The 144,179-nt window shown below is 41.6% G+C and overlaps 1 protein-coding gene across 11 annotated transcripts; it reads right to left on the reverse strand.

Annotated features, from left to right (window-relative positions):
• Positions 1-3,053: 3,053 nt before the first annotated feature.
• On the reverse strand, positions 3,054-110,379 carry TBL1XR1 (TBL1X/Y related 1). 11 transcript variants are annotated; one of them, XR_008841178.1, is made up of 19 exons: positions 109,642-110,379; positions 64,832-64,896; positions 42,168-42,235; positions 26,263-26,365; positions 23,870-24,015; positions 22,195-22,414; positions 20,085-20,217; positions 18,151-18,292; positions 17,831-17,894; positions 17,632-17,729; positions 15,858-15,918; positions 14,620-14,741; positions 14,076-14,150; positions 11,530-11,657; positions 11,188-11,353; positions 10,239-10,340; positions 4,324-8,538; positions 4,209-4,249; positions 3,054-4,170 (listed from the first exon to the last, which is right to left on the reverse strand). XR_008841178.1 is itself a non-coding variant. In XM_056498586.1 (17 exons), exons 4-17 carry the CDS (start codon positions 26,318-26,320, stop codon positions 8,512-8,514), a joined length of 1,542 nt encoding a protein of 513 aa, XP_056354561.1. In that variant the 5' UTR covers positions 26,321-26,365; positions 42,168-42,235; positions 64,832-64,896; positions 109,642-110,379; the 3' UTR covers positions 3,054-8,511. The 11 variants fall into 11 exon arrangements, 4 of the variants coding, with proteins under 4 accessions (XP_056354561.1, XP_056354565.1, XP_056354562.1 ...); XR_008841177.1 differs by having other exon boundaries at positions 4,288-8,538; XR_008841179.1 differs by lacking the exon at positions 4,209-4,249 and having other exon boundaries at positions 3,054-4,208.
• Positions 110,380-144,179: the final 33,800 nt, after the last annotated feature.

Raw genomic sequence — 144,179 nt, forward strand, 5'->3', positions numbered from 1 at the left:
AAGTGATCTTTAAAAAAAGCTGCAAATGCAGAGGAAGTCACAATGTGCTGATTTCAAACAGAGCACTATGGGCACAGATTTCTCATCCTTATTGTTTCTTATTGTCCAATTCAGAGGCACAATTTACCTGCAGCTAGAAAAGCATTTGATGGAAACACTGAGTTGATTTATCCACTCAGCCAAGCAAAGAGTAATAAGCCAGGAGATAAATAAATACATGGGTCAACAGGTATTTAACTCTCAAATGTTCAAGATAAAAATTCATATACCTAAAGCCCAAAACTGGAGATCACTCACTGTCCAAACAGCACCAAACTACATCTCTATAGAGCTGACATTTCCAGGAAGTATTGGACAATTCCTGCTTGAACACACAGGGCAAAATTATAATTTGTTCCCTATTAAAACAACATTGAATGATTTTGCCATAGAATTAGCTGCAGGAACTGGATGGAAATAAATAGACTAAAATAATAGAATAGTTAATTCAGCACACACAGCAAGTTTTACCAATCTGAGCATGAGATGGTAAACAACACAACTGCAACAAACTGCACAAACTCTGTGTCTTGGGAATTGGCTCCTGGCTTCAAATTACTCACTGCTAGAAAGCAGTTTGTTCCCATCCACCTAATCAGCACCTGACTTTTCTGCAGTGTTGGAGCAAACTGAAGACAGATGAGCTGTAGCAATAGAAAGGGAAAGAACTGCAGAACTTTCAAATAACTATTTAAGAAGTAAACCAAGTGCAATTCTTCACTATTGTCCTGTGGTGGGAATTTGCTTCTTTAAAAACTAATTACTTATGAGGAATTAAAGGATATATATCAAAATTACTGTGGCTCCCAAGTAACGTGAATACATGGTTATTGTGCCACTGGAAAAAAAAAAAAAAAATTCTATATTTATAAAGCATAGAGCCCCAGTACAACAGCCAGCAGATGTGCTTCAAGTGGCTTCTGGAAGTGCAAATGATGCAGCAGAACAACTCCCTGAGCAAGAAAAAGGCTGTGGGGAGCCAGTGCAGCTTTGGAGAGCCCCCAGCCACATCCACATGCCTTAACTCCACCTGTGCCCCTCTGCCTGGTATTTATTCAGATATTCTTGTCAGCAGAAAACATTTGGTAAGGACCAAGGCACAAATTAAATTAAATGGTCCCTGCAGATTTCATGGTTTCCACCAAGGCTGAGACAACACACAAGGAGCAAAAGGTGCCTTAGGTTTGTGGTATGAGCACTTCACACAGTGCCACAGGAAACTTGATCTTTAATGGATGGATTTCTGAGATGTCAGAATAAAAAACCCTTCATCCACCACCATGTCTTTTCAGAAGTGCTGCCCTAGGTCTGCCTGCACTGAAGTAATTGGGAATTTCCCATCAGCATCACTGTGAGCTGGGCCCTTTGATTCTCTAATTGGGAAGGCAGAACACTCAGTCTGAGCTGTCACCACTCCACTGAAGTCTTGAAAATGTTGAAGAACATGTAAGTCAGAAAGCCCAAAATACAGCACTCTCAAGGTTAAAACCAGGGCACTCAGCATCTAGAACAAGTCAGAAAAACTCTGTGGGAAAAAAAGAAAATTGTCTGCTGAAAATACCTAACCCCTATTGAGATGTCTTGACATTTTTTTAAGTCCAAAATCTTGTCTTGGTAACTGAAGAATTAATCTGGAAGCAGAACATTTTCACATTACATCTATTAAGAAAACCTGTCTTTATTAATCCTTCCACCATGCCTTTATGGCACCAATTTTCAGTTAGTCAGATAACCATGAAGGTCAGCTTTCCTTAAGGACAAAATACTAACTGGGGCATCATCATTCTCTACAGAATCATCAATAAATTCCTCCCAAATTATTATTCCATTACAGCTGCCCTGTGCTGACATCAGCAAACTAAAGATATTGCTTCAACTTTCATTAAATCATTTCCCTGTGAGGTAGGGAACACTGACTTTATGAATTTCTGAGACCACAAGCTCCTACAGAGTTATAAGAATCAGGCTCTAACTGAAGTCCAAAGGGAAGATTTGGGAAGCAGTGGAATGTGGCACCTACCTGGAATGGTCTCCTCTTCTCAGGATGGATCTGGCCATCACTGCATGTGAGAGCAAGGGGTACATAACACAACACTGCTCTGTGGTTCCTGCATTTGCACTAATGAAATATCAACTCACAGTTTGTCTCAGAACCATGAAACTGCTCCAACACTGCTGCCTCAAAATCCAAGTGATGCAGAAATCCTCCAGTGCACTCAGACTCCAGGTGAAGGGAAGGCAAAACTGGTTTTACACTTGTTTTCAATTCATTACAGGCACTTTTCAACAGCAAGTTTCAAAATATTAGAACCAATTTTGATAGCATTACTGAGAAAGCTACTACTTCTGGATATAGAGCAAATCAGCAGTCTACAAGAAAAAGCAGCAATTTCACCATCAAGTTCTAGATACATTGAAAAGAAACAGTCTGTGTTCCCTCACTTGGATGATGACATGACCCACCATTCTGAAGGAATTAAATCACTGTATGCATGGTGGATGGATGCTGTTTGTGAATCTGAATGGTTTCACACACCTGAGATACAGTAACACCAACATTGCTCTGCACAGCCAAACTGAGCTGCTCTGTAACACCACATCTCCCCAGTGTGAGATTGCATCCCCAGGGAGGAGCTGCTCCCACACCTCCAGAACCTTCCATGCAGCTGGGCTGCAGCTGCAAGCACCTCTGGACTCTGCTTCTGTTCCACAGGTGGAGGGGTACAGGAAGATGGAGCATGTAAAACATGAAATAAATCAGTTCCCCTAAATGGAACAGCAGGACATGGTGGCAGGGACAGTGTCACCATCACAGGATCTGCAGTGTGCCCACAAAGATGCTGCAGCCACACTGTGCATTACCTCCTGCTGCTGTCTGCACCTTGTCTTACCTGGAAATGTGCCAAACTAAATATTAAAAACAGTGTTTCAGTCTGTCACTCCCCCAGCATAATCATCTGCAAATCTTCCATCCCAAGCATTTAAAATTACTGGTATAGAACATTCAGGCAAGGTAATATCAAAATATATTTTATTCTGGACCTCTTTCAGATCTGATTCAAATTACAGTTGTCAAAGCAATACAATGCAAAGGGAAACTGCAACAGAAAATGTGCCTAGAAGGGATATAAGGGCCTTGGGGACAAATCATTGTGATGTAGAACCAAAATACATCATAAAGTGTAATTAACATGGTCCAGGACAGTATAGAACATCTATATCAGTCTTCTTTAGACAATAATCATGAAAACTGAACAATAAAAGTCCTTTAAACAAGTACAAAAAACTGTCATGGGCTGGTTTACACTTTTACAACAGTTGTAGTTTAACTGGATAACTGAAGAAATGATGCAGACATTTTAATCCAGTGCTATAGGTAGGCTCACAGAATTAGACCCAAAGGATTTGTAACTCCAAATGAAACCATTACAACTACAATGTCAATGTCAGGAGAGAGAGAAAATTACTTCTGTATTCTAGAATTACTGTTCTGCACACTGCAGTCTGTTGAGGACAAGATTGCAAAGTACACTGGACTAGCAACAACATGCAGACTGTTTTCTTGTATTTACCCACAAATGTCAAAAAACATTATGAAGTAAAAATGAATGATTATTCAAAAATTTAAAAAAAACAAAACAAAACAAAAACATGCCTCAAGTTATTGTCAAGCTTCAAACTTAAAGGCAAAGAAAGCGAATTATGTACTCAAAACTACTGATCTGAAGCACTATTAACACTAAATCTGCAATCCACTCGAAAGGGCAGATTTTCCTGGTTTGTCTGCCTCCCACCAGACTGACAGTGAAGACAGTCACACTTTCACAGCTCGTGGTATTTCAGAGCTTTCTCTAGAGGGAGAAGTGAGGACTGCTCCACGTCTGTCTCCCTAGGAAATGTCAGGGATCCCGATGGGGATTTACTGCTGTCTCCCAAGCTGTATCTGCTTCTGACATGCCACAAGGTTGCTTCTGCTTTCTTCAGGCGTCTGCAGAGGGGGAAAGTGATCCCACCCGGGAATGGCTCTACAGGGCTTTGGGAAGGGAGCCAGGAAGGAACTGGGCTAAATCCAGCAGGTCCTGCTCTGGTAAAACCCCACTGCCATGGAGGGATGGGGCTGATTTTATCCATCTTGGGGGTTTCATGGGGATGAGACTTATTTTATCCACCTTGGGGGTTGGTTCATGGGGATGAGACTTATTTTATCCACCTTGGGGGTTTCATGGGGATGAAACTGATTTTATCCACTTGGGGGTTCATGGGGATGAGACTGATTTTATCCACTTGGGGGTTCATGGGGATGAGGCTGACTTTATCCAGCCTAGGTGTTCATGGGGATGAGGCTCATTTTATTCATCCTAGGGCTGAGGCTGATTTTATCCATCCTGGGGTTTCATGGGGTTGAAGCTCATTTTATCCACCCTTGGGTTCAGCACAGCCTCCAGCACTCGCCCTGGCAAGGGTGGAGTGACAGACAGTGGGATTTCTAAGGAAGTAAAGCTTGGAAAAACCAAGGCTCCCCTCTTTGCTACACAGACAAAACCAGACAATTGACAGGCTGAAGGCCCCAGTTTGCAGTGGTAATGGATGTCCTCCCCACAGCAGAATTAAACATCAGAATTAAACCAGCACGGCCGCCCCGTGCCACCCACTGCTGTCCCTAAACACAAAGGACATTCCCAAGGTACAACGCCCTGTCAGACGCCCTAGCATGAGGTAAGCAGTGTAAGGAAAAAGGAGTGCTTTTCAAAACTCAAAAATCAATCAAAAACTGGTAGAAATCTTTGGCCTTTCTCTCAAGATGCATTAAAGTGTCACGAAATCAAGAAACATGCTTCGAAATGCCATGTCGTTCTGACTCTGGTAACTACTACCTGCCCTCCACCCAACCCAGAAAAAGAGGCACTTTTAGTGTTTCATATAAGATTTCCAATCATCTAGTAGACATGCTAAATAACCCTGCACAATGGTAGTCCCAGAATAAACTCAGTTTATCAACATTACAAAGAGTCTAAAAAAGCTTTTATGAAGACCTAGATATTCTCTTAACTACACTAAAAAGTCCACTGGTTGGGAATCTTTACATCAATTTAAAAATGCAGAAAAAGGTAAAGTAAAAATAGAAAAAGACGAACTCTACAGAAAGCTGGATCTGGTCATGCAAAAATGAGAAACGGGATTCTGAGGTGGATGCACAGAAAGACAGCGAACTCAAGAGCAGCTCATTTCTTATCCCATCATTCATTCTGAGCCCAGCTTTTCCCCTTCCTTTTATCCTGTGTTTGGGTATTTGCCTGTTATCGTGCTGAACTGATAAAAACAGGAATGACTCCACCTCTAAGACCGAGCATGCACACCCTACACAAATCAGGGCCCTGCTGCCATTTGGCTTTCCCTCTGAAAGGAGCAATTTGGGCACGCTGGAACTCGAGGCCTTGGTGCTGTACAAGTCAGTAATTAACTCGGTTCTGTGCTGTTTTTGTCTGGTTTTTGGTTGGCAGGTGGCAGAACCCGGCGTGCGGGAGCAGGAGCAGCACTGTGGCATGGGAGGCTGGACAGCTGGACCTGGGCTGGGGACACTGACCTGGGCTGGGGACACTGCTGGGGTCAAGGGGCACTCCCTGGGGACACTGGGCACTCCCTGGGGCAGGTGCTGTGTCCAGCAGAGCCCTCATTCCTGCCAGACCCACACCTGACCTGGACACGCTCTGCTGTTCCTCTATTTCTCAGTGTGTGATGCTAAGCTGAAGCAACTAGAATTACAACCAAAACAGCTGATGATTGAGGAAAGAGGAAAAATGGCAATACCCTAAAAAATGGCTGTGTGATTTTGCAGCTATGTCACAGAATTCCACCACAATTGTTTAGATTGGCTGAAAGAATCATCCAATAACATTTATGAAAATGAATAAACTGTCCATATTAAAATACAAAAGTACTATCAAGAATCACTTCTGACTTTCAGATTTAAATTCAGTGCAATTGACAAATGCATTGCTAAACGAAAAATGCAGCTTAAACATACTCAAAACATTTGTGTCTATTCCTGGGAGCACAGTTTTAAATTATTGCACAGAATTTTTTTTTATTTTTTTTTTTTTTTCATTAAATGACAGAGGTCAGCCACAGTCATGGACCTCCAGCAATAAAAGCAATATTTCAAGTGCCAGACACTCAATATATTAGGTTTCCTACATATTGTAACTCACAGGGTAATTGCTCTAAACATTTGCAATATGTTCCAAAACCCTAAAAATAGCTGGCACAGAACCACCACGGATAACTGTCTTTATGGATATGACTTGGTGTTGGTTAAAATGCTGTGTATGATAGCAGTATAATCCTGGGGTGTATATAAACCATGTATTGTTGACTTGTCGTTACCACTGGCAAATTGCTACCCTACCTTAGCCAAACTCAGACTTGCTTCAAGTCATGTTTATTTCATGGAAATAGCAGAAATCGATGCCTAAAGAACAATGGTTAAAATGTCAAAGCTGCATTATCTCAATTAAATGAATTTATACTTAACTTGGAGGGGGAAAAAAAAAACCCCAAATGAATAAAAAAATAGGTTAGAGACTAACAATCATAAGTCACAAAATTAATTGTGATTGAAATAGTGTTATAAAACCCATAACTTTGCAAAGCTCTGTAATATAAACCATTCCTTAAGTAAAATGTCTGTGACATAAATTTGACAACCTCTCTTTTTTATAAATTTACACTCTTGGAATCTTATGCAAGACATGATGCAACCTTTTCGACTACACATAGGCATAAACACAACCTCATGCTATCATTTACAAATAAAATCACTATTAGTATACTTTTAATCACATGAGCAGAAAAAGGTTTGCCATATACATCTGTCATTGTAAGAAAAATACTTGATATTGTAAACAGAGTAAAAGACACTATATAGTAGTGATTATTAAAAAAATAGCAGCTTACATCTACCCTATATTTGGAAAAAAATGTAGTCACAAGATACAATAAACTGCAGGACCAGAGCAGCAGGGGAATTAGTGCAAGTATTCATCTTTTAAATAAGCTGAATCACTGCTATTAAAATAAACTTGAAGCAAGTCCTCTGTTTAAGATTTTTTTTTTTAAATCTAAGGTAGTAAACATTTTGCCTCTTAATGGCAGTGTTATCAAATATATGCCAAAGATTTTATTTTAATAAAGAAAAATTACATGAAATACTTTTAATACTGGAGTTTGGTTACAATTATACATCTAAGCTCCTACAAATAATGATGGGCAACTCTCAAAGAAGCTGTGGCATGAACCCTTGTCCAGAAAGATCTTAACCTCTTAAACAAAATCCCCCAGCTATACTTTGCTCCTTTTCACAATAGTGCACAATTTAACCATATTTTAGCTATGGTCTTAAAGCAACAGAAGATGCATTTTTCCTCTTTATCTTTTTAGCTTTTTTTTTTTTTTTTTTTGCATCCCTGTTTTGTTGTGTTTTTTTTTTCCTCTGTTTTTGTGCCCTTCTGTTCTTAAGTTTGGCAGAATTATGTCCCAAATAAGAAATTACTGTATTTCAGCCATGTCACCAGAAAGTCAAACATAGCATTATATCCATTTCCATCCTACTTTGCAGATGAGAAGGATGTGAAATATCACACCACAAAGAAGGATTTTTTTATTTTTTTTTTGTTTTCTTCTCTCTCCCTTATCCCTTTTCCACCCTCCCTCTGTTCACAAAATTGTGCTCTGGGAGCCACAAAATGTACCAAACATCATCAGGTTCAAACTACCTCTTCAAAGAATGCATCAAAACATGTTTCAAAGAAACGCTTTTTTTTTTTTTTTTTGTTTTCCAAGGTGAAAAAATATAAACAAGAAACTAAATCACTCCCTTACTTCATGCATCCGTAAACTTAACCAAAACAAAACAGAAAACCCAATGTTTAAAAGCAAAGAAAAAAAAAACTACTGCTGCAGATTTCTGTAAGTCCGTTTTTCTCTGTACACACAAACTGCTCAACTACTGAGAAGGAACACAAAAATACCCCACAATCCACGTGAGAAGGGATTTCATGGGGCAAGGGGTAATGAAGGCTGCCATTAGTATCTTCTGATTTTGGTATGTATATGGGTCTGCTCTTGTATATGGTATATTTCTCTCTCTCTCTCGCTCTCTTCTGTTTTTCATATCCAAAACCTTTAAATGTTATTTTGGGGCACAGCAGATTCCAGCACTTGGTGAACAGGATTCACAAGCTGTGACAAAACTCTGTCATCCTCTTCAGGGTGTAAATTTTTTTTTTTCTCCTTTTTTTTTTTTTTTTCCTCCTTTTTTTTTTTTTATATACAGTATATGTATATATTTGTTTTACATTTGGCTGTAGTGGACTGGCCATGGTTCTGTTGGGACTATAGCAGTACATGGGTCAGGGACAGTCATTTTGGCTATGTACACATTCATAGTCGGTCCATGGCTTCCAACTAAGAGCGCTATTTCCGGAGGTCTAATACACAAACCTGCAAAGAGAGAGACACAGATACAGCAGCTGCACAGCACCACGTGGCTCTACATCCTGTGGGAAGCATCACAGCAAAACCTGCACATGGGTTCTGTAAGCTTAACCTTGTATCTAGTGACAATGATTAAATAATATCAAAGTGACAGGTGAGCCCTTTGTGAACCCCCAGCCAGCACCAGTGCTAAGGGCATTGCTGCCTCCAGAATTACTATCAGAACAGCAACATCTTATGTAAGCTGTTTGCCTGTTATTTAATACTGTGAGGCTGAGAACTTACTTGAATCCAGTTTGTAAAAATATAAAATGAAATTAAAGTACGTGGACAAGTACTAAAATAGATCAGAAAAACTGTTAACGGTATACAAATTCCAGTTTTAGTCTTCCCAAAATCTCCACTAAGAAGTGCTTCTGGGTCTGTCAGATATAGAAATCTATTAGTAAAATATAACCACACACAAGGTAACACCAGCTGCAAGCACATTTAAAACAGAGTGGAGGAGAAGGGCTTTTGCCAACAAACAACATGGAACAAATTAAACCCAACATTTTTAAAAATATCAGAAACTAAAAGAAAACAAATCTATTCCAAGTACAATCAGCCTCTTGGGCCAAATTAATTGGAAGACTGGAAAGGTTACAGAGCATATATAAAAAAGGGTCATCTGGGAGGAGTGATAATCAATCTCTACCCAGGATATGCCTTGAGCTTTTGTCCTTTTATGATATTTCCTATACTTACAAGGCTAAAATGATATAAAGACAAATCAAAAATTAATTCTCTAGAATTCAGGCTTCTTAAAATCCAGAACTTCTTATTTTGTGATTTAAACTCTAACAAAACCTTCCTTACCAGCAAGGAGCTCTCAGGAGGGAAATGCTTTGGCACCTGTGCTAAGATACCACCTGAGACTCTGCACTACTAAGCTGCCAGGATTGCTTTTTGCTGATGTTTGTTAAAGGAAGCTACAGCACTTCAGAACAATTCCCTCATCAGCCTTATTTTAATTTTGCTTTTCCTTAGGCTCTCCTCTCCTTTCTTTGCAAACCATGATGAGGGAGAGGCAAGCAAAAGCCCCAGGACTGTGCTCCTGCCATTCCCATCCCATGGCATCTCTCTGCAGGACAGTGTCAGAGCAGCCAGGAGGTGATGCTCCAACACCCTGCTGTGAAATGACAGTGGGAGCATTCATGATTAGTTAAACATAATTTTATTCACTGCTTTTCCTAAGCAAAGTAAGCAGACTGATATTTATATATAGCTGCTGACATTTTTAGGAACTTTTTAATTATAAGCATTTAGAAATCTGTGCTTTGTTTTGCTGTTGAATGCAATGCAGAAGGCATTTCATTCCTGTCATGCATTATAATGATATCACCTACACTGAGCATTTTCACTCAAAGGGCAGAGAAAGGAAAATAAATTTGCTTCCAAACCAGCCACACTGAACACACTGACACAGCTGGCCCCAGGAGGAAGAGAAAATATAAATTGGAAGTACCTCCACCTTCTGAGGTTTTTGGACTGGAATAAAGATATTCTCCATACAATACCACAGCATGGGCACAGCTGAAAACCTACACGTGAGCTGATTGTATTCAACCTTCAGCTAGAGAAGGAAATTTTGTCTCCATTGTTGGTTAAATGATTTCCAGAACATGTTTGTTACTAGAACACCAACCAAGTCAAGCAACACTTACTGAACCATCTGAAGCACTTGCTCCAACTTTGTCTCCTGCTGCATTCCAGCAAACCTCAAAAATCCCTCCTGTTCCCCGATAACTGTGAACTAGGGCACCTGTCTAAAAAAGGGACAAGGCAAGTACTTAATACATCAAAATCAAAGTCAACAAGCACAATTCGTACATGCAAAATTTCCCCACTGCTTTTAAAAGCTACAATTTTGAGAGAAAAGTGGTCCAGAAGAGATTTGTGGACAGCCTCAGCACCTTGTTAAAGAATGTGGCACATCTTGAGCTCCTATGTTTGATAGGCAAAACTGGGGATGGTCATGGCTACTTCCAGTTACTGAGTCTTTCAGAAATGAATACCCAATGGCCAATAGCCAGAGATTGCATCATGCCTGACAACAAGGTCTTTAGACTTTCAAACATAACAAGACCTTATTTTTTGCCAGAAATACAAAACAAGTAACAGTGTCCTTTTTGAGAAAGTTTCATAGAAATACTTTGTCATCATTATCTTCCCTCATTTGCATTTTCTTGTTTGTCAGTGAAATTCAATGAAACAGCCAATCAGATTAGTATGTCTAGACCCAGTCATCATTTTTCACAAAAGCCCCTGTTTTATCAGGAATTTAAAGTTCAGAGTTAACAAAGACTATTTTTGGATGAAGTATGTTCTTGGAGAAACTTTGTTCAATGTGGGGTTTTGTTGATGAGTTTTTGGTTGGGTCTTTTTGTATTTTTTGCTAAGGCAATGTAAAGACAAGTGTTACTTCACCATAGGCAAGCATTCAAAGTGAGAGATTGAATGTACAACCTTAAAAGAAATAATCTCAGAATAAAGAGAAAACCAGTGTGCTAGGAATGACAAAGCTCTTTGTGGCTGAAATATAATGGATAAACAAAGGCTGGAAGGATGGAAAAGACCAAAACACAAACTCCTCAGCACAGAGAAGAGCAATACCTGTGTATTCCAGATGTGTACACATTTATCAAAGGAGCCACTGGCCAGGTACCTGCCATCAGGACTGAAAGCTACACTGTACACAGGTTCTTGATGTTTTGTCAGAGTATGAATACAAATTCCTCTGTCTACATCCCATAACCTAACAGTAGAATCAAAGGATGCACTGTCAAGGAAAAAAACAGATTAATTACACCTCAATTCAACATAATTTTGTTGCTAATACAAACGGAATATCATAAAGTATCTTATGTGCTTCAAAACATTCTGTGAACTTACATTTATAGAAAGTGAGGTAAAAGTAATGTTTAACAAGCATTTAAAACTAGGATTAAATACTACCTTGCTAACATAAGATTGGCATTTGGATTATTTGTTCCTGGTCCTGTAGGACTCCATTTGATAGTATAAATTTCTTTGTTGTGTGCTTGTAGATCATGGACACAACTGTCTTGTTTCATACTCCAGATCTATAATAAAAAGGGAGGAAAAAGACAAATAATTTAGCACAATATTGGACTAAAATATTTTTTACATGTTTCTTCTGTATCATTTGCAAGCTGACTGTTACCTTTTGGGCCACTCAAAACATTTGCTACAATTGCTAGGTTTCTAGAGTAATTATGTCAAGTTTTATTCCAGAACCTTTCATTCTTTGTGTTTTAAGTCCCTAATGAGGTTAATGAGTAATAAAGGTGCTGCCTGTAGAAACCAAACTGCCTGAGTCTATGCAAACCCCTTGAAAAGTGCAGGGATGAGAGCAGATGCTGAACTGAGAAGAGCAATATGTAAATGTTCATGTCTGAGTGGATAAAATATCACAGTCCTATTTTTAAATGAACTTCTCGCTACACAGACTGAGTGAAATAAAGGGATAGTAGAGAAATTTTCTGTTTTCCTACAAATCCAGAGACACAAATACCACTATGGCATTTTCCTGACTTATTAGTATTTGCATTGCCAGATTTCAGTGTTCAGTACTTCACAGAGGTCATTAGAGGACTCCAACTCCTGTGTGATCATGCTCAAGAAACTAAATAACTTTATTCTATTAAGAGTTTACATTGCTTCTACAGAAGGGATTTGGGAAGGTTTTTATACCTTTTCCTACTTGTGAAATTTGATATGGCAGATAACCACCTGAACACTATTTTTAATAATATCTGTCTCAGTAATGCTTTTAGTTCACTTTTCTTAGAAAAAGCTAGCAGGAGCATGTTTAAACCCAAGTACATTTAAGATGCAATTGAGGTGCATGTGTAAATAAATGGTACTATTCAAAACTGCTACTTTGCTGAAGAGGAAATAGATTTTCAATGTGCAAACCGAATTGAAATTGTATTTCCAGTTTAATTGATGGGATCAAAATCTAGCTTCTCTCTTCACAAAACTAGCACAGATGAAAGAGTCCATATCACTGCCTTAGAGAACATCAAGCTGTAGACAGAAACTAACCAAGTAAATAAATCACTAGGACCTTCCATGTGCTTCCAAACCTGGTATTTATTCCTTCTGCCATTGACAAGTAAGTGATCACAAGTGATTAGTGATGTATAGGCTTATCCTCCAGCACCTGACATTTGAGCTAACCCTGAACAAAACAGTAACATTCTTTGCAGCCTGGGCTCCATTCAAAACAGCCACCAAGAAGTTAATTGCCTGAATCCCACAAATGCTGACACATTCCCAGTTGTCACCTCTACTCACAGAGAGGCAGCAGCAAGAGCAGCTGGAGCTCCAGACTGGAATTCATTACCCTGGAGTTTCAGCTGTTTAAGTATTAAATACCTGCTTAAGATTGCTATTTTGGCTATTTTGACTCCATCCACTGCTAATGGAGGACAACTGATGCTCTCAGGGGTTTACTCATCACACTTGACTTAAGACGCTTAACTTAGGAAAGGATAACCTGCTCTTCAGCAGTGCTAGACAGTGCTGACTGGAGATGTCTAGACATCCAGTTTTAGACTGGAGGTTTAATGCTTCAGTGTTTGTATTTAGATAAGGTGATTTCCCTTGCCAGAGCAGGAGGGTTATGTGGCTACTCACTCAGCCATTCCCTGATTAAATAACAGTGAGCTGGATGGAATTAACTGTCCCAAGGGCTACTAGCAGGACAGTGCTGTCAATGTAAAAAATGTATCCTGAAACTCTACCAAGCACATTGCTGAAGGTCCCAGTGAATGTAAAGCAGCACAGGAGTAATGGAAAGCATCTGCACCATGGAAGCAGCACAGGCCTGTCAGGCATGAACAGCCTCATTTCAGCTGGTGGCAGGCTTATAAGGATCTCCAGAGTGCCCTGAAGTCACATGTGTAAGTTGCAGTGTCCCCTGCACTCACAAGTTTGCCCCTGCTCTACATGAAAGAAGGTAGCTGTGAATCATTTGGAGGACAAGTGTAGGTGTGACTGAAAACTGCAGAATGACTCCTGATGAGCTGGAAAAATCCAGGAGTGCGCACAGCCTCTGAAGAAACAACATGCCAAAGATTTTAACTAGAAAGAAGGGGAGAGAGAGGAAAACCAGGAAAGGAGCAAGTCACCCAGTCTTGTACGTGCTACCTGACATGCATTCCAACTTCTCCATTTCACCAAAAGCAACCATCAAGCGTGACAGCTTAATGATTAATGACCTGATTCTGTAAACAGCTAAAAGCACCTAATAAATCATGCTCCAAGTCTCAAGCTGGCAGCCTGTAATAAGTTCTCTGGACCAAAGCTTGGCCCTGATTAACAAGGATTTCTAGGATTGCCTAACCTTGTTATATTAAAAAAGAACAAATATTGGACAACACAGCAAGTACAGTGATAGTGCCAGAATGTCCAGGCTAATGGAGTGCATTCCAGAGTCCTACAAAGACAAGGGCCAGCCCCAGAACTCCCATTACCTTTAGAGTCATGTCATCAGAGCAGGATGCCAGCAGATTACCAGTTGGATCCCATTTGATTGCATTTACTTCATTCTAAAAGTGAACAATGAGAGTGAGCTGGAGTTGTCCCTTCCATTACAAATGACAGCTTACAAAACATAAAGCTGGATAGCAGTTATGAGCATTTGCCTAATTTTAACACTTAATTTTTATTCATAGCTTTGCCTTCAATAACAACAGCTTTTTGCTATCCATTTACCACATTTCCCAAGCATTCTTGTACACCATGTGGTCAAGTCTTGAAGTTACCACACTGCCTCTTCTAAAGCTCACTCTTGCATGCTGGCACTGGTAAAACAAGCTGCACATGAGGGTGAGAACTGTTCTGATAATCACAGAGACTGTGACTACCATAAGACTTTAACCACAGCTACCTATGTGTGCATCTACTGGCTATAGCCAATGACCAATCACTACACAATGGCTGGGTACTGGTAAGTTTACTGAGCCCCCAGTCTCCAACAAAAATATCACAGAGCAATCCCCTATTTGCAGTACTTACTGTGTGACCCTGGAAGGTTTTGATGGGCCTATCTTGTCCTAGTTTACAAACATGAATACACATGTCTGTACTGCAAGAGGCAAATGTGTTGTTACTCTGCCAATCAACGTCTAATGCTGGTGCTGAAAGAAAAAGAAAGATATTTCATGCACTCTGCAGAAATTTGATGTGCAAATTCAGCACCACCTTGGAACAAAAGCCAACACGAAGCAATCATTAATTTTACAGCAGTTCTGAAGATAAACACTATGAACAGTAAGAAATGCAGCTAAAACAAGTATTACACAAAAATGGAACAAATTTAATATAAGTCATCATAATATGGAACATACTTGAAATCAAAGTTATACAGAAGACAGTGCAGCAGGACATCAAGCTGCAGTTAAGTCATCTATAAACAAATCCCAGGACTCAGCACAAGGAGCAGGTTCCCACAACTTCACACATCATCACACATGAGCTCATCTCCACCAGCAGCTCCTGCTTGTTCTCAGGGATGGCAGCCAGGGAAAGGGAAGGATTTATTTCCTTTCTTAATTCCAGCACTGTAAGGTGTGGTAACTTGAAGCTTAATAATGGGCAACATGTTCCATTTGATCAAGCCAGCTATTTATGGCAGACAGCACAGAGAGAACTGCTTGGAGCAAATGCTGAGTTGATGTTTTTGACTGCTGTCATGCCACTGGAAATGTGGCACGGGTGGAATTAAGAGTGGCAACAGGACACATTTCTTAAAGGCCCTTCAATGACACCTCTGTCATCCTCTCCATCCTGCTCTCCAGCTGATCCTGGCAGGGTTGCTCAGCATGCAGCCCACAATGTGTCTGAGCTCCTGCACTCCCACCCCAGTGAAGAGCTGGAGCAGTGGGATATGGGGTGGGATCACTGCAGCAGCAGGATGACAAACACAGTCCCTAGGTGATGAACACTAATTCCTTGTGGACCACTCACATGATTTGTCTGCCACCATACTACGGAAAGTTAGGAATACTTAGATTATTTATGTCTTATGATTTTTGTGGAACTGCAATAAAACTGAGTTATAAAATCAGAACTAATCTAGCTTTGTTTACATTTGTAAAATTCCAATATGGGACTCAGTAACCAAAGACTACCTGTACAATTTTAAAATTATGCAAATAATCACCATGAAAATCAGATTTGAAGATTTATTTAAAAAAAATAACACCATTTTGTCTTTTCAGGTGACAAATCTGAATGATGAAATCAAGACTTACCAGAATGAAAAGGAAACTGCTGCTTGGCTTCGCCAGTGTGGGCATCCCAAATAATTGTGGTCTGTGTTAAACAGATAAATAAATGATAAACAAACTTGTACAAATTGCTAATTTCCCCACAACTACCACCACTCACAAATACAAGAATACCTACCCTGCTCACCATCACCCAAACCTGCTCTTGGATTATACATTTCTAGAGTTTGATCCAGTACTAAAAGAAATAGTAGTAGATGTACAGAAAACAATAGAAAATTTAAGATTGCATTAGAAAGGTGTTTAGCCACAACATTTTGGGGTCTAGAGGGAAGAAGGAAGAAGGCTTTTAAACAGTTTTATCCCCTTAGTCCTATTTATATTCTTGTAATCCATTACACACAACTATTTTAATTTCAAATACTTGTGTATTCAAATTGTAGTATCAGCCACTCACTTACTCCTAAGGAGATGTTATTAACAATTAGTCACATAAATTTAAGGGTGTAATTTTGTTCTATGCTGCTCTCTGCAAATACTTTCATACCCTTCTGGTTAAAGAAATCTTGTGACAAAACTAGTATCTTATCATCAGTATATTATATGCCAATATCCCTGCCCTACCTCAATGATCAATGAAAATTCTGACACTAAATTCAATGGAAGCATGAACTGACCACACAAATTAGTCATGGAAAAGGAGCCTAAGGTTGGGCCATTCTCTCTGCTATAGCAGAATATTTTTCAAAGCATAATCTCAAGTTTGAGAAGTTTTATTGACTGAAATGAGGTTTCTATTCCTTCCTTAATTATTTTCCTGCAAATGAAAGCTGTACCTCCACAAATATTTAAAAACTGGCATAACCATCACAGATGCCAAAAAAGTAAACACATCCTTTCCATGCTTTGAGACATTTAATTTTCCTTCCTTTGTGCCAACAAGCATTTATAAAGCTGGCTAATAAAGCAAACCAAGTAAATGCATGCAGGGAAAAAAAAACCAAAACAAAACAAAGAAGAAAATTGACTACTTTACAGTGACACTGTCAGTTTTAAGTGATTGCACTGAGGTTGCAGTTTGCCACTCTTACTAAGAGAAAACCTGTGCTGACTTCTGCACCTTGAACCAGTTAAAGAGGAAAAAAATCAACTCTCCTTACTCTTGCAATAGTCTATTTGATTCTCTGAATTCACTTTAAGTACATTTCCCATCACCCTGTGCCCTTTCTACCATTCATACATAAAACCTGTCACACTACCAGCAGCTCTGAACTGAAAGACCTTGTAAACTTAAATTTATTTAGAGAAGTGAAATAAACAACAAGCTCCATGGCATTACACAACTGGCACCTCCCCAATCACATATATCAACCTTTCTTATGTTCCAGCTCCAATCTTTACAACCATTCTCAGGTTTGACTGACATCCAACTCAGCCTGAACCTATCCCTGTAGTACAATTTTTTTTCCTGAGGCTTTGCATGAAGTGTTTCACTGAATTTAGATGGTTTGGTTTTAAAAATTTTAATATTTCTGGTTTCAATACACTTACTTTCCAACTCAGACTAACCTAAATGGGAGGAGATCCACAGATATTTTAATTTCCTAGATTTCAGTACCTAAAAAATAATATAAAACCCAAGGAAACATAGCTAAGCATAACAAGATCTTTGTAAGCACATATTGACATCCCATGCCTTTAGTTTCATTTACTTACTTTGCATAGTTTTGCTATTTTGCTTACAGTTAGATTACAATGGTGAAGGAAAGAATTTTAATTTTACCAAAGATTATCTCACCTTGTCCACTCCTGCACTTAAAATGAAGTTTCCTTTCTTGTTCCATTTTAACGCAAATATAGGACCTTTATGTTGCCCTAAGGTGCTGGCAAGATTACCTGAAAATTTATATTGATATGAATATATTAAAAAATAAAAAACTATGCCGTGAGCCACAATATAGGAAAATATATCATAAATTAAAAAGTATTTTGCTTACCATCTTTAGTCCATATCCTTGCAAAGCCATCATAAGACCCAGTTGCTAGAAGTGTACCTTCACTCTGCCAGCAAAAAGGTTATTTATTGATTGATTTATACTGCTTAACTCAAAGAGCACAAAGCAAATTTGAGGTAGAATAGATCTGCACACGATTTATGATATTTAATTCAACTGCAACTTATTAGAAAGAAGTTATGACAGAAGAAGTAACAACACTGCTCAGAAATATTTCGGGTGCTGCCAGAGAGGACACCGCTGCTGTCCCTGAAAGTTTGCCCGTGAGGAGGCGTGAGCAGGGCTTTGCTGGCAGCACTTACGTTCCAGTCCAGCGATGTGACGTCCTTGTTGCTGGGCACGTCCTGCCCGCCCTCCCGGATGCAGTGGCGCAGCACCAGCTGCGTGGAGCCGCTTGTGCTGTTCTCGCTCAGGTTCCAGATCCGCGCCGTCGAGTCCCCCGACCTGCGGAACCGGGGCAGGAGATCCTGCTGCTTACACCTGCCACTTCCACTCATGTCATGCATGTGTTAACATGTGTCATTATAATGACAGCCTGTGATATCATATAATGCACAATATACAACATACCAATAATATACGCTATTATAACAGATGGTATGTAAAACAATAGATAACATATTATATATAGTGGGGATGGAAATCCTGCTGCTTACACCTGCCACTTCCACTCATGTCATGCATGTGTTAACATGTGTCATTATAATGACAGCCTGTGATATCATATAATGCACAATATACCATGCACTAAGAATATACAACATACCAACAATATACGCTATTATAACAGATGGTATGTAAAACAATAGATTATATATTATATATAGTGGGGATGGAAATCCTGCTGCTTACACCTGGGTATTTCCACTTATTTCATGCATATATTAACATGCATCATTATAATGACAGCCTGTGAATCATATAATGCACAATATACCATGCACTAAGAATATACAACATACTAATAATATATGCTATTATAACAGATGGCACGTAAAATAATTGATTATATATCATATATTATACTTATATACATAGTGGGGATGGAAATCCTGCTGCTTACACCTGGGTATTTCCGCTTATTTCATGCGTATATTAACATGCATCATTATAATGACAGCCTGTGATATCATATAATACACAATATACCATGCACTAAGAATATACAATACACTAATAATATATGCTATTATAACAGATGGTATGTAAAACAATAGATAATATATATTATATACTATATATAGTGGGGATAGAAAGCCTGCAAAACACCCAGTGAGGATAGAAATCCTGCTGCTTACACCTGGGTATTTCCGCTTATTTCATGCATATATTCACATATATCATTATAATGACAGCCTGTAATAGCATATAATATGCAATATACCATATACTAATAATATACAGTATTGTAATAGAGGATATGTAAGATAATATATAGGTATATAAAACACTACATATAGATTTTATAGATATTACATACATATAGATGTTACATACATAGTATGTAATATAGGATATATAATATAGAATGTTATATAATATATGTTATAATACATAACACAGAACATATAATATAGCATATGTTATATATTCTGTTATAATATATAACAGTATATAACAGCAATATATAATATAGCAATATAGCAATATTTGCTAAACAAGGTATCTGATGTGATATATATATTGATTGTATATTATAATATTTATACATCACAATTGCACCTATATATTTATATATTATGACTGTATGCTATATTAATTATATAATTATGAGTACTACAACAATAATTATAATAATAAATAAATTATTAAAGCACTGTTCTCTAAAGAGCAAACACTGTGGCATTTGACTGTTGGGACAGGTGCTCCCTGAGCCTTTGGCCATTCCCATGAATTATTATTATTATTATTGTTACTACTACTACTATTTATAATGGATACATATATATATATATATATATATATATATATATATATATATATATATATATATATATATATATATATATATATATATATATATACACACAGTCCTGCTGACAAAAGAGTGCCTTTAAATGGATGGAGATATATATATATATATATATATATATATATATCTCCATCCATTTAAAGGCACTCTTTTGTCAGCAGGACTGTGGCATTGGACATTTGGTGTTCCCTGCTGCCCTGGCCATGCAGCAGCAGTGTGCCCCAGCAGGGACACCACACCCCCCCAGGTGTGCAGGGCACGTACCCTGAGGCCAGAAGGTCACTGACGGGGTTCCAGGCACAGATGAACACTTCAGATTCGTGGCCACGCAGCACCACTGCCTTGTTGGGAGGGATTTCCACATCTCCATCTACTTCCATCATATCCGTGTGATTATCTGCATTATGGGAAACAATAGTGGAGAGAGGTGGATTTTAGCATTTTGGGACATTGGGACTCCTGTATGGCTCAGATCCTTCTGTGATGAGTGCAAGAATTCACAATTTATGTGATTCAAAAATTTGACAGAGCTGTCACGCTCTTTTATTTTTTTCAGTTCCAATTAATGAAGCACTATAAACAGATGGGGAGTTTCAAAAATGTGAGAAAACTCTTCGCCCCTGTAAACCTTCACATCCAAGTGGATTTAATTTTGGAGCTTCAGAATTAGGGCCAAAGTTAATTTTCTGCTATGCTAAAAAATAAATGCTGTTATAAGTACTCTGTTTTTCAGGCCCAATACTGCATAGTACAATATGTTACTAGTCTAGCTTGTGCTGAAAGAATACATTTACAACACATTTATTTTCAAAAATCTCTTTTCACCAATTGCAGTCAAACAGGTTTTAAATCTACATCTCCAACACTCCATTTACAAGATGACTTTAATTAATATATTCACATTTGGTGATAGAGCAAACATAACCAAGCTTCTCAAACTTCATCAGCAATTACTGTGAAATTATGGCAATGTAACTTTCTGCATGGAAGTGAGGTTGAAACCATATTGTTCTGTAGAACATACTGGGGGGTAATTCAACTGAAAAAACAGTTTTCTTGGCATCTACCATCAATCATTTTATATTATTAAAAATAAATTCACAGTGAGTGCAAATGCAGAATGTAAGAAATGCTGCACACTTCACCTGTTCCATATTTATTTGCTGCAGTTAAAGAAATAATTTCACAGCTACTGCTTAATTTAGCATTAAGGGTTTCTGTCACTGTGCATGTGAGAAAATAGAAAAGGCTATTAAAACATGAGTATTTTTTCAGAAAGAGCACCATATAATGCATTGCTTCAGTCAGATGGATGCCAGTCTGAAGTGCTGTACAGCCAGCAGGGGTTGCTGGTAGATCACATTTAACAGGGCTGAGATCCGAGGTCTGCCCTTCCTCTATCCAGTTCACAGTTATCAAATAAATACTCCTTTGAGATTTTTAAATGAAAGCATCAAGGTAGAGACCTCATTTGTTTCAGCCAAAGAATGCATTTCTAGCTTTTTATCACATATACTAATGAAAAAGCCTAGTAAAATCAGGCTGTAAAACTTGTATGTGGTTCAATATTAATATTCTCTCAAAAATGTAATTTCTTTCTGTAAAAACACCTGAAGAACTGTAACTCCCACATTTAAACATGCAATTCAGACTTCCAGAAGAGTATTTTCAAAGTGACAGTTTAATGCCTGACCCAAACTTTTCCATACTAAGCCTCATTGTAAGGTATGTTCCTTTGAACAGTGATGACAAACAAGACTCATTTATTTCACCAATCACAACTAAATTGAATTCATGAATAAAGCAAACCTGAGAGTGGTTGCATTGAGCAATTTTGAATAGCAAATAGTGAAAACTGATATTGATAAAAGAGAAAGGGACACAGCAACCCTGACCTCAACACTAATAGATGAGCCAGGTACAGCTCTTGGATCCATGGGATTTACAGAACCTGTTGGAAGGAGTTTGCAGAGCTTCACAAGCAATACTCAGTTTTAATCAGCCATGGACTGGCAGACTCCTATCCTCATTCCTTATACAGGAATGTCTCAATTTTTTTTCCCTTTTTATGCAAGGGTCCTGTGAAAAACCATCAGGTGGAGGAAAAGAAGCAGTACTGAAAGTGAGTCTGGTCAGGGGAATATTGTGAATTAATGAGTTCAGAAGTTTGACTCCTGCAACCCCAGATATCAAAACAGGGACAGCCAAAGGTGAGAGACAATCTGCACAAGTATTACCCATGATGAAAGAATTGTCTGCAAGCTGAAGGGTTACTCCAAACTCTACATTTTTAACTTATTGTCTACAAGCTCATGCTATGATAAACAACGGGGAAATGCTAACCCAGCTTAAAGCCACTTCTGTCTCAACTTACTTGCTATAGTGTGTGCTCCGTTCTCCTCTCCATTTGCAGTATTTTCTCCATTTTTTGCTGATCCCTGTTGGTTGGTGGCAGCTGCAGCTGCAGCAGCTGCTGCCTGCTGTTGTGCAAGTTTGTCTCTGTAGGCCTGTTGCCTTGTCTGTACCACATCAGGCATCACTGCATCTATCAGTGAGAGAGACTCTATCGGCCTACCATCAAACAAGGTACCATCCTAAATTACAGCACAGGGAGAAAAGAAAAAAACATAACACCAGGTACAAATTAACATTATGGGCAAAGATTCCAAGCAAAACTAAAGAAAACATTTTGATTTAATATAACAAAGCAGTTTATGTATGGTGCTGGAAGTGGTATCTTGTCACTGTTGTGGTCAGGACTGGAATTTTAGTCTAATTTTAAGTGACCACCATAAATATGCAAAAATAGCCACTGCAGGCCTCTGGGAGAGCCTGTGGAATCAAAAGTTACTTGTTTCTAGCTTGCTGAACTGTCTGCTAAAGCAAAAAATTCTGTAAGCTATCTATGAATATGATTTCAAACATGAGTGGCTGCAGCAAAATCTAATGGTTTGTTTGAAGAGAGAGCTGCAAACATTGCAACTCGGGTCACTGACTTGTGAAGTTATAGTCTTATTAGACTAATACTTTCCATAAACATATTATCTGGGGAGTTGACTAGTTTTCTTCCTCTTTTTAAACAGTGCTGGCATGCTTTCAAACAACAAGGAAGAATTTTATCCTGAAATGGACAAGACCCAGTTAAAAATACCCTTATACATATGCTAGGGCTTTGTAAGGATCTATTTTTAGGGACTAGAAGGATTCCTTGCAATAAATATAGGGTCTTCTTCTATTCCTATCACTTGCTTTATTTTTCTGAGGCTTCCTAAGGGAAAAGATTTGCTTCACTAGGACTGTGAAAACCACACAAACAGCAGACATAAGGGAGACTGGAAAGTGAGCAGAATTAATGGGAAAAAAAAAGTTTCCTTCTCTAATCTAACTGACACAGAAAGGCTTCTCACCTTCCAGGCACAAATGAGAATGGAAATTGAGGGAGAGTGTCTGCAGCATCAGGCAGGAAGATACATAGCTTTCTGTACTGCTGGAATAACCATTTAAACATCAAATTTAATAGATCCTGCTCAAGATGAATTAGCCAGCAGAGGCAAAAGGCAAACTGGCATATACCTTCAGCCACAAATTCAAACCCTGTCTCTCTCCTTGGAAACCTTGCCTTTGGGCTCACATTACTTCACTGTGATGACACAAGAGCCCAAACAAGAGCTGCACAGTCCTCTCCCACCTCCCTAGTGCCAGTCTACAAAACCAAAAAAATGAAGAGATTGCTGCTGTCAATTATTATCCTGTCACACTTGTCTGGATGCACTACAACATTAGAGTAGGGTAAAAACTCTACAGACAACGGACCTTTAAGCAATGAGCCAGAACACCATGCCTGGTGTTGTGTGGCTGCACTGGGCAGAACCCCCACCCAGTTATGTCACTCCACTCTGGTTCCACCACTGGAGTCATGGTGAACACCAGCAGTAAGGAATCTGAAGTAAAAGTAAATAAATAGGATACAAGAAAGTTAAGGAAAAATACTAACATTCAAACTTACTGCAAGGAAGGACACAATGCTCCTGCAGGCAAAGCCTCCTTACCTCATTAATACTGACTTCTGCCTCTACATACTGCAGACCTTTCTGGATGATGGAAATCAAAGCAGCTGGTGGCACCAGAGCACCATTTATATTAGACTGGCTGATATGGCTCTCTATACCAAAGGTAAATGCTGAATGGGAAAACCCTAAAGACAAGGCAAAGACATCAGAATTGATTTACAGATAGACAATGCTACTTGCTGTACCACGGCAGGACCTTCTGTTTACATCCTGAGCAAATTATACAGAGTATAATGCTACAGCATGCTTCTGAACTACCAAAAACTTGTCAAAACACCTCAGTTCCCCCATAGTTCAAGTGTACAAAAAGAGAAAAGCAAAGATCATATATAAACACAACAATTATTAATTACAGCATCAATGGCAAAACAACATCAATACAAAATAACAATTCACTAAGCATTTAAATGTGCTTATATATTCACAAACTACATGTAAGTATTGTATCATATGTAGCATTTAATAAAATAACATGTATCCAAGACACAAGACTCACTATTTTCACTCCCTGATTTGATACCCATGAAAGTGAAATGGATCTGTATGTGAACAGAATTCAGCTCATGGCAGTGTTGTCATAATTGTATATGCTCTGGCATTTAGAGTTATATCAGCACTGTGTACTGACTAAGAAGTGGCAAACATGTTATGGTGCATTAATGGCAGCTGCTTGTTATTTAGTTGATCACACTACAAGTGAATTTAAGCTATAAAAAAAGTTTTACATTAAATTAGTAAAAAAAGAAAAATTGATAGCTTAAATTAGTAAAAAAAAAATAAATAATAATTTAAGCTAAAAAAATAGAGAAAAAGAGTTGTTTCAGCAAATTAACTTTATTGTCATGGCATTTTTTCTTAAAACACTTTTCCCCCTCTCTTTTTCCCTGTCAGGTAAGCAAGAAGCTGCCTTCAAATTTTCAAATGAAGATGAAGCAATTTGTTAAGTTTGACTTCTATGACAAAAGCAATCTGCAACTGGAATAAGAACGTGTAGTAGTTTTCAGTAAATTCAGGCAGAAAAAATGAGGTTTTGCTTTCTTTTGACAAGCAGAAACTGTAAAAGTCTGCCATCCACCATTGCTTCTGGTGCTTCTCTGCCTCAATTTGGGAAGTCCATGAGAAGTGGACATATGTTGCATCAGTCAAATGCATTTTCAAGAAGCCTGAAGCCACCCATCAGCAATCACTGAACAAAAGCTATGAATCAATAAATGCTGAAACAGCAAGGTAAGATATGAAATACATGTGCATATTTTCTTATATACCTATATGTATATACATTAAAGCTGATCTTTTAAATGCAGTCTTAAGATAACAGTGCATTTTTGCTTTAATATGCAGACTTCTTTTATGTATTGCTGAGATCATATTCCCTCCTGCCAGCTGACAATCATCACTTGTTCATTTACTGGGGCATGCCCTGACTTCCAGTCAAATATTCCCATTCTAAATGTAGGCTGTGTTAAGCAATCAATATCACAGTTGTGAGTGGAAGATGATGTTGTCTCTTACAGAGCTTCACAAATAACCACCACCACAAAGCTCCCTGCAGCCATATGGCTGCATCTAGAAACCCAAACATGCAACACAAACTGCTGATCTGACTGGGCTGGGGAAGCTTTAAAAATAAGGGAGCACTGCTGCATTCTTGTGTTGTGCAGACACAGTCAGTGTGGAGGGATCTAACAGGAAAAAGGTTTCTTTTCAAGTCTGACAATATTCAAGTGTCTTTTGCTCTTTCTCCTAAGAAACAGGAGATTCTGGCTACTCAGAAGGACAAGATCCTCCAAAAAAAGGTCCTGCAGGGACTTTTGGGAACCCCCAAGAGTTATTCCTGTAAAATATCTGTTCATCTCTATTTAGAGTAAAGTGATACAAGTCACAGTCACAGTTGTCACTTCTTCCTTTGAAACTCAGCCACATCTGCCCTCCCACAGTCACGTTCAGGCAAGGAATTCAGCTACACAAGACCAGCTGGCAGGAGCACCATCACTCCAAGACAACAGGAAAAAACAGCATTTTGCTGATCATTCTATTTTCCTCTTCAAGCAGCCCTGAAGAAAATGGTGCAAAGTGCCATCATCACCCTGCAGAGCAGTGATCTCCAGGAAAATGCATTTTAGCAATCGAGTGAGCCCTTGGCTGGTTGACTGCCATCTGAAGACTCCAAATGACTAAATCTGATTAAGTTACAGAAGGTAACTTGGCAGGAATTCATTCTCTTGTTGAGAAGAAACACCAAGAAACAGTTCAGACAGAAGCACATGCCTACTGGCAAAATAATTAAATGAGCCCCCGTTTGCTAAAGCCAGTTGTAGATGAAGATCAAATAAATTATGCATTGTTGAATAACCAAAATTGTAAAAACTCACCTGACTCTTGCAAGTATCTATATACCAGGAAGTTAACCTCATCACTGCTTATACTCATCTTTATTCCCAGTTAAACCATGAGGTCACAACAAAGGACACAACCCTGCAAATAAAAAGAAAAGTAGGTCAATTAAATATTTTTAGTACCTAATAGGTATTTCCCAACAAATGCTATATTTATAAAGTAAGTAGCTCCCTGGCAGCATAGACAATGGCTTTATTTTAAAATGCAAATAAGTCTGCTGGAGTCATTAAAAAGTCATTTGTCTCACCACAAAATAAAGGTCAGTAAATTAAATATTGAAGGGCTGGATTCTCATATGATGCAAGTTGGTGTGGACTGGGGAACTCTGCTGTTTAATACCAGTACTGAAAAAGGCCTCATTTTACAGGTTTTAAAAAATAATCAAGTACATTTCATCCAATCTACATTACTGCTGTGGAACACATTTTTTATAACATGAGTCTCTCTCTGCCTGGTTAACAAAGACCAAGAACTTGTTTTCACATTGGCATCCAGGCAGGTTCTCACTTTTACATTCTTATCTACTCCAATTTTCAGGTACTCCTGCTCTAGTGAAAAGGCACAGAACAATTTAAGCTACAACACAGTGTCTGTTCAAACAAGCCCAGCTAATCCCACTAAAGATGAGAAAACATCTCATCTTTGGCTTTGCTAAAGGAATTCTTCACATTACAAACAAACTTTAAACAGTCCATTCTTAGTAACACTTGCCTAGGCTTTCAATCAGTGCTTCAAAAATACTGAAGGGATATATATTTATATATATTTACATACAATCTTCTCTTGATTTTAGTAATGGTAAATATTTAGCAAGACAAATAATGTATCAAACTATATATGCTTTTGATTATAAACTTGGAAAATATGAGGCAACAACAGTCTAAGACATGAAGAGACAGAATACAGTATTTTTTCTAACTCAAAATATCATTTTTGAGAACATTGTCATGACGTCTGAATATCTGAAAATTCTGACCTTTCCAACTAAACAAGTGAAAACATCAGCTTCCAGAATATGTTATGAAATAATGTCCACCTCCTGTTCCTGTTATCTGCCCAGCACTTCTCATTAGCAAACCTCCCCAGGTTTTACCCAGCTGACCACCACCATTGTTCCTCCTATGGAACTGGAGTCTGAGAAGGGAAGTGACTTTCCTACTTTTATCTGACAAAGTTTGACCTAGGATCTGGTGTAAAAAAGTACTGGAGTACTTTTCCTGCATTGTTCAAAATAAAAAGCTACATGGCTGCATGGTCAGGCCACTTACACTGCAAGATATTATTTTCTTATGCTGTAAAGACAAGACACAATGAAATCCCTCAAGAAAAGGAGGAGCTAAAGGATGAACTTGGGTATGAAAAAGAGTTTGTGTGAAACCACACATGGACATCACCAAACCTGCCCCAGCTCACAGCCATGCTGGGGGCGAGAAGGCTTTAGTTTCTTAAGGAAAAAAATAAAATTGCAGTTCTACTTAAATCCTTCTCATTTCTAAAGGAAAAAGCTGCCCCAAGACAGTGACTTCTAATAAGTTCAACACAAGTAAAGGAAGGTATGCTGATACCAACCCTACCCCACCCTTCCACAGCCCCAGCCATACCTGGGTACAACACATCCCTGCCAAACTCCAATATATACTTTTAGGACTTGTTTACTGAGCAGGATGTAAAATGAATGGCATTTTTAGCCATTTCGTACATAAGCAACCAATTCCACCATGTGCAGGACCAAACACTCATTTTATTCAGCTATGTTTTGTTGCCATACATGGAACAAATTATCTTTCTTTAAGAGTGTTTTTAACAGAAAAATGCTGTAGGAGGAGGAACAATATTTTCCTTCAGAGGAGAAGGTAATTAACTTTAAAGAGACTCATAAAGAAGGTTTTTTTACATTATGTACACACACACGAATAGAAGTATTTGTTTCATGGGTCTGTCAGGGATTTTCAAAACTTTGCTGCATCACCAAAAACGACAGATCAAACCAGAGAGATCTGATGAAAGTGCTATTTGCCACACAGAGAGGCCCTGAATTATTTATATAAAGTGGGCTCCCCTCAAAGCAGAACCGTGGAGGTGCCACATCAACTCCCCGTTACGTAGCTGGGAAGCTGAAGGGAAGAAAAACAACCCTAAGGATTTGTCAGAAGTGCTCTCAGCCCTGAACAGAGCAGGGGTTTCTGTAGGGCTGCTCTGCAGCAGAGCCCTTGCAAGGGCAGCTGTCCCCGCTGTCCCGGCCATCGGGAGGTGGCACTGCAGCATCAGCGAAACAAACAGCTCCAAAAACACACGGGGTGACGCTGGAAAGGGCGCAAAGGTTCCGGTGTTTTACCCAAATCCTGTTCTGGGCATGTTTTCCGCGCTCCTTTACATTCTCTGGAAGGTCTTAGCTGTGTTTGCCCCAAGTGTCCCACAGCAAAGGGACACAAGAAATGTGAGAGGGATGAGCAACACCAAACCTCCCTTCCAACCCAAAGAAAAATACCACATTAGAGAGAAAATACAGTAAAAGAGAATATCATCATTATTTCCCTTTGACACACTTTGAATTAACACCAGGTTTATGCTGCCAACCCTCAGATTGTTTGTGACAATGGACCCCTGCATGTGCACATGTACCCTAATAAAATTACTTCGCCAGTGCTGGCTAATTCCCCCCAAATTCACTATTTCCACAAGCAATTAACTACTTATTTTGGGCAATTTAATAGATAATAATACTCTTCATTTTATATGCAGAAATTAAATCACCTAAGAGACACAAAAAAGAGACAAAAATAAGTATAAGTTAACATGTAATTCCTAGCAGTCTTAAGATTTATAGCCTAATTTGCATAGGGACCATTAAAAATATCTTAAAATATTTGCAGCTTTATGTCCCAAACCCATTCTAAAAATGTGATGAAATCCTTAAGGCCCTTTTTTTTCCCCTTGCCCTTAGGAACATTCCAGGTCTTCCTCAAAACATTCTGTGCAATTACAAAGTATGATGCACCCACACTGCTGTTTTAGATCCAATTATGCTTTTAAAGGAAATCTCTCCCACTTGCCTCTCCTTTTGTTTTGCAGCCTGGAGCAGGCACAGTGCATATGAAGAAGATTCCTCACTGGTAAAACCAGGATTAAATAAATAAATAAAATACCCCAAGACAGGTAAAAAAAAAAGGATGGGCAGAGAGCTTACAAACGATGCCCAAATTGCTCATGGGACCACACCAGGATCAATATTCCCTGCCCAAAAGAAATTCCATTTCAGCAGGCTCCTTCCCAGAGGATGGGCCTGTGGTTTGTAACACAGTGCTCAGTCAAATATCATCCAGATATCCCAGGCAATTTTTAATGCTGCTACAGAAAGTCCCTAAAGTCCCAAAATTTATCAGGCATAACACACATCAGCCATAAAAGTCAACTGAGATGCTGTCCTTGAGATTCACTCAGTAACAGGTCAGGAGCAGACCAGACCCACACCTGTGCTTTAGACAAACTGACCCACTCATTCCATGCCAGGAATCACACAAAAGTTCATTTTTTCCAAAGGAAATGAGGTTTCTTACCCCAGAGACACCACCAGCTCTGCTTTGCCCCCAGCCTGGCAGAAGTGTGTCTGTGTTTCAGGTCTCACCCCTGCACCTCTGTCCCTTGAGGACCATTCACACTAAAATTCCCAACTAAAATCCATTAAAAAGCAGCTCAAATGCCACTCTCACCAAGACCAGATCTGCAGGCTAATCAGTGCCCAACAGTGCAAACCTGGTGGTGTTTCTGACAGATCATTATTCCACTCCACGTGTTTGTGGCAGCTTTGGGGTGGCTCATGCCAAATGTGGAGAACAGATGCCACCCGATATGGCTCCTGGCCTAATAGGTTTTTTGGTTCTTTAGGGTTTTTTTTTCGAGATAAACCTGAAATGGCAGAGAAAGTTTATACATCAGATTACTACTGGGTATCTCTTAATCACCATTTGATAATGTATACTGGAGTTACACTACAATTAGAGTTACTGTATCATCAAATAACAGCCTAAGAAAGGGATATTTCTGCAGTTGTAGGCGGGCTCGAACACATTCCCAATAGGTAGGATAACAGGAAAACCTGTCAGGCTGCTGTGAATAATAATTCCCCAAAAACATTCCAATCATTAGTTCGATACCAAACATGATATGTTAAAGGGAGCAGCTAATGCTCTGGGTAGCTCTGAAGAATGCTTAATGTTCAGACATAAACAGATTGCTACATTTATCCATGGAAAACAGAAGTCTGGCTGCAGAAACAATAAATCCCCTGCAACAGAAATATTGCCATTAGAGATTTCATTTTTTCCTCTTTTGCAAGAAATCCGGACAAATATTTTGCTAGCATATGTGCACAAAATAGACATTTTATCAATTCTTGCTTAAGAGCCTTTCTTGTTTTTAATGGCTATGACAATAAAAATAAAAAGAGCAAAGGGTGCTGTTTCAATCCATCCACTCAGACCTGGCAAACTCCTGCTTGTGTGAGGCTTCAGCAGGATTTCATTCATATACCAAAGCCACCACAGGCTACAGAACTGGAGATTTAAACCACAAAACACTGTTCCTTATGGCTGATGTTCTACTAAAGCTTTTGCTCTAAAGCTTTTTTGCTCTTCCCCAAGACATAATGGGCCCCATCCCCAATGGTTGATGAAATCCCTAAGTCTACATCCAAAGAAGAGTTCTGCAAAGCCCTTTAGAAATGTTTTATACAGGAAAATCTGTAAAATGAATTAGTGGTTCCTTTATATCAAGAATGCAGTCTATGACTCGTGTTGTGCATCCTTTTGTGTAAGAATGTATTAGATTTATTTATTAAATTTTGATCAAAATGTACATTTTGTCACACTCTAAAACTAAAAAAAGAGGCTGACTTTTCTTCAAGTGTACCAACTCCTTTTTGCTCTTTCACATCTTCACTTGAGTGATGGGGCCAATATTGTATTGGGTGCAGTAGAACTGAACTCTTAGTAAAGATTTCCTACTATCTGATGATCTGCAGTTACGAATTCTAACATTCTGAATTAAAAGAAAAACATTTTTTCAAGTTAAATGTCCAAGTGTTTTCTGTAATATCTCAAAATAGTGTTCTCATTTTCTGTATTTTTACCTGTGCCTCTAAATTGCTATTAGCTAAATGCCCTTTTGTTTAAGATTTAATAATACATCAGATGTGCACTTGCATTAAAATTATCTGTAATTCTATCTTATGAACCTTCTTACTGATTTCTCATGCAATCAGGCTTTGCTAGTTTTCCTTCTAGTAATTTAAACCAAGAGATGCTTCTCATGTTCACTGTTTAACTCTATTGCTTTGCTTTTAACCTCAGAAATACAGCTTAATTTCTGAACACTAAAAAAATAACTTTTCCTTTCCTCATCTGAATTGCCTTCCTTAGCTCAGGCAATAAATATTTGTATTCTGTACTTCAGCTTTAGTGACCTAATTTATGGCAACAGTCTCTGCCTTTTCATGCCAATTTGAGAGTATGAAGAATACAAGATGACAAAGCCAGTCTGAAATCTTCTGAAGAAAAAGAATTACAACCCTGAAAGGGAAGAGAAGGAAAAAAATAAAAACCAAACAAAACCCACAACAAAACACAAAAACCTTGGCTAAAAGTAAGTTACTGTCTACTTATCTGAAAAATGCAGCCCAGGCCTGAGTACAGTTACAAAATATGCTGCAAGTGAAGCCCATTTGTTGATTTTGCCTAGAGCAAAGTAGTATTTAATTACTGAACTCTGAATCTCCTCCCCAAAGTCATATGCTGTGTGACCCAGGGGGCTGGAATTCCGGATGTTACAGCACAGACAAGTGACAGCACATCCAGTGCTGTACTGCCACGGCTGTGGCTACAAAGCTGAAAACTCCTGTGCTTTCTAGAGCTGAAAATACATCTTCCTGGACAGCTATAGGGCATCTTGCAGTGATTCTTGGCAGCCACATTTTGGAAATCCCAGGTTGACCAAGATACAGGGATATTTCTGGTATTGACACTTTAGTCTATCTTCCTAAAACTTTTTTTCTTTTCATTATGACAATGCAACACCAGAAAAAATGATGTTTGGGGAAGATTTTCTCCTTATTTCCTGTATCAGAATAGTAAAGACATATTGTTTATTAGTATTTTAAGGACTTTTCAATTCTCTGAGTAACAATGAAAGTAGACACAGATGGACTAAAGGATCTCCAGAGGTCCCTTCCAGTGCCAATCATTCTGTGATTCTGTGACATCTCTTTAAAGGCACAACTCTCCTGCATGACAATTACAACCTTGTTGAAATTAAGTTAGTCCTGATACATCCTTCTGCAGATGCAAATATGTTCCTTTATAGTTTAAAAGCCAAACTCAGCTGCTCAGAACATGTAGTAAAACCTCCAGCAGTAGGTCTTGCCTCATTTTTGATTACTTCATGAAAGCCACCCCTCCCTGACTCCCCACAAGATCCCAAGCCCAAATATCTTGTTCAGTGAAGGATTTTTAATCACAGAGCTCAGGCTCCCTGATGGAGACAAACTGGGATTAAATGAAAACTGTCCAGACATAGCAGTCCAAAGATTAAACCACCACCCTCTCTCAATATTTAAATAATTATCAGAACACAACAGGAAATATAGCTAAACATTATGAAATGCTCCTTGATCTATTGCCTAATCCAAACTAAAAGCATTTTTAGGAAGGAAGAACCTGTGGCTTGATGGGATGACCTTCAGGGTTAGACTGTCCTACCCACACACAGGTGGACAGATGATTAGGGCAGCAAAACTGGAAATGTGGCATTTGCAAAGCTGTTTAGAAAATGATTGGTCCTGATTGATGCCCAGAATTAGCAGAATCACCTGAGGGAGCACTAGTATAGGTTGGCCAGTATGGATTATTTCAAGATGACCTGCAAGGTCCAAATTCCAGGCTGTGTGTGCTAAATATATCTCTGTAATGGAGAGGGAAGCACCAGACAAATGCTTGGCATTCCGCCAGGGAGAGACATCTGTCCATCTGTCCCTCAAAAGGGAAAATCATCTTATTAGAGGGGCACCTCAGGAACAGTGGTAACACCAAACAAGCTCTGCAGCTTCCATTCCTAGGCCATTAGAAGGATGTCCCTTTAGACAGAGTCACAGTCCTTCAGGAGCACCTAATTCCAATAAATAAAGACTTCTGCAATCAAACTTTGAGATCCTGTCTCAAGAAGGCTTTGTGAAATTGTTCAATGGCTTTACTCAGTGCTAAAATAGCTGCCTGCTAATGCTGCCTGGATCTAGACACAGAACAGCTGCTGGAAGCAAGTCCAAGAAAGGTGAAAACTGGAAAAAGCTTTTTCTGCACCATTGTTTAAAATCCTCTATACACCTTGTTTGGCATGCATTTAGTTTTAAGTAGGCAACTGCATGGCTGCTGATCTCCTGTGCTGCATTAAAGCCTTTGCAAGAAATTAATTATGGATGAATGTGGGAGCACACCCATTAAACCTCGCTTGGATCAAACTGTGTAAAAATTCTGAGAAAATAACAGATTGAGAAGAGCCCTTGAGTGAGTCAAAATGAGCCCTGTCAAGGGCTTCTGCTGAGACTAAGGTGGGGAGGGGCAAGGTCCAAAAATGCTTTTCTATTTGTGAACACCACCACTGAAAATAAACACAACTCCTGTGGTTCAATCCTTCTGATCGAGAACCTGTAGAAATTAACAGTTAAACAGGGTTAAAAATCTCCATACTGTGCTAAGTTTCTGTTCTCACTTCTTTTCACTGCTAGAAAACCTACTAAATAACGTGGCCTGTAAGTTTGATCAGGAACATTCCATTTTTTCCAATATGTTCTTCCTGATGTTCCCACAATAGATCATTCAGGGCTCTAAGGGACTGTGTCAATTGAATTGAATGATGTGGTTGCCTGCTGGTACATAAATGCAAAAGCAAAGCTGAGGGGGTTTATTTTCAAAACAGGAGACATTGATCCTGTGACAATGTTCCATTACCCTGACTTTATTTCTATTAGAGACAGTGATTACATCTACATCAATTGCTTGAGCTGATGGATACTGGTGCACTAACAGTGACACAGTTTTTCACTAGGCTGCTCCTAGATGCTGATGGCTTACAAAACAAGACTCATTCTCCAACTAATGCTACTTATTTCTCCATGGAAAACCACTGAAGTTTGGGCAGACTTTTGTAATTAATCAGTTCTCAGCTGTCTGTGGTTTTTTTGAGGGGGGGGGGGGGTTGTGTGTTCTGTAAATCTTTGTATGGAATGGTGATTAGTGACTGTATAGCCTGGCATGGATTCTATTTGTTATTATTAAAATATTTACATTGCTACCTGCTGGCAATAAAACAGCAGATGTAGTTCCCAGAAGCAGCTGTGGGAAGGTATTTTTGCACTCCTACAACAGCAGCCTTATCCTGACTGGGGATTTTTTTATACAGCTGTATGGGCTCCTCTTCCCTTTTCCTGCAGTGAATCCTCTTGCAGCTTCTGCCCACTGCTCTTGCTATCTTTCCCAAGCTGGTGATCCATCTTCCAGCTTTCATCTCTTATCTGACATCTGATCTCAAAAGCCTGTGGTCACACATTTGCCCTGGTTTTCACCTCCTCACCGTGCACTGCTACACATACCCTGCACTCCTAAGCCCATCTCTCCATCTGCTCTCCAGAGCATTCATCTGTACCTCCTTCAATCACTCCTTTTCTATCTCCTCCTTTCATTGATTTTCCATTACAACTCAAGTTGCTATTTTGCCAAAAGCCCAAGTTGCCATTTTGCACAAATAAATAAAAAAAATAAAAAAAAAAAAAAAAATCAGCATCAACAACGGTGTTTTCTTGTCCAAGTAAACCCTGTTCATTTTATTTGTCCTTGTTTGTATAGCCTGGTGCCCTGAGTCATGTCCTGAACTGCCTGCAGGAGAAAGGCCTTTGTCTGAGGCACTTCAGTGTATTTACCAGAGTGGGTTCCCTCACTCTTGAAAAGGAAGTCTTTTTAATGTTGCCATAACAACAAGAATTGGAGGTGATTGGGACTGAGTAACCAGCACAGCAGTGCCCTGAGCCCCCAGCACCTGAGCAGGTGCACAGCCTGGGACCAGAGCAGGGGTTCCTGCACCTCCTTGCTCAGTCCATTCAGACTGCACATCCAGAACTTCTGCACAACCAACACCTAAATGAAGACTCCAAATTGTGCTCTGTGGTGTGACTGGGGACCTGCAAGGCTGAGCAGTTCTGAGAGCAGTGAATTCTGCTAGAGTCCAAGTTTGGAAACACTCAGTGGTGGCCACTCCTGCCTGACGGTGTTAGAAGAAGCTTTTTTGCAAACGCTGTATTTTTGGTTTTTATTGAGATTTGGGTTTACAAAGGTTATCATTACTTGGGTAGCTACACTAAATTTCTGCAGGTCTTTGGGGACTGGTTCCTCTTTTCTAGTGAGCAACCAAACTAAAACCAAAAACCAAACATGCATCAGTCTGGGCACATGAACATGACCTTTTCCAACAAAAGATCCACCCACTCATTTACCCTGCTCATGTCTGAGCCTGAACAGTCTCATCTCGGCTTTTTAAGCATGTACAAAGTTATTTTCAAGTGCAGGTATTATTTTCAGTATAATAAGTTGACAGAACTACTCCATAAATAATACTGACCACATAAATGAAGCAGGAGAAGCATTTCCTGGAGTGGTAGGATACTCTGTGAGCATCTTTCCTGATCCCTACATTATTTTGGAAAAGATCAGGGATTATCAGGCACAGCACAGCTTCAGCAGTGTTAAGGATATAAACATATGAAAAAGAGAGAGGCAGTAACGAGGTGCTCAGTGCACAGAACAGGTCTTGAAGAGCCTTTGATCCACTCTAAAAGCAAATAAACCCAGCTTATTTCCCCATTGTTAAGCCTAGTCTTTTATGCCTTTCCCATGAGAAAATAAGTTTTGGAATTATGTACTCTGGCAGAATCTAGTTTGGGAATAAATAATTTTTCTGAAATTCCTTTGTGATGCATAAAAGCTGCCAATTCTTTTCCTGAGGCAGATGTCTTGTTGAACAGTAACAGCTCTGAGTCCCGGGTTTCTGAAAAATTAAGGATGAAACACAAAATCCCTGTGAGGGAATACCATAATGGGGTGAAAAACAAAAAACATCCAACCTAACAACCCCACAGGATATAGAGAAGATCCTTTAGTTACAATTTATTGAAATTTCAAGTCAAGAAAATATGAACTGTTAACAAGGAAAGAATTTCCAGCTTTAGTGGCCATTAATCACAGAGCAACTACATCAGAACCTGCTCCTTAACTGAAGAAGAGGCCAGATTTCTTTATCTGTTTTTAAATTTGGGTTGAAGAAAAAGAAGAGTGTGCCCTTTGGACAGGGAAAACAATTAATTAGTTATACTAACAATGCAGGGGTTTGTTGTGGATTTTTTTATCAAAAGCCTTGAATACCTCAGACTTCTTAGGACAAGGTCAGTATTACTCATGACCTGTGGATTAATAGCAAACAGATAGATTGGCACTTGTGAACATGAATAGCAGAAATACACTGCACTTTAAACAAGCTTTTCTCCATTTACCCAGATATTAGACATGCTAAAAAACCTAATGCAGCTGGCCAGCAGAATTTCACCTCAAGAGATTTAGAGACGTGTAACTCACAACTGACTGCAGCATTATGCATGAATGGAGTTCTAAAGAAAGCTTAAGAAAGTTTACCCTCAGATTAAAAACTCAACTCTCTGCTTTGCCCAAGCAGTTTCACATCCACCTCTGCTCACTAAGGCAGCCTGAAAGGAGCCTGTGGGAATCTGCAGGTAAATAACCATTCTGAGTGCAGGATCTGGAACAGAGTGGAAACCCCCCTCACCACTTTTTGCAAAACCAGAAGTCATAGATAACGTGTTTCTGCAACTGGTCACATGAATGCAAACCCAGAATACATGTGAATCTCCATGAGCTGTTTCTACTCCCACACTCCTGCACTATCCCTGCCCTACTGGTTGCTAATCTGCAAAAAATGCCTCCTTTCCTCTTACTGCTCCAGCAATGCCACCTACAGCACCGTCTTACTCTTAAATACAAGCAAAAGCAACACCAGAATTAAGAAGTGCAAACCACAGCTCTGAGTCTTTAAGAAGCCATCTTAGAACTACAGCACATTTTTGTTCAGGAATAATCAAACTGCAGTGTCTGAGGACAAAATACAGAAATCAGTTACCAGTGTAAACAACATCAGGTGCAAAAGGGCTGTATGAAACCATCTTCACCTAGGGTTTTTTTTTCCTCCATAATTAAAGACCAATTAGCAGGGGAAAAAAAATCACATATTTCTCATTTAAGAATAAAAAAAAAATGTACTAATTAAAACAAATTTAACACTCACAAATTTATTTCAGAAAAGGGCCTATGAAGTGGATCAGAAACCAACTGCATCCACTCTGGCACCTCAAGATTTAATTTCAGGTGTACTTTGAAGTTAGGTAGCTAAACTTTCCAGAAGCACCTAGATCACTCAGATGCCATATAAGAATTATTTCTAACAAAGGACAGGATGTGAAGTTCTTGCCTTTTGTGTCTACTTCCTACCAAGACCCATCTCTCAAAAGCCATGCAAGAAATTCAGAAACAAACATTGTCTGACAAACATTACTTTTTGTATTCGAAGAGGCAAAGCTCTTATTTGTTAAACTTATATCAAATATTACAGAAGGGGTTTAATACCCATGATCTCAGCCCTGCTACAGACTCTGGGCAGCCACTCAGAGTGTCTGCAGCTGCAGACAGCCCTGATTCATTGTCCCAGGCAGTGACACAGCATCACCACTGTACTCATCCTATCTTCCATTTGCAACTGAAAATATCAGCAATGTGAGACCAATGTAAAAATTCACATTTCTTCTTTCACTGCTTTGTACGGCAGTCACAGTACTGCTGTGATCTATCACAAAATTACAGAGGAATTAAGCAACAGCAGCTCCAGCAGCATCTCTGTGCTGGGGAGGCTTGGAAAGAGGAGTGAGCTCCTGGGACAGCTCTGGAAAAGGTGACCTGGAGCTGGAAGGGGTGGGTCATTAGGGCAGAGTGCTGCTTTCCTTCTACAAAATGAAAGGTTGGGCATTCCTGGGCATGATGGCCCCTTCAGAGCTGCCACTGCCTCCTGCACAGGGCTCAGGGGACAGTGGGGTGACAACCACGGGTCCCTCGGTGCAGTCCCACTGTGGGACTGCCCAACACCAGACCCTGGCGGGCACACAGGCAGCTCTGACAGAAACACCTCACCCCAGGAACTCTGCAACAAGGGACAGATTGTTTTCCAAGCCTGCAAGTGTTTCTTCCCTTTATCTATACAATTTTCAGTTTCTGCTGCAGGAACCACCCTCAATGCAGACATTCCATCTCTGCACCTCTGCGTCCTACCCTGTGCCATACCTCAAATCTGAGTGTGGAGATTCCATGAGCAAAACCTGTACTGTCTAGGTATTAGTGCTGTGTATTTTGGCAGAGACATCTCCATCTATATATTAGCTATACCCAAAGTTCAATAAGAAGTTGTATTGATTTTTCCCTTCAAGCATACATATATATTTGATGAAAAACTCACTCATGCCTCCAAAAGTTGTCTAGACATTAAGCTGATCCCCCTTCTGCCTTCAGCATCTGCTTTTTTTTTTTTTTTTTGTCAAAATGAAACTGTACCAAGGGTCTTTTGACAGCATATTAAGAATAGCATGTATGCTGAGGTGATATGCCTATAATACATGGAAAAGGCACATGACAATGTCAGTGCCATCAGTCTCCTTGACCAGATTTTCTATACCCTGAAATATACCTTTTTTTTTAAACTGGGAACTGTTCCAATATCTGAATCATCAAGAGAAGTCTTGTCTTTTATAGAAAGCCCTGAAACACAAAAACAAGCTTCTTTCCTTGCCTGTAGAAATTGGAATATTTTGCCTAACTCAAATTATCCCACACTAAGGACAACTTTGAATAAGTGCCAAGTTCTGATACTTCATCAGTGCTTAAGTCTAAAGGCATATTTATACTACTGTAAAGGAAAAATTCCCAGAGATTGGATGATTGTGCCTGCCATAACACAGCCCCAGACAGCTCCTACACATTGCAAAGTCACCTGCATCTCTAGAAGTAATTGCATTGTTGATCTTAGAAGATTAAAGCAGCATACCAAATGTTCCTCTTGCTAATTTGGCACTCTACAGAAGGTCTAACTGGTAAAAGGAGCCTGAACACACCTGTAGAAGAATATATAATGACATTCAAAAAATACATTTAAAAGCAGTTTAAAAAAAACACTATTTTGCTTTTTTGTATAGCACATGGGATATAAAAAAGCTATACTAAAGCAGCCTGTGGTATATAAAGTTTTTGTTTTGTGAAGGAATCAGCCTCCCAAGCTGTATGCAAAAACCTGCCTGAGTGCCTATACCCACACATAAAAACCTTAAAATTTAAAGTTGTTGGCTTTGTACAGTAGAAGCAGGAGAGTGAGTCTACTGCAGAAACTCTTATCAAATGGGCTGAAAGTCACAAGGGATCCAATTAAGATAAAAAGTTCAAACCCAGGACATTTCCTCTTCTTTCTGACTGCTCAGGCCAACATCAGACATCTGTTCTCACTAATTTTTTAATTAATCCCCTTTGAAGCAAACTATTCAAAACCTGACAATGCCTCATCTGTCTGATAAGGACCCCCCTCCAGCAGAAGGTGCTATTTTGAATTAAAATGCTCCTGCACTGATGCAGTTGGAAACACAACCACAGCTTTGTGCAAAAAAACCAGTTTTGCTGAGTCAAGCTAAAACATTAGCAGAGCTGGAAATACACCCTGCCTTGTAACTGCAGGCCACTATTACACAGGCAGCTGCACTGAAATGGGCTGCAGCTTGTCCCACAAGTGACCTCTACTCTGCTTTTTGCAGAATTAACCAATCACTGTAACTGCTTCTGCTAGTTCAGAGTCAAACAGATTAGATAGGATGGCTTTTCACAAAAAGAAACTCACCTTCTTTGGTTATCTTTACCTCGCCTCAAACAGATTCTGTGCACGTAAAATTCTGCTCACCCATTTCCAGTAATGGGAGCATTATTTGAAAATAAAGAGATGATAGTGAGGAAGAAGTCCATGACTTCTCCAGATGACATTATACTTTAATAAGTACTGCACAAATTGCTCACAACATTTTGAAAAATTTTCAGTTATTTCTCAGACTCCAAAGAGCTCCCATCATCTTTCTTTTCTTACAATATTTATAAAGCTATGATGTTTTTACTTTGCAGAATTGCCATTTAACATTCTTGAGTGATGCTACTCAAACCTTCCCAAAGCCATTTCTCTCCTGAAAATCTGAAAGCCCATTTTCTGCCACTCCAAGACCTAGAAACTCCAAATTAAGCCTACATGCATGAGTGGTGCATGCTCAAGGCATTATGGACTTACAGCACTGGAAATCACACTGTGAGTAGTGCCATGCCCTATTATTTTAGATAAACCAACCAAATGCAATGGCAGAAGGGAAAATGGCTTCAGTCTTTGTTCACTTAACTTCCAACACCTTTTGCTTCCTTCATTTATCAGTCTAGAGACTTCTCAACAAGGACACCCCTCTCCTCAGTATCTCCAACACATAAAGACTTTATTTGTGTCTAAGCTTGACCAGAAAATCCCATTGAGAAGTTCTTGTGGACCCCACCTTGTTTTTGCAAAGTGCACATGGATACAGATCAATCCAGAAGAATATTTAAACTTATTCCAGCCCCACTGCCTTCAACTGCTTAAGTGATGTGCTGGAGCAGAGCCAGTGCAACACCATCCTGCAAGGCCACAAAGAACATCAGCAATATCCTCCTCTGCCTTGTGGGGTCTACTGGAAAGGTGAGGTTAGTTAAAACAAATTCCCTGTCTTTGAGTGCCCTCTAATGACCTAAGCACACCAAGAGAGATTGCCAAAAAATTTAAGAGACTGTGGATTTTAAAAAAAAATTTAAAAAAATAGAAAGGAAAAAAAAAAAAAAAGGGGGTGCTGGGGAAAGAAGACATCTGCTACACCCACAAGACATTTGTTAAATTATGGTATATATTAAAAATTCTACAGATACAAATGTGGTCTCAGTTGTCTCCTGCTGAAGGAACAAATGCTCAATTGTGCTCTTGCACAATGCTTGAGCATGGCTGCTGGTGGCCTGCTGCACAAGGAATTTTCCCTTTCTAAGAATAAGCATAGGTAATCTCATCTCCCTTGTAACTCCAGCCAGGGAGAAGAGATAAGAAAATATATTTATGGAAAGTTTCCAAACTCAAAAGAAATGATACAGAGTTTGCAGTTATGTACATTTAAAGAAAACAACTGCAAAATCATGACTGTACATCATATTTAAGCAGACACTAATAACAGCACACGGTCTGGATATTTACCCTCTGAAACACACACTTGTATTTTCTGTTAGGAAGACAAGACTTGAGCACTTGAAAAAAAACATACTATAATCAAAAACACAGTAATTTTTCATCCTTTTTTAAGAACTGAGGCAATAGTGACTCCACACCTCAAGGAGACAATGCAGTTTTTACAATGTGTTTTGACAAAAGATCTATTTATTAATAATTTCCATACTGTGAATTGATGTGTTATATCATAACTCTCAACAGAATGAACACAGATTTACACATGAGACACTAACAGCTCCAAAAGGATGTGTTAAAGACCATTGACTAAAAGAACACTTAATGTAAGGATTCAGTGCAGAAACTGATACCTAACAAATACTGTAAATGCATGTAATACTAAATTGTACCAAACTACAGTCCACTTTTATGACAAATAAATAGATAAATCATTGAGTGTCCTTACCAGAACTACTCTCTGAAACCCCACAAAATTGTGATGTGGCAGCAGTACAGCCCCTGGTATTACACCACCTGTAACACAAACCATATTATGATAGTTTCTATCAATATTTATTTTAAAGGAGGAAAAAAGGATAAAAGCTAATTTTCTACCAGTCTTTTTACTGAAAGAATAAAAATAACATTCAGTTTCCTACTGATAACAATATATGCTTTGTTAAGAAAATAAACAAACAAAAATTAGAGACCTTGATTATTTACATGGAATCTATTTAAAAACAAATTACAATCAGTTTCAACCCTATCCCCTTCTCACTCTTTTAGTTGAAAGCAAATCCCCACTACAGATCAGCACATAAGCTTCAAAGAAACTTCTGTTCTTTGTCCACATTGACAAAGGGGAACTTTGAAACTCCAGAGAAAGTTTACAAAGGGGCAAGGATTGCTGCAATAGATCCTGCAGTGTTAACCAATACATACTAAAATGATTCAACAGGAAAATAAAAACTATGATCAAACCATCCAGTGTTTTCAAGTGACCACTCAGGAGCTGATTTTCACACCAACAAATTATGAAGAGTGAGTTATATGAACAATCCTTAAAATACCTTGATGAAGTTAATCTCTGCTTCAAAATGTAAACAGCCCCTAGGAATACATGACACACCTGTGATCAGAGTAACTACTGATCCTGTATTTGTGCAACATGGTGATTCCTACCACCAATATTCATTACAGATTAAATCATTAGAAAGTGATCTTATGTAAACTAAGGGATTAAGGTTTGAAGACAGAAGCTCAGGAACACTGGGCACCACAAGAGAATCCACATGTCAAAAAAATGCTGTTTGAAGCAGGACGCACTCAATAGTAAAAGAGCTAACTCTGCCCTCTGGAAGAGGACCTGGAAAAGAACAAACAAGTTTCTAAGTACTAAACTCCATTGGCAAAGGCTCACAAAACACATTACAAATAACACTAAAACTCCCCAAGCACCTCCTTAATAGTAGGATAAAAACCAAGGAAGGCAACACATGCCTTAAACAGGCCTTAACATTTCAGACTTTCCATCACCCTAAAAGCAACCACTGACCTCTAAGAAACCCTCTGCTACTTAGTCTGCTGCTAAAGCTCAGTAAGACTTGAATATGATTTTCCTTTTCTGATTGGGGAACCACACGGTATTTTGGTCAGCAATCATTTTCCATGTTTAAATTCAAGAGAATCAAGCAAACTTCTTTCACTCCTGAAAAACCTCCAACAGCCAAATGGGCAATAATTTCCAAAACAATGATACCACCACCCTGGACTGGAAAAGTGTCCTGGTCCTCCCTGTAACACAGTAGTTCACAAGAACCAAGTGAAAAGGTCCTGGCCCTCCATTAATGTAATTTTAGTTCTCTGCTAGGCTATTATGTACTGCTTTGATCATTTCTACAAATCTAACTGTATATGCCAGCTGCATTGCTAAAATTTAATTTGGAAAAAATAATCAGAAGCAAAGTTTAAAAAGCTTATAAAATTTTAACTCCAAGTGCAAAAGGTCATTAAAAGGGGATGTTGATCCTGCTGGTTGAACAAACAAGACACAGCAGTAAGTTTCAACTTTTATGCTTTGAACCTTGTACACTTGCTGTTTACATTAAGGATTTTTCATTCATTTGGAACAAACTCTGCTCAAGTAAATAACTGAAATTACCCCAAATTGATGCCAAACAAAAGAAAGAACCCGGAGGCCCTACAGGAGAGGAGAGAACCACCACACCCTCAACAGAAGCTGCTTTAAGAGGAATTTTCCCCAGAGAGCACACTCAGAAAACACAGAACACACTGAGAAATTCACCATTGCATGAACCTCCCTACAACAGCAGAAACCTGGTCACAGTTACCTCAGCCATGGCATGGCTCAGGGAACAGCAAGAATTAAATGCATGGCCTAACCTAACAGGGCTTTTAGGAATGAATAAGCAACAAAAGTAATTTTTCAGATAGATCCTGATAATGAGCTGCTTCTGCAGGCACTTACAGCTTGTAACAGGACCATCAGAAAATCCTTTAAATTATATTTTTAACCTGTTTCAAATTAATAAATGAGAATAAAAACTATTGCATGTGCTGCAGAGACAAAATACTGAAAGACTCTATGATTTTTTTTTTTTTTTTTTTTTATGTTAGTGATGTGAATAGAATTTGTGGCAAAAAACCCTTCACATACAGTGAAGGATGTAGGATAAAAACATCACATGTAATTATATTTCTATCAAGTGATATGATGAAATGAAGCACATCTCAGGGTGTTCACCTATAATCCCAGGGCATAATTTCCCTTACTATATCTACTCCTTACCTGTGGATTGCTTCATAGTTAGGCATCTTGTAAGAAAGAAAAATAATATACTAAGTACCTATCTATATGTATTTCAGAAATCTGAAGAGAATCAAACTGTAAACCCACAGTCTCAATCCAGAAAAAAAAAAAAAAAAAAAAAAAAGCTGAACAAGAGAGGAAGGAGTAAAGAAATTTTCCAGCCTTAGGGAGAGGACTAGAAGAGAAAACACTGCAAAAATGTGCAGGGTTTTGAGAACCCAACATTTTACGTGATGCTAACAGGCAAGCTTAACAACTGTGTCTGTTACTAAAATGCTCACACTCCATAAGAATTTGTGCATCATGAGCATGAAATCTTTCCCTCTGCAGCTTAAAATATCTATGCATTGAAAAGCCATCTGCAAAAATAGACATATACTTCCCCACTGCAAAATTAATGAGAGAGCAGGAATTTCATCTCACTACCACCAATGCGTGTGATGATGCCACATGTAAACACATTGCACTTGTTCTGGCACTGGAGAGCAACAGAAATGGCAAATTTAAAAAGATTGTGAAAATGTCACTGTCTTGAAGAAGCTGATTAATAGCAGTGAAGGTGGAGGATGGGCATGCTGGATTAACCTGCCACTAGAGCGTGCTCCTCGATCAGCAGGGAGCCCATTTACCTCTTCCACTGGTGGGGTGTTTTCCACAACATTTTTTGATTTTTCTTCTCTTCCATTTTGTTTAAACAAATTCCCTACTGCTGTTAGATTGGGATTTAGGTCTCAATTTTTAAATTAAAAAAAAATTGTAAAAATTTTAAAAAGGGTTTGTTTTTTTCAACAAAACAAGTAATTTTTCTTTTTTTTTTTTTTTTAATGGCTGACTAGGGTTTTACTTGTTTTTCTTTTAAATCATATGTAGCTAGAGAAAACAATAAACTATAGAAAAAAATAAACTAGAGAAAAAAATAAACTATATGTTCATAAAAAACACTGATGTGCATTTTATAAATTGAATGTGGCCCATCAGGGAGAGAGGAATTATCCACTTTTAGGAAGTATTGTTTACTGCTGTCTTCCCACTAGACCACCTGTTAATAATATTTGATGCTGTTTTCTTTCTGTGCAACGAGTATGACTATAAATGAGATATTTGATCTCCTCACTACAACTTATTCCCTCTAGTGCCTCTATTTCAAAGACCATCCAACCAACAAATGACACCAGCCTCAAGGCAATGTCCCAAGTGAATGTGCATGTTTGCTTCTCTTCCTTATCCACTGTCATTTCCATAATTCATCCTCTTAACGATTTACAAAGTGCAGAGGATATTTCCAGAGTACATCAATGGTACTCAAAAAGTCTTATAGCTGACTGACTGCCAAGGGCACATGAAGGAAGCAAGAAGTATGCACAACTGTTTTTGAAACAAGATGTTGAAATTCTCTATTTGACAGATATTACAATTTTTTGGCCTGATTGTAATGCACACTACTTGGCTTATAGCGTTTAAGTTTTACAAGGATATGTTTATTGAAAAAAATCAAACACAGGAATCATTTTTACAAAACTGGAAGGCAGAAGTATTTAGTTTTTAAAGACTGCCTCCAACAGTACTGTTTCATGACTGATGCTGCAAATACTACAGCCACTATTTTGCACACTCATTAAAGATGATGTCTGGAGCTTACAGCTCTTTTTCCAAAAACACCCTTCAAAATGTAAGCCACTCAAAAGCTCTGTAAAGCTGGCCATCATTCTCATTCCTGAAAATCCTCCATTTTACCATTTTAGAATTTGGTAAATAAATATATTTTTCTTTTCCTTTTTGCCCTTGCCACTGTGCACAATCTCTAGCAGCTTTATTTTACGCCATCACCCAATATCAGTGTCAGCACTCAGAGCAGAAGGCTGCTCTGTACTTCGTGCCTGCCTCTGAATTCATGACCAGAGATTCACCCTTCCATTTACCCCCATTCAGTCAGTGCCATCGTGTTCTCCCAGGAGAAAAGTGCAAGAGCTGGAACACCACAAGTGACAGCAGCCAAGGACACTGAGAAGTGAGCTCTGCCCTTGCTGCTCCTGGGCTGTGAAAGGGAAAGCTCCAAACTGCAGGGCAGTGACTGTGCACTGCTGGAGTCTCAGACACCAAGTAGCTGGGATGGAGCACACACCCCAAACTGGGCTGGAATTTGCTTGGAAGCGCATGTAAAAATACTGGGACTTGGTCCTAAACTGGACCAAAAGCAGGTTGTATCATAAGTATGTCATATCTAATTAAAGTCTTTATCACTAAAACAGACTTGCCAGCATAGATACAAATGTCACTCGGCAACCACAGTGGCTCTCTATCCTGCAGCTGGAACATAGCTCACACAGAGAAGTGTAAAAAGTTACAGATTGAATAGCCTGATTGCTAGAATGTAGATCTTGCTTTGTTTTCTAGTGTTGTATTAACACCTTACTCCAGGGAACAACAGGTTATTGGATTTCAGAGATCCAATTCAACTGGTACATAGAGTTACCACACCAATGGCTCTTGCACTCTGCCAGGAGACTTGAGGTACATTCTTGGCTCAGGTTTGTAATGAAAATAAGCAGGCAGCATTCATCTAGTCACCATTAATCCATAAATTACAATTAACCCCCTCAAATCTTAGCTTAAAAAGTGTCAGCCCAAAAGATTGTGACTGTGTCTAGTAAAAAGGTGCCTGACAAAGTCTTGTATGCAGCTCTTGTAACCTGCCTCTCATCTGCTCACAGAGAAAATCATCTTGGGACAGATAGATTCACAAAGTCAACTGAACAACTCCAACCAGACCACAGAGCAGTCCTGCTCTGTGGAAAAGATTCTGACAGGGAAATCAGAGTCTATTTTTCTTCAATTTTGCAAGCATTGCAGCTGTGTAGTGCTTAATAATTTAGTTTATTAAAGGCAACAACTGTCAAAAACTATACAAACTAATTTGTCGTGCAGCAATTTTACATTATTGGAATCTTGTTATAATCTGACTAACGCACACGATCGCGTTCTAACCATGCCTATAATTGGGTTCTTGGCCTAAAGACAGTAATCCAAAACATCTTCCAATTATGCTGAAAAATATGCATGTTTGTGGGAAGCTACATTACTTAATTTTCAGACTCAATGGCCCTTTAATAATATGAGAGGGAGGAAAAAAATGTTTGCAGAAGGACATTTATTTGTGGTGCTACTCAGAAAATTGTGTGTTCGTGTAGGAAAACACCACCTCAAAACCTGTAAACACCAAAGCAACACCAGCAAGATACTTCTGGAACATAAGACAAACTAAAACAAAAACAGTCAAAAATCCATTCAGATGGAAAACTGTATTTCCAGTCTGTACATCCAAACCAAACAAGGATCCCAGCCATTAAAAAAGTCCATACTTCAAAACTCATGTGTGTGTGAGAGTCACTCATGAACTTTACTTGTTTACTTGCAACACATGAACTATTGCTCCTGCTCCAACCCTTCACAGGGCAGATGTGAAGTTCCTTGAATTTATTGGTAGATCAGAAGCAGCTCAAAACACAAGAACCATTACTTCATATTCCCAGTGTCTGACAGACACTTCCAATGCACTACCAGGACTGACAGGTAATTTTTAAGATGCCCAAAGTGTTGTGACCTGCTATGTTATTTGACAAACATGGTTTACAATTTTTAATACAAAAGGTTAGCAAGTAAATATTACAAGGGCAAGCAGGATTGCCCAGGTGCAGGTATGCTTTTTACAGAGAAAACACTGAACCTGCCACAGAATCTTTTCGGTTGGAAAAGACCTCTGAGATCATCAAGTCCAACCTACAACCTAACACCATGACAACACATGAAACAAGAGAATTTTTGAAAAATTTTTAAGTATTAAGAGATATTTTTTTTTTTTTTTATTGCTAGAGAATAACAAAATGTCTATAAATTTTGGCAGCTGCACCTTGTGATGGGTTCTCATTATTACATGAGAATCAACAGGACTATATTAAATATTGCCTGCAATAAGCATATACATAAAGAAAAGATTCCCTGAGTCACAGGGAACTGAAAATAAAAACATGTACTGTCACACAAAAAGAGTCAGAAAAATACACAGGGACAAAATCTTCAAAACAACCCCCTGACAGTCACTTCCAACAACTCACTCTGAAAGTAGAGAAATCAAACTTTGTGTCCTGCAGATATTAAACGTGTGCCTGATTTACCCCACACACAAACCCCAGCACCAGCACACTGGGGTCAGCTCTGTCCTTTGGGCTGGACAAACACTGCCAGCTGCATTTTATCAATGGACAGCAACCTCAAGCACTTCTTGAAGTGGCCTGGATCCCAAGTGATGCCTGAAACACCAGCCCCTCCCAGCTGAGATCCCTGCATCTGTGACAAGATTTTAGGGATTGGTTCTCTGCCCAGAGCTGCCCTCTGCACAGCAAAGTGCCTAAGAGCCAGGAAAAAAAAAAACACCACCCAAAAAAACCGCTCAAAAAACCAACCAATCAACAACCTAAACAAACAAACAAAAGCACTTTGAAATTGCAATCCCTGGATATCTGCAGGCAAATGGAAGGAGGAGGCTCCATGGGATCTGTCTATCCACAGCTGCTTGTTTCACAACAGTGGCACTGAACTATGCTGGAGCACAGACACAGCTTTGGGGAGACCAAATACAAAAGAGCTCAGCACCTTTGGAAAGGCACAGAAGCTAAAAGCCCCAGACATTGGGGCTGCCATCTATCACCAATGCCATGCCCTGCAACAAGAAAAGAGCTGCAACCCCCCCAGCCTCTCAGGGTGGAGTATTAAAGGGCAGAATGCTGTATCTGCTTGTTGTTACACATTTGCTGCTAACATGGGCTTTTCCTCACACCTGCACCCAATGCTGCAAAGACCTTGATGCAGAAGATGCAGCGTGTGGTTGGAGGGAGCACGGGTGCTTCCACTAACAGGTGAGCTCCACAGTAACTGCAGCAGGGTTGTAATCCAGCAACAGGAAACACTTTCTAGGACACAGCTTGAACCTCCTAGGACAGTAGCTAAGTGAGTAATGCAAACTCTAGAGATAGTGGGAAGCAGCTCTTGCTCCCTGTGAATTGAGCACTCACACAAGAGGGATGAGATGCAAAGACAACACACACAAATTCCACAGCTAACAGTCAAGGCTCAGATACCACAGCACTGCTCTGTGGAGTTCGGTGGAATACATTTAAAAATGTTTGGATATGTGACAAAACAGATTTTAAAATGTCAGGCATATACAGAGTACAATGAATCTCTCACAGTCTTCCTTCCAATTCAATTATGAATTCATTAAAAGGACAAGTATCACACATGCTTATCAATTTGCAGATGAATGTGAGTGTGAGAGAGAGGGCAGGAGACAGGGGGAATAGGTAGATAAAATCAACCCATCAGTTTGTCCCATCAGAGCAAACAAAAACATCACATCTCTTTGGTATAGTAACACACATGCTGGGAGAAGCAACGAGCACTTGAATACATGTTTTATTCTGATCCCAAAGGACCAAGCTGCCTGTGAGATGCTCCTTCCTATTTTATTCCTCTTCAATTTTTCTTTGAGCTACATAATTTCAATGGAAAGAAAAACAACTAAAAACTGCTGTGTTCTACTTTAAACACAGGAAAACAGAGGCATGATGCTGATTTAGGACTCACAAATGCAGGTGAGATGTAGACAGTGCATCACTGATTTTCCTCTTAGGCCTTCACTTCCCTCAGTGGTTGTGTGTTATTACTTTGAAACTGTCATCCTCAAAAAGTGGGTTTGAAGAACATACCAACTTTGCTATCAAGCTTTTGATTGCAAAGCCTGAGTGTTACTGAAGCAAAAGTTTCAGAATTAAACATACACTCATAGAAGGATACACAGCATGCATGAATAATACATGCCTATAAATAAGCAGAAAAATAGACTTAAAATATCCACATAACTATTAATTAGTTATTAATATTAGATCACTGGTCTATTTCCTTTCAAATTAGCCACCCACTAGCAAAATGTCAATTGCAAAACAAGAGACTATATTTATAGTACAACCTACTTTGAGTTTTGAGTGACATGTCAGCCACTGCTCAATTACAATACCCCTATTGTGTGCATTCCCAAATTAATACCTAACTTCCATTACAGGCAACTATATGTGCAAAAGCCATGTTAGGTTTTAATAGCCTTTATTACATCACATAAGCTGCTGCAAACATTTTTCCATCTAGAAATCTATGCAAAATAAAATAAGAAGAAGTAGAGTTCAGTAATGCACTGGAATGAAGCTGGGTGGGACACTGACACAGTGATGCTAGGAGCAGTGAGTGTCCAGGAGATGGTGGTAAGGAATTCCTGGATCTGATTTTATTAATTCCCAGAGAAAGACTAGCTTTGATTGCTGGTACCACAAGCAGTGCACTGTGAGATGCAGTACAACATACTGCTCCATCTTTAGACTGGATTTAAATGGAAGGGACACCAACAAAATGGGAAAACCCCAAACTCCTCTGGCAAAACTTGACTGTGTTGGGACTCCGGAAGAGGAGAATTATGGTTTTAAAGAATATCACCTGTTTTACTGAGTTTTCTTCTAGTTTAGGTTTTGTGATTTTCCCTGAAAACAGTTCTCTTCCTTTTATCTCTCCAGATGCCTTACACTATCTGCAGAAGAGCACAAAAAAGAGCATCCTGCAGAGGATGCTCAGTGAAGATGGAAAGCTGGCAGGAAAACCCTGCCAGCACACACTAAACTGCCTCAAGCCTTCTGCTGAGAGAGGAGCAGGACTCATTGTTTCAGGTATGTCTGCCATGGAGAGAAAACAGAAATGGAAACAGAATTACATAGAAACAGCTCTTGAAACAAACTTCAGACTAAGGAGCACCATCCCATCAACAACAGGTGACTTGTATTCATGTTTCAGTGGAAAATCCATTTTTACAGTTGTACAGCAGAATAATTTGGAATATTCAGAAACATTGGAAAGACAGACTTGAAGAGAAGCACAGATATTGCTGATCAGCTTCTCTTGGTATAAAATCACATCACTTCCCATCAGCTTGCAAGAGCACACTCCTAATAATGCCATTTACAGAACTTCCTTCTACAGCTAGCTCTTTGAATCTTGAAGAAAATTTTAAAATTCATCCTCTTAGCCTTAAGATTTACACAAAACCAGGAGGCCTGTGCCAGCTGTTTAATTTCTCATGTATTTATGCATACCAAAGTACTTGTACAAAGAAATCAATTGTAGCTGTAACTAATATTGCACGTTGCCAATTCACCTTTAAATCCAAGGAGAGTGAAGAGAATTCCGAGTTAAGATCATCATTTGCTGTCTGGGAACAGGATTGTCTATGGTTTTCCATTTCCTAGATTTTCTTTTTATCCTAAAATTCACTCTAACACTACAACTATTAAAAAAATTAGAAGAAAAAAAAAATCAGAAGGAAAAAAAAAATCTGCAAGAAACAAATACAAAGCAAGCTGGGATCCAAAGCCACTTTCATCACGTGGGCTACTTTTAAATCCATTGTACACTTTATTTTTTCTAATAACTACCACACTTGTAAGCAAAAAAGCTAAAAGGTACTTAAAAAGAAGGTAAGAAAGAAGACATGAATGTGGTTTCATCCATCCCCTGATAGGTTTTTTCTTTATATACACTAAAAGTATTTAAACCTTAAGGGGATAATTTTAAAAATGTTCAGGATTATTACTTGACCAGCTTAGTAAAATCTCCATTATCAGCAAATTTCACTCAAGCAACAGCTGTAGGAATCCACATGTCTTACAGTTATGAGTAAAAACTGGAGCCTAGCAATCAATAGGCAGTTTTGCCTCTGTAGCTGTAACACCACAACCACCCTCACACCACCTGTTTTATAACCAGCACCAAGTCAAGACCTAGTTCACATCTTCTGATTTTTCTCCTATTCCAAACCATTTTACTTGCAACACTCACATTAAAGCTTGCCAACGCTATCAGCAGTAGGAAAACATTATTTTTTTTTTTATTTTATAGTTACACTTACCTTAGGCAGAATTGGCTTTGCAGAGGGGAGGGCATTTGACATAATTTATTGTTTCATTTAATCTTTAATAGAAAGATGGACAGAATTTAGAGGTTTGGGTATGTTATGGAGATGAAGACAAGTGGTTTTCTAGTAAGTCCTGCCTTATAGAGATAATTTAAAAAATCCACACCAAAAATGTTTTCAAATCACAAGAAAAAAAAAAAGTAAAAAAATCAAGCAACCAATGGACACTTTACCCCTTTTGCTGACAGATGAGCACCCTTTTGTAAATGGTGTATTTTCAGACTATTGTATATCCCATGGGTTCCGTGGCACTGCCGAGGGGACGAATTTCCACCAGACAAACCACAGGCTCCAGAGCCAGCCTAAGGTGATCTCCTGGTAAGAGGATTCTCCCTCCAACATGCCACAGAAGCTGCCTTTCCGCTGAATTTAACCTAATTAATTGAAATTATTGTCACTGGCTAGCCCGTTACATAACCACAGCAACAATAAATCCTTTGCCACTGTGCTCTTCACCTGAACTGCAGCTGAGAAAGGAGCAAACTGCAGTGACCTGTGCAGCACAGCAAGGAAAGCAGGCAGGGCTATCCATGAACACACCCTGGGCAAGCAGGGGCTGCAGGGTATGGGAGGCAGGCAGAGGCACGAGGATGAGCCCTGCCAACTCATGGACTCCAACTTCAGCTCCTTCATCTGCCAGAAAAGCTACTCAAAATATACTGAAAATGTCATTTTGTGCCTCAGCTCATGCAAACTGGTCTGTGTGTTGAGCACAGCAACACTCAGAGGGGAAGAGGCTCGCTGGTGATATGCCACAAGATACAGTACTGAAAAGCAAAAAGAGCTCATTTTGTCAGGAAGAATACTGAGAGCACTTGCAAGTGGTTAAAGGTTTGTAGGGCTTTCTAGGCCTGTTGTACTTCAGATTTATACATATATAATATAATTTTAGAAATGTTTTAAAAAGTTAATAGCAGATCTGTTTTTGTTCCCTTTCAAATTGAGATGCAAACTGTTTAAGCATTAACTACCCTTGATAATGCAATTAAAACCTGACCCATTTTCTAGACACAAACGACCTGCATTTTTCACAGCACAGCCATATGTAACCAAATTCATCTCTTATTTACCCTGACCCTCAATTCCATTTGCAGTTCTGAAATCTGAGGAAAAAAACCCAACCAAAACAAGGCTACCAGAAATTAGTGCCTGGGAGGAAAACGAGCAGGTACCATGCAGAGGAGGGGTGGCCACCTCCTCAGCTGTAATTCCATGAGCTGTAGAGAAGGAAAAGTCAAACAAGTCTATGTGCAAAGTTTTTATCACTGTTCTGCACTCTAAAACAGACAGCAAGCGAATTACAAAGCTGCAAATCCAGGATTATATAAAACCAAAAAACCTCTGGCAGTCATCATCTTTACTACTGAGTATAAATCACAAAATGCACTGATAGGAACCCTTGTAAAATCTCTGATGTGGTTTTATACACACTTGGATAAAACAGAGTGGTACAAAAACATCTACAAAACACACAGACAATTAAAAAGCAACACGTGCAAGGGATCATGGGGACTGTAATCATTTCACTTCAAATGTTGCTGCTCTACTTGAGGCACATCTCTTTGCTCAAGGAACTTTTCCAACAACTAAAACCAGACATAATGAACATTATTATATTGGCCATTTATTTGAATAACAGCATCATCCAAAAGATCCCTTTCTGAGATGGGGCCCCCATTGTGCTAAGGTTGCATAAACACATAGGACTTCGTTCCTGTGCTGAAGAGATTGTAATCTCACCAGACAAGGTCAATAAACAACACCAAAGGCCAACAACAAAGTCTCTTGTCCAGGACTTTTGCTGTTTTGTTTTAATATATATTCCTTAGACCATCTGCTACTCTCTCTTATGGACCAAGGTCCTCCAGAGAGTCAGTATCAGGTCTGTCCTCCTAGCACACCCATTAAAAAAACAAAAATAAAAAATTTCCCTTCTGTGGGAGACAAAATACACTGAAGAGTTTTCAATGATAATGGAAGTGCTGAGATGTAACACAGCTTTTCTAGACATTCCTGAAAGTGCCAGTTGTTACCGACTTAAGACAAATACAATGTTGAATATTGTCATCTTTATCTAAATCCAGTAACTTCTCTGGCCAGGGGAATGAAATATTTGTAGTACCAAATGAGGATTAAATGCTAGCCCTTGGTTTATTTCAAAACAAAGCTAGATAAAGAGCTATATAACAAATCAAATTGTGTCTGGAAAAAACAAACAATAAAGAGCTACTAGAGAGAGAATGGGATTCTGTTATTTTCTAACCATGCAGAACCAGGCTCCTGCAGGCAGGTCCTTGCTCAGCCCCAGTGAGCCCAGCACAAACACAGGCACTGAGCTACCCCAGAGCTGAGCAGGCAGGGAGGTGTTTTGCAGGAACAGGCTGAGAGAGGGAAGGTAAAAGCATCACAGGGAAAGGCACTTTTTTCTGTTCTTGGCTCTGGCTGTTGGGCTGAGTTAGGGAATGCCTTATTAAACAGCTGAAGCTCTAGAAATTTGTAGCCACTACCCTAGTGTGAGGAAAAATGTTACCCTGGCACTTCTGCCTGGCTACCATTCTTTCTTCACTTGGTGAATATTTAGTAGATTTAAAGTTCCCAAAACAAATTATTTTTTTTCTAGGTGTTACTGAAACAATACATACAGCTTGCTTAGATTTGGTTTGAAGTGACAAATAAATGTATTTCCTACAGTGAAGTCCACACTTTACAGATCCCACAATCCTCATGTACCAAGATAAAATGAGACAAGGAAAAAGAAGCAAAACCCCTACTTCAAAACACTGTGTTCTGGAGGATTTTATGGCATTCACACAACAGAAACAATTGTCCCCCTCCCCCTTTTCACTATATTCCTGTTCATTTAACCCAAGATGTCCGTCATAAATCCTCCTAGGAATTCATAGCAAGTTAGGGAACACTTTGCTTTTTGACAAATCCTCTGTGCTTAAGGAATGCAAGTGTTTCCTTCACCCAATTCTTCAACTAAGCTTCCTAATTATAGCACTCTTACAGGATTTCAACATATGCTGGCAGAGGTGCTGTGTATCACACTGAATTTCAAGCTGAGGTAGCCACACAACTGCTCTTCAAACCCTCCAAAACCAGGCACAGGGTAAGACTGCACTGTCACTTCTCAACCCTGATACAGTGTGCAGTGAGCTGCTTGTGGAAATCAGACACAGCATCATCTTCCCAATTGTCCTAAGTGCTGCTCTGCTCCCATAAACCATCCCAGGGAGGGCTGTGAATTCACCCACCTCCCATCCTCTAGGACATTTTTCAGTTGACCTCTTAGCAAATTTCATGGGTGTAGCCAGAGAGATGTGTGAGGCAAGGCTGAGTTTACTTTAAATAAATAATTTCTCTGACATGAATCAATTTTCCAGTGGAAGACTGCTGTGGATATAGCACTGCAAAGACACAAATGCCATGATGCCAGGACAAGAGAATAAGGAAGGGTGTTTACCCCAAGCTCCTTTCCCTACAAACCACTGGGGATTTTTCACCAGATGAGTTACAAGTCACAAAAATATGCAGAACAATTGACTTCACTTAAGCTGCAATGCTTTTTTCTTCAAAAGCAAGCACAGAAGTTCCTAACTTATGAGTCCTGCATAGCTAACATCTTTTTAAGTTGATGTCACCCATCACAGCTGTAACTTGGCACTTCTAGTAACACTCTGCTCAAGACTTGCCTATCCTGATGTTTCTCCATTCCTGCACTTGCAAAATGTCCCACATCTATCTTGGGGTAACAACAGAACCTCAGGAATCCTAAAAATGACTATTTTTTCCCCATAGGTTTGCTATGTATAGATGCCACGAGCTCTTTTCAGAATGATTTAGAATTTGCGCACATAACACTCCTTTTTCAAAGCATAAATTTCAAGATTTACATAACAGATTAAATGGTCCTCCAAATCAGACAAAAAATGAGTCCAGGACTCGCTTACATGATTCTGAATCTGCTGAACTATAATGTTTCTGATCATTACATTGTTTTCTCCCAGTTTTTGCCCCATGTTCCCAGTTCCCTCACCACCCAACTCCCATGAACTCCAGACACTTGGACATTAGAACTGAGACATTTCAGAGGATCACATATACCACTCATTCCTTTGCCAAATATGCTACAATCCCCATCCAACTGTGGACAGACTGAAAAGCCGTCTGATGAAAATGGGAAGATTTAACAGAGACAGTCCAAGGGCAAGTCAATCTCAGCAGGGGAATCCCTGCAACTGCCTTGACATGGGAATTTTGAAAATCAAAACCATCAGCAGTTTATTTAGTTTGCATTATGATGAAAAGGAAATTCAACTGAAATACACAGATGACCATGGAGACACGTGTGAACAAAAAAAAAAAAAAAAACAACCACAAGCCAGCAAACAAAAAAAGAAAACAAAACAGCAAGAGTTGCTCCTATGGGCAATGAGGAGGCCAATATGCTGAGACATTTCTGTCAGCTTCAGCAAAAAGGAAGTTAAAACAAAACTGGATGGGTCAGTGGAAGCAACTTTGCTGCACAACAGGCTATTCACCTCAGCTCCCAGTCTGAGCCAAGAACTGGGACATGCAAGAGTCTGCTCACCAACTGGGGAGGATTTTAAAACAGGAACCCTGTAAACTGCAGCCACATAGGAAAAATATTAATAACCAAAATTGAACAGTTCAGCACAAAAAGGATTTTGTTTTCAGAAAAAGTTAAATATAAATATAAAAGAAGCCAAGAATTAGGCTAATGGAAAGGTATGCCAACAATCTATTCTAAGCTGCATTCACAGCCACAAACTCAAACACTTGCTTATCATAAGAAGTATGAAATGTGTACAAGAAACGGCAGCAATGATCTTGCCCTAAAGAGCAGCACATCACCTTGGGGTATCCATTGTAGGAAATATTAAGTTGTATTTTATCTTCTATTTAGAGCAAAACCCCAGCATCCCTAATGCAGTTTCCATTTGCTATTTACGTAATTAAGTCACCTCCCCACAGTTCAAATACCCTCACTCACTACTCAGGTTACTTGCAGCTTCCCAGATGGTCAGTCTCCAGAAAACACCATCTGAGCCTCAGACACTTCTTGGTTAAATTCATTCTGACAGATTATTAGCAGAATAATTTATCAGCTGTTAAAAGAATATTTGTTACAAAATTGTTTTCTATGTAAATCAGGTTCCATGAACTAGGATGGAATTTCAGCCTTTTCAAATGCATTTTAATGTGAAATGCTGACATCAAGTCTTAACTTCATTTGGTTATTTTTTCTGTTTATGTTATTAGCAACCAGTTTTTCTGGCACTCTTTCCTGTTCCAGTTCAATCACTCGGTTGAATTACTTGAACTCCTGCTGAACTGCACCAAAAAAAGGAAAATTAACTAATGCCTCATTTGATCTTGTGACCATAAAACTTGTGTTTTCATTCCCTCTTTAACCTTTGACCATCTATTTTCCCCTTAATTTGTGCGTTATGTACCTGATAGTTTTACATTTGTTTCTTTTATTCATGAAAAAAGACTCTGCTCTGATGGTTGATCTGCCCTCTGTTCATTTTAACCACCAGTGACTTTATTCTGGATTCTCATCAATAAGCACACACTTAAAATCACTTCTTCATAGCCCATCATGTGTATGTTATTTGGCTTACTGTATCTATTTACCAGAAGTGCATGGCTGTTCTCATAAAAAGTGTCAGCTAAGCTTAAAGAGAAAACAAGTTACAAGAGAGTGAAACGGCAGATTTTGAAAAAGCTCCTCTGCCAGTTTCACAGAATCAGCTGAGTTGGAAGAGACCCACAAGGGTCATGGAGTCCAACTCCTTGTCCTGCACAGAACCATTCCCAGGTCACACCATGTGCCCAGTTTATTACTTTATTCAAGTTCTTTCCTTTTCACATTGTTATTATGGACTTGAATTTAACTTATGCTACTGGACTTAGCTTTTTTTTTTTTAACAGTTGTTAAAACAGGATAAAACATTTTTAAAACACATGCAGATTGTAATGAAATATGGTCCATATATAGGCCAAAGAAATTAAGTGAAAGGGGAAGATTTCATGAATATCATTAATGAGGTCAAAGATTCCAATTATGGCTCACATTTGACATCAATACCCTCCATTTGTGTGAATATTAAATTCATGGATGCCAATCCTACGTACATACACTCAGTATAGGATTCAAATCCCTTGTCTTGAATAGTTTCTTGTATTTGTTCACTAAATTACAATAAGAATGCTACATATGACATTTATTTACAAATATGGGTGCACTAACCCACTGACTACAATTTTTGCTTCTAATCACTGGGTGAACTAAAGACTTGGAAAGCAAATACAGGCTTCTAGACATGCCATCCTTGCTGATGGTCACACAGGGTCCTGGTTTTTGAAGGCCAGCAGGTCTCTGTTTTTCCTGAGTAAACAAGTCAGCATCAGCAGAGTCACTCCACGCAGCCTACAGACTTCCTATTGTTCTGCAGCAATATTATCTCCAGCATTAGTACTGCTGAAACTACTTTCACTTCTGTTAACTTGAGCTAACATCAACTTTCTGTTGACAAGAAGGAAACCAGGATCAAGGGCTGCTGATACAAGTGACTCATTGACACGGTCTCCTGTGACATCAGCCTTGCTCTTCTGCAGACAGCAACACTTGAGCTGGGACACAAAAGACCCTGTCCTTGGGTTTTCTCTACAACATCCTACATCATGTACACCCAAAAGCCAGTTTAATTTTTTAAATATGAAACAAGCTTTTTCAATGTCAAGAAGACTTTGTGCTGCATTTCTAATTCTTACATGTAATAGAGCAGGAAAAGGGTCATTTCAGGTTATGCAACTTCACCACGGGCATATGGCAGTGAACCCAGAGCAGAAACACAAAACCCCTCTCCTCTAAAGCACATGGCATGCTGATCAAGTAAGATATAATCTAATGCTAACAACACTACTATTATCTATTGAACCAACACCAGTATAATCAGAAAAGACAAAAAACCTAAGGCAGGGGAGGTGAAGCAGAGGAAGATGACAACAAAAAAACTAGAGTAAACCAGCTGTAAGAGAAGACAACCCATTGCAGCAAAACCAGCCTTTTTTCAGGAACATTTAAGATTTTAAACCTAGGAATGGCAGTGGATAAGGAACAGCAATGGCCCTCATCCTGTTTTAGAAGATGTTCTAGCTTGAGATACTGGCCCAGTTCCCTTTGCTCTTGCACAGCACTGGGCACCTGCCAGGGGCTAAATATCCTGGCTGCTTAGATAATTACATATTTATGATTTTGCCGAGAATTCTTAGTCAAAGCTTATTTTTGAACTGTAAAATGCTTCGAGAAACAGCAGAGAAAGTTCTCTGACAAATGTTACTTCAAAACGGAGCCAACACTTAAATTTTTTAAAGGACATTCATTTCCGTTTCAGTTGATTCATTCAGTGGTGAACTTTAATGGCAGAAAAAGGAGAAAAGGGGTGTTTTCCCTCTCAGAAAGGGATCTTGCTAGCATGTTTAACTTATTCTCTGTAAAGAAACAGAAAATTCAAAAACCCTTCCAAAAATGATTCAGAATAGTTTACTTAAAATTTTTAATGCTTATCACAGTTTGCACCCTACCACATGATGGAACTTTTCTTTGGTATCACATTATTAGTAGTATTTCCTCTTCCACACATAAACCACTAAATTAGCTAATTCATGCTGATCCAATAAACAGAACTGATGTATGAACATTTTGAAATATAATTGTTTAGCCACAAATTATCATACAAAATCCATTGCACTTCACTTTCCTTCATTCATAATAGCAGCCACTGATTTCAGGAGGAGCAAAACAGTCCAAAATTTCATGTTGTCAGTTATTTTGGACTATTACAGAACCTGCTAGAAATAAATATTTAATTTTTTTTTTTTTTTCCTTTTAAGGCTGCACTCCATAAACTGTACAACCAACAGCCTCAATAATAAATTTCATGAGCACTTTTAGGCCCTACTGTTCAAAGTGCTTTCAAGCCTGGTTAGCTTTATGCAAGCAAGGGCTCCTTATTTATATCTCAAAAGAACTACTCCTACACTAAAAGTTACATGTACGTACATGCATTTGTGTTTCATAGAATAAGGGCCTTAGTCCTGCAGGGTTATTTATTTTGAATCAATTATTCTAGGCTCTTGAAGGCAACATCTTTAGTACTGCCAATGAACTCTGGAAAGCAGGGGTCCCTGTTCTCAGTATAATGACAAGCAACCTTCAGTTCCAGCACCTTACAAAGAGCTGCTCATCTGCAGATGCTCATTTTATGTACTTGTAGCTGAGAGATGCCATTCAGCTCCTCTTGTAACAAAGCCAGTTTTGCAAAAACCTTGGAGCCAGCAGCACAGACCTCCAGCTGTCCTTGGCAGGTGTCAGCAGACACAAGGTTTCCACACCAAACCCAACTGTCCAGCTCAAATCCCCTCCCTTGGCTGTCTTCCTTTCCATGGAAGCATTTTAACATGGCCTGGCAGATCAGTATTGGGGTGGGTTCAGCTGCTGGGGAAGCACAGGCCAATAGTTACATCCATTTATTCATTCACTGCCTTCTAAGGAGCAATAAGGTCACAGGACAACCTCAAGGAACCACAGAGGTGTTCAAATTAAAAACAACTTGCTGCAGTCTTGGGGAAATTTCTGCAGACATCTTCCAGTCCCTTCACTTTGGAGTGACTTATTCCCTCTCCCCAGCTCCTCCAAGCCCTCCTGCTGTTTCTGAGCTAAATCCCCTGCCTAGGTGATTACACAGAAATGTTGCACCCATGGAATTTCCTGGCCCAAGAGACTCAGTGCCTGCAGAGCTGTTCTATAACATCTCTGACGTGTAGGAACAGTTGACATAACACACAATAGGTGTGTTACAGCCTCGAAACACAGTAAAATGTGTTCACCTAAGAGTAGGCAGCACTGAAGAGAATGGACTGAAATCACCCACTTGGTATTCCCCCCAAGACTGAGGACATGCCTCAGCTGTTGATGACACCACCTGCCTGGGGACTAGGTAATTTTGTGTTCACTGCTTAAACTTAGACTTGGCCTGTGCCAGTCTGCAATAAACAATAACTCTATTCTCTTCTGCATGAGACATTTTTAGCTGATCAGGGTGCCCATCTCTGTCAAACCATCCATGTTTGGCTCAGAACCTGGGCACTGTGTTTTCCAGGCTGCCTATGGGAAGGCACATTGCCCTGCTTGAGTCCTTCACTGTCCTTTCTGGTCACCTCTGCAAAATTAAACCCATCCCAGCAAGCTGTCATAGGAGAACACTTACTGGTAGCTCCCACCTTTCTGTAAATTCCTGGGTTTTGCACATTCCATTCTGTATTTCTAAATTTAAATCTACATCTATGTGTGTTTAAATACATGCACAGATAATCACACTCCTGTATTCCCACACATATTTATGTGCACACACACAAACCTGCTTCAATGACTTGCAAAGGCAGAAAGGCAAACTGGTTTGCTTCCAAAATTAAAAAAAAAAAAAAAAAAAAAAAAAAAAAAAAAAAAAAAGACTTGCAAGATACAATGGAAAATCTCTCCTGGGTAAACTACCTATTCCATCACATAAAAGAAAATTTACTTGCTAAAGCCCTTGTTGAAACCTTGATGTCATCTTTTGCTTAGACCAAAGATCCAAGACTTTAAATTTTTATTCCCAACATATTCATTAATTCTTGTAACCACAGATTAAGTACCCAGTTATCATTATCAGCCTCTAAATGAACCTTCAAAATCCTAGAAAAGTAGCATTAGACACTTAGTTTCCTGCAATTACCAGGCCTTTTCCATTAAGCCTTTGCATCTTTCCTTTAACATTGTGAGGAACATTAAATCTGGCTGGAAGAATGGGAAGAAGAACATATGCCCAGTGAACACAGCTAGGCTATATCACAATACAAATATTTAATTTTCTAAAGAATTGCCAATAACTACAATAATTTTTAAGGAGTATGTAATATTTTACCCTATTTGGTTTATCAGTTAGCATATATATAATATATGTATAGCATAATATATAATGCAAAAAATGAGCTTCTTTTAATTACCTTGAAAATTGAAAATCTAAGAAAACAATATAAGAGAATAGAGTATGTGTAAATTGTTATTTTGTTGTTGGGTTGTTTTTTTTTTTACTACTAAGAAATGGAACTGACAATCAGGCTTAAAACCAAATTTGCTACAATCATTTCTCAAGGGAATCAGAAATTAATTTCTTATTCAAATATATGTGTTGAACATGGGCAACCATGACTAAAGCACCTGTCTGGGAGATGTACACTACCTGCTTTCTTCAGCAACCTCTGGCCCACACTTTGTTTACACACAGCAAAGATAAAAACATAATAAAAACCTATAGAAGTCTTTTTTACTTAACAGGTTTAATTACGGTTACTTTGGGGATGGTAAAAAATGTGTCTAGCTTGTCTCTTAAATCTACATTCAAACTATTTCAAAGTTAATCAGAGGTGAGTAATGGTTCAGAAATCTCTTGAATAATAAAGTATAACAACTTAGAGCACAAAAACAGCCCTCAAAGAAAAGAGTGGGGAGTACTTCACTTCACTGCAAGTAACAGTTGAGTATATTTTATGAGCACTGTAACAACTACCATGCCCTTGAGACTGTACAGTTCTGAATTGCTAATATAATTTGTAGGCGGAAAATTAGGACAAAATGCAGTAACATTTCAAGTACAGTCTCACAGTATTTTAAAATTTTATGAAGTATAAGGACTAGGTTAATATGAAATGAGTCATGTTTTTAAGAGAGGCATAATATAGATCAGTATCTTAAATCATAACTAAAATGACACTCAACCACTACAAAATAAAAAGAAAACAGAGTAGCTTTTTGCTGGAAAAAGGTCAACAATAACAATAAAGACTTAACAACACCAGAAAATGCTGAGAGCATTGCTCATTTCAGGACTGAGAAGTCAAAATACCAGTCTGAATGACCAGGCAAACACAAGTTCTTCCTCACACAATTCACTCCAAAATAATATAAACTCTACTCATATCAACTCTGAGCCTAAAAACCAGACTATTAAACAATATACATGCTTGGTGCAGATCTTCTGATTACAGAGGTATATTTGCTTTACTTTGTGACAAATATATTACATTTCACTCCATGATGTCTTTGGGACTTAACAGAATTGCTTACTACCTCAAAAAGTAAAGGAGTTACATCCAAGCAAACTCTCTTTGAGCATCACTTTCCTCACAGGGTAAAGACAGTGGAGCTGCAAAGCCATCCATGAGGCTGCAATTGATTTACATATTCTTTAGATCCATTTCCACATGCAAACCAAAGGAAACCAGCTCTGCTCTCAGACCCAAAATTGAATTTTCAAAACAAGCAGTTCAAAATCTTACCCCTTTAACTTCTGTACTGAGCACAATGATCTAGAGATGCCTCAAATACAGAACTCACACTGGAACTTCATGCATTAAATTCTTAAGACTAATGTTGAAGGTACCACTCTTGTACACCTCAACTCTGACAACACAAGATACCAAAACTGCTAAAAAGAGGTTGTTTGATCAAAGCTGAAATAGTAAATTCCAGTCCTTCCCTTCAGCCTCAGCTCTGCTTTCCATCTCCACAGCTCTCAGGAAGCACCAGCAAACCATAAAGACAGCCTGAAAATATGAATTTGCAATAGTCTCTAGCACTGATGTTCCAGAGATGGAATAAGAAGATTGCCCCTTTCTACAGAAGCTAAGATTTTAACTTCACTGGTCTTACACTGACAAATGGAATGAAGTAAAATGCACCTGACAGTGCAGAGCTGGTTTAGGTTTTTTTCTGGGAAAAGCTGTTAGTATTGAAACAAACTGCAGAGAGCACCCAAGTGGGGTTAACAGAACACTCAGCTTGGCTACAGCTCACCCCAAACAGGCTCTTGGCAAAAGAGGAAGCAACACCAGTTACCAAGAGGATGAGCTATGCTACTGTCAAGTCACACTTCTCACCTCAAAATTAACATGCTGCCCTACTTTCCACAGGATAAAACCAGGTGCAATTGTAATATCTTTGTCATAATGATCTAGATGTTCCTTAAAAAAATGAAAATAATCCACTTGAATACTAAAAAGTAGTTACTCTAAAAATACTGTTTGCAGTGTAAGCCTGCTAATGGCATGTGTGCAGAGAGAAACCACTCCAGCTTCAGTCAGTTGAAAAGGTACTTACCATTGGCAGTGCATTGATATGCAGAAGTTTTCCTTTCAGGTGCCTCTTGCCACAGAAGGGTGATGCTGACAGGGAAATAAGGAGACAAAATAAGGGATGTTAGTATGGATTATTTTGAAAACTGTGCTGTTAACACACAGTAAAATGTTATCATTTAACCCTCCTGGCTCTCCCAGTTCCTGGAGCTGAGCGTTCCCACCGCATTTGCTCAGACCTGGAGCAGAGCTGGGGCACAGCACGGAGCTGGAGCTTTGCACTCACCCTGCCCTCCCCACATCCCAAAGCTGGCTCCTGGGGGAGCCTGGCACACAGAGCTTGGACCAAACACTGGATGAACATCTGCACCACCAGGCTCTGGATGGTCACACCACTCAGCAGGATGCACACCCCAAAACCTTGCTAGAAGCATCCCAATGTCTGCATTTTGCTTCAGCTCTACACAAAAAGCTTCAGGAAGGCAACTAACTAGGCAACTTATAGCATTGCCAAATTTCTTCTGGAAATAAACCATGGCCACCCACATCTAACCATTTTTTGAAAAGCCCCAAACAGAAATCAACATTCCAGTGGTATGACTTCCAAAATGGTTACATCCTCTGTGAAGCAGTGAAAGGAAAAGAAAACTGTTTTCCTCACACATCTTGCACTAAATAACTCAATTTATATACACAGGTGTGCCCATGAGCCCAAAGAGTTACCAACTGCAGCACTGACCTCAGTAATTAAAAAAAAAAAACAAACACCAGCTCATACTAATTTCTAGCAACACTTGACAACATGAAAATAACAAATCTTCCTAGTGCAAAATTCAAGGCAAATCTTGCCCACCTTTAAAACCCAAACGAAAACATAATCCAAACAAATCCACACTCTTATATTTTAGTAATTTTCTTTACACATCATTAATAATTTTATGCAACCAACAATAAAATAACTAAGTATAACCACACAGCTTTTGATATCCAAATATGAGGTAACTCTATCCACTGCACCATTCATTTTTATTTAGGTGTGACAAACGATTTTTATCCACACTAATATTCCTGAGTGGTTGCCCTCCATACAAATACTTGCCAGACAACTTTTCTTTAGGACATAATCTAATCGCCCACTCAAAGAGCAGGAAGGGTGACAGATGGACATGGGTGACTAATGAAGTATTACCAGACTATTTTTAGATTAAATTCTTGACCAAGCATCTGCAACCTGTGGTCAAAAAACTTTTACTATGAGTAAAGAATAACTATGGTTTGTGGGACTCATGATCAACACGAGGTTCTCACGTGCAATTTTCAAGTTCAACTAGCAGGAAATAATTCATTATAGAGTCATTTTTGGACCCATCCAGAGAGGGGGAAAAAAAAAAAAAAAAAAAAAAAAAAAAAAAAAAAAAAAAAAAAAGCTGCAGCATTTGGGCTTATTTTATTCTTAGAAGATCCCACAAGGCAGGCAGAAACATCACCTTCACAGTGCAAGCAAGAGGCACTGCAGAGGAATGCAAGAATGCTGGGAATTGAAAGAATTTGCAAACTGCTCTTATTTCCCTGCTCAGTTGTACTAGTGCTGCAGAAAATATGTAAATAGGCTGAGTGAAACTCCACTCCTCAAGAGGTACAGTATCCTCTGCAAGGCTGCTCAGAAAGGTTTTTTCCCACAGCTGGAGCTGCTAACCAGCTGAGAAGAGAAAGCTTTAACACCCGCTCTGCAGAGCCCATAAAAACATTATTTGCTTATAACAGGAGTTCTCCCTAAAACTAGAACAAAACAGCAAGCTACCAACACTCTTTTGAGAACAGTCTAAATCATGACAAAAGCTGTGGGCAGAGAAAGGCAGAGGAGGGCTGCTTCCCCCTTCCAAGCGTGATGCTTGGTTTGGGTTATTCCATTTGGGAAGGAACGTTGCAAACATAAATAAAGGAATGACTGCACAAACATAAACCATTTTCTTCAAGGAAAAAAAGGCTTTCTTCAGTACACACTGCCCAAACTGTCTCCTTCCAACACCTCTCTGCCCTTGTGCAATCTCAAGTGCAGTACTCATCACTGAAGCCAGAGAGGGAAACCTTTCTGCCTGATCCGTGGAAGAGGATTCTTGTCCTTTGCTTTACATCTAAACAGGGCAGTGACACGGAAAGAAGCTGGAAGCAAAGACTCAAGAGAGCAGAGAATGAGAAAAGAAAGGGTTCACTGACTTCACTTCATTCCTCACTCAATGTTAATTGGTTTTAGGCTCCAGTTTTAAATAAGAGTTCTTGAAGCAATGTGTAAACATTTAGAAAACTCTGCAATGTCCTTTTTCAAAATCAATTGCTGAGGACAAATGCCTCATCAGCAGCTTTTTTTTCTTTCCAAATTTATCTTACTGGATTTTGGCATGTACCTTGAAACAATGCAGGTGACAGTTATAATTTATTGATTTCAGACTATCTCTCACCTTTATATTCCAACATGTCCCGGTGATTTAAACAGGTGCCCAGATGCAGTAACAGCTATACTGTATGACACTCAAAAATATTCCACCAGATGCCCTTTAAGTTGACAAGGTACAACTGGGGAATGCACAGAAGCTTGTAAATTTGGATCCTCCCTTCCTGGAGGGGCTGGGAATGGCTCACCACTGCCTGGTGACTAACATGTTCAACAGCAATTGAAAACTGCTCCACTCAGCTTGAAAAGAAAGATGATTTTGCCTGTGTGCACTGACACACATGTGCTCAGAGCTAGTGCTTACTGCCTTGTCCACACCAGTGTTTTCTGCACAAAATGACACACCTGATGCTCATGTTCCTTGGAGATTCGGGGCCAAACTCAGTACAACACCCATCTCCCTGTGAGAGCATCCTATCCTGCTGTGGTGTACAGAGACCTTAAACCCAGCTCCTTAAACCCAGCCCAGATCACACTCCAGCCTTATGAGCCAGGCAGTTCCCACCTGCAGGGCCAGAAATAAGATGCCAAACCACCTTCACCAAGGCAGCAAACACCACCCAGGCTGCTGCACAGACTGGGCTGCTGCTATCAACCAAATAATAATCGTGTGGTACAAAGACAGCCAGAGATAAAAACAAACCTGGCACCAACACAGTGACAGATCTGGTTATCAACACACAGACCAGATGCACACTCATGTTAGTCCTTACCTGCCTCCAAACACAACCAGTTCAAAGCAAGGATTTCTCTAAATGCTACTTGCAGAAATATTTAACCATTGCTATTGGTGCTACTTTCTCCTTCCCAGACATTGCACTGGGTTTGTGCTACATCTAAACTGGCATTTTTTTGTGTGAGCTTTGAATTGCCCCTGTTCCTTGTGTGAACTTGTGCACTTGTGGTTTTTTTCTAATCCTCTTAGGATCACACCGGTTATACTACTTTCTGAGATTTTGGTGCTATTTGAGCTCTAACAACAAATTTAGTTGTTAGATGTTGTGCTTTCCAAATCACAAAAGCCTTCTAAGGACACAGTATCTTTTCTTCTAAATTATCCTTGAGTATCTTGTTTTTATCTGGATTCAGTATCAGGAAAAAGTATCCCAATCAAGATAGAATTAAAAATAACTAAATCCTGGATATTACCCTCGGTAACAAGGCTGCAAAAAACATGAGACAATAATTTTAAAAGCCTAAATTGAAAACTAATCACTCCATTGAATTCTTCCTTTCATTTGGTTAATAGGCACATACAAAACTAATGGTGATTCTACCCCTGCTTGGAACATAAACAGAGAAAACCAAAGTTACTTCTTTTAATCACAGTTCCACAGTGATGTATGGCAATTTTTTTAAAGCAATTCAGCATGTCTGCAACAACATCTGCTTTTCAGATCTGACAGAGAGGCTAAACTGAGACAAATACAAACTCAGAAAACTCAGGGGAAACAAATACATACAAGTGTGTGTGGGGGGAAACCAGCATCACACAGAAGGCATTGTTAAAAGCTGTCAATACCTGAAACTGGTAGGTAGCAATAGGGCTCCTAGTGACAAGATAACATGCACAGACTGCTCCAGAACGCCACTCTGGGAGCACGGCGTGGGCGAGGATGTGTTACAAGAAGCCTCATCAGGAGGCACTGAAAGATCTGCCCAGAGACATATCCACACAAATTCCTAGACTCTACCTGAAACAGCTCTTCTCTGTTAATTGAGAAGTTTTTATTTGTTCTTTTACCTTTATTCCATCAGAAATGTAGAAAAATCTGATGTAATTTCCAGATGTTTCAAAGAAGAAATGCTTAAGTTGTACATTACTACCACATTAAAGCTGCAACTTTCCACACTTCAGGAATATAGAACAAGCACCTGTGTGTCTAGGGACATATGTGAATCAGCTGCTAAAACAAAAGGTATCTGAGGGGATAAAGAGTAAGAACTGGCCAAGCAGACAAGCACTGTTCTGGAGAAAAGTTCATCCAGATACAGAAACCACTCGTTGTAAACCCACAGAAACAGGATTCACTGTGCAATGAGAAACACAGGACAAGTCAGACCAGAGCAAAAGAATACTGCAGGAGTTTACACAACAATTCCTGTAACAGTCAAAAATTAATGCAATCACAGAAAATAGCTCATAGCCCACTGAAAGGGAAGGAAGCTGAATTGCTGGAGAGGAAACCAGCTCAGCCAACTCCACTAAAAACCCATAATGCACCCCAGTAACCTTGCCAATGCCAAGCAGCTGGCAGCACCATTTCACTTGAAGGGCATTTAAATGAAATTCATTAGCAAGAAATCCAATTCACGTAAACTGGAAGTTAGAAGGTCCTAGAGAATGACGTTAAACCCAATCTAGACTGGGAAAAAGCATAAGGAGTTATTACTGAAAGCACTATTACGCCAAAGGACCTTAAAGCACCCACAAAACCCCACCTTCCCAGACTGCTACCTGCAGGATGGGGGCCCACCTGTGAAAATTCAAGGTAGTTTCCAATTTGTGGAGCTTTTCCTCTGAAAATAGTGGACACGATGACTACTGACATATTGATCAAAACAGTAGCTTCAGCCTTCTCCAGCTCACTAAACCAGCTCAGCTGCCCTGGTGAGTGAGAATCCTTCCCTTCTCCACTCAGACCCAGTTAACTCAGATGATCCTTCACAGCTGAAGGAAGGCAGCGGCTGCTTTTGTCAAAATGGAAATGTGTTTGCAGAGAACTGATAGTTGCAAGGTTAGAAGGACTTTTAAATTGGTCTCCAATGTGGGGATATGGAACAAAGCTCATACCACTTTCCTGGGAAAACCACCTTCTTCTGCTAACAGTGCCTGCCTCATCTGTGTTTTCAGAACAATATATTCTGCTTTGGGATTCACAGTAGCCTTGCAGAAGAATTTATCTAGATTATGGCAAGCTTAATTTACTGAATTAATTAAAATTCTGTCTCAAATATATCATGATTCAGGGAGGTGGGACACGTTTTACGCAGACATCACGTTTGGAACTAGGCTCAAAATGTTTAAATAAGGAAATCTCCCAAAACAACAAAAGGAATTGTGTTATTTTCAACCTCAGTGAGGGAACCACCATGGGAACCCTGGCTGGGTTTCCCTCAGGGTTGGTACCACTACCACCTTTAGTTCTTTGGGCACCCAGAAGTCAAACAGGGCATTCTTTCAGAGTAACAGCTGAGATCTACATTTTTGCCAAGCCAAGCTAAGGAGCTGCTGAGGACTTTCAGACAATGCAGTGGGGCTTGGTTTGTGCTGCAGGAGGTGTTTGCAGACAGCCTGACGTCAGCAGGCTCAAGCTGTCCTGCTGTGGCCACTGACCCTGAACGCTGCGTACACCAGCGGTGCTGAAGTGACACTCCCTGCCTGAGGACACAGGAGGAAGGCTGGTTGCCTTCTGTCTGCCCACTGCAGGAATAACTCCCAGGATTCCTGCCCTTGCAGCAAAGGGTCAGGTTTAAAAACAAAGGTATTGCAAAATGTTCTTAAAAATCTACTTTGCTTGTGATAGTGGGTATGTGATAATAGTAGCATTAGAGGCTGAAGAGTTAGGATCCAAGAATTCCTTTAAAATAGCCCTCACAGTTATGAGTTACTTCTAAAGCTCAAAAGCACTTAAAAATCCACAGGTATGAAAACATTTTTCGGAAAACTTTAAGTTGTACCAGAGGCCAAAAGCAAAGTTTGCGTTGGGGCTTGGGCTCATACACTCCAGGTGTTCCTGGGATACAGCTCCACTAAAATAAGGTGTTTATAATGTGTTCCAGATTCTTCCTAAAATTATTATTTTGCGCAAAGCCAGAGAAAAACACAAGCCTCTCACACTGCCAAGAAAAGGTTAACATGGAATGCCCTAAAATCATCAATTAAATGCATCAAGGAATACTTTTTTTCTTTAATACTGATCAACAAAAGCTGCTGCACTTCTGCTTACAGTTCCCTCTCATTTCCCCACGAACCTTCAAAACTGAGTGACACCTGAAGCACAATGTACTCAGGCAGCTGTATCACCTTCCCAAACAAGTACTGTGTCTTGGCCATATTTTCACACAAATAAGCTACAGATGAAGTTCCTCCTGTGCAGGTAAACCCTGTGACTAAGTAGCAGACAAGTTGCCCAAGACCAAGCAACACAAGGATTTTTTTCCTTTTCCCCAATCTTCACACAATGCCATCATTAGACAATATCATCTTCCCTACAACCTTTGGCCTCTGCTCTTTCCATCACTTCTCTAACAGCAATTTTGCAACCTCACGTGAGGGCTCTGATTCACAAAGAGTTAAAACCCACCTGGAGAGGGCTGCCCTTGTTCAAGCACAGGTTATCCAGCCACCCCTGCTAAAAGGACAGCTCATTCTTACACAGCAGCTACTGAGCTGTGACAAATTGCAGAGCAGGGCATAGGAGAAAAGTGCTTCTCATTACCAGGGCAAGCGTTCCTGTCTCCTGAGAAAGGAAACTTTCCCTGCAGCAGGGGAACTCACTCCCAAATGAGCTGTCTCTTGTCCCTAAGAGCTCAGAGGTGTGGCTCACCTGAAGCGTTTGGTTTAGCTTTGTGCTCAAGTCACATCCTAGCCAAGATCTAATTGCTATTGCATGGGGAGACCTCAGTCTACCCTCATCTACCCTATCCCAGCTGGGTGTTCTCAACACTTCCTTTCCTCTTAAAAAAAAAATAAAAAAAAATTAACAGTTTTCTTCCACTCAGCTCTTGAAGCATCCCACTGCAGGGTCAGAGGAGGACAGAACTGGCTCAAGGAAGGAAGAGGGAACACAGCCCTGAAAGGGAAGAAATGCAGCAGCAGCACTGCCCTATAGCTCCATCATCAAAATAGGTGTTTCCAAAGGATGCCTGGTGCCTTGGACAGCAAAAGGGAGCCCAGCACAAAAAGCTCTCAGCAAACAATGATGTACAAGGTATGGGCTGAACCAGAAACAGCACAAACACTAACTGTATAAAACATGTGTCTGTTATTCTGTTGTTTTTTCAAACCATTCAGATACCAGAGCTGTTTGTCTGTCACACTGACTGAATAGCAAAATAGTTGCATCAATATTAACTTGTACATGGAGTAAGAGACACCAAAACCTGTTCCAAAGAATAATGAGCTTACAGTACAGAGAAACATAGCAAAATATTTACTTTAGCACTATGGTCAGGGAGAACAGCATCTATTAAATAAATGGACTAAAGTCATTAATCAACAGCAGCATATTAAGCAAATATAATCATGCCACCTTTTATTTCTTTTAACAACAGGACTTAAGCATGACCAAGGAAAACATGTATTTGATTCATCAAAGGCAACACATTCAAAAGAACTGATGAGCATCAGGAAAGGAAACCACAGCAGAGAAGTCTTACAAAGATCATCAACTAGGCCAGGATTAACTGGTAACAACCTAACAGTGCCCTTATTCGAGCCTGTGGTAAGCAGTAAAGAGGGTTTGGCTCTATGTATACACTTGAACTATTAAACTCTCCACCTCTGGGATAAACCTAGGTGGTCTATCCTGAAATTAAAAAAAAAAAAAAAAAAAACAACAAAAAATCCTTCAAAAATATTGTTTGATATGTTAATTAACATTTCGATTATGTTGGTTTTCCTTTTTGTAGGAAAAGGTTTTTCCCTATTGAAAATGAGTGTAAAAAACCCCTAAGCAAACTTAATTTGTTGCCAAAATGAGTGAAGTCAATATTTTTACTTCACTGGAAATATTTTCTGTTGGATTTCCTATGGTCATTGCAGCTGTACAGCTCAATTTATATCCCTTTGAACCTATGTGTTACACATACAGAGCAACACACAGCAGGTGTTTATCCTACAAACAAGTGGAAGTGAGATTAGATAACCTATTACATGCTTTATAAACAGTTAAAAAGCAGAAAAAAAGAATGTTGATGTTTGTTAAGGGATCAGTCTCAAGTACAGCTATGCAACATCACCAACAGGAGAAAATACAGAAATTTCACATGAGCAAACGTCAAGGGCAAAAAAAAAAACCTTAGGTTTGTCTGGTGAAGATGGGGTAGCTGCAAATACATTTTAAATAACCAGGAAAAACTTCCCCATAACAAAACCATTCAGCTAAATAAAATAAAGTTAAGAAAAACTCCCAGTGCCATGGGGCTTCTGTTATTTTAAACAAGAGTAGTAAGGACTCTGGAAGGAGTAATTCTGCCTAAGGAGAAAGATTAGTGTATAGTGTTTGATCTAACAGGGCTTTTCCCTTTCTTTACTTTTTGATCCTTATCTTGATTGTTTCACACCAGGAATCTGAAACTGGCTGAGCTGTGCATCCTGCAAATCTCGTTCAAACTGGAATAGGCTGGGGATAGGATTTCACCCTTTGGGAATTTCATTTACAGAACTCTGCCTCTGCAGTCACCTACAGAATTCTCATTCTCTGTATCTGCTGTCAGAGCTTCATGAAACCAGTGAGTTTGGGACTTTTTTTTCTATTTTTTAAGCCAACTCACATTTATCAATGTGATCTATAAGACTGGTCAGAGAAGATAACAAACTCAAGACCTCTGTTCTTGGTCTTCAGGAAATAAAACTTCCTTAATCTTTCAACTTGTTAAAGATTGAAAATTTACCCATATCTTAATATTAAAATATGCCAGGTAGGTACCATCACTGAGGTGATTATTCACTAAAGCATCCACAGACCAGCCCAGTTTGCATTTCTTAAAAAGAAAAAAAAATGTGATATTTATAAACTTTAAAAAAAAAATTAAAAAAAAAAATTAAAAAAAGCTATGCTTCCATTTTAGTTCTTTTAATTGATGGAGAACGAACAGAAGGCCTGTAAATTTTGCTGCTTTCTTTTGTGATCATGCTAACATACATTGGTTAACCAAGGAAGCAAGTGAACAAATGCTCAGGGGAGGAGTACCAAACATACTTGTCAAAAATACTCCACCTAGCAAAAGTATTTCCCCTCAGTGTCAAACACTAAATATTGGGGTCTGGTTCATCTCCAAACAGAACACTGTAGATATTATTTCAGTCACACCTAGTCAAGGGCTTTTCTTCCCTGTTTTCTTGAGGATACGTTTATGCCATGCTTTTCCAAGTCAGTGGCAGAATGTTGAAATGGAACAGTAAGAGGTATTTAGCACTAATAAATACACAATAAATATACAGCACAGAGTAATAAATGCACAGGATTTGACAGCCCATAAATGATGCATCTTCCATCATCAACAAGTAATAAAACCCCAGGTTTACAAGCTGCTGCACTTCAGAAGAGATTGTTTACTGGATCAGATAAAAACAAGGTTCAATACATATATTTTTTGGTTGTATGACATGGTACAGCTGCAATAATTTATCAGACTTTCTCTTGTGTCTTATCTTTCTTATCACTGCCTAAGGAATAAGCAAAATCTTAGAATTATAAAAAATCTCAAAACACTACCACACTTCTGACCCATTTAACATATCCCCTTCTTTTTTTACACCAGCTTTACCCAGAAATAAATCCACTTGCCATATTTGCCCAGGAATACTACTGCTGGACTGGCTTTGACACCTTTTCAGAGAAGTTTCCTTGATCCTCCTGGACTTGTAGCAGGCTGGGTGTGCTGACCACCTACACACTGACACTCCCTCTCCCACAAAAACAAAAAGGAGGCAGTTTTGCTAGCAACATCTGCAGACTGAGCAAGCTCAGTTGAAGAGCAATTAGCACTATTTGTTCTTTGGTCTAAGTTAAGATAATTTCCTTGAGGCATTTTTAGCTAATCCGTTAATTCAGTGATTTAGAAGACTTTACTAGTTTTATCTTTTTGTTCCTAGTATCTTCCCATAAAGCAGTAAAAATCAAACTATACTCACTTATTTCAGCCTGCACATAAAGAGTTAATTTTTATAACTTCATTGTGTAATGACTTCACTAAAAAATTCTTAACTGACTTGAACAATTGCCAGTCCTCAGAACAACACCTGCCAAAGATTCTTACCAAATTTTGCAGACAGAGGCTGCAAGGACCAGCCAGAGACCATCCCTAGGCAAGGCTGAGTGGATGAAGGGAGGCAAACAATTCATGCCAGAGAAGCAACAACAGCGTAAAGTGTCAGCAACACGTGTAGGAAAGTGATCTCCAGAGGCTGCCATCAGTGCATGGAATTCCTGTGTCCCAGCACAGGCTGCAGAGCCATAAAGGGTAAGATAAGGAAATAACCCTGGATTCCAGCAGCGTGGTGCAATGGAACACTGCAGCAGCTTCTCCTTTCTAATAGTCCCAAAAACTCTGCTCAAAATTGCTGAGGGGCCAATCTGACTTCACATGTAACCCTCCACGTACAAACACAGGTCACATCTCTCATGAGACACGTTTTAGGAAGGGAGGTGTATTTACAAAAGCATTAAAGCCAACATCTGTGTTTCTTTTGATTAACAAACCAGAGGTACTCCTGCTCATCCTTAGTCAGCAGCAGACTTGACCCACTGAGGTCATTTCAGCAGCCCTATCTCAGGCACTCCACCCAAACCCTTCTGAGGATTGTATTTTTCTCTTTTAAATTAACCAAATCTCTTGCAAAGAAAAGCTGTGGGCACTGCCCAAGATGAGCAGCTGAGTTACTCACAGCCAGAGAGACCCAAAAAACTTAAAAATTCTGGTAAAGACAGACACTTCCACGACATTATTATTAAATATGTTCAGAATTAAGAAAGATTAAAATACAAATCCCTACAGATACCACACAGTAAATATTAAACTGTGCTGCTCATTATTTTAACAACTAGAACAAAACACAACTAAATGATGGTGCCTAAAGAGAACTGGAGGGCAGTGTCTCCACTGGCTCCCCAGAGCAGGGCTGTGTCTCCTGCCCAGTGCTGCTAGGGAAGCAGATGAGAGAATACTATTTAGCATTTCTATTTATTCCTTTCAAAAACAGTGGGTTTTTTCATATTTGCAAAGAATTTCTATTTAAAAAAAAAAAAAAAAAAAGGCAATAAAAAAATCCTTTTGCAATTCTTCAACTGAAATTCTTCAGTGTTTTGACAACAGAACCCACTGCAGATATAGATGCTATAGAAATATCATGTCAAAACTGAGTTTAGATTTTTATTTCAAATTCATTTTAAAATTTTGGTGCCAAAATCTGATCAAAGCCACTAGACAAAAAAATTAGATAAATTAAATAATCAACTAAGCAATCAATGGAACTGCTGGAAATGACAGGCAGACTGTGCATGAACTAGAAGTGTTAAGTGGCCAGTTTTTACAGTGGCATACAAATTATTTTTAAGACCACAACTATTTTGCATTCAAGTGGCTCAGTGCTTTGTATGCACTCTGGACACTCAAGGATAAGAAATTTATCTGCCAGTTATGAGACTACAAACCCTCACTAATTCCAAAATACTGAACAACAAAATCAGTTCATTTCACTACTGTCAAAAGAGCACTTTTCCCTAGGTTGAAATGCAGAAGTTTCCCTTTTTATCCAGTCCACTGCAACAATAAACCAAGTGAAGATTTTTTTGCATTAGATACATACCTTCCTCTAAATGCAGTTTGAGGCAATAAATTAGAAACATGCTATTCATCAACATGCAACTTCCTAAAAAGTCATAAAAACTTAAATAATTTGTATAAATAAAGGTTATGTGCTTTAACAAAAGCAAAGCAAAGCAGCAAATCAGCCTGATTAGCAAAATAAATAGCACTTCTACTACAACAATTCAATCTTAGTGGGAAATCAAACATTTTAATAGATTGCAGCACAGTTATTTTCTTGACAAAGTTTGATTTCTCTAAACCCAAAGCAAAATTACAATCAATTACTTCAAACAAGGCCTTCTACCTGTTGATTAAATTGTTTTCCCTTCGATCCACCCTGAGCCTAGCAGACATTTCTTCTGGTATTTAAACAGCCAAAGGTGTAACTAAAAGCCTAAAATAACTCCTTAAAACAACATCTATAATCAGCATTGATATTCACTTCTTTAAAGAGAAAAAGATTTTGAATATGGCAGCAAAGCACACAGCACTAGGTAGTCCCTGTGCTTCTGGATGCAAGTGATGGAAAACAGATCCCAGGAAAATCCTACAGGACATATCCCACATCCTGATGTGCTTGGTGCTCCTTTGGAGGTAGAACAGTGAGCACCAAACAAACAAAGGAAATTTAATCATTCAATCCTGGGTAGGTTGGTTTTTTGTTTGTTTTTTTAAAGCTTAGCTTTACCATTGAATTTAAAACCAGCAAATATATGGAAATAAACCACAAAGTTGTATCCAGACTACAGCAACCTTCAGGTAATTATACTGAGAAAGAAAGAATAAGAGGGCAGTTGCCACAGGAAGTCACCTGACTTAACTGTGCCTGCAATTATTTTTGTATTCAGTATGCATTCAAACAAATTTTTTGTTTACATTTCCTTTCTGTAGCTCACTCCAGCAGTGCCACACTTGTTCTTGCTTCTGCAGGGAAGCATTCCCCCCAAATTCACTGTGGGTCTCCTAAAATCTCAGCTCATTGATAATTAATTTGTACATCTCATCCAGAAGTTTCTTACAGTGTCTCCTCTGTATCCCTTCTGAAACATCAGTAAGAAACAACAAAGCCTGGACCAAGAAGGCTGATTTTAACTACAAGCAATGTCAGAAGAATAATAAAGTTGTTCCCATTTGTACAGTAGCAAATAAGGAATCAATAATATAAAATACATACATTATAAAAAAATAAACCTCAGAAACACCTTCTGAATTTAAGCTTCATGGTCTTACACACTTCAAAAACATGAAAGGTCCTGAAAGATCAATACTACCCATAGGAATCTAAGGTGCAGAAATCCATAATTTGATTTTTTTTTTTAATATGGTAAATTGTACAGTAGCAAACACTCAGATAAATCAAAGATATCTCCATACAAGAAACAAAACAGGTTATAAATCCAGAATTTATAAACCTCCCATATCCTCAAATAGGGAATGTGGTGCAAAGAATATATTACAGAATTTGTTATCTAGTGGGCATGCAGGTATTTCTCATTTCAAGTAAAAACTTCTATTAAAGGAACATGATCTCTAAAGATTTATCTCTGGGTTTTCTCCCCCCCAGTACTGTTAATTTTTAATGAGCTTTCTGAAAATTCCCTTTGCATTGAATCTCACTGGCTGGGGATGCCAAAGGACCCTTTGATCAACAGACAGAACCCTTTTCCTAGTTTTGGAGGGATTTTACTCATGGAAACAACAAAAAATCCTTTTGATCATAGCACCAAAACTCTGATTTCAGGTCACTCCTGGTTTGGAGGCGTGGGGGCTCGTGTTGTGCCGAGTCACTGGTCCCTGGAGCAGCTGAGCAGGGTGGCACAGACGGGTCTGGGAGCATCAACTGGCATCCAACTGTCACCCTGGCCCCATAACATCCTAAAGGAGCCCCTTTGATCCACTCCAGTGCCTGAGAAACTTCCAAACAGGGCAGAGAGAATCTGCCAAGCCCTGCTGCACGTCCACAGACACTTGCTGGACTGTTTCTAAGAATGGGACACCATTTGGGAGAGCTAAGAAAGAAAACAACTCATTAGAGCACCAGGAGAAAATCCTTTTCTCTCAGGACACTGCTGTGCCATGGAATAGAAAATGCTATTAAACAAAAATGATCATCTGCAAACAAACACGAATAATTTGCTGAACAAAAAAATATCTTGCAGCTAAGAGACAATATAAATTACCATATGCAGACAACTAGGATGCCAAGGAGCAGGGACCTCACTGCCCAAAAAAAATACATCAGCAAATGCAGAAAGACTGTTACTGACTGTGTTTTGATTTCAGCAATAGAAATCTAAAATAATCTAAATTTGAGGATGTAATTGCCAAAAGGAAGAAACAAACAACACAGAAAAAGAATAATCAAGACTGGAGAAAAACAGATTATCAAAGGCACCTGCTATCACAAGAATAGAAATGAGATCTTCAGAAGCCCTGAAGGACTCCTTGCAGAAAAGACACAAGAAAAAGCATAAAAACCCCAAGAAAGTGATCATTACTGATTCGATCATTTTAGCATACAAACAGAGATGAACTAGGGATGGCAGAGACTGCCAAAGGGAACAAAACCCAAAAAGGAGAGGGGAGGGGTGTATACTCCTGTATTCCTCTTGCCTATGCCATGCCAGACACGTCCCCATTTTTCCAAGGCACCCAAAGCCCTGCAAGCTGTTTGGCTTTGGATGCAGCAGCTGCATCTCTCCCACACTGCCAGACCACAGAGCTCCAGGAGAACCAGGGCACGAGGGTGCAAACATCTGGGTGAGACAAACTTCATCTCCTCAAAGCCTTCCCCCACCCCAGCCCCAAGACAGCGTTATTTCTATTATTTTATTTCTGTTATTTCTTCCCTTGGAGCAGCAAACACTCCTCACCAGGCAAAGCAGGAGGCTCACTGTGCTTTTCTGCTCTGATCAGAGATGCTGACTCCATCCTTGCCCTGGCCTACACACTCTACAGAGCATCTCCCCCTAAGAGACTGCACTCCCAGAATATGGGCTGATCAAACACTGAATGCACAATGCATTTGATTCCCATATATTAATTATGTACCTCTAAATCATAACAATTTCTCTAATAATTTTCCTACAGAAGTTACAATTCCCACGAAAAGAAGATCCCCTTTGATGTCTGAGCGCTCTTCTGTATATATCAGAGACACAGTGTAAATATTATTTTACAACAAACAGAAATTCTATACATTTCTCCTCATTTGCAAGATGATCAAAACAAGTGAGAAGTTCTAAGGAGAGAACTTTAATTTTATTCATTCACCCCCTGCATCTGCCAGCTCCTTGAGTTCCTGCAGGAGCTCCTTAAGCCTTTGGAGAAACCAGAAGATCCTGCTGGGAAGGGATAGGGAGAGTGCACATTATTTAATAACCAAAAACCATGTGTGAGAGACCTTTCTGGTTTTATTTTTGGCACAACTTATCTGCTGGTAGAAAGACTGTATTTTAACACTGAGAGGAATGTAATGGGAAATTTATTTTAAGAATACAGTTCTAGCAGGTCATAAAGATTGTATCATTATCCTCCTTGGACAGTAATTGGCAATAAGAATACATGTTCTTCTTTAGTTTTTGTTCATTTGATGAGTTGAAAGAGAAATGGTGTTCATCCAACATGCTGTTTATTTAATATTCAGCTTTCCTGAACTCTTCTTATGCAAAGCACAAATGCTGACGATCAATTATTTTAGTAATCATAATTCATGCTCAAATTTTACACTCTGTAAACACATTATCATGACCACCACATTATGCATTTGAAAAATTCCAGTTGCAGCAACCCATACAAATGAGCACACTGCATTAGATTTACAGTAAAATTCTGTTCTGGCCAGACATACAAGGGGTTTTTTCATAACAGTAAAATGAATGAAGCACACATAAATGCTGAGTATTTTTCTATGCAGTGTACAAATGCACACATTCATACACAAACAGTCACAGCACTTGTTTCGAATTTCAAATAAAAGTGAAAAATATTTATACTTGTCCCTAACAAGAAATTATTTCAAATACTGGATTTAATGCTTTTAAAATTAAATTATTGGGTAGGATTGAGAAGTCAGGGAAGAGCTGCTGTCATTTTTGCAGGAAGATTTCCTATGAACTTCATCAGGTTGACAAGAATTAAGTTTTCCCAAAGCAACTGGTAGTTCTTTGGGAGCAATCTAGAACGCCCTCACACGTAGTGGGTGGCCTAATACATCCTGAAATGCAAGTCTATAATTAAATAAAAATTTGCAAAATTCAGTTTAGGCTTCTTATGGGAAGGCTTAATGCACATATAATTGGGGTGTAACACACTCTGCATTACATTTATTTCACTGATAAACCATAACTTTTCAAACCAATGTTTCATGGAAATGCTTAGAAAATAGTTTGATGCTACAAATAACAGTAAAAGGCTAAACAGGGAAGAAGTGGGCCTGCTGCTGCAGGAGGTGGATGATTTAGTGGCAGCAGATGGGAGATAAGGCTGAGGAATTCATATCAGGGATTATTTGATCTTGACCCATGGGACCAGATGGGCTCTGTCAAAGGGTTCAGAGAAGGTCACAGCAATGCCACAAAGTGGAGACTGAGGGGTCCTTAGTGGCTACAGAAAGGTTTTCTGCCACCCTCAAATAAAAAGGGTGTCACCCCAGTTTGTACCCCACAATATGGACTTATCCAGTCTGGGATGTGGCCAGTTGGATGAATGACCAAAAGATGGGTGGAAACACAGCTGGGCTCCAAACACAACAATTAATTCATGGGTCCTTCAGCAACTGAGAGGAGGAGGCCACAAAGTTGTTTAGAAGACTGGAACACCTCTGCTATGAAGCCATGGTGAGAGAGCTGGAGAAGAAAAAGCTTCAGAGAGACCTTAGAGCACCTTCCAGTACTTAAAGGGGACTTACAAAAAACCAGAGAGGGGCACATAGTGATGACAGGAAAGAGGGAATGCCTTTAAACAGACAGAGGGCAGGTTTACATAAGATATGAGGAAGAAATTGTTTCCTGTGAGGGGTTTCACTGGAACAGGTTTCCCACAGAAGACGTGGATGCCCCATCCCAGGAATTGTTCCAGGCCAAGTGGGTCCCTAATGTCCCTTCCATCACAAACCATTCTGTGCTGGCCAGGAGGCCACTAACACCTGGGATACTGCAGCCATTCTCCTGGGACCTGACCCACCCAAAAATCTCCACCAAGGGCTCAGAGGGAGCCCAGGAATGCACTCTCATCAAGCTGGGAGGCAGCACCAGTCTAGGGGCAACCAGCAGCTACAGCTGAGAACCACCTGTGGGTCTTGGCCAAGCACCCGCCAGGGGTGTTGTGTGCTCTTGGACATCTTGGCTCCTAGAATGGTTTATTCTGTCCATTCACTGCTATTGGCTTTAAAATCTTGATAACATTTTATAAAATAAATCTTTATAGAAAGCACAATTCCAGCACATTCATGTCCAGCATGTCCTGCTGGCTGTGGGTTTTTTTTGTTCCCAAAATGTGCACTTTGTCTTCAGAGAGAGCCAGTGCACAGCCTGCAGCAAAACAACTTAAAATTGTGATTCCTGTGTCTATAATTAAGCCACTATTGGCACTTTAAGGGGCACATTCTACAGTTCATGCTGCTAAAGTAAATACTGTGTGCATGAAAAAGTGCCACATGATGAGTGCAGTGAGCATCTATGCTTATTTGCCAAAGCAGCTCCTTGAGTTTGTATTTAATTCTAATTCGTTATCAAGCATCTTAAAAGTCAAGCAATTCAAACTCCCATAAATATATGTGACTATTTGAGTTTTCATTAATACAGTACTTAGCATGCAAAAACCAAATTAATTTATTTCTGCATGCAAAAACCAGAATGGGTTGGAAAAGCAGCACACACTCACACAGGCTTGGAACTGAGCAAACTGTTACAAATTTGCTGGAAAAATTGTATACTGGGCATATGTAATAGGCAATTTGTTAGCACATAATTGCTATTTCTAACCTAAACCAAGGCAAATCTATCCAAGAAGCATGTTCATATAAACACTGCATTTTATATATATGTATATAGGCACAAACACTCTTAAATATTTTATATAGAAGCACATTTTTGAAACATGAAAAGCAAAGCAAAGTGGGGACATAAAGAATCCAGCTTCATTTCTCCTAAATACCAAGGGAACTAAACATGTGCACCCACACTAACCAATGGTACCCCAAGTTATCCTCTGCCAGGAGAAAGAACAGCAGCTGCACAAAGCTGGAGATTAAACTGTGAACATCCAGGGGGGAGAAAAAAAAAAAAAGAAGAGGCAAGAACCTTTAACATGACTGTCTTCCCAAGCTTGAACAGCAGCCCTACCTTCACCCCATCCCACCTTGCCAATGTTCAAATAGGTAACATTCATAATTGTATGCTGACATATTCTAATTGTGTGAGCACCAGGCTGCTAATCAAACCTTTATGGAGATAAAAATCAGAGTTGTTAAAAGGAATTCTCTTAAAAATTCAGGTTTAAACCACATCCTGAGGTGAAAATTTAATTTGGTAGGGTGATGCTTATAGTGTTCCTAGAATTTTGCAATACCTGCAAAATACCTTCCTTTTGTTAAGTATCTGCTTAGTACAGAACTTCTTCATACAATGAAACTCAATCTCCTAACAAAAATATGAAAAACTATCATAAACATTCACAAATCAAGGTTAAAAAAAGACTTTATGACATGTATCTGAGCAATACTTGAGAGATTCCAGGAATATTCTGTGAAAAAAATACTTGTGTTTATTTTGGACATCACCTTCTATTTTTATGTGATGCCTTTAGTCTTTGCATTAGAGTAACCACAATCTCATGTAATAATCACTTTGGAAGAAAAAATAAAGATTAATTAAAGCATATAGCTGGCATATTAGCTGAAAGGCTGACATACACCACCATTCCATTTCCATTGCTCTTCAAAGAATCCTCTTAACTAAGCCTGCACAATCAGAGCATTTACTCTTTAAATAACCACGATGAAAAGCAAGATTGTTTTACTTCTTGAAGCCTCAGTGTACATTCCAGAGCTCCTTATACTTTAAGCAAATGGCAATAAAAACCAAAGGTATTCTTTTTTTGAAAGCATTTCTGAAGCCTTAGAGACTGAGACTCTACATCTTCAAAATGCTCGAGTACATATACAAGATGCACAATGCCAATCATTAAAACCCACATTTTTACTGGTGTACATGCCTCTACCTTTATATATAGTATAGATTTAACTAGGTTATATCCAAGTTTTGCAATTCTTTCTGCTTAGCTCCAGTAAAACACAGCCCATTCCATCCATCCATCCAACTGAAGTTTTTTGTTATCTCACACTTGAGCTTATGCTGCTCCTGGCAAAGGCAGCCTCACCCCACTCACAACCACTTAAAATCCTTCTGAAAAGGTGACTGGCTTTTGTCTTGCCATGTCTCTTTGTAGTCCTGCACCAGCTTCACCTTCTAATGCCTCAAACATAACATACTTACCAGGCTTCTCTTTTATTAGCCAAGAAGGGCCTTTGCACTTTGCTTATCAGCAATTTGGTACCAGAGAGCAGCTTCAGATCCCTCCAAATGGCTAATGATGCACTTGATGCATTTTCTGAGGAGCATCAGCATACTTTCTCACACAGTGCTCATTATGAGAGCTGTTCCTAAACTCACAAGTCTCCTTTCAATCCCTTTTCAAAAGTCTCCCTTTCCATGTCAGCTCAAAAACTGAGTGTTCAATAGCTCCAGGTCAATTTTTCTTCCATGAATATATAATAGCTTACTGAATTCACATCAACTTTTAGTATTACAATGTCCTGAGGCAAAAAATTCTGCAGGAATATTCTAGGAAAAAAATACCTAACTGTTTATTTTGGATATCACTTTTTAGTTTCATTTGATGCCTTTAGTCATTGCATTAGAGCAACAGCAATCACTCCCTAATTATCTTCACCACAGTGCTCTCCCCAATTTACAAATCTCTCCCATCCCCTCCCTCAGCTGTTAATGGGTTCCTGCCACTCAAACTGGAGACTACTCGACTGCCTAATGAATCTTCCACTGCTGATTCTGACTGTGGGGATGACCCAACCTGTAAACCAAGCAGACACTCTCTAAGTTTCTAGAAAAGACTTTAAAAGAAATCACTTTTTTTTTTTTTCTTTCTCATTAGCAGGACAGGCTTCTGGAATTGTTCTGCCTCAAGGACATTAGATGCTGAGCCCAGTGCACAAAGAAAGATGTCAGCACTCCTAATTTCTGCTGCCAGGAAAAGAGAGATGCTCCATGTCACCTAGATCATGGCAGCAGAAGGGGAAAGACAGCAAGGGACACTGAGGACTGTCAAATCCTCCCCCAGTGCTGAGGTTATTCCATCTCCATGAAAAATGGATTGGATTTTCTCTCAAGGGCTGAACTTTACAGAGGATGATGAGGAGGCTGTGACGAACCTGAAACCTGCAGGGAAGCTGCAGACCTGGTTCCTGTGCACTTCAGCAGCAGCTCTGCTGTTAGAGCCTAATCTGCCTCTGGTCCAATTCCTTATTCTGCAACAGCAGGGAAAACTCATCAGCTCCTGCTTTGGGTAGCAAAAGGGAATGGCTGTGTAAGGAAGTTTAGCACACATGCCTTCATTAATTTACTAGATGAGCAACTTCCCCATGATACCCACAGAACAGCAGTAGTGTCCTAATAAATTCATATTTTTAAGTCAGGAAATGCATTTTTGGTACAGATTTGAAGCTGACTGAGACATAAATGAATGAGATTCTCTAGCAGTGGTTTTATTTCCTTTGAGCATGAACCTATAAGAACTTTGGTAAACACACTGAAAGGTTCTATGGTTTCACAGCTTTATGGTTTAATAATTTTATATCCTTTTCTGAGATGTCTCGCATCTGTTTACAGAACTGCTGCCTACTGAGTCACAGATATTTCCAGAGCCCCAGCCACACTAGACCACTGTTATTTTTCACCCTCTAAAAGAAGCAAGATAATCATTAACTATAGCAGCAGGGAAAATAAAATCCATGCTGCCTCACTAAGTTAACACTGCACATCCAATAAAAATAATCATTTTAAAAATTATAAAATCATTGAAACAATTTTATCTTTGACGTTTCCCATAGTTTCTCTCACTACACTTAGCCATTTTTTCATGTTTCTCTTAACAAGGCTTGCATGAGCTGACCTAGTTTATTTGCACTCCTCCCAAACTGTGAAGTAGAATGTGTTAACATAAACCAAATGGTCCCAGTCATTTTGAAACAAGCTTCTCCTCTGCCAGCTACTCACCCTCTGCCACCTCTGTCTACTGCCTTGACACTTTCCAGCCATTTTTCCACCCTGGCCTTTGCTGCCACCTCCTTTGTTCTCAAATCCTGCCACCCCAAATTCCTGGTAATTCTCTGCTTTTTATCCCAAGGGGGTGATACCTTCTTCTTCCTGCAGCCCCATGCAGCCAGGTCCCCCTGACTGCTCTCAGCTCCAGCATGCCCAGCCCCAGCAGGTGGGAATGCAGCTGCCAAGAGCTGCTCACCAAGCAGGGGCCCTGGCTCTGCTGCTCTGTACCTGGACACAGCCTGTCCCAGCCATGGGGCAATGCCACTGCTCCCCAGCACAGAGAGACATCACCCTGGCCAGGGGACACAGCCCAGCTGGGGTTTAGTGCCAACCCCTGGAGGAGAGGTCAATGTGTCACCCATCCCACAGCTGAACCTGAGAGTGAGAACTTCATCTGCCGCTCCAGTGGAAGCGTTGCTGCCATCCCTCCACATGCTATTACTCAGGTTACTATTTTCATCTTTGCTAAAGCTGTAGCTATGGTAAGGTAACAGCCCAAAAATTTCATAATATGACATGGGGGGAGGGGGAGGCAGGAAGAATTACAAAAAAAAGAAAGAAGTCACAGCAGTGAGAAAAAGGCTTTTAAAACCTTTTTACTGTTATGGCTTTGTTCTGCTATTTAGAAAAAAAAAAAAAAAAACAAAAAAAAAAAACAAAACAAAACAACACTAAACAACCTTGAAATAAGCTGCCTGAAGCAAGCTATTTTCGAGTTTCCTCTAGTTTAATGACTCCTCATTTCCTCACTCAGAGTCATACCTGTAAGTGCCACAGGCCAGAGAGGAGCAAATAAGCACCTGTGGTAGTTAGGAGCAGAAAATGCAGCAAACACTCACCCATTAAATGCAAGTCTGAAGTACAGATTGGGAATTGCCAACAGGGGAACCAATGAGGAAATCATATGGAGATATGAGTCTGCCACTCACATAAAATAACTTTCATTTCTTTAAAATTACCTTGACTGCACACTCCTATGTTAGAAGTTCACATCCAGAAATCATCATGGAGTTTGTTTCTTTACCAAGAAACTCCCTTGTACTGATCCTCAAGTTTAATGGACGTTGTTTCAGCTGTTGTGATTCTAGAGGAGGGTGGATAAATCCACAGGAGCTTGGAACCACAGGCTACCAGCATGCTTAGAACACAAAGGAACTGCACCTAGAGCTCATGGTCCATGGCTGTGCCTGTAAAATACATCTCTCCCAGCACACTGTGAACAACAAACCCACAGCAGCAGATTGGTCCACCATAGAGGAACTGCCAAGATAAACTTCAAAATGTTTTTTTCCTTTAGTGTCTGAAGGCTGAACAGCTAGAGGAGGATACTGGAGAAATACATCTTCTTCCAGCACTGACTACCAGAGAATTTCCCCTCACACTCTGCACTGCAATAATTTGAAATTCTTACAATTCTTTTTTTTTTTTTTTTTTTTTAAATTCTTACTGTTGTTTGTATTGTAAGGCTTTCAGGTTTTTGTTACAGATGTGAACCTTTACCCATTGTCTCTGCAACCACACCAAGGATTTTGGCTAAACCAGGTCAAGAGCTGAACATGAACCACCACATCAATCCATCATGCAAGGCAAAAGGATGAGCTGGTACAAAATTCTGTTGCCAGGGTGGATTTGCACAAAAAAGCCCTAAAGGAGCAGCTGTGATGTGGCACACACCCATTTTGATCAAACACTACTGCTCCTCCAAAGGCAGGCTAGCAGTCGTGCCCTCGCTGATTTCCTGGTAACAAACACAGTTACAAAAAGCACACTCACCCACTAGCACAAAGATGGAGCTCTGGCCTAAGGCCAGTCTTGCCTGGGTTTTTATGTCGTTTATGTAACTAAAGTATCTAAATCTCCCCATCAGACTGAAAACAGGACAGAGAATGCAAACAGGATTCTCATTTTCCATTTGGCTACATACAGGGCAGTTGTTGCAGGAAGCACGAGCTGTCACAGATTTGGGGTTCTCAGATACCTGCCCTCTGAAACTGTACAGTTGACTGCAGCTGCTGCTCAGGATAAAGAAACACCAGAATCTTGCACAGCCACAAAGAGCTTATCATTTCCAGGAACACACAGCTCAATGAAATGCAACAGAAAGTCATCACCAACCAAGAACACATCCAACCACAAATCCAACACCGGCCCCAGATCCAACCATACGCTGCTGCACAAGATGAACCAGATGTCACAAGCAAGCACTAATTCAGTCCCCTCCACACAAACACATGACTTTGTTTGCTGGACTGAGCAGCTCAAAGATTCAGAGTCTCTCCACCTGCTACTCTTTTCTTAATTCATTGGGTAAACAGACACATCCCCTCCCCCTAAGCCATAACTGAAAATTATAATTAACAAGATGATGACATAGGAGGTCTTAATCAGTACTAATTCTTGTGTTCTTGCTTGCTGAGACAAGGTAAATTTCATTCTGAATTTTTCTCACATAACTGCAGCCATTCAGCACAGCCACCTGAGATTTTTGCTTTCACTAGTGTTATTAAAAAAACAAGTTTCTTAAGTGAAATAATAAAGAAAATCTAATGAACGGGAGACCAAACTTCCATGGCAGCTATATAGGATAAAACAAAATCATACTGCAGGCTCCAAACCTGCACCAATGCCCATGCATGTCTCCCACTTTTTAAGAGAGACTACCAAAATTCTCTTGTCTTTGCAGTAAAGTGTAACTGATCACACATTCTCTGAAGGATCACAAGTGTGACATGTATGAAACTAGACAGATAAATGACAAATGGGCCATGACTACATGTATCAAATAAAAAGCAACAGAAATGCTCTCCCACAAATACACACATATTTTAATCTTCAATACATTGAAGCATGGCACTGCAACTGTAAATACTACATTTAACTGGGTGGAGGCTGCTGTTGAATAATGCAGTGCATTAGCTCCCAAACCAGATGACATTTTTTTACTTAAAATGTAACCATTTTGTCCAGCTCAACAAGGATGAGGACAATGAGAAAGCATCCAAAACATAAATAAAAACTGCCACCCCAACTTACTGTTCCCAGAACATACTCCAAAAATAGACTTGTCTACAAAAGCAACTCTGTCTTAGATTATCTAAAATTCTGACAAATGAGCAACCAATCTTACATGCTGCCTGTTTTGGGGAAGATTATGCTTTAAAAAAAAAAAAAATCTACCAGCCCATGCCCAAAGGTGGAACTACAGTGTAGCCTGTATATCCATACTACCCAGTGGTGAATTAATTTAGGCAAATATTCCCATAGCTCTCGACAGTTTTCAATGAAACCATTAAACGTTTTTCTCAGCTGAGCTCACTGTGAGCAAACACAGCACTGAAAATTTAACTTTCCCTTCCCACTTTGAAACCTGTCACTTAAGTAACCAACTTTGACCATTCATTCCAAGTAAAAAAAAAATCCCCCTGAAACTGGCTAAAAACCCCTGAAACAGACACACCCACTGCAATCCAAAAAGACAAAAAGTAACTTCCTTGGATTGTGGGAATAAAGAAAGGTACCAGTGAGAAAACACTCAAATACAATTTATTTTAATGATAGCAAAATGTTTCACATGCCCTCCAGCAATAACCCCCAAAGAACAATCTTCACAGCCTTTGCCTCAGTAGCTCCTTGCTCCAGGGCTGTTCCCAAAGCCACTTCAGTTCTTCCCATGAGCTGTTTTCCCTTCACTGATTCCTTTCCCTCCCATCCTTAAAAATGTGCCAGTCGTGTTCCTGTCAATCCCCGCCTGACCTGCTGACGGAACATCAGAAACCCTCTCTTATCAGATCTGTCCACAAGCCATCCAAACCATTACAAGACTTTCTCCCAGTAAAGGCTGGGATCAAAGCCAATGGCATTGTCAGCATGAACTGGGACACGGAGGAAGTCAGTGCAAGATGGGATGTCTCAAACTGAGGCACAGCTCACCATCACGAGCAATAAATGAAAACAGAAGTCCTTTCTCCTCTGGGAGCCATTTATTTTCATAAGACATGAAGCCTGATTTTAAATTGTTCTGAGTCACAGTCAGATCCACACTTCAATGCATGCAAGATGATTAATATCAGTTGAGAACAAGGCATTATTTTGAGCTTCAGAAAACACAGCAATGTGAGGAAACCAGCCCAGGAGACATCCAAGAAAGGGACAGATCTGGTTATAGCTTCATTTCTTTAGGACCAGGGTGCTGAAGAGCTTTCCTTCCCCCTGTGTGTATCAAAATCCCAGCACAGTTTGCTGTGTGGCTCAGACCCCACCTCAGCACCCTGATTTGGGCATCCTCCCCTCTGAACACAGCAACTGGAGCTGCTGCCCTGCCCAGCTCCTGACCCCAGCAGGGTTAGAGATTTAAACCCTCTGGGGCCTTAAATCTAGGCAGCAATGACAACAGCTCTGTCTAGCTGTTCCTAAAATCCTCACAGTGGCATCACTAGAAAGATAATCCTGGTCATGCTTCTAATGCAAAGGGTTGCTCTGCTTGACCCAAGCTGCTGCTGAATTTCACATGGAAAAGCCCAAGAGCAGGACAAACTGCAGCTGAAAAACATTATGAGGACTTCACAAGTCCAGAAATTTTAATTGCACCACACACTGTATTTCTGCACTATTTAAATAATTATTTGCATATAATTTATTTCAATTATTTTCATGCCTTTCATAGAAGTCAGGGTGTTTTATAAAAGGTAAAATAAATACTATTTCGCACAAAGCAATTTTACAGCAACCTCACAGTGAATTAATTTCAAGTCAATATGAACCACAAAATAAAAATTGCCCCATAAATAATGAAGTCCCTCAATCTTTCCATGCCACACCATTCCAGCAATCATACTGGATTCACTAAATCCTACAGTAATTTCCACCATTCAAGTTAAACAGAATGCAACCACTTCATTTACACACACAAACGTCCACAGAACAGGAGCACAAACATCCAGCCTGCAGTGAGAATGTCACCAAGTTTTTCAGGTCTGTTTGGACAATATTCAGAATGTTACAATTTTTCCACCTCAAAACACACACTGAAATGTACTAAAAAAAAATAAAATAAAAATATCAAGCTAGAATGATTCAGAGTTTAAAAAAAGTCCTGCCCTGCTCCTCCTGAGCTGTTCACAATTGATTTTTGTTTTAAAATTTCTAACAATAACCTTAAAGAAGGTTAAGGAGGTTAAAGAAAATCATTATACTAACACTAGGGTCAGAATGTAGAAATTGGTGGATGCTCCACACCACAGAGAATCCAGTTCGGCATCAGAGTTGGAAAAAGTTGAATGGGTTTGGGGAACTGCTTGCTAATTTGGAAATGGATGAAGTATGGGCTTTTATTGAGGAAAGGCAACACTGGAGAGGGAGGGGACAGGTCTTGATGTAATATTACTATCAAAACCTTCTAAAGTTTGGGAATCCCCCTGCAACTATCCCAACACCACAGGGAGCTCCCCACTGTTGGGATGACACTTGCTCTGCAGATGCAGCTCTCACTCCCACCAGCCCAATACAAACTCACCACCTAAATAAAAGTGCAGTTAATGGCCTAATGCAAGGCTTTTCCTAGTTATGTCCAGTCTGCCCTGCTTTTCAACAAGCACAAGGAGATAGAAGTCCTAAAACATTGAACATTGTTATACAACTACCTCCTTGGGAAAATACACTCAAGAAAGTCTCCCGTCATTCCACTGCCCCTGCTCACTCCACTTGCCTTGCTCTTAGCCCTCACTCCACTACTCTCCTTCCTAGCTCTGAGATTTATTAACTTGAAAAAAAATGTGATTTCAGTGTTTCTACTACAGCAATGCTCAGCAGATGTCTCACATCTCTATTTATACAACTCTAGAACTGGTAATAAACATGATTTTCCTATTGCCACACTACATTTTTTAATGAGACATCATTCCTCGTCTCTGTTTACCAAGAATTACATTGGCCACAACCAAGTCCTTCTCCCACATTATTACAGCACATAAGGGTTTGGAAGGCTGAGTGGAAACTTGTTGCTATACATGAAAGAATTCCTAATGGTTAAGGATTAGCATTCTCCTCCCTGTGCCTGTGGAGAGCAGGGATCCTCAGAGGTGTGCAGGAAGGTGTCTAAGGGGAGGGAGATGCCTGGGAAGGCATCAGGCATAAACACTCAGCCTTTCAGAGCTAATTCCCACCCAGATCCCAACCACAGTGACTTTCACAGGGCTGTGCCAAAGACATTTGTCCAAGACCAAGAGTGTGGTTCCTAGATGACGTCAGATGTCTGGGCAGTCAGCCAGCTTCCTATGGAAGTGATTTCAATATTGCTGAACTTCAATCTAATTGCATTTATCATATGATTATTTATGTAAGGAGCCAGCAGCTTGTGTAGGTAACCTGTATTCTTGAATCTAATAAAATAAAGTATGTTTTGAAAATACAAAGAAAGAGACAGATTGAGCTAACCAGAAATCATATTAAAGTTTCATGCCTTCCTTTAAAGCCACTTATTCCAGAAAGGAACAGATGTTAGCCAAGACAAATATCATCCTTGCTCAACTGGGACTTGGAAAGCCTGATGCAAAGTACAGTATTTTCTCACCTGCAAATTTACAATTGTTCCATAGCTATAATTATACACTGAAAGAAAGTCTTGCCCCCTCTACTCACACTTCATAGCAGGCTCTCATTGCACCAAGGCTGTGCACAAAATTTGTTCCTTTTGTGACCTCTCTCTCATAACTTTTCTGTAACACAAAAAATTCTTCATCATACCCACCAAAAAGTCAAACAAATTTGAAGACAGCTATGCCCCATTCTGAAATTACCATTTCTCCTCCCAGACAATATAACATCAGTAATTCCACACACTCTTTCCTCTCTATATCCCTTCCCTACTGCACAGCTTTTTCTCTGAGGTTCTACCTGCCCACAAAAAAGCACAATTAAACCCCAGAACACTGATGTGTCCCTGCCCCACAGGCAGTGCCATGTCAGGTGGCCACGTCCTGTAACACACTCGTGACCCTAAACCAGTTGATTGTTAACAGAACAAGGAAGCAGGTGAAGTTCCCACCACATTAGAGCAGGGCACTGAACTCAGGCATCCACAGAATCACTGCTCCAAAGGGTAGAGAAATTAATCCTACTTCTCCCCTTCCTCTACACTTATGGTCCTGGTCTCCTCTTCCAGTCATCTAAAAGGAAATACACCTTTACAACACCCCAGTCCAGAGTTCAAATTCTGGCAAGGTGTTTCCAAGGTCTTTGCTGTCCTTTCTGATCATCCCTCTCTCCTAAGTAACAGCTCAGAAGTTCAGTGACAAACAACAGAAGAAGAGCAGAAAAGGCTCCATCCTTCAGCAGTGATTTTGAGATTCACTGTGTGTCTGAAGGACTGTAATAACCATGAGCAGATTCCCTTCCTGTTCACTGCAAATTTCAAAACCTTTCTATGAAAATCTCCCATTTGTTTCCATAAATTAAATTTGGATCATTCTCTAAAAATATAAATAGGAAAAACAATATTAAAAACCCCAAAACCTGTACACACAAACCAAATTCTCCTCTGTGGCATTTTTTTGACAGGATGTATTTACAGCAGTGTTAATCACTCATCACTACGAGGTGTACAGTGCAGGAACCGTGTGTGAAGTGTTTGAAAGCATTCTGAAATTTTGGAGTAAAGTGTTTGTTAAAAATGTTTTGTCAGAATTTGTTAGATATGCCACAAATTTTAGGTAGCATCAATATATTTTATTTCCAAGCCTGTTCTGCTGTCTTTACACTTTTGCCTGCATCCCAATTAATGGGTTTTTGTCATTTATTGCTTTTTAATACTACAACACAACCTCTCCACAGTAAGTGGCTCACAAGCCTGAACAGTCTATTAGAAATGCAAAAACTAAGGTTGCCTATGTCAGATTTATGTTTTACAGAACAGCCCTACCAACATTAAAAAACCCCAAACCAACAAAACAAATCCAAAACAAAACCACACCAAAAATATCCCCCGCTGACACAAAGATCACATCTTTGCCAAACTTCAAGCACATGTTCTCAAACAGGAAATAAAGCTTTTCAAGAAAAAATTTTAATAGGTTAAAAAAAACAAATACACAAGAAACAACTGACTGATTTTTCTTGCTGCTGTTATCACAAAAGCTGACCTATTCTGGCTAATTTGGCAAGAAAAAGGAACCTGCTCAATACAAACCTTATCACACAATGTTTTGGCCCACTTATAAAAAATTATTTGTGATCCAATTTCCTAAGCAGAGTTGTTTTTACAATGCTTTTCCCCACTGCAACCACATTTCCACTGGGATCATGACCAGGAGTGATCACATAAACAACTGAGTTTCTGTGAGGGCCATGACCCCACTTGCAGCTTCCTCTGTCCATCCTGAGCCACCTCTGTGATGAAGGCACACGGATGGACAGCCCTGTGCACAGGGAACAAAAAGTCTTCTCAAGTTTTTGCCAAGGGTTTTGTCAAGATTGGGCCCAAAACAAAGTCCCAGCCCAAAGCAAACCCCCCAGAAAATTAGGAATCAAGATCTATTCCAGACTGGCTTTTACCTATGGAAAACACAAGCTGTGACAAGCCTTATTTTGGAAAATTCTACCACAAAACACCACCTCTGATGAAGCCCATGTTCAGTTGTTGTAGATATTTTGGTGCTACCACTGTGTGTGCATGAAGCAGCTCACATATTTATTTATATTTATTGTCTGACTCCTCTGGTAAATTAGTGTAAGCAATCTCTATGTAGCAGAGCCATCTTTTTTAGTAAGTTGTAATAAATAGGGCTGCACAGCATTCCACAAGACAACAAAAGGATAACAGATGCAAATACAGCTCTTTTAAAACAGTTCTTGGCTAAATAAGAAGTCAAGAAAAACACATAATGGATATAGCTTAATCCTTAACCATCTCACAACCAGACACTTCTCAGGTAAACACAGAACAGCAAGCATTTCAAAAATTGTCCAGTTTGGTTTATAATTGATTTTTTATTTTTTAAAGCCACATTCTGCTTTTGACTTCAGATATTTTGGGACCAGTTACACAGTGGGGAGGGGAAAGAAAAAAAAAAAAAAAAAAAAAAGTCATTTTTAGCAATTTATAACTACACAGCCACAGCCTTTTTAAGAGCAGGCCCAAGGCTGTGTGCACAGATCTAACTCTGCTTTCTCCAACACATACATTATGCAATGCAATGTGATAAATATGTAACCATGGAGGCACACACTGTGTTGCAAACAGGACACAGAGCTCCTGGGTGACCCAGGAGAAGGCAGACTGCAGTTCGAGCTGTGATTCCCTTCCCCCATCTCTTTTTCCTAATGGTCTGGCCTTGTTCTGCAGCCTTTTTATACCATCTCCTCTCTGAGGTATGTAAATAATTTAGTCAACAGCAATGCATTATGCAATTTATTTTCAGCCAACAGCACAGCCTTCGTTAGGTGCAATTCATGGGAAGAAGCAGTTAATTATGGTAATTCATCTGCAGACCTAGGTGAGCAATTTCACTGTTATTCTGCTATCCTACTTAATATGCATGTGCTGTATGGCAGCTGTTAAATGGCAACTTTCAAGGCTGACATCCCAAACCCTGATTCCATAACAATCTTTGAACCTGGGCTTAAGGCAGAGCTACAGTAAACAGGGCTTCTGGGAGGCAAAGGAGTCAATTTACACAAAACAACTTGCAAGCTCAGGGTTTAAGGTAGTCTAGTGAATAGACCTCTACCAGATCCTAGAAATAATTCTATGCTATTGTATTGCACTATTTGTGGAATGGTATGTGATCATATAATTAGAGATCATATAGTACATTCACACAAAGAATACTTTAGGGCTTGCCAGGGAGGGGGAGGGGACCTCTTTTAAAAAAAGAAAATTACATTATCTGGAAATTCAGAGCTAATCCCAACATCTCAGAAATGTTACCAGAGAGTATTTTCTTCACAAACTTTAGAAAAAAACATTTCAGGTCTGATTTCAGCTTGAGGAAGAAACAGCTCCAAACCAAGCCTGAAAATTCCTCTTTATCAAAAGATTAAAGTCACAAAAACTTAAAAAGAGTCATTGCTTCAATGACAGAAGGCACAGGATTTTAACATGAGCATCCTGAAGGTCTCAGTGGAGCACAAGTCCAAGAAGCACAGTCAGAGTGTTTTAATTTAACCTTGCACGCTTTGATACAGCCACAGGACTGAAGTGTTAGTGGTCCCTACTTTGTTTATGACTGACTACATATGCTAGAATGTGCTCTGCCAAAACCCATTGCTAAAACAAAAACCAGCGTTCAAAAAAGCACAAAACTTCATAAAGCAAATAAACAACACATTGCAAATATTTAAGGCTTCCAAGCAAAGGTTACTTCTGTAAATTTCCAACTTTTAAACTGGCAACAAAACATGTCAGACACTGAAACAAACGACTGGCTAAAAAAACCCCATTGTCCTCAGCATTTCAAATGGTTCATTTTTCTGTTATCCTGAAACATTCAGGGCACTCAAATTATAACTGAGCAAATATACATATCCCTTCCTATTAAAAAAAAAATAAAATATTGGAAACATTAAATTTAAACCTTTCTGCTTAACCCAGGGCTAGAAAACTGTCAGCACTGAAAATTAGTTTCACAGAGCCTTAATGCATCTGAAAATGGCTTATTTGCTACACATGACAAGCAAATTCCAAATTAAAGGGAAACCCTTTCCCTCAACATGCACACTAATATTTTTCTTTCCTGAAGGTTGGATTACTTCCAGAGAACCTGAATTGACTTCAATGGAGTGATAATGTATTTCTTAGGAAGAACATGCAAATTGCCTCAGATCACAAGAAAATGGTTCAACCAAGAAAGGGCTTCACTCAGCTCTTCTAAATATACCAAAGAATCACACTTAAGTGATATTTTTTTAAACAATTAGGGCTTGACTACACCAACAGCTATATCAGCTGATATATAGATATATATTTATCTAAACAGGAATGAGACACTTTCTTCCTGGAGCCATTCCAAAAAAATGTGAGCGTACTGTAAATTCCCACTTTTAACTTCAACCCATGCTGCCAGTGTGTGTAAATACATTTTTGCAAAGTTTAAGGAATTTATTTAAGTGCTAGCAGGATTTTCTTTTCAAATTAACCAGAGATACTTCTCAGGGTAGAGTATGGCAAAAATAAGAAAAGTCACCACACAGAAATACAATTTACAATAGCAAAACCCAAATGTATCCAACTTTAAGTACCACTCCCAAAGTGAAGAGATTCCCCAGAATTAAAATACTCCCTAAAATTTCAATTTTGCAGCATATGAAAAGTGTCCAAACAACATACAAAAATAAGAATTTAACAGTGAATGTCTGCTCAGCAGTGTCACAAGCACAGCTGTGAGAGCCAGGACCAAGATGTGCTTTAGGAGACACCTATACCAACAAGGAAAACATTCACCAGAAATCAATGTCCTCAGACCAGGAAAACACCACTGCCTCCCAGTAAAGGGCATAAAAAAAGATTTTCATAAAAGCTTGTAAATTAGTTTATAGTTAAACTTAGAAACAAGAATCATTTAGGAAGTTATAAAGGAAGACTCACCCAAATGAAATTATATGCACATGACAAAGATTTATGTCTACTTTACGAATGGGTGAAGCCAAGCAGTCAGTACAAGCCTGTATGCAGAGACTGGCTGAGCTATCAGCTGGATATTCACTCTGTGCAGACCCTGCCTGATAGCAAAGCTGAGATAGCAAGTTCATGGCCCACCCTTACCTGACCCACGTTCACTCCATGGTTCAGCCACAGCCTTCATGGTAACAACACCAGTGTTTGTGGAGTCAGGCTGTAAACTGGTGCAGAAAAACTACCTGGACTTTAAACCCCTTTCCCCACCAAAACAGCTGCTGGGTTTAGCACATCCTTCCAGAGATGATGTTTTTAGGACCAATAAATCTGTCTCAGAGTGGCAGAGGACTCAATATACCACATTAGAGGATAGAAACTTTCTTGTGCCTCTGCTCCATCAAAACAGGGTCAGCTCAAGGGTCTCACCACTGCCTTTTCCATCCCCAGTGCTGGGATAAGTGGCTGCTTGTGTAGCTGGTCTCCAAAACCCATTCCTGAAGTGGCTCCACCAAGAAAATTCCGCCTTTCCTCACTCCCAAAACTCTGCCAGGGTCCAGAAAAAGTGCAGTCATCTTAAAACTTAATGTAAGGTTGCACTGCTAAGGACAAAAACCTGCCTAACTTTATGAAACAAGTAGCCTAATTTCAACATGTCCTGGCACCAGTAGAAAATATTTCCAGTGTGAAGGACCACGTTATGTCCAACAGAAAACTAAAAGACACACACAAAACCCATAAATAAAAAAGAAGCACTTGCTTAAACTGAAAACTCCATCCAAGCAAGCAGAGACTGAAAAATTAAACAAAAGCCATTTTACACTGCTGTGCAGCCTTTCACCAGAAGATCTCAGGGCACTGAACTGGTCTGAAAAAGCTCCTGTTAAGTATTAAATCACTGGTGCATGGACAAATTTGTTAATCCATTTGCTAAGGTCACACAGTGGCAGAAATAACAGATAATCCTGACACCAGCTTTCTGTCCCAATCATTATGTGGACAGAAAATCTTCAGTGATGTAAACGAAAAATAAAGTAAACACAGTTATCTGTCACATACTCGTATATTAGATCAACTCAGAAAAGCAAAACTGTGTTGTGGGTAGTGGAGATGTGTCTCTGGGGATCCACCACAGAGATAGACAGGCCTGTGGAAATATATATAGAGAATTCATAACCAGAAAGTAATTCCATAATTCCCTCTATCAAGCAGTTCCAATGAAGGAAGTACAGTCATGCTCAAAAAAAAGTCTGAAAACCTTGAGCAATAACCCACAGAATATATTCCATTGCTGTATTACACCCACATTAGGATGCCAAAAGTTTGCCATTCATTCCGCATCGAAATTAAAGCAGTATATTACAGACTGCCTGCAAGCCACCCAAACTGGGGAAGCTTGCTAATATCAGAGAGCAGGTGGACACACAGCTGGCACTGTTGACACTCAGTCAAGACTGCTACCAGAATTTCTACCAGTTTGAAAGTTTCTATCTCCTTCCATGCCATTACATATGAAAGCAACTTGGTCATACCTACTGTGGAGCTCTGGTAATTCAAGATCGTTTTGGTGAACAGTCCTGTATGGGTATAATACACACTGCAAGCACCAGTTTCCAAAAAGGAAATGGTAAGACTATAAGCTGATTAAAAACAAAACAAAAAAAAATTAAAAAGAAAAAGAAAAAAAAAAAAGGCAGGAAAAAAAACCCAACCAAACCACAACCACATTTATTCTACAAATCAAAAATATTGGACCAGACAGGCATTGTTAAGATGTACTAAAAACAACAACATAATAAAAATCACTGTAGGCAGGGAACACTAATCTTTCTGCTCTTCCTTAAGCAAAACTCACAGCAATTTCAATGGAATTCTCCCCCAGATACGGCTGGATGACTACATCCACAGCCTACACGTGCCAAGTCTGCTCCTGCAGCCAGTCTCTACTGCATCCATCTTAGTTACACTACACATATCCTGATTACAGGGATTTATAAATGGCATGAGTAATTTAGAGGTGATCCACAAAACTGTGACTTCAGTAGAGATGAGGTTCACCACTGCTGTCTCAAGAGTCACCAGTTGTGTGGTAAAACACACCTAGAAGACTTTGAAGCAAAAATCTTTCACTGACTTTCTCAAAAGCACATTCTGCATTCTCTCTGTCCCAAGCACACCCACTCCAGAGCCAGAACACAAACCTGCTATCCATAAGTTTCAATGGACAACGAGGTAGGAGAACACAGTCACCTGTGTTCACTTTCTTACGTTCTGGACAACCAGACATGAAACAAAAACAGTGCTTAGATACCAAGCAAGAGAGTATTTTATCATGCAGTTTCTGGATGTGAACTCTTTAAAGACAAATCTCTCAACTCCGAAGTCGCGGTTCCCCGGACAAAGGCGCCTGTGCGCACGTCCCAGCTCGCAGCCTCAAAGCCCTGTTTGTTCACCCAGAACAATGGGGCATGTGACTTGTCAACACTACCCACAATAAAAACAATGAGATAAGGCTGCCACTGATTTCACGATGACTGGCTTTGTTTTTGCTAATTTTAAGTCACAATGTCAGTAAAAACTTCTTGCATAAAACCCCTTATTTTGAACAGCCCAAAGCCAACCCCACCTTGCGCCGAGGTTTTCGCTCCAACTTCCTCAGCTTTTCGTGTCTGTACTAAACGCTCACACCACCTCCCTCCAAAGCCTCCCTCTGACTTCATCAAGAGTTGGATCAATGCTACGTGCCTAGAGCCAAGATTATTTTTATCATATCAAAGCACTGCCAAAATCTGTCCTCTGCATTTCCTGCCCTGTGTGCCCATCCCAACCAGCCGTGTGCCCGCGGGCAGCCCCTCGCTCACCTCCTGCTCGCTGCCAGGGGCACACACAGGGAAATCAGACTTCCCCAGCAAGTTCTGCTCCACCGCTGACTCAGCCACATCATCCAAACCCATTCAACCCCTCCAGTTCAAGAGGAGTACCTAGGACTGAGTCCTGAATATAAACTTAACTAACATTTTGAGAAAAAGGAAGAAAGCAGAGAAAACCCAGAGAACAGAAATGCAAAGGCACCAATTTGATTTAAAGGACTCACAAGAGAATAAATGGGGAGAACGCAAAAGAAAAGTCCAAAATAACAAAAAAGAGAGAGAAAGCCCAGGGAAAAAACAAAACCAAACAGGCAGGGAACTATTAGAAAAATCAAATAAAGCCTTAGGAAGGGATAAGAATAAAATGGTGCAAACTGTCAGGGTGGACACAAAACACTCCAGCTCACTACAATTTTTTGCCACTTTCCTGCTACAGCATGGACAAGGAAGCAGAGCCAAGAGGAGAAGGCAGAGCCACCCTCACACACTTGGAAGGGGTTAATTCAGAAAGGAAAAAAGCAACACAATCTTGCACCACTTGTCGTTTTATCACACAGGGGGAGGCTTGGGGGGTTATTTTAATTACACAGAACAGCAGTAGGCCCAGCAGCACCAGATTAACAAACACAAGTAGGCAGCAACAGGCACACGGAAGTACACTGCAGCTTCAAACTTTCACCATTTACAGGAACGTTAACACAAATGAAATCTGACTAACCTGATCTCTGAATGTGTTTTTAAAACCTGTGCGTTTCTTTCATTTCACCTTGAAAAAACTCCATTTTGCAAGCAGGCAGTTACAGGCCACGGCTGGGAAAGCGGAAGGCACATTAAGCACGCAAATGAAATCTCACATATTCTAACACCATCAGAGGAGCTTTCTGGAGCTCTGCAGCAGTGTCCAACACACACAAGGCTCGCTGCTGGCACAGCAGACAAACCTCAGCCTACGGAAGGGCCGCTCTCCTGGCTGGAGTCTGACACTGCATTTCACATACCCTCCGAGCCTCGCGTATGAAGTCATCCCCAGCGTCAAAGAGCGAGTCAAAACACACTGAGAGTGTTTTCCCTGGCTACCTCAAAGTTTCCATCCCTTTATCTTTCGTGTCGTTTCTCTTTTTTAATTCTTCCCACCATTTCTGTCGATACATACAGGATCTCTAAAAGTCCCCAGTACATGCAAGCAATGAGTGCCACTCTAATATGGGACCCCAACTATTCCAGTCACTGGGACAACAGCAGACTGATGGGAAAATTGAATTTGGTGTCTTCACAAACAGCCCACAGAACCAAACAGAGTTCATTTCTTAAGACAAAAACAATGCCCATCTTGCCAGAAAATAATACACCTGGGAAGGCTGTGGTGCCCAGGCACCTCAACACAATGACCCAGTGGTCAAGAGGGCTTTTGGCTTTATTTTAATAGAGGAGACTCTTAAAAATGTAAATGCTAACGTATTTAATGTTTATTATATGTACTGTAAGAAAGAACCTTACAAAGGGCCTTGTTGAACAAGGACAAACTAATCCATATCAAAATAACCTTGCACGTGTAGACAGCAGAAGAGCCAACTAATGTGGATTTTGCCAACAGCAAGATAACATTGATACTTCTAATGTAATCAAAGGCCATTCACAGTCTGCCCTGGAAGACATTCACAGAAATACAAAGCATTTTTCTTACTACTCAAACAACTGTGACAAATATTTACTATAAAGGCAAAAGCTGTTAAAAAAAAAAAAAAAGAAAGAAAGAAAAAGAAGTTGGTTTCTATTAATCAGCTACATTTAGATATCCGTTCCTGCTATCAGATCAAGCTCACCAAAACTGCTTAGTAGGTTGTTTCATTGTATTTGTGTTCAAGTTTTGTCACAACTCAACATGTTGACGTTTCATATTGTTGACGTCTTTCATGCCCACAATGCTAGATACTTACAGTCTAAACAAGACACCAGATTGTGAAATTTAGTTGTGCATTCAAAATAAAGTGGAAAATCAGGTACCACACTGGCATCAGGGAACATTTATATTGTTCAGCAAGTACAGACCCCATTTCTATAAACCCCAGATTCGTTGCACTAGCAATGGGAAACAGCTAATCCATTGCTACACAAGACACTTCCAGCACAATTTATTTGATGTCAGCATTAATAGATGTTTTGACAAGACCATCTCTCATTTTCCTTCATCCACATTCATGATAACTTTCCTTTATAAGTACATTAAAAAATATAAAGCCTGAAGAAGAGTAACACCAAAGTAAATACATTACAGAATCACAAACATCATCACGGCAAAACTCCACATTTTTACCAAGCGCTTCCCAATTAAAATTTATCTCTGAGAGTCTGTATTTAGGAAAGTGTGTTTGTGTTGATACACAAGCAGAAAGTTTTGCACTAGAGAAGAATGTGGACATCCATACAAAAAAAAAAAAAAAAAAAAAGTGGTGATTCATTGTTTAACAGTTGTCTTCCCTTTACACACCGCAGACTGAAGGACACGTTGCCAAACTGAGAGCACCAGTACTTCCTTTAACCTAATATAGGACAAATAAATACACTTCAACAGCTTCTAAATCTTGCACGTCCTACTTTTTTGACCCAGATCTCTTGTTATTTCCCCCATAGGTCTATGCAATATCAAAACTATTTTTTTCCCCCACAAATTTAGACATAACCTAAAAGAGGGAAAGTTCTCATGCTTACTGTGAGCTAGAGAGACCAGGAAGCAGGGGGGAGGGTCAGACTCACTCATCTCTCTTAAGATCAATCAGTATTTTAAGGTAAGCTCTCTGTCAACTGCTGAAATTAATGGCAAAAAGGCTCATTTGTCCAAGAGGACTGTAAGTTAGACCAATATCAATAATATATGAAAAATAAGGACATCTTTTTAATACTATTTTTACAAAGCAAAATTGTCTTTTCAGAAGTCGTGCTGACACTCGAGCATGAATCAGTCTGTCCAAAAACCACTAAAGAGCTATGAAACTTGCTATTCCACTCCTCTGCCAGCCTGGGCAACTCATTCCAGGAAATCAAACTGTGTCCTCTTTGCCTGGTACTTTTAGGGAACCATGAGGGGAGTGAAATCTGCCTCACATGTGCTTGCCATTCATAATTCCCCACTCAGTTTGCTGGTGATAGGTCACCTAAGGGAAGAGCATGAACTTTTAACATTGTTAATGTCAAATGGATGCAACTTTTAGGACTCTAGACCTTGACAATTTCTGTGGTTTTGGCACCGGGCACAGTATTTAGCACTACATTTTCACAAACTGTAAATATTTGACCCTTAATTCATAACCTTAGAAAAAAGCTCCAGGAATAGACAGCACAGAGATCTTTTCTGTAGCTCTCTTGTTGCCACCACCAGGCCCATTGCTGTGCAGATAGCAAAGTTTGCACTTTCACAGTCCCAATTCATAAAAATCTACCAGCAGCCTGACGTCAGTGGGGTGAGAGGGAGCTCAGTGTGCAGCCAGAGAAGAGACTGAATCATTCCCCAAACCCACCAGGAGTTAAAAGGAGCACCAGCATTACTGCAGGGACAGCTCACCTGCCCTGCCAGGCTGGTAGAAGTACTGCCCCACTGAAGGGAAGGTCTGCTACTCACACCCCACCAGCTAAAACTTCAGCAACGCACCTGGAGCGATCTGAAATGACACCAAGTGTGTCTGCATATGGCACTTGGCTGTAGAGAGTGTCTGTAACACACTGACATTGAACAGAGATTGAACAGAGCCTCAGATCATAAAACAAAAAAACCCACACAACTGTTTTCTCTGGGTGATTCTGATTTTTTACTGCTAGACATTACTAGTAAGCAAGATTGCTCCTCTGCAACATGGAGACTTCAGAATTACAACAATAAACACAAGCCAGAGCACACAACATAGCCTTTTACTAATACTGCTCCCAGGAACAGAAATGACACCCTCACGGGAGTTTGCAAAAGCCTGCAAACCACACACAAGAGTTGGTTTTTAGAAATACTAAGCACACACAGAGACTGCCAACTTCACATGCAACTGCAAAGACTCAGCACCTTTGAAAATAAGACCATTAATATCTTACTTTAGAGATACAGATGCCAGCTTATGCTCTTCTTAAGAGGAGTCATGCTTGCACCAAGCACAACTACAGCACAAATTCAGGGAGCAGATCCCCACAGCCACCACACCTCCAGCTCCTGGAGACAAGCAGGATACACAAAGCACCAGGAAGGGCCAGGGGCAGGCACTGAACCACACAGCCAGGTTGACACCCAATCTGCCTTCATTACTCATCCTCAAAAATTGGCATGTTAGGCCAATAGCATACCTAGGGATGTTGCTTCTGGCATTCCAGCTAACATACTCCAAAGAACCTCAGCATCTCCATTTAGCATTGAGTTTGGCCACGCACAATTACATTCAAAGTAAAAGAAGACTCTGAAAGATGTTGCATATATTGGCCAAGGCAATTCTGTAATGCTCCCCCTCATCACTTCAGAGCTTCTTCCAGTAAGCTACACCAATTCAGACTTTCTGATTACTATCACTACACATAAGGAAATACACTCAAAAGCCTTCCCTGCAATCAGCCCATCTGAGAAGCAAGCAATCAGGGGTGAGCTCCAACACCAGCAAATTCACTCCTTGGCTAGCCAGGCCAGCAAAACCCTACACACCCAACCAGTTTTCCCCTGCATTTGCACAACCTCCAGCTTGGAGTGACCACTTACTTCTTATCAAGGCAGAATTATTTTTAAGGCTTCTTATCAATACAGAAAGGTAAGTGGTAAGGTACTAAAGACAAAGGTTTCAGAGTGTAAGCAGAGTTACAATTCTGCAGATCCTTCAGAACTAAAGGAATGTCTAACCTGAGCTCAAACAAGGTCACTAAGACTCTAGAGCATTTTGTATGAACAAGTCCAGCCTTGTTTTCATTAACAAGAAGGAAGGAAAAGGCCTTCTCATCTTGGATTAGATACCACAAGACGGAACCCTAAGAAGTTCACCAGTTTTCATACAAATTGGTAGTTTCCAGACCAGTCTTCCAAACCTTTTCACTCAAGCAATGAACTCTCTCAGAGTGACAGCTATGCTGCCTCATTTTCACTGCTTCTTACCTCCAGCTAGCTAATTCAATTTTGAAAAATTAAAGGAAAGCCAATATATTCCCCTACAATTTCATATCAAAAGATATTCCTTATTCCTCATTTCATTGTCACACTTTATCTTGGAGGAAACCAATTATGAAATGAATAAAGAAGTCTCTATCTACTGTGCTTGGGATCACTGGATGAACCTTTTTCCAGTAAAGTCACTTGTCATTAAGTGACTTTACAGAAATTAAGACCATCTAACTTCATACTTCAGCACTTAAAAAACTGAGCACATTTGGGACAGTGGTAGCTAAACCAAGAGCAGGAACATAGAAATGGTTTCATCATCATCTGTTAATTTGAAGCTACTACATTAATGCAGCAATGCAACTCAAAAAGAGAGAAGAGCTGTCAATCATAGTTCCTAATGGGAAGTTACTGACACTTCTTCACCTAACACAAACACTTAAATTTGTATTTTAAAATGAGCATATTCTCAGAGCAGTTACTTTCTGCAGGAGCCAAACATGCATAATTACAGTGTGCACACACACACTTTCACTTCTCTCCCAACCTGCAGCTACTTGCATGAGCTAATGTTTAGGGCATTAAATGCAGTCATTATCCCACCCTGAACTCTGGGTGCACGCATGTGCAAACACACACCCAGTGAGGATGGTCAGCACCCAGACCAGTATCACACCGCTCAGTATGAACCAGGTGAATTAGATTATGAATGAGTCACACTTGGGCACCACACATCTCACTATTGCAGTATTTCAGTATCGACACAACCCCGACCTGCAGCACACCCTGTCCTTGCTCTCCTCCCCCAAGCACAGACCAGACCGCTTTACCACCACCCCATCCCAGCTGGGAAAGGGAAGAGCTGGCAGGAGGTCTGTGTCTGTCTCTCCTCTGCTTGCCAGCGTGTCCTCGCCAGCAAGGTGTCAGAATTCACACGGGCACCACGATCCTCAGCAGCTGTGGCACCAGGGGGACAGAAGAGACAGGCAAAGCAAGCAAAAGCTGGAGGGGTGACTATCACTTGGGACTCCCAATGAGCAGAGGAATTAGTGATGAAAATCTGCCACTACCTCAGCCTTCCCAAAGCATTTCACAGTGCCATTGTACCAAAACGGCATCAGTGTAAGGAAAGATTCACATCCTACTGCCCACCACTAATACAAAACACAGCCAACTTCTGGGAGCAACTTCACAGACAGCTGCAGAGCTCATTGAGCTGAACGAGCGCTGATGCTCACAAAGCTCTGTGTTTTACAGGACTTCCTGACTTCTGCACGATTACATCCTTGTAGCATGTGGGTCTTTACTGCCACTACAAAACTTTTAACAGCAAACACATTCTGACTCCAATGTAAAGTCCACGTTCTATTAAATGAACCAAAATGAAGTTAGGTAAAATAACTCAGTTTGCTTTACATTATTCAGATCTGTTCTTCCTAACTTAAAACTATTATCTGAAAACAACATTATCAGCAATTTTGGCCATTTCCCCTAATCCATCCAGAGCCTCTTTATGCTTAGGGCTGCAGCACTTTTTAGCATCAAACTCTTTCATGACGGGAAAATGACTATGAAGTATTGCTGTTGGGTACTTAGCGCTTATACCCTGCCTTACAACTTCAAAGCATTACACAAACATCAATAATTACCATATATAGAGTAAAACTGAAAGAAGTATTCATATTAAAAAGGAAACTCACAGGAAAAAAAAAACAGCCCTTAACTACCTGTTTGAAGGGGGGAAAAAAGCTTAAACAACAGAATCTTCTGTAATTATTGTGTTCTTTATGCTACACACACACACGTTAGGGCTGTGCACGCTCAAACAAACAAAAACTATACACTGTTGCAAAGGCTTAAAAATAAATTATAAAGCCCAAAAGCCAAACCCCAACTCCTTTCATACATCTAAATTACGTTTCCTTCTCCTTTCCTCAAGGAATGGGAGCTAAGTGTTCTCCAGGTGTTCCCAATAACAGTTTGGGAGGCAGGCCACCACGCTCCCAAGACACAGTACCAGAAAACACAGCTCTCATGGAGAAAAATCCAACTTCCCCCAAGAAAACTTAAGGCAGGGGCAGGGTACAAGCTCAGGTGACCTTAGGTAAATAATACAAAATGTTACCATTCCATCAGACCTTAAACAAAAACAAAGGAAAGAAAAACACTAGAGAAATCCACAGAAAGTTTGTTTCCATCAATTACAGGGCACCACCTGTGCCCTAAGCACCATCACCAGCCTGGTTTTTTTCAATGGATAAGAGCAAAAAACCCTTCATAGCTCATCCACAAACACATACCCACTCGCTGAACTTTAAGGACACACACAGGAGCTTGCAGGTCCAGTCCTCATTAGAATGTACTCAGAAAAGCCCGTTAACACCTACGTCCAAAGGAAGGCCCCAAACCCAACCATGGAGGAGCCTTTGGGTTACTCAGAGCAAGACAAGGGCACAAAACTGCCCCAAAGCCCAGGTACAACCAAACCCCAAACACCCATTTTGCATATGGTGCCCTCACTGCTAAAGGAGAACAACTCACAACGCCCAAAGGGTAGAGACCACCAGCAGCATTAACCTTGTTAATGCACACAACGTGCTCAGACATTTATTTTAGTACCAAAGGACAGCAAAGCCAGTCAGACAAGCCCACAACACTTTTTTTTTTAATGCAACAAAGACCTGGTTCTCCTGATCATGCCTCCCATGCCTTAACAATAAGGAAGGAATATGTTTTGTGATCCCCTCCCCCATAAATCAGTTAGGAATTTGATTTACACAGACAGGAAAATGAGGAAGTCGAGCACACTGGAGAGTAGTAAAAACTTCACCAGCAAACTTCACTTTCCTACACAGCGACCTACAAACCAAACTTTCCTCCAGACTCACGTGTCATCTGCAGCAACCAGCCCCTGCCATAAAGCACAGACAAAGTTTTGCTGTTCTGGGGATAAAGACAAGCGAGGGAGAGACTTTTATTCTGTCAAGCTGCCTTAAAAGGAAATTCGGTGATGAAAGATTAAATTCACCTGGAACAACACGATAAATTTTAACCCTTTCGAGGGTACCACAATAACAAGCCACATATTTCAGGACTTAAATCCTCCACCAAGAAAACTGTACACATTACATCAACCGTGGGAGCCCCTCTAATTGATGCAACACACAATTTACACCGGGGTTTCGGGCAGGAATAAGCCCTGGCAAGGACAGACGCTGTGAAAGGGGAAAATAAAAGCTGATTTTGTGTCCCGCAGCGGGCCCACTCGGGGTACTGCATGTTCCGCCCGGAACTCGTTCGGAAAGCTGATCAATAACTTGGCTCGGGGGCAGAGCCGTGGGGAATGGCCGGGGGTGCAGGGGGTGCAGCCCCTCCCGAGAGCGGGATGGGGCACAACTCCGGGCATGGGGGAGGGGAGGCCCTTCCCCTCCCCCCTTCCCCTCCCCCCATAAGTAAATATGCGGGAAGGGGGGGAGGGGAAGCCGCTCTTCCACACAAATCGGGCTAAAAATAGGCCTCTCGCCATGGCTCCCGTGTGCCATTCGCTGCCGAGGCCGGTGTCCCCCCCACATCCCCCGCTCCGTTAAACCTTTCCTTAATTTTTTTTAATTAAAAAAAAAAAAAAAAAAAAAAAAAAAAAAATGAAGGCGGGTGGGGGAGGGGAAGCCAGCGGCGCGGGGTGGGGGAGGGGAAGCGGTAAATATATATATATGTGTGTGTGTCTGTGTGTATATATATATATATATATATATATATATACACACACATTAATAAAAGCGGGGGGTCACAGAGGCGTTGTGCTCCCATCCCCCTCCCGCTCCACCGACACAAACAGGGCGGCCGCCCCCCACCCCCATCCCGGCCCCATCCCCATCCCCTGCCCGCCCCCGGGCTCCGAGCCCCCCGGTTCTTACCTTGCCAGCGGCTGCTCCCCCCTTTCCCCGGGAATGGAGGCACGAGGAATTCACCCTGGATTGTCTCTCTCCTCCTCCCGTGTGTTTTATACCGCCGCGTGTATATACGCGCACATCCCTGCCCGTGTGAGTGTGTGTGTGTGTACACGCGTAGAGTTATCGATTATATATATAAATATATATGTATTTTTAAGGTGTCCACACCGAGAGGAGGAGCAGAAAAAAAAAAACACCAGGGAAAAAAAAAAACCAACAAAACCACCACACACACACAGGAGGAGGAAGGAAAAAAAATACCCAGCGCGTAGCGCTGTGATATTCAATTATATCCGAGCCAGGGGCCGGGGGAGGGGAGGGTGGGGAGGGCGGGTGGGGGGGGGACTGGAGATTAAGTCCCGAGGAAGGAGGGGAAAAAAAAAAAAAAGTAATATGTGTGTGTGTGATTGAGATTGAGGAGGGATCGGGGCGGAATGTGGGAGCTGTTACTGGGGGAAGGAGCCAAGCGGCGCGGAGCAGCCGGCGGCCCGCAGACACTCCGGGTGCCCGGCCGCGCCGAAATGGGCGCCGGCGGAGGGAAGGGAAGGGAAGGAAGGGAGGGAAGGAAGGAGGAAGGGAAGCAGCGGAGCCGGGAGGCGAGGCCAGGCGAGGAGGAGCGGCCCGGGCCGGCCGCACAAGCCCAGCTCGGGGGTCGGGGAGGGGACCCGCTCCCTGACCCCTTCCTTCCCCGCCGCGCCCGGCAGCGGGCAGGGGAGCGGCCGCGGGAAAGGGAGGGGAGGCCCGGGCACGGCAGGCCCCGGGCCGCGGAGCTTTTCTAGGAAAGGCATTAAACTGCGCTGCCAACAGAGCTTATGTAAATGCAGGATGTAACATGGTGGTTTTGCCTCTCTCCTCGCAGCCCGTCGCGGTTGGCCATGGCACCTGGCAGCAGGACTCGGCCGTGCGCGGGCACCGCGCTGCCGCCTCTGCCCTCTCCTTCCTTTAAAATAAACCTCTGCTGCACTAATGCAACGTCCTACCTGGCTGCTGCTTGGCTTTACAATTGAAATATGCTCTTTGTCATCTATATAGCTGCATTGTTTGTTTTTGAAAGCGAGCTTTGCTAATCAAAACCACATTCGTCACCAGGCAGCCCTTTCCATCTTAAAATGGTTTTGCAAGAGCATTTCACACTCTTGGGCGATGGTCCAGCACTCTCATGTCCGGACATTGGCACCGTGCAGAGTCCCAATGACCACAAGCCCTGCACGGATCCGACGGCAACATCCCATGTTATCCCAGCTCATTCCAAGGCTCTCCAGCACCCCAGCCCAGCTCTGGTGTTGCTCAAACAGGGCGTCCACATCACCACACTCAATTTCAGAACTTGGTTTCACTGCAGCTGGCATGGATAAATAGATGGTCATGAATATAGTGGGTTTTTTGCCTTTTTTGTTTTTTGGGTTTTGTTTGGTTTTGGTTGTTTTTTTTTGTTTTTTTTTTTTTTTGTTTGTTTGGTTTTTTTTTTTTTGTTTTTTTTTTTTGTTTTGTTTTGTTTTTTGTTTTTTTGGTTTTGGTTTTTTTTTGTTTGTTTGTTTTTTGTTTTGTTTTTTTGTTTTTGTTTTTGTTACATAGAGCATTGCCAGAGATTTATGCTAGTCCTAAGGCAGCAGTTCTGGATTTTACCTTCACTCTAACACCTGGGATATACCAGGAAACCTAAATCTCCCTAGAAAGCCAGGAAGCATATTTGTAATTGCAAATTACTTGGTGTCCAGCATTTATTTGTGTAATGATTTTGGTGGCCCAAGTGGGCAACTTTCTCTTCTCACTGGTGGGGTGTAGGCTCTCTGCTTTAGGTATGTAGAGGCGATAATTTTGAAGACTATATCCAGTCCAGCTCCAAGATTTGCTGAAAGAAATTTAAAAGGGGAAGAAAAAGTGGCAAGGCACTCATTAACACATTCATGCATTATAATCTTAGATGCGTCCATGCTTCTAATGGAGTTTGACCTCTTGATACTCTGATTTATTTCCCAGGTGAAAGAAGATAAGCAGTAACAGTGTGTGGAGGAAGGGGAATGGGAATATGCACATAGCCTAAGGCAAGAGGAAAGGGAATTCTTCTGGGGGACATCAGGGGCCTAAAGCAGGATATGTGAGGAGTCCATGGAATGGGAGCAGGAGGTGTGACGTTCAGAAAGCTCGTGTGAGAAACGGGGGAGGGAGAATCCCTGAAGTGCGCGGTGTTTGGCCCTCAGGAGCTACAAACACTGTCTTCCCATCCATCTGCCGAGCTGAGCTGAAGTCATCTGGCTGAAGGTTTCCCTGGTCTGGTGTTCTCCAAATGTTCACTCGCTGCTCTGGGGTGCCAGGCTCTCGTTTTTAACATGATGATGTGCTCAACTGGGCGATTTCCTGAGGAGAAGTTCTGCTCTCCAGGATCTACAAAGTGCTTTCTGGCAGGTTTATGCTTTAATAGTCATCCCCCATCTGTTTTGTTCTGGTTTCCCTTTTTCACGAAGGCGAACACCCCGCAGGACTGCACAGAGGCCTCTCGCTCTCTGTGATGAGCTTTAGCCATTGTGTTTCTCTTGCCCAAATGTGCAGCTGGACTCAGAGCTACAGAGACACTTCAGAGTGTATGGGGAGGAGGTTTTTGCCCTCAGAGTTTCCAAGGACAGCTGTTGGGTAACACGGGGCAGTTGAGCAGGTTGTGGTTCACAGCAGCTTGTTTGGTGAGCCAGCTGCGCTCAGGGAGTTGGCTTTGCCTTCTGGGAGAGCCACTTCTGAACAGTAACTCTGTTACAGTTCCCTTCCCAAAGCAGCAAGAAAGATTGGACACAACCTTTACTTTCAGATGTGCAACTGGAGCAGATCTGAGGTCTTGGTCCCTCCCTGTGTTTGAATAAAAACACGCTTCTGAGGTTCTCCAATGACACAGCTGCTCACGGCCACTGGCTCCGTCATCCCAATGACTGGAAAGCTTTCTCACACCCATAGTTTTAAGACACATCCTTAAAATAGTTGAAATTACTTGTAACAGGGAGTGCTCGGCCTACCAAGCACATATAAGCAAATATTTGCAATAACTGGCCCAGTGTTTGCACAGCACCAAGCACACTGCCTGGACTCCATAAATAATAATACTTGGCACTTGCAGAGTGGTTTCCATTTTCAAAGCACTTTAGTCATAACCCTTGACACCTATACGGCCTTTTACATCTTTACAAGAATTAATTAATCCTCACAATGCCCTGTGAGGTAGGTATGCACTGCAATAATAACAATAACAACAATTAATAATTCATGCATTCTACTCAAAAATCACTTCAGGGATTAAAATGCATCTGTAATACTTGGGGTTTATTAACATTTTCCAGCAAATAATAAAAGCCGTGCTATTGTGTTAAATCTATATAATATCCATCCATAAATCTTGTGCAGATTGGAGCGAGACGGAAGGCACAGCGAGGCATCAGCAGGAAGCAGATGGCTGGCTCCAGAAAAGTTCAGGCCCAGTCCTCGCACAGCCCAGGTGCTAGAACGGAGCTCGCCTGGCATGGCAGTGTGTAAATAAATACCAGCGAACAGGGAAGGCTCTTTTGTTCGTTTTTAGCTGTTGTTTGTGCAGGGCTCCCCCCGGCTGGGAGTGTGTGACCCCACAAACACAGCCCAGGAAAGCGCGGGTGACCAAGGGCAGTGACTCAGCACCGCGCTGAGGGCAGGGAGGGGCCTGGACAGCGCCAGGAAAACACTTTCCCTCCACACTCTCCCTCGTAAAAATTACCATAGTGCCTTTGATATGCAGGCAAGCCCCTGTTAAACCTGATATTTAAAGCAGCGGGATTTAAACCCTGTTGATTTAAAGAGAAGAGCCATCAGGCTCCCAGGGGAGCTCCGGCCGGCAGGGCAGGGCAGGGAGCGGGCTCCCCACACAGACGGATCCCCCACAAAAATGCTTTGGTCAGCTCACATCCCAAAGGGGATTCACAGGAACCACTTTAATCCTAATGGGAAGGTACACCCACACCCCAGAATTCCAGCAAGACTTCCCCGTGACGTCCCTGCGAGGGCGAGCTCTGGATCGGAAGCACTGGACAGGCATGGAAGCCTTAAGACCTTTGAGGGAGATATCAGCATTAAAAAAAAAAAAGCAACCAAAATTTAAAAAAACCCTGTAAATTATTTGACTTCGTATTGTGCATACTGAGAAAGGAAATGGAGGTTCACTGGTTTGAAGGCTCTGGTTTTATTCCTGTTGAGGCTGCTGACAATGACTCTGCAGGAGGGGACATGCTGGAATACGGCTTCTGAGTAGGGAGCATCTTCTGCCCCACCTTAGCATAAATTTGTTGGTCATTCATCATTTATTGATCATATATGGTAAAAATGTCCAACACTGGTGATCAACATACCAGAACCACTAGTGTCATCAGTTGCTTTAAAGCACACATAGAATGATCTAACCTTGTAGATCTCCACAAACCAGGGAGGAGTCAATCCAAAAACAATCTCGTTGGAACACTTACCAGATTGATTTGGGAGTTTTCTGCTTCCAGAATAAACAGCAGAGGAACAGCATGACCAGGTGAACAGTCCCTCATTCACAGGCAGGTGATGATCTGTGTGATCCAAAGCCATCAAGTGGTTCTTTCAGAAGTTTCAGAACACAAGTTACACTGCTCAGAGCATGTTCAGCTCTCACTTGGTGTTCAGGCATGTGAACTGTTCTGCATCTCCATGGAGCACAGAGCTTCTGCTGGACATGGCTGCTGGCCTTGGCCCTTCTGCACAGGAGCAACTTCACATTGCTATTTTCAAAATCTACCACAGGACCCCAAAAAATAGTACAGATGACCAAGATCAGGACTGCTGTCAGATGGGGATGCCTACCAAACAGAGGAATGGATTTCTAAAGGAAAGTAAGAAATGCCCACTGCTTGAGCTACTGCAAGCACTCCTCACCTGATTCCTGCACCTTGGCTTCTACTGGGCCATATGGTAACTTTTTTTTCTTTTTTCTTTTTTTTTTTTTTTTTTTTTTGAGAGGAAAACCACTGGATTTGTTGTTGCAGGGTCTTCCTTTCCATGGAGGGCTATAGTTTGGGCAGAGAATGTCCCTGCCTACCTGAGCTTCCACTGTGGCTCCTGGCACAAGAGGGAGGACAAATTAAAAGCTGAATACCATGCCTCACTATCCATAATCCAGCCCCAGGAGGATTGGTGGAGGTTTCACACAAGAAGAGGAGAAAAATGAGTGAACAGCAATGAAAGATGCTGATACAGACCTCACTCTGGGAAGCAACACAGACTGACCTCAGCGGGTTTAGTTATTCAGGTGCAGCAGCACTGTGGCTTCAGTGTGAACTGAACTGGGGTTGTTACAGGCATGGGAACAAATCTGTATTTTGGCTTCAATAATTTGCTAAGGATTGGGGTTTTTTTGTTTTGTTTTGGTGGATTTTTTTGGTTTTGGGGTTTTTTTGCATATGTAAATATGCACATTTTTTAAGATGGAAAGAAAATGTTACTTTTCAGACAGAAACACTAAAGAGGCCCCTGTTAACTCTGAGATTATGGCAAAGCTGCCTCCACAGCAGGCTTCTAACTCAGATGTTACATCCTACAGTGGCTGAGCAAATCCAAACTTGTTTTATTTTAACACAGTTACGAAAAAGGGTGTGACCCAGCTGCTCTAGCACACCTCTGAAGTTTCAAGCAAGACGTATCTGGTCCTCGTAGGAGATCAAACAGATTATCTCAGAGGCTCAGGATGTGGTTGCAAAAAATTCAGTCTTGTAAGCGTCACAGTGATTCATAATGTAATCTACATTACTTTGTGTAATTACTGCAGAGTAAATAAAGGCACAAGTACAAAAGGTATAATATTTGTTATTTACCTTCATCTCTGTCACATACTTTTTTACTATTTCCTGTCAGTCCAAGAATCCAGCCAACTTGAAGAAGATTTCTCTTTCTTACCCATATTAAAACCCTACTTTTCTTTCACTATACCAATATTGTTCTGGTTTTTATGTGAGGGGAGGACAGAGCCAGGACTGCTTCTCTCACTAATCAGAGTCCTGAAAGACTCCTCATGTGGCCTTCAGCAAGCTGTTTATTATCAGGGCATGAGCTTCTGTCTATGAAAAGAGAGGACTAATACAGCTACTAATGGTGATTATATTATTGTTAACACATAATTATTATCTCACAAGAAAGGAGGGTAAATTAGTGTTTATGAAGTATTTTTAAGATTATAATATTATTTATGTGAGGGCTATACTTTATGTCTTGAGGATAGCAGTTGTTGAAAACCACCTTCTAATTAGGTTTTGCTAATGATAGTGTCAAAAAAGTGTAGGAAAAAAAAATACCAATAGGTACACTTGAAGGCCCCTGGTTTTATTTCTTAAATTATTTGCTTCAGCTGCTTTCTTGTAGACAGATAAGCTATATCCACTTATACCAGATGTTAAACATTGTTTTCTAGCATATTATGCATAAAATGAATGAAGAAGGTGGCAGTGGCAAAGCACACCCTGCAGTATGTTATTAGACAACTTGCTCCAGTGATTAAAGCCCTTGAAGTCAATAGAGGTTTTGTAGTTGTTGGGTTGTTTTTATTTCCTCACCCCGCTGGGCAAGGATTCCATCCTGGATCTCCAGCCTCGTCTTTCACTGCACATCCCTGATGTGCTTAACACTCAATTAAAGCACACCCAGGATTTATTCCACTCAATCCCTTAGTGAGAGGGTGACTGCAGGTACTCAGAGTGAACTGCCAGCAGCATAAGTCCAGCCAAAAGGATGACTTCACTGGGGCCTGCTGTAATTCCCCTTTTTTTAGTCAATTATCTACATTTTGTTGAACATCTCCTTCTTTCAGTTTTATTCTTGAGGACTTCTGATAAGGTATCAAACTTCCCCAAGCTGACTGTAATCTTCACCCCCTCCCGACGACAGTAACTGTGAGTGGCTGCAGTAGATTAAGCAGCACATTCCCACAAAACATTTCCAATATGAGACCAAATTTTATGAGCTGTGCAAGCATCCTGTGTAACATTCCTAGCAGGTACATAAAGCACTTCAGGGTGTGTACAAAAAGGAAGATCTGACTGGATAGAGCAGTGCATTTAGGAATAGCTGTCAATATTTCACAGTGCTAGATGTGTGCTATAGCATGAGACCAAAACACACACACACACACACATCCCCCCCCCCAAAAAAACCCAACCAAATAAAAAAAAAGCCGACCAAAAAACAAAACAAAACAAAAAAATCAAACAAAACCAACCCCAAATCTCACAGTGGAAGAATGAACTGAGAATTATTTCCTCAGCTGAGCCAATATTTCCTACAACATGGCTTTCTGTGAGTCAGCCTTTTTGTGCCATGGAACTTAAAATAGCAAAAGTGAGATAACAGTAGGCTTGTTGGAAATAGAAATTTTCAAGAGATACAAGCAAACAGAAAAAAACAACTTTTGGACCTAGAGAGTAGTGATGAGCATTGCAGTGATCTGCTGGTAAAAGATTACTGTAAGAATATATCAAATAATCCTAAAAAAGTTACATTTCTCTGAGATTGTAAAACATGGAGAATCCCAGGTATGCAGGAAGCCTGCCACAGGGATTTCAGCCACTCCCCAATCCTCCTGCAGCACTGAGGGCAGAGAGCAGAGCTCCCTGACTTCTCTTTCTCTCTCTGATAAGCAGGAGTGGTTTCATCCCAACCCCAGCACCTCCTTTCATTTTGCTTACGCTGCTGAGAAGCCCTGGGCCAGCAGAGAAGAACCTCAGGCAAATTCCACACTGATTCCACATAGTTCAGGACATGACTCAATAAATATACATAGAAGAGGAGGGAGTGTATTTCTAGAGGCAGAGTGAAGCAGGAGATGGGCTGGCAGTTATGCAGACTTGTTGGCCACATACACATCAGTGGTTCTTCAAGGGCTGTACCTGCCAGAAATGAATTTAAAGCCCATATGAAAGGCATCTCCCACCAAACCCATCACCCTCCCTATTTGCTTACAAGATGTGCATGAACCCATGCAGGAGAATTCCCACTGGGACCAAAGATCATGCACCCACTGGTAATTCTGCACTGTCAATTAGAAGTGATTAACAGGCAGAGAGATGGAGCCCCACTGTGGCCCCACTGCAGCCTGTATGAAAATTAGGATTGTTAAAATGTACCCAAGAATAAAAAGGCACCTCCATGCACCCCAGGTCTTGGCATAGTTTGGGTTATCTGTTTTCTTACTGACTTAATGAAGTTTCCTCTACAAGTGCCCTGTCCACCTCAGATTTCATCTGCTTTCTCATGGTCCATATGGATAAATTCCCTCCATTCCTCTGTATTTAGGTTCAGTATGTAACATTTGCTAACTTAATTGGCCATGAGGCATTTTGCAAAGAAGTGGCCCCACACAGATCCATGGCATTTGTCTTTTATTTTTAATTTCTCCCTGTCAAACATGGGTCCTGTTCTGCAAGGCACCAGGCAGAGGCAGCTGCACCAGATGTGTAATGTAAGCAAAGCAAGCTGAGGCACAGATACTGCCTGGATTTACACAGCAGGTTATTTTTAAAGCTGAGAGCAAAACCTCCATCTCCTGAACCTTGTTGGGGAAGGCTCACTCCATCCAGGCTGTGTCTCAGTGCTGCGACCCAGAGTTTCCATGCAAGCACCTTCTTCCCCTTCATCACTCAGGAATTTTTATTTTAAAAAGTCTCCTAGGACATAAAAAACTTTTCATTTCCCACATCCTGTCATTAAGCAGCTGTACTGCAAACAATGAATGATGACAAACCAAAGCAACAGTTTTAACTGAAGCAGGATTACACTTGGCATCACTATTTGTTATGTGGCTTACTGGACAGCAAGACAAATGTGTGCTTCTGCTGCCCTTTCCTGCTGCCAGCTCCATCCCCTATTAATACATAATGGCACAACTGGAGAAAACACCACAGCAGAAACACCTGCAGAATGAGACCCTAAAAATCAAATGATGTCTGGGCCAGCAAGAGCTGGGGGTCTGCACTCCTGGATAGGACCCTTGGTTCCTCTGGGCTGAACTCTCACCTCTGGCACTGACTCAGTGGCTATCTGATGCTTCAGGAGGAAGAAAAATATTTGGACAAGGCTTCTGGTCTGTGGTGCCCTCATGCACACACACACACACACACACACACACACACACACACACAGGGTGTCCTGACCTGGGGGGAGCAGCTCATTACAAAATTTTAACCAAAATCCTGCTCCCTTGCATTACATTATTCTTCACCGAGTAAGGTGAAAACATAACCAACCCACGCCTGATTAATTATCAGACAGTACTTGCAGAGGTTTGAGTAATACCACACTTTGCTCATGCATCCTCCAAAGCCTGGCTGGTAATGATGATATATGGCTGTTAGCAGAAATGCCATTTAGGAGCTGGAGGTACAGAAATATTCGCCGAGGACGCTGCCAGCTTTACACAATGGATGTGGATGTATAATCACATCACTCTGCACCAACGTGGCACTTGTGAAACAAGAGGCTCAAATCGTGCACCCAGCAGGGCAAAGAGCTCCCTGCAAGCAGGAGGGATGGCAGCCCCTGTGCAGCAGTGTGAGCCCTTCTGAGGGGTCAGAGCTGGTCAGGCCACAGGCACAGCCTCAGGCACCCTCAGGGGTCACAGCCAGGGGGAGGACAGACCCTGCACACACAAAGCAACATTGAGCAATGTCTGCCTGGAATGGCTCTTGGGTCCTTCTGGGCCATCTCTCCGTGCAAACACAAGACCCATTCAGCCCAGGTCGTATCCGCAGTCGATCAGGAGTCAATGGGATCATTCATGTCCTGAAAACCCCGTGTGTGCACACACAGGTTGTTCCTTTGGCAGCAGCCTGGAGTGGCACTGCCGTGCACTCCCAGCCCCTGTCATTGCAGCATTCACACTGCTCCACCTCTGTGAGGTCCACAGCTCTTGGGCAAACATAAATAAAGGCAACATTGCGGCCCCATTCCACGTCCAAGGTTGCAAATGGTATTTCTATTTACTATTGAGCATCTCTTTATTCATCAGATACATTAGAAAATCCATTAAAGAAGAAATTAGGGATCTAATGACCTGCAGAGTCATTCAAACCCAGCGCATCAAATACAGTTTGGTGCCTGCATCTCCTCTTGGCCGATGACTCAGTGGAGGTGGGAGCAGCGAGATGAGACAGCCTTACTCACCCTCCACACCGGGAACAGGCTGGGAGCACTCAGTGTGGAGCCATCACAGCTGCCTGCAGGGCAGGAGAGGCCACGGGCTGTGCCATGGGCAGAGGGAGCAGGGTGAGAGAGAGGGCAGAGAGAGCAATATGGGCAGAGAGGGCAGTGTGGGCAGACAGCTGCACACTCACAGTCAAACTGCTGGCAGCTGGGGGGGCTGGGAAGGAAAGAATGGCTGTGGCATGGCTCTGTGTGTGTGTAGAATGGAAATCCTTAGAAAACAGGAGTGAACTGCAGCACATCTGCCTCGCAGCTCAGTCTGTCCTGCAGGTGCAGCAGGGACAGTGACTTACCTGCAGCTCTGCAGGGAGTCACCACTCAAGGGCAAGATGACAACAGCACTTGGCTGCAGCCAGACCTGAGGTTTAAGCAGCAGCTTCCCTTGACCTCCCACAGCAGCTTTGAGCTGGCACATCCCCAGCTCCTTCATGTTCTGCCATCACAGCACTACAGCAAGGGCAGCTTTTCTGATAGGACTTTTATCCCAAATCTCTTCCTAACAGCTGACACCAGCCAGGTTTCCCAATCTTCAATTTGCAGTGAGCTCCATAAATTGAGTGCCAGTGTTGTATATACAGATCTATAGTTGAACTGTGTCTTTGTGCTGCTCCATTTCATTAAACAAGCTGAACAATTCAGCAGCTGGTTTTATGCCTCCAGGCACTTGGGTCATCTCTGATTTTCACTTGTCTCAAAAGTTCACGTTTGTAATGAATGGCTTCTCTGGACAATGAGATAAAGTAAATTATAAAATCTTTCACAACAAAGTGGCTCCCACCAGCACAGAGCAGGCAGGGCTGAGACTTCCCTCACATCCCATCCCTCCCTTTGCCAGCATCTGAACTGGGGTGAGCTGCACCATTCCCAAATCTCCACCCTTAGCTCAGTGTAACAGCAGAAGCCAAGCCACAGTTTAGCTCCCCCCTTCCAGAAGTATAGCAGAGCCCTTTTCTGCCTTGGCTGCAGAGCAGTGGTGTTTGCTTCCCCCACACCCCAGAGAGGAAGGTTTTGCAGCCTTGAAATGAGCTGAAAAGATCTTGAGCAGGAGCTCAGCTCAGCAGCTTAGAGCTTGTCACACATCACATCCCCATCGCCTTCAGCTGGGTCTGAGGCTGTTTTGCAAGTGGCCAACGTGGAGCTGCAAAAGATTTAAAGCTTTCTAATAAATGCCATGTCCCCCCTTCACTGCACACAGACACAGACACACACACTGCATTATTCTAATGCCCTGCTAAGCTTTCTAACTCCTTCTTACATCACACAGCATAATCAGCCATTTGGCCCTGAGTCAGTGTTTCCATGAAGCAGAGTCAGTGTAAAAAGCTTTCAAGGCACTGGGATTGTTTTTGCTTCTGTAATGCTTTAAAAATGCTATATCTTGGGACTGAAGACTATTCAGTGAAAACACGGCATTTCTGGATGCCTTTCAGTTCTTGCATCAGAAATGCTGGCTCTGGGAACCAAATTGTTCCCATATTTGAGCTTGGTACCAAAACATCAAGGTTTTGTTTGTGAAGTTTGTAAAAACAAATGACTATAGACTTGAATATATTAATCACAGGGAAACGGAAACAGCTCGAGAGGACTGTCTGGCCTGCTTTGTACTTTACATAAACAGCAGGTCTTTGCTTACCAGTGGCCACATTTTGGGCCAGATGAGAGCAATTAGGATGGTTCACATGTGTGTTCAAGACTCGAGGCAGTATCAGGGCATGGCTGTGTTCTGACCAGCTCAGCACTGAAATGCCCAAGGGTGACAGAGTTCAGGAGGCTTAGATTAGGTATTAGGAAAAAGTTCCTCACAGAAAGAGTTGTCAAGCACTGGAACAAGCTGCCCAAGGAAGCTGTGAGCTCACCATCCCTAGAAGTGTTAAAAACACATGGATATGGCACTTGAGGACTTGCTTTAGTGGTGAACACAGAGGTGGTGCTGAGTTGATGGCTGGACTTCAGGACATTAGAGGTTTTTTCCAACCTTAACAATTCTGTGAATCCCTCTAGGGATCTTTTGAGGATCTCTTTTGGGATTCCCTTCCAGCTGCTTTATGGGAATTGTATTCCAGCTTCTCAGCAGACACGTCCCAGCACCCTTTCTTTATCCCTAAACACACTTAGGTGCCATCAAATGTGGCATGGGGATGGGGTGACACTATCCATGTCATTTGACCACTGATAAAGGCATTTCTCATCTCTGCTTATTACATGTTATTATTCACCACTGCCCTGATTTATTTTGCTTTCCAAGGGGAGGAGTGGTGAAAACACTGTCAGGCCAGCAGCACACAGGCATTTTGGAGTATTTATGTCCATTCTCAGCCATCCCCTTCCTTTTTCTGTTTTTAGAAGCCAGAGTGCAATTTTTGCACTGGTTGCAAAGATTATGTGACACCAGTTGTAACTGCTGACAGGTTTAAATGTCATCTGAGAAAAGGAGTGGTGAGGAAGGCTGTGGTTTGAATTCTAACAAGGAGCAGGAGCTGGTTGGATATTGCTGGTTTGGGGGATGCTTAGGAAAGGACCAGAAGGTCTCTCAAGTGATGCATATAGCCAGCAGGAACTATGTTTTCTGGAAAAATGGTGGGTTTGTAACAGAAATCTTCACAAACAGGTCTGCTGTCCTGTGAAAATAGTAACTTTTTTCCTAACAAAAAGTGTTTCTTTTTTCCTCATGGGGAGAGCTCCCAAGCCCAGCCTCATCCCCAGTGAGGCACCACGACCAGGGACATCTTGAGTCCCATTTGAAAGGGCATCACATGGTGACACAGGGCGTGTCTTGGCCCACAAAATTACCCAGCAAGAAAATCTCCCAATCACAATTTTGGGCTTTGAATTGAAAGGTTTGCCCCCAGATTTTCAAGTTTCAACTTTTTAATTAAAAAAATCTATATTCTTTATGAGGAGGGAGGTTGTTTGTTTTATTTGTTTTGTTTGTTTGTTTGTGTGTTTGTTTGTTTAGGTCCAGTAGAAAGGACAGTTAATAACTTCCCTTTTTCATTGGGACAGAGATGAGCCACATGTTCTCTCTAAAAACCAAATAATAGCTCCTGAGTTTATCTCAAAAAAACCTCTAAATTTTTTTGATGGTTATTATTAAATGACAAGTTTTATCTGCTCTTACCATCTCAGTACTAAGGGGGAAGCTGAAGAGTTTTCTAAGAACTTCTTAAACTGCCAGTGAAAACCAACATTAGAGATAAACCACAGTATCTGAAAATCAGAAAATAGCTTCTCTCCAGCTGTGTTATCAAGCAGCAGCACAGCCTGTGAAGTGCATTCATTGTGCAGCAACTGAAGAAAAAAAATTGGGGAAAACACTGGAAAGCATGAGATGTGTTTTTGGGCACCCATTGATGTGCACAGCCTTCATCTGAGAAAGAAAAAAAAAGCCCTTAATCTCTCAGATATATTAGGATCTCTCCAGATTATCAGAATCTAAAATTGGAAGAGATGGAAAACTTATATATATATATATATATATATATATATGTATATGTTTTTTTTGTTGTTGTTGTTGTTTTTTTTTTATTTTTTATTTTTTATTTTTTTTTTTTTATTTTAAAGAAATGCCTGACAAAGTGTGCAGAAGAGCACTTGGCTGCTTCCAGGGGACGAGCAAGGAGCAGCCATGGTCCCTCTACTCAAGGTAGGTCAGCTCCATGTGTGTGTGCAGCACAGCAACCCTGATTATATTGTCCCTGATAATTTCCACATGTATAGAATTATAGAATCACTTAGACTGGCAGAGACCTCTAAGAACATCAAGGGACCTTAAAGTCCATCTCATTCCAAGCCCCCTGCCATGGGCAGGGACACCTTCCACTGGCCCAGCCTGCTGCAAGCCCTGTCCAGCCTGGCCTGGAACACTTCCAGGGATGGGGCAGCCTGTGCCAGGGCCTCCCCACCTTCCTCTTGAACTGCTGAACACAAGCTTGGGAAGGATAAATATTGGACCCAATCCAGCTCTGACCAGGAACATACTATGTCTGGACACAAGCCACAGGATCTCATAGACCTATAAAAGGAGTTTCCAGCCTTGGCAGCCCAGAGAAAGACAATTTTTTGTTTTTTGCCACAGATTCACAATCAGCCTGAGCTCAGGGTTATCCTGCATTTTGGAGGGAGGCTGAACTCCCTGGAATACCAACCTCATCACCAGCAGTGCAGGGGCAGGCACTGGCTCCAAGCCATCCCTTCTCCAAGGGCAAACACAGCCAGATTGCAGTGGGGGTTAAAGAAGGCTCATTCTGAAGGCACAGCAAGCTGCCACAGCTGTTATCTTCACAGAATCACAGACTCATCGAGGTTGGAAGAGACCTTCAAGATCATTGAGTCCAACCATCAACCCAGCCCACCACTATCACCCCTCAACCATGTCCCCAAGTGCCACATCCAGAGGCCTCTTCAACACTTCCAGTGACTCCACCACCTCCCTGGGCAACTTACTTCAAGATTTCACCACTTTTTTAGTGAAAAAATGGTTCTAATACTTAATCTGAACTACCTGCTCTGACAATTTTTTTCTTCTAATCCCGAGCCCAAGGTTTAAGCTAAGGCTAGAAGGTGTAGGCAAGGACCGTGGCAAGGGCTTTTTGAAAAACACTGGTGTGTATTTATTTCAGTGTAGTTAGTTTGGAGCTACAGTAGGATAAATGGGCCTAAGACCTAGTTTAGATGTTAAAGGAAATGTATCTGACACTGACTTCAATAGACTAATTCCAGATTTATATTACACTGAGCCTAGAGCCAGTGAATACACAACACAGTGATAATTATAGAGAGCAATATAGAAAAACAAATCACCATATTAAGAGAAACAAATAGATTCTGGAAAAGTGCCATGTTTTTAAACTGGGCCACACTGACTTGGCCTGGTTGGTGCCTATTAGATCATCCTCATATCCAGGCATTTGGTTTCTATATCTTAATCATGTTGAGAAGCTCAGGCAGAAGAAAGAAAAAGCAATTATCTTTCCCTTAAGAGGATGGTGTGTTTAAATAATAATAATAATAATGATGATAAAAGGACACTGGGCCAAACAAAAACCACAGCAAAATCAAAGGAAAGGCAGATTGGACCCGACAGGACTTTCTCAGGCTTTCAGAGAGCATTTCTCCTGCCCTGCAAACCCCCTCCCCCAGTCTCCCCAGTCCACACAAAGGCAGAAGTGAAAGGTAAACATCTGTTTCTGCTTGCTAACCTTCCTTTCTTTCCTTAGGAGGCTCTTACAGCTGACAAGGGCACTGCACATATTTCACTCCAAAGATCAAGCGAGGATAAAGGGAGCGGTTTCCTGCTCCCGCCCGTGCCAGCACGGTCATGCTGCTCAAGCACGGCCCTTCATCACCAGCATGAATGAAAAGCCAAGGCAGCCCTGGGACACACAGAGACATCTCTTAGAAATCAGAGCAGCGAGCTGACTCCTGGTTCTGACATTGCCAAGCCACCATTTCTGACCTGTTTGTCATCACTTGGTCCTCTAGGCATGGTCTCTGCGAGCCACAGCGTGGAGAGGGGTTGGGAGCAGCAGGAATTCCCCTGGGAGGTGGTTCTTGCCCTGCATGCAGCAGCACATCAGCTTCCCATCCCTCCTGCCTGCTGAGGCCCCTCAGCCTGGGCTCCAGTGCTGCCCCTCTGAGCTGCTCCCCAGGCCCTGCATCACCCTGTTATGCATGCCAAGTGACATTTGACTTAGGCTGTTTCAGAGGAGCAGGAAGACAAGACATAATGCAATGCTCTCCAAATGCCCTCCAGCCCTACTCTTTCCATCCCTATTTTCCATCTCCAGCCGTGGAGCCCTGTAAGTGCCCCTCTCTCTGCCTGGGCAGACCCTGAGCCCCCACCCCTCGCCCTCTCTCCAGCTGACCCAGCACACCCCTCGCCCTCTGAAACGTTGGAGAGATGAGATCATCCAGAGCAGCTCTAAGACAAACATCCTGACAGCTCTCACTAACATTTTCCACAGGTTTCTCAAGCTCCATTAGCTCTTGCTAGATTCTATCGCGCAGCAGTCTCCAGAATTAATGGCTTGTGTACTTTTGCACACATGGGTTCTTGTAATCCCCCTGCTCCTTTCTAAACAGAGTCAAAATCACCATCCCAAGGCAGCAAATGTGGTCAGTCAATCCATAGCTTGGCAATAACTTAGAACCTGTTTGTTTGACAAATTTCCCTCTGTTCTTCCTACCTATATGTATTACTTAAAAAAAACCCCATGGCCCTTGTAAGAGGTGAGGCATAAGCAGAAGAGCACAAACCAAAGGAGTAACTCAACTAAAAACCTTCATCTCAACCATTTGCCCACAAGGCTCGGGGACCAAGGAAAATAGACCCAAGCTTTCTTGTCTGGATCTAAGCCTTGCCTAGAGCTGTGATGAGAGGAAGGGGTGAAAGTGAGAGGAGAGAGGCTGCCCTACAGAGGCAGTGCTGAAAGGGAAAGAGAAAAATGCAAGCTGTGAGTTTTCCATTCTCCCTGCTGAGGGCCAGCACCTCTTTCTGCCCTGCAGCAGCATCCAAACCTGCCCCTGGTGCTAATAAAATGGTTGTCATGGGGGGATGTTAATGGGCACATCAGCAGCACCTACAGAGTCGTCATTGCTGGTGCTGTGGTTCAGGCAGGAATTGCTGATATTTACAGTGGAGTACTGTGGTGGTTTAAGCAGTATTTGGGTCTAGGAGCCATTACATTATTGTGAAATATGCACACTGTTGCTGGCTGCTTAAAGTGCTGCTACGCTGTGGCATAAACTCAGTATTAATTTTGGCTCCGCAGAGGAAATTGAAAATGGTGCCCTTGAAATCATTATGCTGAGCAAAATTCAGCAACAGGGGAAAAGACAGCCTGGAGGGAAATAAGAGAAAATTTACTTCAGGCAGCCAAAAAGACCCCATGGGACCCACTCAGTCCAGGCTCAGGGATGTGGAGGATGTTGGGGCAGCCTGGTAGGATGTGAGGGCTCCAGCATGAGAGCCCCACATCATTGCTGTGCCTTCCTTAGCCCCAGCTGCCAGAAACCCTGAGAGCCCCTGGGGATGATGTTGTGCCTGTGAAGTGTCATTTGCTCTAATTTTAGCCCTGTTTACGTAACTGCTGTGTGATGGGAAGGTGCCACACTCCTGGAGGGGCTGTGCTGAGCACAAAGCCTCTACCCACACTCCTTGGAGCAGGACCCAGGTCTGCCAGGGCCTTCTGCCCCAAGACTGGATGCAGGCAGCACCTGAAAGGATGATACCTGAGTCTTACAGGCTGTATCCTGACAGGCAGTAAATTATATAAATACATACATGCACACAAATTTATAAATAAATTATATTATAATTTATACATACAAATATATGTATATTTAAAATCTGTAATAAAAATTATATATATATATATATATATATATATATATATATATATATATATGAATAAATAAACCGACTTCAACTGTCCCCCCAAAACATCCTCCCACTGACTTCACATGTCCTGACCTCTCTGGAAAGAGCTTTGCAGAGCCCAAATGACCAGCCCTGGTCTGTGGGCACAAGGGATTCAAAGTCTGTTTGAATGAGCATCAGAAATAAGTGGGGTTTATTGAACTGAGAGAAATTCTTGGAACTCATCCACGTAGAAAGGAAATGCTCAGAATTCATCTGAGAGTTGACTCAGACCTGCCCTTTCAACCTCATATCCTGACATTACAACCTGTCTATAAAAAAAACCCCAAAAAACAATAATAATAAGAAAAAAATTCTCTACTGGGGCTTCAACGTATAGCAGAACTGAGCCTAGAGAAAGAGGAAACAGAAAGCTACAAGCCTTGAATAGCTCCATGGGAACCACTGCTGGTGTGTGCTCTCCTTCTGTGGCTTAGGAGAGCAGAACCCTGCAGCTGGAGCTGAGGTGAGGACCCAGCTCTACCTGGCTCTGGTGGGACCACACGTCACAGGCATTTTAGCTGGGAGCTGACAGGGGAAGCAGCTGTTCCCAGTGCCCCAAAGCCTGTGATGAGCTGCAGGGATGTCTCCAGCACGGCAGCACCCCTGGTCCCCACAGCTCATCCCCCTCAGCTGACAGAACAGGGGTTCCCACCAGCTTTGGGAGGAAAGCTGTGAGCAATCAGTGGATTTTCTTGCTCTCTCCCAGGATTTGCAGGAGCGGAGGTCTGGCTTGGTATGGCTCAGATTAGTTTTCATATATATAAAATTCTGCTGGCAACACAGCTGCCCTTTATTTAATGCAGATTGTGTGCACTCCCCGAGCAGAGAAACCATTACCTCACTGACTGGATACGATTTCTCAGCTCCCTGCTTTCAATAAAAATTCTAACACCTGCAAACTTTTTAAACAAATTATGTATATTAGAGCAGAACCCCTTCCCCCTCCACGTTCTCCTGAACTTGCAGCCGTGTGTCTTGAAACCAAATCCTGTGTAAGACATCTGGTCTGTGCTGGTGTGGTTATTACAAGCTCCCCTGTGGTGCTGGTGGCACAGAGCCCATGGACCTGCTCCACAAAGGCCACTGTATAGCCAGGGCTCCCTCTGCCATGCTGGGAATCCAGTGGATCACTTTCAAGAGTGACTTAAAAAAAAATAAAAATACAAAAATTTCTGTGTGTAAATGCAAAATGAAAGGATGGACAGCAAAGAGTGAATCCTCAGCTTGCTGCTGCAGGTGTGGATACTGATGTTAGAGGCTGAAACACCTCACAGAAGCTTTTATCATAGATCTGTGCACAGGGGTACCAGGAAAAGTGTCTGGGCTGCAGAGACTAATAGGGGAGAACAGAGGTCTCCAGCTTCCATTCCTGGGTGCAATCCTCTGGAAAGCTGCTTTGCCTTCTCACCCCAGCAGAAAAAGGTGTCTACTTGAGCTCTTGAACAGCTGCTAACTAGGAGCCAGGCATGTTTCCCCCAGACCCAGCACCCAGAAGTGCTTAATTCAGGCATGTGCCAACAGATTTGCTAGAAAAGAAAAGGCTCATTCATCTAAAGAAACCCAAACTTGTTTTCTTTTCCCCAAGATCTTCAGAGCATAATTCCCTTCCCAACAATAACCTGAAAGAATGAGAAAAGAGCTGCAATCCTCCACATGTCCCCACATCCCACAGCAGGAAAGCCCACTGGAAGCCTCATGAGCAATCTCTGCCCTGGTGACATTTCCAGCCCAGTCACTAGGTCAGAGGGAGCATGGACAAGTTTAATTAAACATCCTGACTGTCTGCTGTTGCTTTATTATCACCTGAGCCTTCCCACTGCTTCTCAAGTGAGACCTGAGGCACAGAATCCTGAAAACGAATTAACAAGTTTATTTGGTTGATTGACCCAGACTTTGGAGCCATAGGAGAAAGAACAAGGGCTTGAAGTTCAGCAGAGCTCGGTGCCAAGTATCACTCCTCAGTGACAGCCCAGAGCTCAGCAGGAGCTGTCTTGACTTTCCCTACCCAATGTCCTGTCACCACAGCCTGTGCAAACCATGCAAATGCTGCAATTAGTATCAGAGATAAACCAGATCCATTAGTAGATGGAAGGGGAACTCAATCTGTTTTACAAATGGAAATGAAGTAGCAGCTTCAATTATAGGATTTTTAAAAACATGCAATTTAGCAAAATGTTGATTTCCTTTTCGTTTACTTCGTTCTTTGTCTTTCAGATACTTCAGCTCAAGTAGCAGGCAGTATATTAAACGACCAGATTTTGGCAATGTATTTAATAATCAAGCTCAAATAAGTGCTCTTAGGAAATAATTTTATTTACGGTTCAGCTGGGGAAGAATATTAAAGCTTGAGGATTTGGCTAAAATTATTACCCTACAGTAACATATTTTGAAGGAAGGCACTTGGGTCGTGGATGACTAGTACTAGTGAGTCAGAGCACAGCATATGACCTTTCCAAAAATTCATCATCTATTTGGGATACAGGGCAAGATTTGTCCTGCAGCTTCCCCCAGCCAGGATGGGCAGTCACCACCACAACAGCTTTAGCACCTCCCTTACCCCTGCTGCACCCTGAGCCCAGCAGGGAGGTTCTGGGGTTCCTGGCAAGCAGCTGAATAACTCCTCATCCACCAGATTCCCTCCTCCATACAGTTGCTTTATGCAGAGATACATTTCACCACATATTCTGCAGCAAGGCTGGAGTTTGGGAACACTGCATCAAGATATTTCAGCATGTATACGCCTGTATAACAACTTTGTTTTTTAATTGGTCTAGCCCACGTTACTGTTTAAATAATTGAAGGTGCTCAGCATTAAACATATTTTGCCATGCTTTCCCCATGGCACCTTTCCCACTCCAAACTGTTTGGAAGCTGAACAGAGACTAAGCATTAACTAATTAAATTTCTCAAAACAAAGGTTAATTAGTGTGTTTATTTTGGATTATGTATGTATTGAATTATTAAACACTATATGGTACCATAAAAAAAAAAAAAAAAGGAAGAAGAAAGAAAGATAGAAAAAGGGCAGGCTGAAAGGAGGAAACATTCCTCAGCCCAAGGAACAGCTTCTCTGGCTGCCTTGCAGCTACATTAACCATTTGTTCACAGCCCCAGCATGTGCTTAAAATCACATGGTCTTTCTTTAAGGCTAAAAGCAAAAATCCTCCCAATCCAAAAGGAAGGTCTAGCAACCCTGAACTATGGCAGATTCATGTCATTTTAGGAGAATGCATAGGGGAGCTGCACAGGTCCCATATTTGGCTCAGAGAATGTTGTGCTGGACACACATGCTCCTCTTCCAGCCCTGTCTGCTGTGCCTGCCACAGCAGCCACTGAGGACCAGAGGTCCCTCCCAGGGCCCATCAAACAGCAGCATTTCTCTTCTCCCTCCAAACCACTCCCTTTCCTTTTTGGTCCTAAGGTGGAAAGTTTGCAACATGCAGCCCATCCTCCAAATACTTAACTATACAATTATCTGCCTGCAGGCCAAGGTAATGACTGGAATCCAAGAGCCAGACCACACTAAAAGAAACAAGCTGATGAAGATTCACCCTGATTCCAGTTCTCACCCATACACTGGCCCTATAGCTGTAACATCAATCCCAAAAGGTATGGGGATAAACCACTGGCAACACGCCAGAGGTAGGAAGATACAGGCTAATACCCATTACACAGTAATTACCTGGCAGTGTGCAAATACACACCTACCCACCCTAAGAGGAGGGCACACAGGGCACTGTTCTCAAAGCACAAAGGAATCTAAAAAGCTTGCTTGCCTTCCCAAGATTATTATGTAAAGCAACACTTCATATATGCCTGGCCTACAGCAACGGGAACGGTGTCAGGTTTATCTACGTGAGCATTTCCAGCATGCCTATCATGGTGGGTTTGTGATTCATTCTGTCTGAAGAGTCTTATGACAGCTGATATGAGATCCCTTCTTCATCACCAGAATAAGGCTCTGCATTTCAGCTTTCAGCTCCTTTTCTGTACAAACAGGACTCCTGAGTCAGTTACAAAATTAATTTCTTCTTTCTAAGCATCCTCCATTGCTGCAGTGAGCAATAACTGGTGCTGTTGCCCAAACAGCAAACAAAAAGTGGTGGACTCACAAACACCTCTCAGATGAGAGATGATCCCTGACTTGTGCTTATCCAGAAACCAACACCTATAAATGTGTCTTCCCTGTTGCCCTATATAAATATAACATAAAGTTCAATATCATCTTGGAGATGCAGCTTCCCAGGACTCTCTGTCAGATGAAGTCTGCAGGAACTTGGGGCTGAGAAGGACAGTTCATTGAGGATGGGTGTCAGAAGCAAAAATGGGTCAGTTCCTGCTTGATCACTTTGTGATTGCTGGAGCACTATCAGGAGGTGCAATCAGAGCTGCAGCTGACACCTTCAGAGGAGCCATAAGTGGCTTCAGCTGCTTGTTCTCACCCTGATGTCCTATTCCTGTCCTTCGAGGTCAGAATTCCTTCCACTCCTGAATCTCTGTTAGATTGCCAGTTATTTGTCACCAGGGTTTTTTTTTCAGATTCACTACCTGATAAGAGGGCCAAAGTGGATAAACTTATTTTACAGCCATTGCTTATGAAAGAATGCAAATAAACTTGTCTCTCTGAGGGATTTTTCCCTCTACTTAATATTTTTTCAAATGCATTTTTATCAAGGAAATAGTTTTTTTGCAGATCTAGGAAGGCAAACCTAATTAGTCACTTTATAGAGGGATCTGATACCAACACCTGCTTTAAAGACAGAACTCCCTTCTTTTTAAATTCAAATATTTTTGTTCTGCTGTAGAAGTGAAAACATATGTTTGAATGACAGATATCTCAGAAATCAGCTTTCATTCCCCTTTCCTCCTTCCCTGACAATCTTAGGTTTCACATTCACAACCTTTGGGAAAATTGCCTGGGAAACTTTTCTGATGATGCTGAAGGTCATCTACAGTAAATGTGGTACAAAGTGAACCCAGATCTCAGGCTTTGCAAATGTTCATTATGTAAATTACAGGAGCTGTGAAGATGGAAATGAGGCGTACAGATGTTATGCACGAAAAAGCAGAGGGGAACTTCAGACTTCCCTTCACTACAGAGGCAGTTGCTGTCTGCAGGCACTCTCCTTCCTCCCTGTGGTATTTCCAGCATGAAAAAGCCTCAGATTCTCCATGGCTGTTGGTTCAGAAATTACTGAATCCAGGCTCCTCCATGTAGGTCAAGGACTGGGACAGATCTTTAAATTCACCACACATCTGGGGAGAATCACGGGCCAAATGCAGCTGCAACCTGGATGGGAGGAAACAGGGAGGGTGCCAGTGCTGGGCATTTATGAATTCCCATCCACAACCTGTATTTCTGGGATTAGTCTTGCTGGCTGCCTCAGCCAGGGCTAGTCCTGAGGAGCAATGTATCTGTGTTGTGAATTGCTGTGCAGAGACGAGCAAGTGAAGGAGATAAAGATCCAGCCCTTGACTTCATGCATCCTTGGGCACATTACTTGGAGGCCAGATTTTGAAAGATGTTAGAGATCAAAGGATGAAGAAAGATAACCAGCTTCATTTTCAGCTCTGTTTCTGGGCATGTGTTTCCTGAACATTTCAATAGGAAATAAGTGTTTTTTGCTTTTTAAAAAATAATTCTAAATGCCTCTGGGTAGGTGGTTTCATCATGAGGAGCCAATATACATTTAAATGGCAGATCTTAAATTGCACATTCTTTCAATTTCCTACCAGAGGAGTGTAAATCCCTCTTTCTTCAATTTCTCCCAGGTCTTGCTCAGATTTGATGTACAATTCTCCTCTAAACAATAAATACTATTAAAGACACTCCAAGCCTGATTTCAAGCAGTGATTAGTGCCCAGCCAGTAATGGGAGCTCCTGGTGTTCAGCTCTGTTGAAACCCAGCTGCTGTGTCTCATGTTCAGTGCCTCAAAAATGAAGATATCAAAAACTCAAGGCTGCTTTTGGTAATTTTGCCCCAAAAGCTCACAAGGGAAGCTGTGATGCAGTCATCTTGATGATGAGGTGGAAGGACAATGCCCAGCCAGGTGCTCTCCTGTCAAGGGACTGGCACTATCCAAGGCAGATGGAGTAGAGAGAAGGGCTGAGCCTTCCACCACCAACCTCACCATAGATCTGCTGTGACCTGCAGCCAAAAAAGCAAGAGAAAAAGGAGAGGAGCAGTAAGACAGCACTGGAAGGGAAATTCCAACTCCCTGACCTTGGGACAACCTCACCCTGCGTATTAACAGAAAAACAAACAGGGGAAAAAATATGAAATTGCCTCAAAAATACAACAGAAAAAAAAAAAAAAAAAAGATTTGTTGAGTCATCCAACAGTGTTCAAATCAAGATATTTTCTTAGCAACTGTGCTAAAAGAGTAAAATGTAACACATTCTGGTTTGGCTTTTCCTTCAGCAGTAAGATTTATTTCCATTCACACATGGAGATCTGGTTTACAATAAGGTTCTCCAGCCCTCTCCTTTCTTTCATTTTTTCCATCTTGTATCATGGATAGAAAATCTCCTTTGGTGAAAAAACCCACACCAGACCACCCTGGGGCAGACCATGTCCCACCATGCACATCTCTGCTTGGAGAGGTTTTCGTCTGAAGGGCTGTTTTGAGAAGCAGGAAGGTTTTGTCCTTGACCCTGTGCTGCAGAGCCCCACTCCCCAAGAGGAGGAACTTGTCCTCCACCAGCCACAGGTTTCGCAATGCACTTAGGACACATCTTGCACTGGCCTTGATTTATGCAGAACTGTTGGCTAATCTCTTTTATGTAATCACCGATAGCTGCTCCTAAAGGCTAAGTCCCCAAAATGGAAGGAATGAATTAAAGGAGACAGATGTGGTTTGGCCAGCTCTGCATTCTGATTACAGCCTCAGCAATGACCTCGTTAGTTTGTGCCGATTCAAGCAGGGGTTCAACCACACTGCACGCCCACCCCAGCAGGAACATTCAGGCTTTCTGATGTGCAGCCCAGTTTCACAGTCTGATCCCACTCACACCAAAGCCACTGGATTCACTCCAGGTTTGTTCTGCTGAAATGCAATCAAAGTCTGGTCAAAAGTTGCCTGAGTTTTTGTTTACCCCAGATCCTCTTGCTTGGCACCGCTGCAGGCTCTGGGAGCTAAAGGAATGCCATTCCCCCACAGAGCTGGCTGCCTTTGGTCACTCAGAAAGACTCGGGGAAGCAAAAGCCCTGAACTTCCTTCTGCACCATCTCCAGGTCAAGAATCAACCTGAGCTCAGTGACCCACTTGGCCCTTGTGGCTGCACACTGCCCGTGTCTGCAGGCACCAGGGGATCTTGAAGGAATGATATTCCCAGCACGTCTGTGATGCACAGACCTGTCCATCAAACAGACACTCGGGGGTGGGCAGGGTGTGAGCAAGCCTGGTGAGAGACTCAAAATCCTGGGAGAGAAGATGTAGTGTCTGCTCAGCCCTTCCCACTTGGAACTAAAGATGCCTCTTGTTTTAGGGATGGAGCCACAGCCTGATTTGCACACCCTGGTGGGAGACCCTCCTCAAACCTTCCTCTCTAATTTTTCCCCATGGAAAAACATTGCCCATCAGGGCTGCATTCTCTTCCTTCACCAAAGCTGCCCTGCTGTGACTGACTTCAGGAGTAGCTGGAGCAGTCCCACAAGCCTTAGAGAATTATTTCCCAGTTTATGTAAACTGAGCACCAGCTCAGTAAAAACAGGAAAGATTTATGCTCGGCAAACATTTCCAAGGAGCCAATATTTCCCCGTTACTTATTCGTGGCTTGTGAATACAAACCTCACACAGCTGGTACCTCCACTAATGATCCCATTACAATATGTATTGAGCTGATACTCTGTGATATCTCATTGAGGTATTCATCCATGTCAGAAAGGATTTGTCCATAAAAACATCTCCTCTCATACCATCATAGGATGCTGCATTCACTCCTCCTTCCTCTGTCATCTGATTCTGCCTAATCCCACTCACTGACATCAATCACAGGGGGAAAATAAGACAATTAACTGGCAATTAATTAAATTATAAACTGTAAGGAAGTGCAGAATATTTGTAAACCTTAATAGCCTTATTAACATGCACATTACCAGCCAGTTGCACAATCCTGCAGCTAAGGGTATCTGTGCACATCTGTGACATCACACAGACTTTATCAAGGGGTTCACCTCAGAGAGCTGCAGGGTGGGATGAGGAACCTGCCTGGCCAGCCTGGAGCTGGGATGGTACAGGTGCTTTACACCTCCCTTCCTGCAGAAAGCTGGAGTAAGGATCAACAGAGCATGAGGAGTGCTGCAGCATCCCACCAGCTGTGGCTCCTGTGCCTTCAGGACACAAGGGGGTGAGGATGGCAAATCTCCCTGTTTCCTGCAGAAAACAGGCATCTCAAGGGGTGAGGAGTCAGAGGGGAGCTCTGCCAGCCCCTGGGCTCTTTGGATAAATGTATTGACCTGCAACATCTCAGAGGTGACAGCCACCCTGCCCAGGGCTCTCTCGGGCCTTGGCTCCGTCCTGGGAGGGATACTGGCTTTTTCTGCTGCAAGGACACATGTTGGGACAGGGCCAGATAACCCACCAGTGACAATAAGAGTGGACTGTTGTTATAAAACACACATGCAATGTGGCTTTGGTTAAAGCTGTTTCTTGGAGGAGTAAAGGAAAGTAAATGGGAAGAAAACAAGGGCAGGTCAGGCACCTTCTGCAAGGCCACAGCAGCTCTGGGAAGGTGGTGGCAGAGGCTCCATCACTGGGGAACTGGGCTCAAAGCTTAATGCATCAAATAACAGGGCCTGACCTCTAATGTCATGAGACAGGAGGAAAAATCCAATCCAACACAAGCCATGAGTGAGAGCATGAAGCCACAGACAGATGAGGTACCAGAAGCAAAGGCATTGCAGTGTTCATGTTGGCACAGCATCACTGCCTGGTCCTCAGGTCCCCTTCACACAACACTCTCAGGGTTCCCTCACTTTGTTCAAACTATTTCTGTGCTGGTTTTGTCTTGGAAAGGTGACCAAGTCAGTCCATCCAATGTACACCAAATTCTTGACTTTTTCCTAGTCTATTTGTACTGGAAGAACTACCATGTGAAGCAGGAGAGTGACCTACTAAAGCAGGGAAATTAGAGTGTAGAAGATGGATAGAGCTGTAAATCAGGTCTGCCTCCCAGAGCAGGTCTAGCCCAACGAGGCCCTGCCATCTGCCCTCTCTCCAAATCAGCCACATCCCAAACCTCAGCTGTGTTAACTCTGGTTCCAGTCCAGCGTTATTTCTGTAACACGTGAACTGGGATGACATGCACCCAGCCCGTTCATTTATTTGTGGAGTGTGGACTGCTGACTGATGGCCAAGTGCTAATAAAAGCAGTGCTCTCCCTCCTGTGCCATTCCAGGCTGGCTACTGGCGGCGGGCTGGACTCTGGGCACACGGCGCTCGCTGGGAGAGCCGGGGGTCGTCACTGAGCAGCGCCTTCAGATTTTCCTTCTTAATTCTGATGGCTCTGCAGTGCCACATTGTTTTCTCTGCCATTGAGCTCTATATTTAGCCAGGGGCTCTGTCCTCAGATTGTGTTTTCTGGTGAGGCTGGTAGCTAGCGCTGCTCTGCTGTCGGAACGCCTGTCTCCTTTGTCACAGCGCGGCTGTTTTCGGGATGCATGAGGCAGTCAGATGTGACAGAAGCTGAGAGGTTTCTTTCACAGCTAGGAAGGGAGAGGAGGGAACCAAGCACTTCCATACCCACCCCAGGAGCTCCGGTCCCCTGGGAGGGCTGGAATCTGACGCCGGCTGGCGCTGGGAACACCCACGTTCAGCTAACCTGACTGCAGTGCTCACTGCAGGATAATTGGCTCTGAGGAGGCGTTACAGCAAGGAAAAAAAAATTAAATCAAACAAGGTGGGACATCAGACATTTTAAAAATAACCCAGGGTAAAGCTCTAAGAAGCTGCAATGACCAGGGGCCAGATGTGGATTCTCTGAGCCCAGCTCATGTCTGGGTGTTGCTGACCTCTGTGGAGTCTGCTGGGCTGAGGCCAGTGAGATCAGGATCTGGCCCAAATCGCTGGCCTCCCGCTGCACCCCATGTTGTAACTATCCAGGATGTTGACACATTCAACTTGCCACTCGTTTGTGGGACTAATTACCATTCGCATTTGTCTGCGCTCGCTCGGCTCCTAGCAACTGCAGTCACAGTCCTAATTAAAATAATAGACTGAGATTGGTAACATTACTGATTTAACAGGAAATTAGAAGAGTTACGTTCGCAGAGTTTAGGTAATTGACACCAACAGCGCTTTCGTTGTAACGGGTGTTCTGTGATTGATTTCGTTCCCCAGTCAGACCTAAAAGCAGCCTGGGAGCACATCCCACCATCAGATTACAGTGCAGGGGAATTAAATGGCTATTACACCGCTGCCTGCTCTAGAGCTGGCAGCTGGGGGCTCAGGCTTCGAGCTTCCAAACCAAACGTTAGCCCTAAAATTATAAGCCTAATATGAAACAAAACGTGTTCAGCACAACACGTTCAATTCTCCTCGCTTGACTGTCCCTGCATGATGCCCATCTGACCACTCCTGCCTGGGGAGGAGGCTGCAGGCAGGACAGGAGCAGCTCCTGCATCCTGGGATGCCTCAAAAACCAATGTCCTGGAGGTACCACAGGTTCCCATGGACACACAGAAAGGCTCCAAGCACACCAGTGACTGTGGAATATTCTGGGCACACAGTGGTGGAGCTCAGTGCAGGTGGCGATGGGGAATGTTCAAGGTGTGTGAGATTTTTATGGCCACATTGAAGGGAGAGGAGTTCCCTGGGCTAAACCCATCCTGCAGCTCCCTCCACATGAAGTTCTGTGTGTGGATAATATTGCCAGGCAGCAACATTCTCTCAATCTCTCTCTCTCTGAAAGAGAACTGGATTTCTGGAGATGGCCCTGCCTGTTCTCACAGTGGTGCAAGTCCAGCTGGGTCCATACGAGCCTCAGAAAGATGACTCAGAAAAATGAGGGGAGTGAGAATGGGTAGGTCAGGGAGATTCCAGGGGTGAGGAGAGGGGTGCTTGAAGGGCTTTACACAATGTAACCACTGTGACAAGGTGTGACACTTTATTAGCTACACCCCCATGACAAGCCACCTACAATGCTTTTTGTGGGACTCAAAATCACTCAGTTTGACCAGTGACTTCCCAACACTGATTAACAGCTTTTGTATACCAAGAAATACAATTTATATCTGTACATCCCTAGATTGAGACACTGTCTTTGGACACACACATAAGTCTGCTTTTGAAGAAATGCACCGCCTGTAAAGTATTATGAAAACTGTGTATGAAATGCCAGAATTGCACCAAGTTGCAAGAATATTAGTTAATAGTCATCTGCTCCTTTGGACTCTTTTTTATTTGCAGACTTGGAAATGTGTTGAGAAGAACAAAGTACACATGGTCTGGACTTTCTTATCTGATTATTAATCCCAGCACAACAGAGCTATAAAATTTTTTCATGAACATATATGTCTTCTGCAGAGAGCTTCATGGGATAACACTGCCGGGAGAGATGCAATGTAGAAAATACCCATCCATGGTTTATAAATCCTATCCATCTTGGCATGTCTCGGGGAGTATTATCAGGGCCCTGGAGAGCTACTGCAAATGCTACTCTTGCAGCTTGCATGGATAATTGTTTATAAAAGTCTTCCTTCCCTTCTGTTGTGCCTGGGAACGATTATATCCAGAAGGCATTTGTTGTGTCCGTCTTGTTTGGCTCCAGCAGCTCCCAGAGGTATCACAGGCGGGATACTCCAGTTAAGCCCTTACCTTCCTGTTGGGCATGAACAAGAGAATTCAGCTACACTCAGACTTTTTCCCCTGTGCTTTATCCAGTTTTGAGGTGGCAAATGACAGTCCGGGCTTTAATCACCCTGTGTGTGCACTGAAATGCACCGGGGCATTAGCTTCTGCAGCGTTTCTGTATCCTAGAGATTAAACCTCTCTGCTATTAGCAGACACTTGACCCCATAAATAAAACTAAGTGCCATCATCTTCTCCCTCGTTTTCACCGCACCGATGGAGCAAACTGCTCCTGGGGCAGATGATTCCCACTACCACAAAGGCAGCACCCTGTGTCAAATCCTGCTCTCCTGGAGTCTGCAGGGAAGCTCTGGGCGATCCCAATGGCCCATGGAATTCCTATCTATGGGTTTGGGTTGGGGGAAGCCTCAGCTCCAGACACAGAGATCCAGCCATGCCTGAGGGAGCCAGGACACAGCACCTCAGCTGCCTCACGCTGCCATAAACCGTAATCCCCGTGGCACAGCCAAGCTGGAAACACATGAGAAAGCTTAAAGTGGCTTGTTTGAACACTGAAAAAGCAGGTGGTAGGCTGCGTTTGATCCCAAAACGGCGCCGGCACAGGGCCAAGGGCCAGGAGAGCGGGGAGAAGGCAGGTCCGTGTGCAGGGACATGGCGGGGCAGCGCTGCGGGTGTGAGGGCAGCGCGGCCAGGACGAGAGAAGGACAGTGCCCTTGTCACTGTGCCCAGGTGGAGCAGGGCAGGACTGAAACAGGCTGTGGCTGCCACCAGCAAACACCGGCCAAGGCAGGAATACGGCAAAGGAAGCTGTGGGGAGGCAGCCCCAAATACTCTGGCCACAGGGGCTGGGCCACCCCTGAGGGGCCACCCGGGGCTGCCCAGGGCCTCAGAGGGTGACACCAGCCGCGGGTCCCTCTTTGTCACCCACAACAGGCACTGAGGAGCGGGACAGGAGTGGGGACAAGGATGTGCATAGGGATGGGGATGGAAATGGGTAAACAGACAGGGATGGGGACGGGGACGGGGACTCCCCATGCTGGCTCACGCACTGTGCTGCTCAGGAGCCCCGTGCCCGAGGGCAGGTGCCGGCCCAGGTCCCCCAGAGCAGCTCGCAGCTCGCCCCGTCCCCGGCGGCCCGCGCGGGTCCCGAACCCGCGGCCCCGGCCCCTCCCGCCGCCATTTCGCGGCGCCGCCGGGCGCGGCCCCACCTGCCGCCCGCCCCTCCCCCGCCCGCCGCCGCGGCCCGCGCGCCCATTTCCGCCTGGCCGGGCGCCGCGCGCGCGCGGCCTCCCCGCCCCCCTCCCCCCCTCCCGGCGCTCAGTCATTCACGGGCACGGGCAATAACGCGCTGTGACGTCACCGGCGGCGCGCGGGCACCGCGCGGGGCTGCCGCGCGCGGGGAGGGGGCGGGGCCGCGCCCCTGGGGGGGTCCGGGGGAGACCCCGCGGGAAGGGCTGAGGGGAGACCCCCGTGCGGGGGGAAGGGCTGAGGGGAAATGGCGGCAAAGGCGGCGCCCGGGGGAGACCCCTGAGGAGAAATGGCTGAGGGGAGACCCCCGAGGCGAAGGCCACTGAGGGGAGACCCCAGGGGAAAGCGTTGAGGAGGGGCGGCTGAGGGAAAACCCCTGAGAGGGGGCGGCTGAGGGTCACCGTTCTCATCCATGGGGGTCCATACCCTCCTCTCACGTGGTCCCCTCTCAGCTGCTTGTCACAACCTCCCTCCCCTCCATTTAAACACCTCCTCTGCCTCCATCCTTCCCGCAGAATGCGCCAGAAAAGGAGGCAGAGGCCGCTGGCAGAGGAGCGGGTGGTGGGCCCGTGTCAGCCATAGTCCCTTGCACAGCGGCCGTGCGCCGGCCACAATCCCCAGCGATTTCAATAAAAGCGTGAGATACCCCCGTGCGACTGACCGAAGGACCCCAAGGCTGAAATCTCAACAACAGCAATAATTTCTCCTAAATACGCAGAGTCCATATTGAGACTTACATTGTCTGAGCTGCCCAAGCCCAGAGAGGGAGGGGAGGGCGATAAAAGGCATCATCAGGCTTTGCCTTCCCGTTCCTATACCAAAGATAGAGAATATTATAAATTTAATAGATCTTCTTCATTATTCATAGCTTGCTTGTGGAAAAAAAAAATCATAATAGCTTGGTGTGATATGTCAGGCATTTATAATTCATGGCGCTGAGATCACACAGCCACCATACAGTGGGAGTTCACAGAGTGAGATGTTTGTAATTAATCTGTGAAAAGAAAAACAAAGGCAATAAACTAGGAAGGACAATAAATGAGGGACGGATTCTTCCACCCGCACTGACGTAGGAGAGTACTTGGCCAGAAGCATGAATAATCCTTGGCTAAAATCTGCAAAATTAGCCAGGAAGTGGCTAGGAGATTTACAGTAACTAGTAAATTCATCAGTGGCTGGTTCGTTACAAGACTGTTGCAGTTTGGGTAAGAAGGTGCTGAAAGCAGCAGAGTGCCCTGTGCTTAAGGTGTGCTTGGGTTAAAGTATGGGGAGACAAGAGCTCTGCAGCCAGGCGGTGGAAGGCAGCTCCGAGACCACTCCTTGCTACCAGGGCACTGCCTCCGCCTCCCCATCCCGCAGGCTGGAAAGTTTGGGATCCCCTTGGAGCATCTGCGTGGAGCTCGTTGATTTCAGCAGGACTGGGGCACATGCTGAAGTGCTTTGCTGAGCAGGGAGGTTTCCTGGAAGCAGAGCCTGAGCATGGACCCAGACAAATTGTGCTGCTCACAAAGATGTGCTACAGTAATGGAATGAACCAAAGTCGCTTCCTAATTGGAAACAGTGAGCTGGAGTTCTCCAGAACCCCCTTCTTCTCGCTATTGTCTATTTTCATCCCCGTGAAGCTAAAGCTGGTTACTGTACGGCTTAAAAACTCCCTGTGGTTTCTCACAATAGGCCAACCATCTATGCTGGTTTTCAAATGATGCAGGGAGATCTTGAAAGACTGCATGGCCAATCAAGGAGGAGGAGAAATTAATTTCTTCCAAAGTGGGTTCTGCAAGGAAAATGGAAAAATAAATCCTCATCCTTCTGGGGTATGTCTATGGCTGTAACCAAAAAATGCTGGTGCCAGGTCCATCAGGCAAAGCAGAGTGTCACAATTAAAGTGTTTTAAACTGAGATAAACAGGTCACAGTGTAGAGGGGCATCATGGTGAGGCAGGAATGACTCCAAGAGGAAGCCCAGGCCTTGCTCCCAGGGAGATGTGATAGTGCCAGTGCACACATGCTGGAGGCCAGAGGCACTCATTGTTTTGTTTACTCATTCCTGACTCCCTCAAAAGATAATTGGTTTTCTTTGGTTGCTTGCTTGTTTGTTTGTTTGACTTTTTGCATTCTTTGGATTCAATTTCTCCTGCAATATGGCCTTAATTTACATTGAGAGGATGCATGTTTATTTATGCACTTTTGTTTATTTTTTTTTTTTTTTTTTTATTTTTTAATTCTCATTATTTTTAGGCTGCTGGCACTGTGAAAGGACAATGGCCACATGAAGACGAGGAGCACCAGGTGTAATCTAAATCTCCACTGTCTGAATAGCTCCTGTGCTAACCCCAACCTCTCCACAGTCGGGATTGTTGCTGCTTTGGGGAATGTCTAGGGTAGTGCCTGTAGGCTTCATATAGTGTTAACAGTGAAATCCACAAAATTCCCCTCTTCAGAGTCCCCATGGCATTGTTGGTGCAATCCCAGCCGAGTTTGGGCTCTGCAAGTCTCAGCAATGCCCTCTGGTGACATGTCCCAAGGCACCGCTGGCAGCACACAGGTCCTCTGCCAGCCAGCCCTCAGCTAGTGGAAAATCACCCAGGAGGGCACTTTTCCCACTCTATAGGTCCTCAGGGAACAGTAAATAGAAACTGGGAATTTATCAGGTTCTCCAGCTTCTCGCCTCAGCCTGATAATCACTTTCTGCTGCATGAGTCCCAGCAGTATCCCGATGTTTTCAGCATCTGGGAAATAGCTTCAGGGAACAGCTGAGCATCCTATGCTTCCTGCTGAGGCTGTGAGCAGTCAGGAACAGAGCCCTGCAGCCCATGGATTGGGTGCCCTGGTGAGCTGATCCGGTTATAGTGCAGCAGGACATACCAGAATGAATGATTTTGACTTTAACTGGCTCTAACATCACCATCCAAAATGTGTGTGTTTGTGCTAATCCGCCCCAAAGGAGCACTGCAAGGCTGGCTCATTGTTGTGGGTACGGTGCTGAGAGCTCCTGGCACGGAAAACAGTGCAAGTGCAAAACATTTTCCTCTTACTTTATTGGCTTTGCCAAGGAGCCTCCTGTGGCAGAAAAGAGCAGCCTGGTTACCTAAACTATATCCAGCCACGGGAGCAGGGCAGTGCTGCACTTCACTCTGCTTTGTTTCTCCTGTTTGTGTGGGAATAGTCCGTGAGGGAAACAACACAAGAAATCCGTGTTATAAAAGGAAGAATGGACAGATGGGTAGGAAAAGAAGATGACTCTGTCATGACAATCTTCCTTCCTGTCTACAGCCCAGCAAACACAACACAAGCTTGGATTGAATTACCCCAAAACATCACATGTGAGCTTGCCCAGGATTTAGCAAGTGGGATCCACAGTGCCTGCACAGATCACATCTAACAGCGGATGGCAAGAAGTACGGAGCAGCAGGCATGCTGCTCCAATCCAAACCCAAGGAGTCCCATCTGCACCTATCCACCTGCCAGTCCAAACCCAAGGAATCCCATCTGCACCCATCCACCTCTCTTCACAGCATGCACAGCTCAAATGTGCCTTTAAGCTTAGTGAAAGGATATTCCAGGCTTAGCCCTTAAACCCTTAAAAAGGCTACTGTCCCCTCACTGGCACCTCTGCAGCCATGGTTGTCATCTTTATCCCCATTTTCCCCTCACCTCAATCCCAGTGGTAGGGATCCTGCCTCATGGCTACTCTGACATGGCAATATGTCTTGGAAATTTTGGTGGGAGCTAGGGCAGAAAATTCCCTTGGCTGCATGTAGGTAAGGGGAGAGACTAGTTTCAAAAAACATCTTTTGAATGTTCAC

The sequence above is a fragment of the Oenanthe melanoleuca genome, chromosome 9 (genome assembly GCF_029582105.1).
Source record: "Oenanthe melanoleuca isolate GR-GAL-2019-014 chromosome 9, OMel1.0, whole genome shotgun sequence".
Taxonomy (NCBI): Eukaryota; Metazoa; Chordata; class Aves; order Passeriformes; family Muscicapidae; genus Oenanthe; species Oenanthe melanoleuca.

What these genes read in the sequence shown, in the direction of transcription:
- TBL1XR1 (XM_056498587.1), bottom strand. Translation starts at nt 26,320, where the DNA reads ATGAGTATAAGCAGTGATGAGGTTAACTTCCTGGTATATAGATACTTG. An exon ending in AAACCTTCCAGGGTCACACA is followed by an intron (nt 14,151 to 14,619) that starts GTAAGTACTGCA and finishes GTTCACTTTTAG; the next exon opens with AATGAAGTAAATGCAATCAA. An exon ending in CAAGTGCTTCAGATGGTTCA is followed by an intron (nt 8,539 to 10,238) that starts GTAAGTGTTGCT and finishes CTCTCTTTGCAG; the next exon opens with GTTTGTGTATTAGACCTCCG.